We start from the raw sequence: 144,179 nt of genomic DNA on the forward strand, positions 1-144,179 counted from the left end.
ACATCAGGGTACAGACCTTAGATTGATGGAAATGTTATATATCATGATATTAGGAGAGTTACATGATTATACACATTTCAAAAAATTAATTATGTTATATAGTTAAATTTTTTAAACTAAAAACCTAATTAGGCACATTACAGACTTAATGTTGAACCACTACAATTTCAGAGACTCTGAAGGAGCTCTGCCAGTTGATAAACAAAGCAGCACATGTTGCAGCTAAGGAAAGAGCATAATTACATGCCACCGTGCCCAGCTAAATGTTTGGTTTTTGGAATTTGTAGTGAAAAGGGTAAAATGGGCAAGGAAAATTTATTTCAAACTTTAAATAAAACATTTGTTTTAGATTTTAAGAGAAATAATAATTGTATTTCTTCCCTGGTAATTAACAAAAAGAACTTATCATAAAATTTGGTCAAAATATTAATATATAATTAGCATATTTTAAACTATGTTCATGATTTTACTTTTCTTTCTATTCTGTCTTTTCTTTCGTTTTGGGTGTGGGGTTTGCTTTAAAGGATATACTGACCTCTAAAATTAGTTGGAAGCTTTTCTTATACCTCATGGTCTCTGGAACAATTTAGATTAGATTGAAAGGATCTGTTCCTTTCACTGTAAAACCACTTGTCCACTAACGTCATCCAAGTGCTTAGAATAGGACCAGGAGTAAATTTGTTAAATTATTGTATTCATCAGTCAAATTTAACTGAATGTGTTTTTCCTGATTTTGACGTCATTATTTTCAGATTTAAATCATTTTAATATTATTTTCATATTATTTATTTTTATGTTCTCTTTTTAAAATTCTTGAGCTCAATGCTTAATTTATTTTATCTCTTCTTTAGTAATGAAAATGTTTAAGACTAAATTTTCCTTTGAGTACATCTTCCACCATATTCCATAGTTTCTGAAAATGTGCTCAGCTCATTATAATTATTTTGTAAATATACATGCTTATGGTTTTGCTTTACTGTCTGGCACCTGAGTTCCTTCTCATGTTTTTCTGTTATTTTTGTTTAATTGCTGATGATGTAGTCTGTACCGTTTCTAATACGTCTAAAGTATACAGAGGCTTAATTGGTCTTTGCTGTTGTCTTGATTTAGATTGTAATATGCCTACTAAGGACTAATGTATTTTTCTGTCTGCTTGAACTTTCAGAGGAGAGTACATTTTTTCTACCCTTTTCTTCTTATATTTCTAGCATTTTTTTGGTTTATATATTTTGCTGGTTTTCTTTTACTTTGAACTTCATTTACTTTCTGACATTAAAGTTGTGGCAACTGTTTTGTTTTGTATTTTTTTTTTTTGCATTTTTCTCTCTATATTTCCCACTCTTTTATATTCAAGCATTTTAAATTACTATGTTGCAGGGTGTGTCTCTTTGTAAACATACAGTTTAACTTTACAACCCTATATAGTTGAATTTAATGTTATAACCCTGATTGTGAAGTTATTGCATTTATATATTGATATGACATATCACATTGTTTTCACTTCTGTCATCTTATTTGATTTAGTTTTTTAATGTTTCCTAGAAATTACCTGTTATCTTTCATGTGCTTTATGATCTCTCATGGTTTTACTTATGTTCCCTTCTGATAATCTGAACATTACAGAGTATATTTGTCTTATTAGCAGAATTTGCTTTACCTATTTATGTTAATCCTCAACCTATATTTCTTTATGTATCGACCTCAGAAACAAAGAAAAATGTACACTCTCATTAGAAATAATAAAGTAATTAATTACATATACCTTCCCCTGCCTTTCTTAACAACTTTTTTCATCTTTTTGTAAATAAATTATTATATCTGTTATATTAGATAGTGAATTTTTACAATTTATATCATAACTTCATATCCATAATTATAAAAATTACATTAACACATTTCTGTGTTTATAACTAGATTCAATGCTACCACTAGTACTTTGATACTGTTAAACTCAGATATTTGCAGTTTTATTTCTGTTTATTTTTAACTAGTATAGATTGTTCTACAAAGTGGACTTTATTTGGAGACTTATATATGCTCCACAGAGAAGTTTGTTAGGGACTTTTTCCCATTTAAATGATTTTGATGTTCATCTGATTTGTAGCATTTGTTTATCAGTGTATTAAAAACTATCAATTACCTATTGGCTGTATTTTCTTTCAAATATATTGTCAGTTGCTAGGTATACAGCAATGAACAAGAAACCCAAACTGCAACTCTGATAGAACTCTCTGCATTGCGAATGCAATAAACAAGTAAATAAATACATAACACAGAAATAAATATATACTATGCTATGTGGAGGATATGAATGCTACTTTTAGAAGTGGTTAGGACAGGCATCTGGGAACAAGCAATCTGAAATGACTAAGGAGAGTGACTAAGCAGAGGAAATAGCAATTGCAAAAGACTTTGAGCCTGGAAAAATTCTGGCTTTTACTAGGGAGGCCTGTATAAGCAGAGAAAATTAAGTGATGGCGAAGGTTGTATAAGAGATTGGAGATACAGCTTTGGGCCAGCTCATTTAAGGGAAGTAGTTTGAATTTTAATCTGAGTATAATATAAGCCAATGCAGTGTTCTGAAAAGTGGGGTTGAGTGATCCTTTTTAGCTTTTAAACAATTCCCTAGCTGTTGTCTTATAAATAGATTTTGGAGTCATTCAGTATTACAGAGATGCTTGAGGTCAGTTTGCTTAATATTTTTCTTTCTTTAAAAGTAAATGTCTTCCTTCTGGATTTACTCATAATCCAACAAATATTTATTGATTTATTTTCATATACTTAGTGAATGTACTTTCATGCATTTTTTCCAAAGTAGCTTATTTCTTTAAGCTTGAATTTAAATAACCAATAAAATATTTTCTGCTTGGTGAATTCCTCTGTTAACTATTGCCACAAAAGTGCCGTGTAAGAGTTCACCTAGAAACTCATTGATTTAAAGTGGTTATTGATTTGTGATCATGTGCTGGTAGGTTAATCAGGGGTCTGGTTGATAAAGGCTGGGCTTAGCTAGACAAGATTTCAAGCTTCAGTTTGGATCCACATCTGCCCCACATGTTTATTATGCTATCTGAACCATTGAATAAACTAGGTGTTAGATATAAATGAGAGGCATGGATTCTAGTGCACTGAAAATCTCATAGGGATGGAAGAAGCTTAAGAAAAGCAAAATGGAATATGGATGCCTCTTAAGGCTTGGACTTAGTGATTATACACTGCTGCCTTTTCCTCACACCTATTAATGGTTAAAACAAGTACACAGTTAGGCCCACCATCAGAAGGGAGGGAAGTAAGTTCCACTTCCGGTGGAAAAACTACAAAATTACATGAACAAAGACAGTGAACACAAGAAGAAATGGAGAATTGGGATCAATAATACTAATTGCCATCACCAAATTTCTTTAATTTTTGCCTGAAGTACAGGCAGATGTTTTATTAAAAGTTTGTATTTTCTTTTAATTAAAATTGTCTTCCATTATTAAATTTGAATATTTTTTGTTTTGTTTCCTTTGGTTTTCTTTTGGGGTAGATTAGAGGATCACTATTTGATAACATTTTTTTGTCTGTTCTCTTCAGTTATTGTGTTCTTTGTGTGAGCTTGCTGGCTTCCTTTGCTCTTTTCTTTCCCAGTATGGATGATTTCCTTCAACTTGTCCTCCACGCGAGGTATTTGACTTTCTACACTATTGATTCATGCTTTTCTGCTTCATTTCCACTTCATGACATCCAGTTGTGTTTTTCCTCCTTAATTTATTCCCTTAGTATGCCTTTCCCAATTTTCATCACACTATCTTCTGTCTTAGCTTTTTCTTTTATTTTATAGAGTTTGTTTGTTGTAACTTAGAGTATGGATGTTAATCTGTACTAATTTGTTTCTTCATTTATTTATTTTTTCATGACATCTATATTTTCTTTCTGTTTACTATATTTTATTTGCATGTGTCTCTTTCCTTTTTCCTTTTCCTTTTTTTTTTTTTTTTTGAATGAGGTTAATTCTACCAAAGCCAATTCTCATCAGAAATGTGTCTCTAATGCATAGTACTCTCACCAGCCCCCCTTCAGGTCTCTATAGATAGTCTCTTCCTAGTCCTACGTGAAATCAGAAACATATACTCATGTGTCCTAAAATTATATTTTTACTGAATTGCTCAATTGTGTATTCAGTTGCCCACTTACATGTTAAGTTTGTGGCCCAATTATCATTATGAATTTACCATAAAAATAGATTTTTTACATTATGCTTCAAACCTACTTCTCTTTCTAGCTGTCCAAATCATTAAATGATAGCCTTGTCAACTCAGCTGTCAAGCATCCTCTCTTAAGTGAGATTGGACACTAATGAATCTGGCAGGTATTGTTCTACGTGTTTAGCATGAGGCTGTGACCACTTCCTAGTACTTTAGCATAGATAAAGATTTTTTTAACCTTTTTTGGCAAATTATATTGTTTTCAAGGATGGAGTATTATAATTATGCTGCCTATTTTCCGGAAGTTGAAAAGGTTTTTAATAGCTATGAAGACAGCTGTCACTCAGAGTAATTCCTTTTGGAAAAAAAGAAATATTTTCTCAAAATAGAAACAATTAGTTGACGGGACTTTTTATAATTTTTTTTCAGAAATAATATAATTAACTTATTACCAGTTTACAGAAAATAAACTGCCTGTCAGAAACCTCGTGCCTGTAAAGGCTTCACACTGGCTTATCTTTGCTTCCTTCGGCAGTGCTACTATGAGGCCGTGAGCTTGTATTGGAAATGGCAAGGTCAAAATAGAATAGCAGATTTCTAATTATTTTTATAAGTTATTTGGATAATCAGAGAGTCTATGAAATGTTAAAAATCTATTTTGCATATGATGTCTAAATTAACACAAACTGGGGCTGAAAAAAAAAACAGAAATTTATGATTTCACAGCTCTAGAGGCCAGAAGTCTGAAATCAGTACCACTGAGTTATTAGCAAGGTGTCAGTGGAGTGTCCTCTGGAGGCTCAAGGGGAGAATCCACTCTTTAACTCTTCTAGCTTCTAGTGATTGCAGGTACTCCTGGTCTTGTGACCACATCACTCCACACTTCAAGGCCAGTATCTTGGAATCCTTTCCTACTCCATTTTCACATCACTACTCCTGTGTGGGTGAGTGTGTATTTGTGTGAAAATTCTCTCACTCCCTCTAATAAGGACACATGTAATCCTGTTTAGGGTCCGCCCTTATGATCCAGGATGATCTCCCAATATCCAGATCCTTAATTATAACTGCAAAAGCTTTTATACTTATATGGTAACATTTATACATTCCAGGGATTAGGATCTGATATTTTGGGGAGAGGGAAGCATTTATCAATTTACCACACTCTTGCTGCATCTCTTCTCTACTGTCAATTAAAATTATTCCTTCTTAAATTTATTCTCTCAGTGTCTTTGTTTTCTATCAAATGTTGGCATCTTTTACCTTGCTGTCCTTTGGCTTTCTAGTCATCGAAGGGAAAGAAACTGTAGAAGGCCATCTTAAATCTTTCCTTATAAGTACTCTTCTCACATGCAAACCACTCCAACCTTTTCAGGTTGTTATTTATGAACGTACTTTTTAACTTAACCTTAAAGAGTTTCAGTTAAAGTACCTTTTTTGATAAAAATGCAAGCACATCTCCTCCTGTATTTTATATGGAAATACTGCATGCTATATATAATTAATAATTTCCATACTTAGTCATGCCATCTTTTTAAACATTTCTATTCTTAAATATTTATTACTTTTATTATATTAATTTTCTGGGTAAATAATTTTGACTTTTCTCCATAAGACACTTTGTGTTTGTATATCTGGGAAGGGGTGTGTGTGTATGTGTGTGTGTGTGTGTGTGTGACTACTTTTAAGCTACTTTGCTGGGTTTATAAATAAAAGAAATGTAGCTTGCACCCAGTGAGAATTCAAAAATGAAGTGCTATACATTGTTTTCACAAAAGCATACACTTCTGACATGGACAGTTTTTTGCTGATGTTATTTTAGATGAGTAACCTGAAATTATTCAATATACAATATTCAAAAATTCTAACTTTTTAGTTTAAATATCAGCAAATTGCTTCAATGAATCTTTAAAGCAGACATGAAAGAACAATAATAACTTGCACGTAGAGAAACCTTGTACTTTCTGTGCTTTAAAAACCTGTAATAGTCATGGAATTCTAAGTATGTATCATCAAATTAATCACTAACGTTAAGACTGCAATGGAGAACTGCAGAGAGAGTTAATGTACTTGGTAGGGTTACATAATTCCTTCATATCAAGTCCAAAACTGTCTTCAGTTCTTAGGTCAGTGCATTTTTACCATCTTCACTTTTCCAATACAAATCTGTATTTTCTTTTCATCATTTATCACCAGCTTAGGCAATGAACTGAAGACAGAGTGAAGGCACTAAGCCTAACACTGCATCTGCACAGTGCTACCTATAAGCATCCTGGTAAAATAAACTTAATCTTTTTGGTTGTAATGACAACTGAATTTTATTTAAAATAATAAATTCCAAGGTATTAATTTTTGTGAAAAGCAGAAAGGGTTCTGCTGGCAGCCAGGACATAATATTTTCAACTACATATCAAAAATGCTTATAAAATACAAGTGCTTCAGCAAGACAGTTCTGTGAGCTGGACTGAACCGGGGGTACAAGCAAGGCCACTGCACAGTCTCACTGCCACCATAGATGACGGCTGTTCCTCCGTCAGTGACAGATCTAAGCTGTCCCCAATCTGCCCACATCGCAATTGTCAAAGCACTGGATCACAGAATTCTTCCCACTTCTTGACAGAATGCAACCAGGGAGTAGCCCTCACTGCCTGAACCTTCTGAAAACGTCCAACACAAGGGCGAATCCTGTTAGAAGCCACCAATTCTGTCCTATGTGATGCCCCACAATTGCTCTGAGGTCAACTCTTACTTGCTGTGGCAAGATCAATGTACTTTATCATTATTGACATTATTATTGCTTATCGATGTGTTTCTTCTGGTATTTCATCAGTGAGATTTTAAAATGATCTGTCAAAACGGAATAATTGTTTTCTTAAAATATTATTCATAATTCTATTTTTATTAGAGTTATCAACAGCAAAACTTTTCACATTGGTACTATTCATATATACTCTTTTTTGTTTTGTTTCTTTTTTTCTTTTTTTTTCTGAGATAGAATCTCACTCTGTCGCCCAGGCTGGAGTGCAGTGGCGCGATCTCGGTTCACTGCAAGCTCCGCCTCCCGGGTTCACATATATATTCTTATATGTCAGTCCTCTGGCATTTTCTTCTCTTCTGTCCATCCACTGGATACTATTACATTTCTACACCCCCTTTGAAGTTAGGCATGTCTCTATCATTTTTCATGGTGAATGAAATATGAGTGTCAATTCCGTCCAGAAATTTCAAAATTAATTTTACTTTGCCATCTTCTTTCTGCCCCGTATAGCTGATTGTGAACGCATATATTGAAATGGACCCTTTCTTATACCATAATCCTGATAAACTATGAGAACTAGTACTTTTCCCCTCCAGACTCACATTAGATATGTAGCATAAATAAAAAATAAGGTGTTAATGTGTTTAGCTGCTGAAAATTTTATTTGATTGATACCACAGCATTACCTAACTTGTCCTGACTGATATGAAACACAACCGATATTGTGAATGATTTTTGTTGCAATGTTACAACATAAAATTTCTAGACAATTCAGAATTTATAGTTGATAATGAGATTTCACTTTTATGTCAGTGACCTGTACCCCTATTTATTTTGAGACTTCTTCGAAAGGATTCAGGAACTCATATATTATTAACCGTATTTTTAAAATTTAAATGAGTGCATGGTAGCTCTATAAGTTTTTTGGGGACCTGAGAATTTGAAACAGACATACAATGCAGAAAAATCACATCTGGGTGAATAAAATATCCATCACCTCAAATGTTTATCATTTCTTTGTGTTAGAAACATTTCAATTATACTCTTTTAGTTATTTTAAAATGTGCAATAAATTATGGTTGACTGTATTCACCCCGTTGTGCTATCAAATACAATTTCTTATTTATTCTATCTGACTGTATTTTTATTCCCATTAGCTATTTACATTTCCTTTTCCTCAATACCCTTCCCAGCTGCTGGTAACCATCTTTCTTCTCTCTATATCCATGAGTTCAATTGTTTCAATTTTTAGCTCCCACAAATAAGTGAGAACAGGAGAATCTTGTCTTTCTGTGTTTGGCTTATTTCACTTTACATAATGTCCTTCAGTTCCATTCATGTTGTTGAAAATGAAAGTATCTCATTCGTTTTTATGGCTGAATAGCACCACATCGTGTATATGTAACACACTTTCTTTCCATTTGTCTGTTGATGATGGAGACATAGGTTGCTTCCAAACCTTGGCTATTGTGAATAGTGCTGCAATAGATACATGCATAGGGATGGAGATATCTCTTTGATATAATGATTTTCTTTCTTTCGAGTATATGCTGAGCACTGGAATGCTCCATAGTGCCTGTACTAATTTAGATTCTTACAACAGTCTGTGAGGGTTCCCGTTTCTCCACATCCTTGCCAGGATTTTTTATTGCCTGTCCCTTGGGTAAAAGCCATTTTAACTTGGGTGAGATGATTTGTCATTGTAGTTTTGATTTGCATTTCTCTGATAATCACTGATGTTGAGCACCTTTTCATATACCTGTTTCCCATTTGTATGTCTTCTCTTGAAAAATGTCTATTTAGATCTTTTGCCCATTTTTATTGAATTATTAGTTTTTTTTTTCCTATAGAGTTGTTTGAGCTCCTTATATATTCTGTTTTTAATCCCTTGTGAGATGAGTAGTTTGCAAATATTGTCTCCCCTTCTGTGGGTTGTCTTTCACTTTGTTGATTATTTCCTTTGCTCTGCAGAAGCCTTTTAACTTGATATGATCTGAACTTTTTTATTTTTTTGCTTCGGATGCCTGTGCTTGTCGGGTATTACTCAATAAATCTTAGCCCACTTCAATGTCTGGAAATTTTCCCCAGTGTTTTCTTTTAGTTGCTTCATTGTCTGAGTTCCTAGATGTAAGTTTTTAAACCATTTTGATTTAATTTTTGTATATTGCAAGAGATAGAGGTCTAATTTCATTCTTCTGCATATGGATATCAAGTTTTCCCAGAACCAATTATTGAGGAGATTGTCCGTTACCCAACGCATATTCTTGGCACCTCTGTTGACAATGAGTTCATAGTATATATATGAATTTACTGTGAGATCTCTATTGTGTTTCATTGCTCTATGTATCTATTTTTATGTTAGTATCATCCTATTTTTGTTACTATAGCTCTGTAACATAATTTACAACCAAGTAATGTGATCCTCAAATTTTTTATTTTTATTTTTTTTCCTCAGGATGGCCTTGGCTCTTCTAGGCCTTTTGTGGTTCCATATAAATTTTAAGATTTTTTTTTTTCTATTTCTATGAAGAATGTCATGGGTAGTTTGATAGGGATTGCATTAAACCTATAGTTTGATTTGAATAGTATGGACATTTTAACAACATTGATTCTTCCAGTTCATGAACTTGGAATACATTTCCATTTATTGGTATCCTCTTCAATTACTTTCATCAGTGTTTTATAGTTTTCATTGTAGAGATTTTTCATTTCTTTGGTTAAGTTTGTTCCCAGGTATTTTATATTGTTTGTAGCTATGGTAAATGAAATTCCTTTCTTGATTACTTCTTCAAATTTTTTCCTGTTGGCATACAGAAATGCTACTCATTTTTCTGTGTAGATTTTATATTTTACAGATTTACTTAATTTATTTATCATTTCTAATAGTTTCTGATGGAGTCTTTAGTTTTTTCCAAATATAAAATCATATCATCTGAAATCAAAGATAATTTGATTTCTTCCTTTCCAATTTGAATGTCATTTATTTCTTTCTCTAATCTGATTGCTCTAGTTAGGACTTTCAGTACTATATTGAATAATGGTGTGAAACTAGACATTCTTTCATGCTCCATATCTTAAAGGAAAGGCTTTCAGTTTTTTCCACATTCAGTATTTTACTAGCTGTGGATCTATCCTGCATGACTTTACTTGTGTTGAGATATATTCCTTCTTGTATTAGTGTGTTTTCACATTGCTATAGAGAACTCCCTGAGACTGGGTAATTTATAAAGAAAGGATTAGTTGACTCAAAGTTCTGCATGGCTGGGGAGGCCTCAGGAAAATTACAATCATGTTGGAAGCTGAAGGGGAAGCAAGAACCTTCTTCATATTACAGCAGGAGGGAAGGAGAGAGAGAGAGAGAGAGAGAAAGTGAGGAAGTGCCACAGTTTAAAACCATCAGTTTTCATGAGACCTCACTCAATGTCATGAGAACAGCATGGGGGAAACTGTCTCCATGATCCAATCACTCTGCACCAGGTCCCTCACTTATCCTGTGGGGATTACAATTCAAGATGAGATTTTGGTGGAAACATAGGGCTAAACTATTTCATTCTGCCTTGGTCCCTCCCAAATCTCACATCCTTTTCACATTTCAAAACCAATCATACCCTCCCAACAGCCCCCCAAAGTCTTAACTCATTCCCACATTGATTCAAAAGTCCAAGTCCAAGGTCTCATCTGAGACAAAGCAAGTCCCTTTTGCCTATGAGCCTGTAAAATAAACAAAAAGAGTTAGTTACTTCCAAGATGCAATGGGGATACAGGCATTGGTTAAATGTTTCCATTCCAAATGGAAGAAACTGACCAAAACAAAGGGCTACAGGCCCCATGCAAGTCCAAAACCCAGCAGGGAACTCATTAATTCTTAAAGCTCCAAAATGATCTCCTTTGACCCATGTCTCACATCCAGGGCATGCTGATGCAACGGGTGAGCTCCCAAGGCCTTGGGAAGCTCCACCTCTGTGACTCTGCAGGATACAGCTCCCATAGCCACTTTCCCAGGCTGGCTTTGAGTGGCTTTGACTTTTCCAAGTGCACAGTTTGAGCTGTTGGTGGATCTACCATTCTGGGGTCCGAAGGACAGTGGCCCCCTTCTCTAGCTCTAGGTAGTGCCCCAGTGAGGACTATGTGTGAGGGCTTCAACTCCACATTTCCCCTCAGCATTTCCCTAGTAGAGGTTATCCATGAGAGCTCTGCCCCTGTAGCAGACTTCTACCTGGACATCCAGGTGTTTCTATACACCCTCTGAAATCTAGATGGAGGCTTCCAAAGCTCAACTCTTGTCTTGTGTGTACCTGCAGGTCCAACACCACATGAAAGCTGCCATGGCATGAGGCTTGCACCCTCTGAAGCCATGGCCTGAGTTGCATGTTGGCCCCTTCATGGCTGAAGCTGGAGCGGCTGGAATGCAGGGCACCATGTCTTGAGGCTGCACAGAGCAGCGGGTCTGGCCCATAAACCCATTTTTTCCCTCCTAGGCTTCTGGGTCTGTCATGGGAGGGGTTACTGTGAAGATCTCTGAAATGCCCTGGAGACATTTTCCTCATTGTCTTGTGTATTAACATTCAGCTTCTCTTTACTTATGCACATTTCTGCAGCTGGCTTAAATTTCTCCCCAGAAAGTGAGTTCTTCTTAGAAATTTTTTCAAACTTCTAAACTCTGCTTCCTTTTTTTTTTTTTTTTTTTTGTGAAACTGAGTTTTGCTCTGTCAACCAGGCTGGAATGCACTGGTGCAATCTCAGCTCACTGCAACCTCCACCTCCCAGGTTCAAGGGATTCTTTTGCCTCAGCCTCCTGAGTAGCTGGGATTACAGGCTCCTGCTATCTCACCTGACTAATTTTTGTATTTTTAGTAGAGATGGGGTTTCACCATGTTGGCCAAGCTGGTCTTGAACTCCTTACCTCAGGTGATCTGCCCGCCTTGGCCTCCCAAAGTGCTGAGATTACAGGTGTGAGCCACCAGAGCTGGCCTACTCTGCTTCCCTTTTAAACATAAGTACCAATTTCATATCATCTCTTTGTGAGTAAATATGACTATAAAAGTCAGGTCACATCTTACATGCTTTGCTGCTTAGAAATTTCTTCTGCCAGATACCCTAAATCATTTCTCTTATGTTTAAAGTTGTCTCTGATGTTACCTCACATATCTCTAGGGCAGGAGCAAAATGCCACCAGTCTCTTTACTAAGTGCCACCAGTCTCTTCACTAAAGCATGGGAAGAGTCATTTTTAAAGTTATCTCACATATCTCTAGGGCAGGAGCAAAATGCCACCAGTCTCTTTACTAAAGCATGGGAAGAGTCATTTTTATTCCAGTTCCCAATAAGTTGCTCATCTTCATCTGATACCCCCTCAGCCTGGACTTCATTGTCCAAATTACTGCTGGCAATCTGGTCAAAACAATTCAACAAGTCTCCAGGAAGTTCCAAACTTTCCTTTATCTTTAGGTCTTCTTCTTAGCCTTCCATACTGTTCCAACCTCTGGCTGTTACCTAGTTCCAAAGTTGTTTCCATATTTTGAGGTACATTATAGCAATGCCCCAAACTCTTGGTACCAATTTTCTGAATTAGTCCATTTTCATACTGCTATAAAGAACTAACTGAGACTGGGTAATTTATAAAGAAAAGAGGTTTAATTGACTCACAGTTCTTCATGGATATGGAGGGCTCAGGAAACTTATAATCATGGTGGATGTCAAAGAGGAAGCAGGGACCTTCTTCACTATGCAGCAGGAGAGAGAGAGAGAGAGTGAGAGAGAGAGGAACTGCCATACTTTAAAACCATCAGCTTTCATGAAAACTCACTCACTGTTATGAGAATAGCATGGGGGAGTCACCCCCATGATCCAATCACCTCCCACCAGGTCCCTCCTTTGACATGTGGGGATTACAATTTGAGATGAGATTTGGGTTGGGACACAGAGCCAAACCATATAACTTCTATACCCAGTTTTTGGAGGGTTTTTATCATGAAGGAATGTTGAATTTTATCAAATACTTTTTCAGCATCAATTGAAAATGATCATATGGATTTTGTTCCTCATTCTGTTGATATATCACAATGATTGATTTGCACATGTTAAGCCATCCTTGCATCTCTGGGATAAATCCCTCATGGTCATAATGAATAATCTCTTTAATGTGTTGTTGAGTTTGGTTTTGCTAGTATTTTGTTGAGGTTTTTTGCAACAATGTTTATCAGGGATATTGGCCTATAGTTTTATTTTTTTTAATTGTCTGTCTAATTTTGGTATCAGAGTTATACTGGTCTCATAGAATGAGTTTGGAAATATTCTCTTCTTTTCTGTATTTTGGAGTAGATAGAGAAGGATTGGTATTAGTTCTTCATTACATGTTTGGTATAATTCAGCAGTGAAGCCATCAAGTCTCATGTTTTCTTTGCTGGAAGACTTTTTATTAAGGCTTCCATCTCATTACTTGTTATTGGTCTATTCAAGTTTTAGATTTCTTTATGATTCAATGTTGGTAGGTTGTAGGTATCTAGGGGTTTATCCACTTCTTTTAGGTTTTCTAATGTATTGGAATAAAGTTGTTCATAGTAGTCTGTAATGATTCTTTGAATCTTTGTGTTATCAGTTGTAATATCCTCTTTTTAATATGTGATTTTATTTATTTGGGTCTTCTCCCTTTTTTTCTTAGTCTGAATAAAGGTTTGATAATTTTGTTTATCTTTTAAAAAATTCAACTTTTCGTTTTGTTAATCATCTGTATTGTTTTTGTCATTTTAATTTTATTTATTTATGTTCTGATATTGATTTCTTTTTTCTACCAATTTTTGATTTGGTTTGCTCCTGATATTCTGTATCATAAAGATGCATCATTAAGTTGTTTATTTGAAGTTTTTCTACTTTTCTCAAACTCCTGATCTCAAGTGATTCACCCACTTCAGCCTCCCAAAGTGCTGGGATTTACAGGTGGAGCCATGGTGGCTGGCCAAAGTTTTTCTACTTTTCTGATGTAGGGGATTATTGCTATAAACTTTTCTCTTAGCACTGCTTTCACTGCAGCCCATACATTTTGATATGTTGTGCTTCCATTTTCATTTGCTTCAAGAAATTTTAAAATTTACTTCTTAATTTCTTCAGTGACCCATTGCTCATTCAGAAACATGTTTAATTTCTATGTGTTTGAATTGTTTCCGTAATTTCTTTTGTTACTGACTTCTAGTTTGATTCCACTGTGGTCAGAGAAGGTACTTGATATAATTTCAGGTTTTTTGGATTTCTTGTTTGTGTGGCCTAACATGGCCTATCTTTGAGAATGATCCATGTGCTAAGGAGAAGAATGTGTATTTTGCAGCAATTTGATAAAATGTTCTGTCAATATCTATTAGATCTATTTTGTCTATAGGCGCAAATTAAATCTGACATTTCTTTGTTATTTTCTGTATGGATGACCTGTCTAATGCTGAAAGTAGGGTACTGAAGTCTTCAGGTATTATAATATTGAGGTCTGTGTCTCTCTTTAATAGTATTTACTTTATATATCTGAGTGCTCCAGTATTGGGTGCATCTGTATTTATAATTGCTGTATCCTCCTGTTGAATAGACCCCTTTATCATCACATAATAACCTCCTTTGTCTCTTTTTATAGTATTTTAAAATCTTATTTGTCTGAGGTAAGTATAACTACTCTTGCTCTTTTTTGGTTTTATTTATTCATTTATTTCCTTTTTGAGACAGAGTCCCGCTCTGTCACCCAGGCCTGAGAGTAGCAGCACAATTTTGGCCCACTGCAGCCTCCACCTCTCAGGTTCAAGTGATTCTCCTGCCTCAGCCTGGTGAGTAGCTGGAATTAGAGGCACATGCCACCACACCCAGCTATTTCTTTATTTATTTACATTTTTAGTAGAGACAGAGTATTGTCATGTTGTCCAGGCTGGTCTCAAACTCCTGACCTCAGGTGATCTGTCTGCCTCGTCCTCCCAAAGTGCTAGGATCACAGGTGTAAGCCACCATGCCCAGCGTTTTGTTGGTTTCTATTTGCATGGAATATCTTTTCTTTATCTCTTTATTTTCAGCATATGTGTGTCTTTATAATGAAGTGTGCTTCTTGTAGGCAACAGATTGTTAGGTCTTTTGTTTGTTTTTACTCATTCAGCTACTCTGTCTTTTGAGTGAAGAGTTTAGTCCATTTACATTGAATGTTATTATTGATAAGTAATGACTTACTACCACCATTTTGTTATTTGTGTTCTAGTTGTTTTGTTGTATGTTGTTTCTTCCTTCCTTCCTGTCTTACATTTTGTGAAGATGATTTTCTCTGGTGGTATGTTTTAATTTCTTGCTTTTTATATTTTATGTATCTGTTGTAGGTTTTTTGATTTGAGGTTACCATGAGGCTGGCAAAATAGCATAACATTATTTTAAGCTAGTAACAGCTTAACCCTGACTGCAAAAACCAACAGACAAGCAAAGAGAAAATTAATAAAAACTCTACACTTTACCTGTATCCCCTTGCTTTTTTAACTTTATGTTGTTTCTGTTTATATCATATTGTATTGCCTGTAGCATGAAAAAATTGTTGTAGTTTTCATTCTTAATAGCTTTATCTTTCAGTTTTTCTACTCAAGATCTGAGTAGTTTACACACCACAATTACAGTGCTATAATATTCTGTGTTTGTCTGTATACTTACTGTTACTGGTGAGTTTTGTACCTTCAGCTGCTTCCTCATTGCTGATTAGCTTCCTTTTCTTTCAGATTGAAAACTGTCTTTAGCATTTCTTGTAGAGTCTGGCTGGTATTGATGAATCCTCTTAGCTTTTGTTGGCCTGGGAAAGGTGTTTATTCCTTCTTCGTGTCTGGTTTTTGGTGATGTTATGTTGTCCTTGATGGTGGTGATGCTTGTGGATGTTCATTGATGTCTGGGCATTGAAGAGTTAGGTATTTATTACAGTCTTCTCAGTTTGGGTTATTTTGTATCCGTCCTTCCTTCCAGTATTCAAATGGAGTTGAGTGTTATAATTTAAGTCTTTGGTCATGCAGCCATATCTGCATTAGGGGGTATCCCAAGCCATGTGATATTGTGACTCTTGCAGACTAGAAAAGGTACTGCCTTAGTTTCCTTGGGTAAGATCTGAAAGAATTATCTAGATTAACATGCAGAGAATTTTCTCTTCCCTTACTTTCTCCCAAACAGAGTTTCTCTCTCTTTGCTGTGCTGCCTGGAGCTGGGGAGGGGTGACATAAGTACCCCTGGAGCCACCACCACTGGGACTGTGTTGGGTCAGAACCAAATTTAGCACAGTACTGGCTTTGCAGCAACCACTGCCTGACTACCATCGATTTTCACTTGAGGCCCAAGGGCTCTTCACTTAGCAGCTGGCAAATCCAGCCAGGCTTTTGTCCTTCCCTTCAAGGTGGTGAGCTCCACTCAATCCCTGTGAAGGTCCAGAAATGCTGTTCAGGAGTCATTTTCTTGAATCAGGGAGCCCAGGAGCCTATCTGGTACTCTACCATACTGTGCCCAGGCTGCTACACAAGATGCAAGACCATATCCCCTTCACTCTTCCCTTTCCTTTCCTCAAGCAGAGGGAGTTTGTCCTTTTGGCCTCCACAGCTGAGAATGTGCTGGGTCACACCAGAAGCTAGCACATCACTGGTTCTCACTCAAGACCCATAACAAGTACTGCCTGGCTACTGCTGACATTTTTTCAAGGCTCAAGGGCTTTTTAGTTAGCAGATGATGAATCCTTACAGAGCAGGGTTTTTTCATTCAAGGCAGCAAGTTTCCTTATAGCTCAGGGTGTGTCTATAATGCCATCTGGGATCTAGGGCCTCAAATGGGGGCCTCAGGACTCTGTCTGATGCCCTAATCTAATACAGCTGAGCTGGTGTCCAAGTTGTAAGACAAAGTCCTCTTTATGCTCTCATCTCCTCTCCTCAAGCAGAAGGAAGTGGTCTCTCCCAGAGCTGCAAGTTGAGCTGCCTGGGGTTAGGGAAAAGGTGATGCAAGAATTCTCTTGGCTGCCCCAACTAGTGCCTCACTAGGTCACATCCACCCTAAGTCCACCAGATCCAAATATAGCATAGCACCAGGACTTTCCAAAAAATTGCAATCTTTGTTGCATTGACTGTCTTTCAGGTTTTTTAGGACTAAAGAGCACTTTAGCCCATGATGTTGGGGCTAGCCAGAGCTCATGATCTGACCACTGGGATGGGCAATTCCCCTCTGGCTAGGGCTAATCTAAATGCTTCCTCTATGAACACCAGCTGAATTCTGCCCTTTGTCGCTTTCCTTTGTTGCAAGCAACACTGAGTTCCAATGCAAAGCCCCACAATCACTATAGCATCCTTCCCCCAAGCACACAGATTCTGTCAGTGCCAACTGGCTACAGCCAGGGGATGGGGAAGCGGTGGTGTTGGCAATTCAAGACTGTCTTTCACACCCTCTTCTGTGTGTCTTTTCTTGATATGATGTTAAAAGCAGGTACTGTGGTCACTTGCCTGAATTTTGGTTTTTATGAGAGCTTTCTTTTGAATAGTTATTTAATTTTGTGTTCCTGTGTGTGGAGGTGGGGGCGATCACTCTCTTGCCACACTTCCTTTAACTGTTTTCAAATGTATTTTGTTCAAATACTTCTACAACTATTTCAGAGTCATATTTGCTAAGGATCTGTTGAATTTCAAAAAAAAAATTTTAGTTGTTAATTAGAAAAAAAAAAATAAGAAATAATGGGCTGAGTGCAGCAGCTCCTGCCTGTGATTCCAGCACTTTGGGAGGCTGAGGTAGGCAGATCACTTAAGGTCAGGAGTTCGAGACCAGCCTGGCCAACATGGTGAAACCCCGTCTCTACTAAAAATACAAAAATTAGCTGGACGTGGTAGCACATGCCTATAATCCTAGCTACTCAGGAGGATGAGGAGGGAGAATCACTTGAACCCGGGAGGCAGGGGTTTCAGTGAGCTGAGATCGCGCTACTGCACTCCAGCCTGGGTGGCTAAACAAGACTCTGTCTCAAAAAAAAGAAAAAAAAAAAAAAAGAAAAGAAAAAGAAAGAAAGAATATTGAATGTTTGTTTCATACTTCTATTTACTCCATATAATTATTTAGCTTGCATGACTATGTGTGTGTGTATTTATATTGTGTTCTGTGTATGTATAAATTATAGGCATTTATACCTGAATTTACAGAATATATATATATAAATAAAATATAATACTCAGTAGCACAGTAGGTTGGCTATAATAAATATTCTATTGTATATTTTAAAATAACTTAAAACGTGAAATTAGAATGCTCCTAACATAAATAAATGACAAATGCAGAATATACATTAGTAAAAATACAGAATACATTAGGAAAATTCAGTTGATGAAAATGCCTGCACTTGTATAGTTTACATTTCTAGTAAAGAAAGAAAAAAAGATATAAACAAATCAGTAAATATTTAGCAAAATCAAGCAAAGAAGAGGAAAATAGGGTACTGGAGGTACTGCAGTCTTAATTACTATCATCAGGAATGCAACAGCAAAAGGTGATGTTTGAGTAGATATCTGAAAGTGGTGACTGAGAAAACCATTGTAATAACTTACATTTTTATTCTGAGTGATATAAAACATTATCATAGGGTTTTAAAGGTTAGAAAGGTCATAATCTGATTATGTTCCATCAGTGTATTATTGGCTGTACCACATATAATATTTTTATTTTAAAATTTTAATTATTATGGGAATATAATAGTTCTATATATTTATGGGGTACATGTCATGTTTTGATGAAGGCATGGCCAGATCAGGGTTAATAATCAAATCAGGATAATTGGAGTATCTATCACCTCAAGGATTTGTCATTTATTTATGTTAGGAACATTCTAATTTCACTCTTTTAGTTATTTTAAAATATAAAATAGAATATTGTTGATTACAGCCAACATACTGTGCTACTGAGTATTATATCATATTCATTCTAACTGGATCTTTGTACCCCTTAACCGTCTTAACTTTATCCCCCACTACCTGCTACCCTTTAAAATTACTTGTTTTTATCTTTATCCATAGCCAAGATTTGTGAAAGGCTTGTTGGAGGCTTTAAGTACTTGAAAAATGTATCTTATTTTTAATTATCAATTATGCTTGGCTCACTAATCTCTGCTACTTTAATACAGTAAGTAATCAGAAAACATTGAATTGATCCACACCGTCTCCCTGTTTTTTTAAAAATTTCAGATCATAAAAATTTCAATTCTTACTTCTATTAAGCGTAGAGAAAACTGGTTCATTTGAATAAAACTTGTGGGTTTTTTGTTTTCTTTGCAAAATCGTAACTCAATGATATTAAACAAGACAAAGGTAAGGATATACACCACAAACCCCTGATGTATGTGTATGTTAGATTTTGGAGGGAAAAAATGATTAATCAATCTATCAGTTCATTAATCTATTGAGCAAGAATGCTGTAAGAAGTCATGGATAGGCCATTAATGTTTTAGATAGGGAAGCCTGGAAAGACCTTATTCAGAGAGTGACTTTTGAATAATCACCTGAGAGGAATGAGAGAACTGGCCATGAGGATATAAGTAAAAAGATAAATCCAACAGAGAAAATAACAACTGCCTCAAGAAAGAGTCTGTGGGCAGTGTTGAAGAAATCTTATTGAGGTGAATGAGTTAGAAGTGAAGAAGAAAGGGAAGTGAGAACCATATGTAGGAGGTATGATCATAATTAGAAAGTTAGGCCAGATGCAGTGGCTCAGGTCTGGAATCCCATCAATTTGGGAGGCCAAGATGGGTGGGTCGCTTGAGTTTAGGAGTTAGAGATCAGCCTGGGCAACATGGTAAAACCCCATATCTGCCAAAAACACAAAAAAATTAGCTGAGCATAGTGGTATGCCCCTGTGATCCCACTATGGGAGGGAGGCTGAGGTGGGAGGATCACTTGAGCCCAGGGGGCAGAGGTTGCAGTGAGCTGAGATCATGCCACTGCATTCCAGCTTGGGTGACAGAGCCATACCGTGTCTCAAAAAAAAAAAGGAAAAAAATAAAAAAGAAAACAAATTTAATACATTCAAGTTATCTAGGAATTTATAAGGTTTTGGCTTTTAATGCAAATGGAAACCCACTAGTGGTTTTAGGTAGAAGATTGGCATGGCCTGCCTTATGCCTGGACAGAATCACTGTGGCTGCTCTGTGAAGAATTGACAGAAGGGAATCAGAGCAAAGTCACAGAGTAGTTGGGAAGCCAAGGCAATAATCCAGGAGGAAGATAAAGATGTCTTGGCTATCATATCACAGTATCTAAGATTAAACAAATAAATGACTGGCTTTGACAACTCAATCATAAATAGGGCTTTGATTGATGTCATTTCAAAATTATTTTTTCCATTCTGAACAACAGTTGACAGACTGCTTGAAACCAAAGCCAATATTTCAGAAATTGCTGTTGATCTAAACGACAGATTTAACATGTAGATTTATTTTGTTTGACATACAACTGTTTTGTAGCAACATTTAAAAATTGGAATAATTCATATGAAATATGGTTTTCCAGCTTATCTTGAAATGTCAGACTCTCTGGAACTACTAGACTCAGCATAAACAACAGAAGTTGGTGAGTGTGTGCCTAATTTACACAAGGCCATGGACTTCCCAATTTTCCACAATCTCTACCAGACCTTATTGTAACTCTAATAACCAAGACTAAAAGTAAGTTGCATTTCATTATCATACTTGCCTGTTGTTTGTTTTTCTTATAATGCAGACATACTCCATTATACGTCTGTCTCAAAAATGACAAGATAAAAGAGATGCAGAGTTTAGCCTTCCTCCATTTTTTGTTTTCCCAGTCTGTGGGTTGTTTTAGTTTATTTTGTGCTGCTAAAACAGAGTATTGAGACTGGGTAATTTAAAATGAACAGAAATATATTAGATCATCATTCTAGAGGCTAAGAATTTCAATATTAAGATGCTGGCATCTGGTGAGAGCCTTCTTGTTGTATCAGCACATGGTGAAAGGTGAGAGGGAGAGAGGGAACCAACTCCTGAAAGTTCTTTTGTAAAGGCTTTAGACTACTCACGAGGGTAGGGCCTTCATGGCCTAATCACCTCTTAAACACCTCACTTCCAAGTACTGTTACATTGACAATTAAATTTGAACACGAATTTTAGAGGGGACGAACATTCAAACCATAGCATGTGTGGTAACTGGGCTTATGAGCTCTTACAGATAATTTACAAAATTTAATTTTCTTGTATGTGAAAATAATTGACCCATATTTAATTGAGTTATTTGATATTAGGAACCAAAAACAAAATAATTTCATTTCCAACAAAGGCCATCTTCTAACGTGTCCTTTAAATTCTGAAACTGCTAATGAGGAAAATTATTATGGGTATGGATGCCTTTTCACTTTTTTAGGACTTTTATATTCCATAGCTCTGCCTTCAGTCAAAACGTCATTTGTATCCCTACTCTTAATTTAATCATTGAGCCTCTTTCTTAAATTCAAATTTTCCTTTCTCACTTAGAAGCAGGAAGGTCTACAAAGATCAGTATAATTCTCAAACAATATATGGTTTTGATTTTTTATTACAACTAACACAACTATAATTCTTATGACTGAAATAATCTATGGAGAATAAATACATGCATCTATACTTATTTTTACTTAATAAGTTTCCTATTCTATTGATGAATTAAAAATAAAATGTGAAGAGCTACTAGTGTTTTCACTAATAGTGTATATTTCTTCATATTAGTTTTTAATTCATGAGGAAGAACAGGCCATAATGGTTATTGCTTACTTAGAAGGCAGATAAATGGCATTCAGGTAATTGAAGCATGGGAGAGAAGTGTCATTAAATGCAATAAAGCAAAGTTATTGCAAATAAGATCCCTAGCCCTCAGATGAGGTAGGAATGGGTTCAAATCGCAGAAATGGCCCTGAATATATGTATGTTTTAGAACAAAGGATTTGCACTCTGTGCCCAAATTCCACTTTTTTCTTTTTTTTTTTTTGTAATTATACTTTAAGTTTTAGGGTACATGTGCACAACGTGCAGGTTTGTTACATATGTATACATGTGCCATGTTGGTGTGCTGCACCCATTAACTCGTCATTTAACATTAGGTATATCTCCTATCTCATAATGCTATCCCTCCCCACTCCCCTCACCCCACAACAGGCCCCAGTGTGTGATGTTCCTCTTCCTGTGTCCATGTGTTCTCATTGTTCAATTCCCACCTATGAGGGAGAATATGCAGTGTTTGGTTTTTTTGTCCTTTTGATAGTTTGCTGAGAATGATGGCTTCCATCTTCATCCATGTCCCTACAAAGGACACGAACTCATCATTTTTTATGGCTGCATAGTATTCCATGAGGTATAGGTGCCACATTTTCTTAATCCAGTCTGTCATTGTTAGATATTTGGGTTGGTTCCAAGTCTTTGCTATTGTGAATAGTGCCACAATAAACATACATGTGCATGTGTCTTTATAGCAGCATGATTTATAATCCATTGGGGATATACCCAGTAATGGGATGGCTGGGTCAAATGGTACTTCTAGTTCTAGATCCCTGAGGAATTGCCACATTGACTTCCACAATGGTTGAACTAGTTTGCAGTCCCACCAACAGTGTAAAAGTGTTCCTATTTCTCCATATCCTCTCCAGCACCTGTTGTTTCCTGACTTTTTAATGATCACCATCCTAACTGGTATAAGATGGTATCTCATTGTGGTTTTGATTTGCATTTCTCTGATGGCCAGTGATGATGAGCATTTTTTCATGTGTCTGTTGGCTGCATAAATGTCTTCTTTTAAGAAATGTCTGTTCATATCCTTTGCCCACTCATTGATGGGGTTGTTTGTTTCTTTCTTGTAAATTTGTTTGAGTTCATTATAGATTCTGGATATTAGTCCTTTGTCAGATGAGTAGATTGCAAAAATTTTCTCCCATTCTGTGGGTTGCCTGTTCACTCTGATGGTAGTTTCTTTTGCTGTGCAGAAGCTCTTTAGTTTAATTAGATCCCATTTGTCAGTTTTGGCTTTTGTTGCCGTTGCTTTTGGTGTTTTAGACATGAAGTCCTTGCCCATGCCTATATCCTGAATGGTAATGCCTAGGTTTTCTTCTAGAGTTTTTATGGTTTTAGGTCTAATGTTTAAGTCTTTAATCCATATGGAATTAATTTTTGTATAAGGTGTAAGGAAGGGATCCAGTTTCAGCTTTCTACATATGGCTAGCCAATTTTCCCAGCACAATTTATTAAATAGGGAATCGTTTCCCCATTTCTTGTTTTTCTCAGGTTTGTCAAAGACCAGATAGTTGTACATGTGTGGTATTATTTCTGAGGGCTCTGTTCTGTTCCATTGGTCTATATCTCTGTTTTGGTACTAGTACCATGGAGAATGGAACCAAGTTGGAAAACACTCTGCAGGATATTATCCAGGAGAACTTCCCCAATCTAGCAAGGCAGGCAAACATTCACATTCAGGAAATACAGAGAACGCCACAAAGATACTCCTCAAGAACAGCAACTCCAAGATATATAATTTTCAGATTCACCAAAGTTGAAATGAAGGAAAAAATGTTAAGGGCAGCCAGAGAGAAAAGTTGGGTTACCCACAAAGGGAAACCCATTAGACTAACAGCGGATCTTTTGGCAGAAACTCTAAAAGCCAGAAGAGAGTGGGGGCCAATATTCAACATTCTTAAAGAAAATAATTTTCAACCCAGAATTTCATATCCAGCCAAACTAAGCTTCATAAGTGATGGAGAAATAAAATACTTTACAGAAAAGCAAATGCTAAGAGATTTTGTCACCACCAGGCCTGCACTAAAAGAGCTCCTGAAGGAAGCACTAAGCATGGAAAGGAACAACCAGTACCAGCCACTGCAAAAGCATGCCAAATTGTAAAGACCATCGAGGCTAGGAAGAAACTGCATCAACTAAAGAGCAAAATAACCAGCTAACATCATAATGACAGGATCAAATTCACACATAACAATATTAACCTTAAATGTAAATGGGCTAAATACTCCAACTAAAAGACACAGACCGGCAAATTGGATAAAGAGTCAAGACCCATCAGTGTGCTGTATTCAGGAAACCCATCTCACATGCAGAGACACACATAGGTTCAAAATAAAGGGATGGAGGAAGATCTACCAAGCAAATGGAAAACAAAAAAAGGCAGGGGTTGCAATCCTAGTCTCTGATAAAACAGACTTTAACCCAACAAAGATCAAAAGAGACAAAGAAGGCCATTACATAATGGTAAAGGGATCAATTCAACAAGAAGAGCTAACTATCCTAAATAGATATGCACCCAATACAGGAGCACCCAGATTCATAAAGCAAGGCCTTAGAGATCTACAAAGAGACTTAGACTCCCACACAATAATAATGGGAGACTTTAACACCCCACTGTCAACATTAGACAGATCAACGAGACAGAAAGGATAACAAGGATACCCAGGAATTGAACTCAGCTCTGCACCAAGTGGACCTAATAGACATCTACAGAACTCTCCACTCCAAACCAACAGAATATACATTCTTTTCAGCACCACACCACACCTATTCCAAAATTGATCACATAGTTGGAAGTAAAGCACGCCTCTGCAAATGTAAAAGAACAGAAATTATAACAAACTGTCTCTCAGACCACAGTGCAATCAAACTAGAACTCAGGATTAAGAAACTCAGTCAAAACCGCTCAACTGTATGGAAACTGAACAACCTGCTCCTGAATGACTACTGGGTAAATAACAAAATGATGGCAGAAATAAAGATGTTCTTAGAAACCAGCGAGAAAAAAGATCCAAATTCCACTTTTTAAATGAAAATAATAATAGTACCTATCTCAAAATCTTGAGAGTTAAATAAATTATCTAATTAACATTTCATTGTGTTCTTGCATTAATATCTTATTTCATACAGCAAGAATAAGCAGAAAGAACACATAGCAGAGATAGATTCTCTTAAAATTTTATGTAATAAATAAATAGCTATTATTTAATAAGTGTGTACTGTGTATCACAGTATATCCTGTTTTCACCTGTGCTAACATTTAGTTCTCAAAAGACTGCAAACAGGTATTGATAACTTTCCTATTTTCCATATTATGAAAATGAAACAGTTAAATTTAGAATACTACCCCTCTGCACATATAAAATATGTTACATACTCAAACTTTGGTGTTCTTGCTTGTAACCATCTTACTATGATGCTTCCTATCAGAGAGCTCTCCTATCTAATATACAGTGTATTAAAAAGTGATTAAAGAATTAAAAGATGACCTGAAAATATGGACAAAAAAGAATACTTTATCAGAAAAAAAATCCCTAATATTTTTAAAGGAGCAAAAAATAATTTATTGAAATAAAAGGATTGCCAGCACAATTAATCCTTGTTCTTACAACAAAGTTCTTTTTTTTGGATGGGGATGGGTGTCAATAAGATTTTCTTAAAATTTATTGGGAATTTTTTTCCAATATGACATTTAATAATGAGGCTGGTATTCTGATGAAACTGAAACTAAGATTTTTCTTGTCTTCTATAAACCGCTTAGAGTTTTTTGAGGTTTTACTATTATATTAGGTTGTACAAATAATGAGATTTTGCAAATATAAATTTTCCCAATATAAGCCCTTTAGAGGTTAGCATGTTTTCTAGATTTTTTTCATTGTGAATTGTGCTATAATAATTTATGATGTCCTAAGGATTCCCTTAAGGTATGGTAAATGAAATATCCATTCCAATTCTAAGATCCTGAAATAAATATGGGCAATACAGGGCCGGGCTATAGCTACTGAATGGACTTCAAGTCTGTCTAGACAGAAAAATCTCTAGTTAAGATTGAGCATAGTAAGACCTTGAGAGTAATGAATTTTAGACTTTAATTTTTTAGGACTTTTAATTAAAAAGTACAAGAGTTAAATTTCAGACTAATTAATTTTGTCATTAACCTAAGAATTTTTAATTTTTTGGAACTTTAAACTTTAAAATCTTAGATTTTAACTCTCCACCAACATCACAGTAGAAAAAACAAAAAGCTTATTTTGGATGTAGGAGCAATAAGCAATAAGATTTTGGAGGGAGGAGCCAAGATGGCTGAATAGGAAGAGCTCTGGTCTACAGCTCCCAGAGCGAGCGACGCAGAAGACGGGTGATTTCTGCATTTCCATCTGAGGTACTGTGTTCATCTCACTAGGGAGTGCCAGACAGTGGGTGCAGGTCAGTGGGTGAGTGCACCGTGCGCCAGCCGAAGCAGGGGCGAGGCATTGCCTCACTCGGGAAGCGCAAGGGGTCAGGGAGTTCCCTTTCCAGGGGTGACGGACTGCACCTGGAAAATCGGGCCACTCCCACCCGAATACTGTGCTTTTCTGATGGGCTTAGGAAACGGTGCTCCAGGGGAGTATAGCCCGCACCTGGCTCAGAGGGTCCTACGCCCACGGAGTCTCGCTGATTGCTAGCACAGCAGTCTGAGATCAAACAGCAAGTCAGCAGCGAGGCTGGGGGAGGGGCGCCCGCCAATGCCCAGGCTTGCTTAGGTAAACAAAGCAGCCTGGAAGCTTGAACTGGGTGGAGCCCACCACAGCTCAAGGAGGCCTGCCTGCCTCTGTAGGCTCCACCTCTGGGGGCAGAGCACAGGCAAACAAAAAGACAGCAGTAACCTCTGCAGACTTAAATGTCCCTGTCTGACAGCTTTGAGGAGAGCAGTGGTTCTCCCAGCATGCAGCTGGAGATCTGAGAACGGGCAGACTGCCTCCTCAAGTGGGTCCCTGACCCCTGACCCCCGAGCAGCCTAACTGGGAGGCACCCCCCAGCAGGGGCAGACTGACACCTCACACGGCCAGCCAGGTACTCCAACAGACCTGCAGCTGAGGGTCCTGTCTGTTAGAAGGAAAACTAACAGAAAGGACATCCACACCAAAAACCCATTTGTACATCACCATCATCAAAGACCAAAAGTAGATAAAACCACAAAGATGGGGAAAAAAAAGAGCAGAAAAACTGGAAACTCTAAAAAGCAGAGTACCTCTCCTCCTCCAAAAGAACGCAGTTCCTCACCAGCAACGGAACAAAGCTGGACGGAGAATGACTTTGATGAGCTGAGAGAAGAAGGCTTCAGACGATCAAATTACTCTGAGCTACGGGAGGATATTCAATCCAAAGGCAAAGAAGTTGAAAACTTTGAAAAAAATTTAGAAGAATGTATAACTAGAATAACCAATACAGAGAAGTGCTTAAAGGAGCTGATGGAGCTGAAAACCAAGGCTCGAGAACTACGTGAAGAATGCAGAAGCCTCAGGAGCCAATGCAATCAAATGGAAGAAAAGGTATCAGCCCTGGAAGATGAAATGAATGAAATGAAGCGAGAAGGGAAGTTTAGAGAAAAAAGAATAAAAAGAAACGAGCAAAGCCTCCAAGAAATGTGGGACTATGTGAAAAGACCAAATCTACGTCTGATTGGTGTACCTGAAGGTGACGGGGAGAATGGAACCAAGTTGGAAAACACTCTGCACGATATTATCCAGGAGAACTTCCCCAATCTAGCAAGGCAGGCCAACATTCACATTCAGGAAATACAGAGAACGCCACAAAGATACTCCTCGAGAAGAGCAACTCCAAGACACATAATTGTCCAATTCACCAAACTTGAAATGAAGGAAAAAATGTTAAGGGCAGCCAGAGAGAACGGTCGGGTTACCATCAAAGGGAGGCCCATCAGACTAACAGCGGATCTCTCAGCAGAAACCCTACAAGCCAGAAGAGAGTGGGGGCCAATATTCAACATTCTTAAAGAAAAGAATTTTCAACCCAGAATTTCATATCCAGCCAAACTAAGCTTCATAAGTGAAGGAGAAATAAAATACTTTACAGACAAGCAAATGCTGAGAGATTTTGTCACCACCAGGCCTGCCCTAAAAGAGCTCCTGAAGAAAGCGCTAAACATGGAAAGGCACAACCGGTACCAGCCACTGCAAAATCATACCGAAATGTAAAGACCATCGAGACTAGGAAGAGACTGCATCAACTAATGAGCAAAATAACCAGCTAACATCATAATGACAGGATCAGATTCACACATAACAATATTAACTTTAAATGTAAATGAACTAAATGCTCCAATTAAAAGACACAGACTGGCAAATTGGATAAAGATTCAAGACCCATCAGTGTGCTGTATTCAGGAAACCCATCTCACATGCAGAGACACACATAGGCTCAAAATAAAAGGATGGAGGAAGATCTACCAAGCAAATGGAAAACAAAAAAAGGCAGGGGTTGCAATCCTAGTCTCTGATAAAACAGACTTTAAACCAGCAAAGATCAAAAGAGACAAAGAAGGCCATTACATAATGGTAAAGGGATCAATTCGACAAGAAGAGCTAACTATCCTAAATATATATGCACCCAATACAGGAGCACCCAGATTCATAAAGCAAGTCCTGAGTGACCTACAAAGAGACTTAGACTCCCACACATTAATAATGGGAGACTTTAACACCCCACTGTCAACATTAGACAGATCAACGAGACAGAAAGTCAACAAGGATACCCAGGAATTGAACTCAGCTCTGCACCAAGCGGACCTAATAGACATCTACAGAACTCTCCACCCCAAATCAACAGAATATACATTTTTTTCAGCACCACATCACACCTATTCCAAAATTGACCATATACTTGGAAGTAAAGCTCTCCTCAATAAATGTAAAAGAACAGAAATTATAACAAACTATCTCTCAGATCACAGTGCAATCAAGCTAGAACTTAGGATTAAGAATCTCACTCAAAACCGCTCAACTATGTGGAAACTGAACAACCTGCTCCTGAATGACTACTGGGTACATAATGAAATGAAGGCAGCAATAAAGATGTTCTTTGAAACCAACGAGAACCAAGACACAACATACCAGAACCTCTGGGATGCATTCAAAGCAGTGTGTAGAGGGAAATTTATAGCACTAAATGCCCACAAGAGAAAGCAGGAAAGATCCAAAATTGACACCCTAACATCACAATTAAAAGAACTAGAAAAGCAAGAGCAAACACATTCAAAAGCTAGCAGAAGGCAAGAAATAACTAAAATCAGAGCAGAACTGAAGGAAACAGAGACATAAAAAACCCTTCAAAAAATAAATGAATCCAGGAGCTGGTTTTTTGAAAGGATCAACAAAATTGATAGACCGCTAGCAAGATTAATAAAGAAAAAAAGAGAGAAGAATCAAATAGATGCAATATAAAATGATAAAGGGGATATCACCACTAATCCCACAGAAATACCAACTACCATCAGAGAATATTACAAACACCTCTACACAAATAAACTAGAAAATCTAGAAGAAATGGATAAATTCCTCAACACATACACTCTCCCAAGACTAAACCAGGAAGAAGTTGAATCTCTGAATAGACCAATAACAGGATCTGAAATTGTGGCAATAATCAATAGCTTACCAACCAAAAAGAGTCCAGGACCAGATGGGTTCACAGCCGAATTCTACCAGAGGTACAAGGAGGAGCTGGTACCATTCCTTCTGAAACTATTCCAATCAATAGAAAAAGAGGGAATCCTCCCTAACTCATTTTATGAGGGCAGCATCATCCGGATACCAAAGCCTGGCAAAGACACAACAAAAAAAAAGAGAATTTTAGACCAATATCCTTGATGAACATTGATGCAAAAATCCTCAATAAAATACTGGCAAACAGAATCCAGTAGCACATCAAAAAGCTTATCCACCATGATCAAGTGGGCTTCATCCCTGGGATGCAAGGCTGGTTCAATATATTCAAATCAATAAATGTAATCCAGCATATAAACAGAACCAAAGACAAAAACCACATGATTATCTCAATAGATGCAGAAAAGGCCTTTGACAAAATTCAACAACCCTTCATGCTAAAAACTCTCAATAAATTAGGTATTGATGGGACGTATCTCAAAATAATAAGAGCTATCTATGACAAACCCACAGCCAATATCATACTGAATGGGCAAAAACTGGAAGCATTCCCTTTGAAAACTGGCACAAGACAGGGATGCCCTCTCTCACCACTCCTATTCAACATAGTGTTGGAAGTTCTGGCCAGGGCAATTAGGCAGGAGAAGGAAATAAAGGGTATTCAATTAGGAAAAGAGGAAGTCAAATTGTCCCTGTTTGCAGATGACATAATAGTATATCTAGAAAACCCCATCATCTCAGCCCAAAATCTCCTTAAGCTGATAAGCAACTTCAGCAAAGTCTCAGGGTACAAAATCAATGTACAAAAATCACAAGCATTCTTATACATCAATAACAGACAGAGAGCCAAATCATGAGTGAACTCCCATTCACAATTGCTTCAAAGAGAATAAAATACCTAGGAATCCCACTTACAAGGGATGTGAAGGACCTCTTCAAGGAGAACTACAAACCACTGCTCAAGGAAATAAAAGAGGATACAAAGAAATGGAAGAACATTCCATGCTCATGGGTAGGAAGAATCAATATCATGAAAATGGCCATACTGCCCAAGGTAATTTACAGATTCAATGCCATCCCCATCAAGTTACCAATGACTTTCTTCACAGAATTGGAAAAAACTACTTTAAAGTTCATATGGAACCAAAAAAGAGCCCGCATCGCCAAGTCAATCCTAAGCCAAAAGAACAAAGCTGGAGGCATCACACTACCTGACTTCAAACTATACTACAAGGCTACAGTAACCAAAACAGCATGGTACTGGTACCAAAACAGAGATATAGATCAATGGAACAGAACAGAGCCCTCAGAAATAATGCCACATATCTATAACTATCTGATCTTTGACAAACCTGACAAAAACAAGAAATGGGGAAAGGATTCCCTATTTAATAAATGGTGCTGGGAAAACTGGCTAGCCATATGTAGAAAGCTGAAACTGGATCCCTTCCTTACACCTTATACAAAAATCAATTCAAGATGGATTAAAGACTTAAATGTTAGACCTAAAACCATAAAAACCCTAGAAGAAAACCTAGGCATTACCATTCAGGACATAGGCATGGGCAAGGACTTCATGTCTAAAACACCAAAAGCAATGGCAACAAAAGCCAAAATTGACAAATGGGATCTAATTAAACTCAAGAGCTTCTGCACAGCAAAGGAAACTACCATCAGAGTGAACAGGCAACCTACAAAATGGGAGAAAATTTTCGGAACCTACTCATCTGACAAAGGGCTAATATCCAGAATCTACAATGAACTCCAACAAATTTACAAGAAAAAAACAAACAACCCCATCAAAAAGTGGGCGAAGGACATGAACAGACACTTCTCAAAAGAAGACATTTATGCAGCCAAAAAACACATGAAAAAATGCTCACCATCACTGGCCATCAGAGAAATGCAAATCAAAACCACAATGAGATACCATCTCACACCAGTTAGAATGGCAATCATTAAAAAGTCAGGAAACAACAGGTGCTGGAGAGGATGTGGAGAACTGGGAACACTTTTACACTGTTGGTGGGACTGTAAAGTAGTTCAACCCTTGTGGAAGTCAGTGTGGCAATTCCTCAGGGATCTAGAACTAGAAATTCCATTTGACCCAGCCATCCCATTACTGGGTATATACCCAAAAGACTATAAATCTTGCTGCTATAAAGACACATGCACACGTATGTTTATTGCAGCATTATTCACAATAGCAAAGACTTGGAAACAACCCAAATGTCCAACAATGATAGACTGGATTAAGAAAATGTGGCACCTATACACCATGGAATACTATGCAGCCATAAAAAAGAATGAGTTCATGTCCTTTGTAGGGACATGGATGAAATTGGAAATCATCATTCTCAGTAAACTATCGCAAGAACAAAAAACCAAACACCGCATATTCTCACTCATAGGTGGAAATTGAACAATGAGAACACATGGACCCAGGAAGGGGAACATCACACTTTGGGGACTGTTGTGGGGTGGGGGGAGGGGGGAGGGATAGCATTGGGAGATATACCTAATGCTAGATGACGAGTTGGTGGGTGCAGCGCACCAGCATGGCACATGTATACATATGTAACTTACCTGCACGTTGCGCACATGTACCATAGAGCCTAAAGTATAATAATAATAATAATAAAGGAAAAAAAAAGATTTTGATATGGAATTATTAGAATATCTTAATGCTATCATTTAATTCTATTGCAAAACTCCTGAGAAACTCAATGTGGCTAGACATTATTTTTAATGGAAACCAGAATAGACTACAGTATGATTGATTTACCACATTTACTGTTGCTAAACCTAGTGACTTAAGAGTTAAAAGTCATGTTGACTGTCAGAAAGAAATATATATTCTTCAATCGTGACAGTTTATTCCATTTGAATAAACATCCAGTATTGTAAAACTTTTTTGGATTCTTTCTATTAGTAGTCTTTTGACTAAATACTTCTCTTTTTGCTTTTTACTAATAGATTTTGCCAGAGCAAAATTGGTTTATATATGGATATTTGGGCTTCAGTGTTTTAATTTCTTGTCTCACAAATACTATAAGGACATAATAAAAAGCCCTTCTTAGCTAAGTAAGACAACATGCAAAACACAATTCAAAGGATGTACTCATAATGTCTTGTTAAATTACTCATATAAATCCTGAATTTTATGGATTGGAATAAAATGAAGGTGATTTGAGAAATGTAGTACCCTTTCCTGTAAATTTGGTAACACTATGGTAAACAAATCCCAATTGGGACCAGGAATGATTACTTTCCTACCTTTTCAGGACAGAGTCAGCTGCCCCATGATGGAGACTCCCTCTTACTGTGTTATACTTCTGTCCTTCCTGAGAGAATTACGTTTTAAAAAAGGTAAAACTAAAAAAAAATTCAAAAAGTTTTCTTGCTGTAGAAATAATTAATGATGTGTTATTGTATGTGTCCTTTTATTCTCCCAATCAGCTCTGTTTGTGTAGTATTACTCAGGGAGTTCATAATATGGTTCACTTGATGCCAAAAAAGGGGAAGTGGTTTTTTTTTTCTTTTTCTTTCTTTTTTTAAATTATACTTTAAGTTCTGGGGTACATGTGCAGAACATGCAGTTTTGTTACATAGGTATACATGTGCCATGGTGGTTTGCTGCACTCATCAACCCTTCACCTACATTAGGTATTTCTCCTAATACTACACCTCCCCTAGTCCCCCAACTCCCCAAGAGTCCCGGTGTGTGATGTTCCCCTCCCTGTGTCCATGTGTTCTCATTGTTCAACTCCCACTCATGAGTGAGAACATGTGGTGTTTGGTTTTCTGTTCTTGTGTTATTTTGCTAGGGATGATGGTTTCCAGTTTCATCCATGTACCTGCAAAAGACATGATCTGATCCTTTTTTATGGCTGCATAGTATTCCATGGTGTATATGTGCCACGTTTTCATTATCCAGTCTATCATCGATGGGCATTTGGGTTGGTTCCAAGTCTTTGCTATTGTGAATAGTGCCACAATAAACATATGTGTGCATGTGTCTTTATAGTGGAGTGATTTATAACCTTTAGGTATATACCCAGTAATGGGATTGCTGGGTATAATGGTATTTCTAGTTCTGGATCCTTGAGGAATCATCACACTGTCTTCCACAATGGTTGAATTAATTTACACTCCCACCAACAGTGTATAAGCATTTCTATTTCTCCACATCCTCTCCAGCATTTGTTGTTTCCTGATTTTTAATGATTGCCATTCTAACTGGTGTGAGATGGTATCTCATTGTGGTTTTGATTTGCATTTCTCTAATGACCAGTGATGATGAGATTTTTTTCATATGTCTGCTGGCTGCATAAATGTCTTCTTTTGAGAAGTGTCTGTTCATATCCTTCACACACTTTTTGATGGGGTTGTTTGTTTTTTTCCTGTAAATTTCTTTACGTTCTCTGAAGATTCTGGATATTAGCTCTTTGTCACATGAATAGATTGCAAAAATTTTCTCCCATTCTGTAGGTTGCCTGTTCATTCTGATAATAGTTTATTTTGCTCTACAGAAACTCTTTAGTTTAATTAGATCCTATTTTTCAATGTTGGCTTTTGTTGCCATTGCTTTCAGTGTTTTAGACATAAAGTCTTTCCCCATGTCTATATCCTGAAAGGTTTTGCCTAGGTTTTCTTCTAGGGTTTTTATGATTGGGTCTTATGTTTAAGTCTTTAATCCATCTTGAGTTAATTTTTGTATAAGGTATAAGGAAGCGATCCAGTTTCAGTTTTCTGCATATGGCTAGTCAGTTGTCCCAGCACAATTTATTAAATAGGGAATCTTTTCTCCATTGCTTGTTTGTGTCAGGTTTGTCCAAGGTCAGAAGATTGTAGATGTGTGGTATTATTTATGAGGCCTTTGTTATGTTCCATTGGCCTATATATCTGTTTTGGTACCAGTACCATGCTGTTTTGGTTACTGTAGCCTTGTAATATAGTTTGAAGTCAGGTAGTGTGATGCCTCCAGCTTTGTTCTTTTTGCTTAAGTTTGTCTTGGGTATGTGGGCTCTTTTTTGGTGCCACATGAAGTTTAAAGTAGTTTTTTCCAATTCTGTGAAGAAAGTCAATAGTAGCTGGATGAGGATAGCATCGTGTCTATAAATTATCTGGGGCACTATGGCCATTTTTACAATATTGATTCTTCCTATACATGAGCATGGAATGTTTTTCCATTTGTTTGTGTCCTGTCTTATTTCCTTGAGAAGTGGTTTGTAGTTCCCCTTGAAGATGTCCTTCACATCCTTTGTAAGTTGTATCCCTAGGTATTTTATTCTCTTTGTAGCAATTATGAATGGGAGTTCACTCATGATTTGGTTCTCTGTTTGTCTGTTATTGGTGTATAGGAATGCTTGTGTTTTTGCACATGATTTTGTATCCTGAGACTTTGCTGAAGTTGCTTATCAGCTTAAGGAGATTTTGGGCCAAGAGGATGGGGTTTTCTAAATATACAATCAAGTCATCTGCAAACATGGGTAATTTGACTTCTTCTCTTCCTATTTGAATACTCTTTATTTCTTTCTCTTGCCTGACTGCCCTGGGCAGGAATTCCAATATATGTTGAAAAGGAGTGGTGAGAGAGGGCATCCTTGCCTTGCAAGAGTTTTCAAAGGGAATGCTTCCAGTTTTTGCCCATTCAGTATGATATTGGCTGTAAGTTTGTCATAAATAGCTCTTATTATTTTGAGATCTGTTCCATCAATACCTAGCTTATTGGAAGTTTTTAGCATGAAGCAGGTGTTGAATTTTGTCGAAGGCCTTTTCTGCATCCATTGAAATAATCATGTGTTTTTTGTTATTGGCTCTCTTTATGTGGTGCGTTATGTTTATTGATTTGTGTATGTTGAACCAGCCTTGCATCACAGGTATGAAGCTGAATTGATCATGGTGGATAAGCTTTTTGATGTGCTGCTGGAGTTCGATTTGCCAGTATTTTGTTGAAGATGTTTGAATTGATGTTCATCAGAGGTATTGGCCTGAAATTTTCTTTTTTTTTTTGTTGTTGTGTCTCTGCCAGATTTTGGTATCAGGATGATGCTGGCCTCATAAAATGAGTTAGGGAGGACTCCCTCTTTTCCTATTGTTTGGAATAGTTTCAGAAGAAATGGTACTAGCTCCTCTTTGTATCTCTCTGGTAGAATTCAGCTGTGAATCCACCTGGTCCTGGACTTTTTTTGGTTGGTAGGCTATTAATTACTGCCTCAATTTCAGAACTTGTTATCGTTCTATTCAAGGAATGGACTTCTTCCTGATTTGGACACATACACCCTTGGGAGGGTGTATGTGTACAGGAATTTGTCCATTTCTTCTAGATTTTCTAGTTTATTTGCAAAGAAGTGTTTATAGTATTCTCTGATGGTAGTTTGTATTTCTGTGGGATTAATGGTGAAATCTCCTATATCATTTTTATTGCATATATTTTATTCTTCTTTCTTTTCTTAGTTATTAGTCTGGCTAGTGGTCTATCTATTTTGTTGATCTTTTCAAAAAATTAGCTTCTGGATTCATTGATTTTTTGAAGTGTTTTTCGTCTCTCTACATCCATCAGTTCTGTTCTGATCTTAGTTATTTCTTGTCTTCTGTTAGCTGTTGAATTTGTTTGCTGTTGCTCCTCTAGTTCTTTTAATTTTGATGTTAGGGTGTTAATTTTAGATCTTTCATGCTTTCTCTTGTGGGTATTTAGTGCTATAAATTTCCCTCTACACACTGCTTTAAATGTGTCGCAGAGATTCTGGTACATTGTGTCTTCATTCTCATTGGTTTCAAAGAACATCTTTTTTTCTGCCTTCATTTCGTTATTTACCCAGTAGTCATTCAGGAGCAGGTTGTTCAGTTTCCATGTAGTTGTGCAGTTTTGAGTGAATTTTTTAGTCCTGAGTTCTGGAAAGATGGCTGAATAAGAACAGCTTGGGTCTGCAGCTCCCAGCTAGATCAACACAGAAGGTGGGTGTTTTCTGCATTTCCAACTGTAGTGCCCAATTCATCTCATCGGGATTGGTTTAATAGTGGGTTCAACCCATGGAGGGCCAGCTGAAGCAGGGTGGGTTATTGCCTCAGCCAGGAAGCACAAGAGGTCAGAGAATTTTCTCCCCTATCCAAGGGAAGCTGTGAGGAACTGAGCCTGAGGAACCCTGTGCTCTGGCTCAGATACTGTGCTTTTCCCATGGTCTTTGCAACCTGCAGACCAGGAGATCCCCTTCGGTGCATACCCCACCAGGGCCATAGGTTTCAAGCACAAAACTGGGTGGCCATTTGGGCAGACACTGAACTAGCTGCAGGAGCTTTTTTTTTTTTTTTTTTGTTACCAGAGTAACACCTGGAATGCCAGTGAGACAGAACCGTTCACTACCCTGGAAAGGGGTACTGAAGCCAGGAGCCAAGTTGTCTGGCTCAGTGGGTCCCACTCCCAGGGAGTCAAGCAAACTAAGATCCACTGGCTTGAAATTCTAGCTGCCAGCACAACAGCAGTCTGACATCAACCTGGGATGCTCCAGCTTTGTGGGGGAAGGGGTATCCGCCATTGCTGAGGCTTGAGTGGGCGTTTTTTTTTTTTTGTATGAATTTTTTTTTATTTATTTAATTTTTTTATTTATTATTATTATACTTTAGGTTTTAGGGTACATGTGCGCAATGTGCAGGTTAGTTACATATGTATACATGTGCCATGCTGGTGCGCTGCACCCACTAACTCGTTATCTAGCATTAGGTATATCTCCCAATGCTATCCCTCCCCCCTCCCCCCACCCCACAACAGTCCCCAGAGTGTGATGTTCCCCTTCCTGTGTCCATGTGTTCTCATTGTTCAATTCCCACCTATGAGTGAGAATATGCGGTGTTTGGTTTTTTGTTCTTGGGATAGTTTACTGAGAATGATGATTTCCAATTTCATCCATGTCCCTACAAAGGACATGAACTCATTCTTTTTTATGACTGCATAGCATTCCATGGTATACATGTGCCACATTTTCTTAATCCAGTCTATCATTGTTGGACATTTGGGTTGTTTCCAAGTCTTTGCTATTGTGAATAATGCCTCAATAAACATACGTGTGCATGTGTCTTTATAGCAGCATGATTTATAGTCCTTTGGGTATATACCCAGTAATGGGATGGCTGGGTGAAATGGTATTTCTAGTTCTAGATCCCTGAGGAATCACCACACTGACTTCCACAATGGTTGAACTAGTTTACAGTCCCACCAACAGTGTAAAAGTGTTCCTATTTCTCTACATTCTCTCCAGCACCTGTTGTTTCCTGAGTTTTTAATGATTGCCATTCTAACTGGTGTGAGATGGTATCTCAAGGCTACAGTAACCAAAACAGCATGGTACTGGTACCAAAACAGAGATATAGATCAATGGAACAGAACAGAGCCCTCAGAAATAATGCCACATATCTATAACTATCTGATCTTTGACAAACCTGACAAAAACAAGCAATGGGGAAAGGATTCCCTATTTAATAAATGGTGCTGGGAAAACTGGCTAGCCATATGTAGAAAGCTGAAACTGGATCCCTTCCTTATACCTTATACAAAAATCAATTCAAGATGGATTAAAGACTTAAATGTTAGACCTAAAAACCATAAAAATCCTAGAAGAAAACCTAGGCATTACCATTCAGGACATAGGCATGGGCAAGGACTTCATGTCTAAAACACCAAAAGCAATGGCAACAAAAGCCAAAATTAACAAATGGGATCTAATTAAACTAAAGAGCTTCTGCACAGCAAAAGAAACTACCATCAGAGTGAACAGGCAACCTACAAAATGGGAGAAAATTTTCGCAACTTACTCATCTGACAAAGGGCTAATATCCAGAATCTATAATGAACTCAAACAAATTTACAAGAAAAAAACAAACAACCCCATCAAAAAGTGGGTGAAGGACATGAACAGACACTTCTCAAAAGAAGACATTTATGCAGCCAAAAAACACATGAAAAAATGCTCATCATTACTGGCCATCAGAGAAATGCAAATCAAAACCACAATGAGTGGGTGGTTTTACCCTCACAGCATAAACAAAGCCGCTGGGAATTTCAAACTGGGTGGAGCCCACTGCAGCTCAGCAAGGCTGCTATGGCCAGACTGCCAGATTTCTCCTCTCTGTGCAGGACATCTCTGAAAAAAAGGCAGCAGCCCCAGTCAGGGACTTATGGATGAAACACTCATCTCCCTGGGTTAGAGCACCTTGGGGAAGGGGCAGCTGTGGATGTAGCTTCAGCAGACTTAAACGTCCCTGACTGACAGTTCTGAAGAGAGCAGCAGACCTCCCAGCACAGAGTTTGAGCTCTGCTAAGGGTTGACTGCCTCCTCAAGTGGGTCCCTGAGCCCCATGTATCCTGACTGGGAGACACCTCCCAGTAGGGGCTGACAGACACCTTGTACAGGAGAGCTCTGGTTGGCATCTGCCAGGTGCTCCTCTGGAATGAAACTTCCAGAGGAAAGAACAGGCAGCAATCTTTGTTGTTTTGCACCCTTCGCTGGTGATACCCAAGCAAACAGGGTCTGGGGTGGACCTCCAGCAAACTCCAACAGACCTGCAGAAGAAGGGCCTGACTGTTAGAAGGAAAACTAACAAACAGAAAGGAATAGCATGTCCACTCAAAGATCCCTTCTGAAGGTCACCAACATCAAAGACTGAAGCAGATAAATCCACAAAGATGAGAAGAAACCAGCATAAATAGGCTGAAAATTCCAAAAACCAGAATGCCTCTTCTCCTTCAAAGGATCACAACTCCTCGCCAGCAAGGGAACAAAGTTGGACGGAGAATGAGTTTGACGAATTGACAGAAGTAGGCTTCAGAAGGTGGGTAATAACAAACTCTTCCGAGCTAAAGGGGCATGTTCAAACCCAATACAAGGAAGCGAAGAACCTTGAAAAAAGATTAGAAGAATTGCTAACTAGAATAACCAGCTTAGAGAAGGCTATAAATGACCTGATGAAGCTGAAAAATACACATGAGAACTTCGTGAAGCACACACAAGTATCAACAGCCAAATCAATGAAGCAGAATAAAGGATATCAGAGATTGAAAATCAACTTAATGAAATGAAGCAAGAAGACAAGATTACAGAAAAAAGAATAAAAAGAAATGAACAAAGCCTCCAAGAAATATGGGACTATGTGAAAAGACCAAATCTACATTTGATTGGTGTACCTGAAAGTGGTGGGAAAAATGGGACCAAGTTGGAAAACACTCCTCAGGCTATTATCCAGGAAAATTTGCCCAACCTAGCAAGGCAGGCCAACATTCAAATTCAGGAAATACAGGGAACACCACAAAGATACTCCTCGAGAGGAGTAACCCCAAGAAACGTAATCATCAGATTCAAGGTTGAAATGAAGGAAAAAATGTTAAGAGCAGCCAGAGAGAAAGGTCAGATTACCCATGAAGGAAAGCCCATCAGACTTACAGCAGATCTCTCAATGGAAACCCTACAAGCCAGAAGAGAGTGGGGGCCAATATTCAACATTCTTAAAGAAAAGAATTTTCAGCCCAGAATTTCATATCCAGCCAAACTAAGTTTCATAGTTGAAGGAGAAATACAGTCCTTTATAGGCAAGCAAATGCTGAGAGATTTTGTCACCACCAGGCCTGCCTTACAAGAGCTCCTGAAGGAAGCACTAAACAACATGGAAAGGAACAACTAGTACCAGCCACTGCAAAAGCATGCCAAATTGTAAAGACCATTGATGCTGTGAAGAAACAGAATCAGCTAACAATCAAAATAACCAGCTAGCATAATAATGACAGGATCAAATTCACACATAACAACATTAACCTTAAATGTAAATGGGCTAAATACTCCAACTAAAAGACACAGACCGGCAAATTGGATAGAGTCAAGACCCATCAATGTGCTGTGTTCAGGAGACCCATCTCACATGCAAACATACACATAGGCTCAAAATAAAGGGATGAAAGAAGATTTACCAAGCAAATTGAAAGAAAAAACAGGAGTTGCAATCATAATCTCTGATAAAACAGACTTTAAACCAACAAAGATCAAAAGAGACAAAAAAGGGCATTACATAATGGTAAAGGGATCAATGCAACAAGAAGAGCTAACTATCCTAAATATATATGCACCCAACACAGGAGCACCCAGATTCATAAAGCAAGTTCTTGGAGACCTACAAAGAGACTTAGACACCCACACAATAATAGTGGGAGATTTTAACTCCCCACTGTCAATATTAGACAGATCAACTAGACAGAAAATTAACAAGGATATCCAGGACTTGAACTCAGCTCTGGACCAAGTAGACCTAATAGACATCTACTGAAATCTCCACCTCAAATCAACAGAATATACATTCTTCTCAGCACCTCATCACACTTATTCTAAAATTGATCACATAATTGGAAATAAAACACTCCTCAGCAAATGCAAACGAATGGAAATCATAACAGTCTCTCAGACCACAGTGCAATCAAATTAAAGGGGAAGTTTTTAAAGCCCATATACTATACATTTTTTTGGACTGGAAATTCTACTTCGAGACTGTGTTTTCTCCTTTAAAAAGTTTAAACCTGAGTTTCTCCAAACTACATTTTATATGAGGAGCAATCCATCTATTTAGACAATATTTATACTAATTATCCCATAACAATATCTCAGAAACAGGAGAAAAATGGTTATAATATTTGTGTGGCTCATATATACTAGTAAAGATCTCTGCAAGCCTAAAATAGTGGTGGACAAAGTCTTAGACTTTCAATATGGACCTCAGGGTACCTTTCCACCTGGCCAACACACATATTCAACACACATATTTCACCACGCGGCTAATGTTTTATTGGTGATATCTAGCCATTTCCAAACACAGTAGAACATATGATGTTAGGAAGCAATCGACTATTTAGTTCATAATATTAGCAGGATATTTTATTCAATTCATTACAATTCCTTACAATGACATGCATGCATCATCTATTTCTTTTTATTTTGCATGCATGCATACACATACATGAAAAACTGAGATGACAAAATCAAACCACAAAATTATAATTTGTAGACAAAAATAAACTTAGATACTGTAGAAGAAAGTGTCCAATATGTATACCTTGAAGAATTGAGTACTGTGGAAAGTAGGAAAGTTTATTAATGCTAAAAACAGTAAATTGACAATAGCAGTATCTTGTAATATGAGGGATAAAATTTTATGTTCCTTATAGAAATATTTTATGTTCAACATAAATTGACTCTTCAAAAGTTACTCTTCAAGGAATAGTGCAAAATGTGTGATATAAAATTCAATTTTCTGAGGTTATCTTTACTAAAAATCATTAAAATATTTTCAGGAAAAATAAGGTTACTTTTAGGAAATGACAAGATAATTCAAGAGAAAAAGAGCTATGAATTACATCAACACAAAACCTTAGATAAGAATCCTTATTGTTTATTGTTACCTGGGATGTTGGTATTGCTTCTCAGCAGGCTTTTGCAGGTGTGGGTACCATCTTTGTTACTCTTAATTATTGGGGAATGCTACTGGCCCACATTGCTTAAGAGATTGGGTTCCTAATCACCTTCAGGGCACAGAACCATCTTGCTGAATATCTCCTTTGGGAAAAAAAAGTCTTCTAGATTTTATTTTCGATGTGTTAGTCTTTAATTTTGGGTCCAATTCCAGATTCTTATAGAACTCACCATGATATTTTATTTTCTAATTTTATCCTGTGCTAATGAGCTCCATGAACTTTTTCAAAAAAACTCAAGTATGAGTAATTCATTTAGGATAAGTTTTAATGATACTCAAGCTTAGGATGACAATATACAATTATATGACCCACTACTCAGTTTTACTTACAGTTAATCATCTTTTAAGTATAATTAATTTTGCATCTACAGTATAGTATAGCTTTATTGGCATTGGGTTATTTCTAGAACTCTTCATACTCTATCAATAAACAAAATAATTTGGGGGAATGACTTACATGTGTTTCTTGATCATAAGGCATTTGCATTATATTTGAGAACATTTTGTAAAAACTTGCTCTTGAAATATTACATAAAACAGAGAAGGATCTAGTTACATTAGGGGGAGTGGTGGTGGGTGTATTAGTCCATTCTCACACTGTTATGAAGAATTAACCGAGACTAGGTAATTTATAAAGAAAAGAGGTTTAATTGACTCAAAATTCCGCATGTCCAGGGAGGTCCCAGGAAACTTACAATCATGGTGAAAGGCACCTCTTCACAGGGCAGCGTGAGAGAGAATGAGAGACCAGCAAAGGAGAAGAACTCACTCACTATCAGGAGAATAGTATGGAAGTAACCGTAACTGCTTCCATGATTGAATTACCTCCCACTGGGTCCCTCCCATGACATGTGGGGATTGTGGGAACTACAATTCAAGATAGATTTGGGTGGGGACACAGCCAAACCATATCAGTGGAGTAACTTAAAAAAAGTCTACTTAGAAACAAAACCCTCAAAAAGTTTCATTTGCCAAATCCATTTAAGGATTCAAATATATCCCTCTAATACTGCTTACCCCATGGGCACGTATACGTGCTTGAAAAAGTTTGTTACTCTGTGCTAATAAGGTAGACTTTGAATGTGAACCTCACATCTATGTAAGTTATGAAGGTGTCTCCACAGCAAGAATTTTTCTATGCTTGCATCTTGTTAATTTAATTAGGAAACCAGGTTGAGAACCTCTAGCTTATCATAGCTTTCAGTAAATAACTAACATTGTATGTGTTGATACCACATAGCATTACCTTACTGTCAATCTTCCTATATTTTACTCTTCTTTTGAGGAACAATTTCATATATATTCATATCATAGCATTTTACTTAACCTAACTGGATGTTTTCTTTTCTAAATCAATCAATTTCTATATATTTAGAAAGGTGGCTTATTTCTATTGCATATCCATATGAAAACACTTGCATTCTGCAAAACTGTCTATACAGTATTGCAGCTAGTCTGTGAATGTCAATATTAAAAAGCCTATGTCAATTTCCTTATTCCTAATATTTAATCAAATAACTGCAGTTTACTATCAAATAAATTTTAGCTGGGCATAAATTTATTATTGAGTTAGAGTTTCTATCTTATATATTTCTGTATATAGAAAATATTAAATAAAAATTCTGAGATAAAATCATCAATTTGATTGAACACTACTCTTAAAAGTGTAGTAGTACAGTTATTTTGGAATGAAATCAGTAAAAATCTATAAATATTGGACAAATTATGTCATACTTATTTTTAAAACATATCTGAACTCACAAGACTTAAAGAAGTTAAGCAAATACAAAAGGGAAGTTAAAGCAGAGTGGTTAAAACTGAAGCCATAACTTTTCTTATTTCTTAACAACAATCCCAGGAACATAAAAGTGTAGAGATGAATGACTCCACAGATAATAGAATTCTGGTACATGGACCCGTGGAAAAGACATCCCTCAACATACCTTGTTGTTATCTGACTCACTATCTGTCTATTTAATTCCACTCTTCGTGATTTTAACATCACTTTTAAAATGTTCTATTTGGAATTTTAAAAAATGATATGCATGATAGCATCAATCCAAATATTTTATTAACTATATTACATTTTCTTCTTATTAAAGGTAACAGATAAGTTTTGTTGTAGCAATATTCATATTCCTCATACCATACTCCTTATAATTCATGTAGGTTAAGTACCAATAAATGTGAGTTTACAATAAAACAGAGTAATGAATGCAATAAGAAGACTACTTACTATGATTTAGCAAAAGCAATACATAATAAGTGTATATCTCATGTACTAAAACTTAGAAATATTAAATATAAATTATAAAGTAACTATGTACAAAGTATTGAAAAGAGAGCATACAAAATTTTGTAAATGAACAAAAAAAGACAAAAATTCAATATATTACCATAACTTTAGATTTAGAAATAAATTATTTACAACCTCTAGTAATTAAATTAAAATTAAAGTTAAAAAACAAATCTTGGAGGATAGTTTAAAAAGCAGATTAGAAAGAAGTGGAGACAATGAACTGACCTGAAATTATGATGTAGCCTAAAGAAAGAGAAAAATTTTTAACTGAGGTAAGAGGCAGATTCAGTAAATAAGAAGCTATACCACATATGTAATCTGAGTTCCTGAAAAAAGTAAAATGATGGTGAGGGAACATTGAGAAATATGGTGAAAATTTTCCAATATTGATAAAAGACATATATCCTCTATTCCTTGAAGAAGTGTATATTCTAAGCAAGATTAAGAAATTCATTTCTATGGTGTACCAAAGACAAAGATAAGGTCTAAAAACAGCCAAATAGACAAGACAGATCACTTCCAAAGAAATAAATATTAGACTGACAGCACTTTTCTTAATAGCAGAAAAGATGCAACAATAACATCCAAAGTGCTAAGAAATAATATTTGTCAATATAAAAAATTACATACCTAGAAAAATTATCAGTGTTCAAGGGAAGCCAAACACATCTTCAGATTAACTAAACCGTATGACCACAGTGTACCTTCTCTAAAAAATCTTCTTAACAAATGTGTTCCCACAAGAAGATTCAATTTCAAAATCTTCAATATTACTATTGTACCATGCTCTTCTCCTACATAACAAATAACAAAATGAACATTGAATCTACAGAATACACATTATGTTCTGTTTACACAACCTTTAGAGTCTGAGCTATTATTATGGAGGCATTGTTTTTTCCACTTTCAATACTTTGCTGGACATTGGGTTTTGTAATTTCCTTGAGTACCAGTGATAGTTTAGAAACAGTGTTAGAGCAACAGGTAACTGTTGAGAGGCAAGAAAATTTCTGTTAGTTTAAAGTAATGGTCCTGTCTCCCCATCCATATTTCCAATCATAATTGTTTGCTTAAAAAACTATTAATTTAGTATTTTCTTTCTTACCTGGGCTGTGTCTATCCTCATGGTTATTCAGCATAGAATATGCTAGCAGCACCTAAAGCCACAAAATAACATATTAATTCTACTGATTAAGTTCTACAATAAAGGTATAAAATGGAATAAAAGATAAAATATGATGACTTTAATTAATGTATGACATTTCAAATGGGTTTTACTCTGTGGGACTCCACTTTACAATGGGCTTTCCTTTCCCTGCCCAAACTCCAGAGGTAAGGATACTATCCAGTAGCCTAGAAGTCTCATAAAATCACATGTGCCCAGCATCGTACTTTTCCAGTGTTTAAGGAAAACTAAAGAATCGTCATTTTTAAATGAAATATTCTAATATTTCAATGTTGACAAGTTATTTCAAAGTGCTATACATGCTAAAGGTTAAACAACCTGCATGACCAAAAAACAAACAAAAGTATACATTCAAGCTATATTTCACAGACCTTCTCTTTATTGTGTTTGCTACAAGCCTTTTCTGTAAATCTTTACATGCAAACCCCGACATTTGGTGAGTTGACTCAAATTGAAGCTATTTTACCACCTCAGATGACTGAACTGACGTTCGTAGTAAAAAGCATATATTCCAGTGAAGTGTGAGTTTCATAAAAGCAGTACAGTTTCCATCTTGTTCATCACTCCACAGTATGCCCAGTTACTACAAAATTACCTAACACAGTAAGTACTGAATATTTGTGAAAACATATCTATCTATCTATCTATCTATCTATCTGTCTATCTATCTATCTATCTATCCATCATCTATCATCTATCTGTCTATAAATGTTGGAATGAAGTAGACCAAATTATATTTAAAAGCCCTTTTGCCCAGATTATAGTTTCCATCCTTCAGTCACACTAATAGGAAATTTTCCACACAGCCTCTGAGACATATACTCAGTCTAAATACATTGAATGTTGCCGGAGTGTTCTTGGTAAGTATCATGTTTCTGTGTAGTCACTTTAGGAAGCTATTCAAGCAACTGTTTCTGAGATCAGGGGATAGAGCTATCTCCTCCTTATCCATCTCCACCAAGAATAGAACTAGCAAAAGTTTTATAAAACAAAATTTTTTTTTTTGCTATAAAAATTGTAGAGCTTGTATTTTTGAGGCAAGGCTGAAAAAAATAATTATTTCCTGAATTTCCATGGTATAATATTAATTCAATATCAGCTAATTTTTTTCTGAATTACATCGTATTTACATGATTATATAATTTTGCAATTTATAACAGCTTTTTATGATCTGAAATCCGCTTAACTCTAAAACTTCATTTTTACTATAAATATGTTTTCTCTTTTTTTTTTTTTTTTTTTTTTTTTAGTTTTGGTTCTCTGTTTTTGCTAGACAGATTGCCTAAACTGCTCTTCAATTTCCCCTTTTACCTGTTTCATAAATCTTTCAATAACACTACAGGACTGTAAGAGTCCTGTATACTTAGTAATATGTTTACCTGCTGAAATTGCCCATTAGCCATTTTACTTCTCGAGGGCTATGGCCATGTCTTGTCCTGTGTTGCATTTATAGCTTTTACCCAACTGACTGGCCCATTATTGATATTCAATAAATATTTGATGAATGAATGAATGAATAACTTTCTCTGGACTCCTTACGATAGTGGCTTATGTTACCATGGTTGTGAAATTTTAGTGCTTAGCACCAATATATGTACTTTACTTCTTTTTTATCCAGTATTATTGTCATTAGTACTTTATTAACTAGAATTTTCGCATTTATTTAGAATAATAATAATGTGAATACATTAAGGCTATTTGACTCTATCTATTAAATTCCATTCAGCATGATTTTAACATCACTTTTAATGCTCTATTTGAAATTTTAAAAAATGATATACACGATAGCATTAATCCAATTTTTTATTAACAATAATATTACATTTCCCTGTCATTAAAGATAACGGATAATGTATTACTCTTGTTGTAGTAGTATTAATATTCTAGCTAGATGAGTCTATTTAAATCTAGCATGAAACTGGCACTCTGGCTGATTAATATCCACTGATCATTTCTGATGCTGACAATATATTTTAACACATTATATAATTTTTTCAAAATCTTTTTCTTTGGATATATTTATTAAATAAGAGTAACATTTGAAGAATCAGTAACTAATAATCATCCCTATCCTATAATTTTCCTTAGGAGTATATCATGCACATAATAGAGCCGTAGCATTTTCTGTGAGATATTTGATACTGTGGAGCCCTAAGCATGCATTTTAACAGTGCGAGCAAATGTTTCCCTTTTGGAAGAGGGGATGTTCTAGTCATATAATGTGCAATAAGGCATTGTACTTCTAATCTTTGAGGTTTGTGGCTAACGAGGAGACAAAAACAAGTAAAATAACTGGCAGCAATTTGCTCAATGTTAGATGCAATAAAGAAGTAATCTGAACCCTGAGCATTGGCTAGCATAGGAACAACTCCGACATGAGGACTTTCTGAGTTACAAACCAGTCAGCCTTGGCCACTGAATAAATAAGCAATCAGACTCCAGCAGATGGAAATAGCTGTTGATTGGTGCTTTGCTTTTTCATTTCTCTTAGAAGCAGTTGGTTCCTCTTGGTGAACTGTGAGCTGAAAGTAATCCGCAAAGTAAAATAATATACAAGCTCGAGTCCTGCAGGCATAGTACTGCCATTATGAAAAACGGTGAAGGATGGGAAGCACAGTCCTGCTTTAAAACGCAAGGATGTAATTATGATTGATGTTTTACCTTCTTTGTGTCCATGGCACAACACAACAGACAAAAGATGAAGTTTTAGTGCTTTCAAGCTCTCATGGACCAGATAATCTTTTTGGAGATGATCAGGGAAATGTTACAGCTCCAGATAATAGTAACGTATCATTTTCCCATTTATACCAGTTTTCATTTGACATTACAGTTTATGGAGTTTTTAAAAATCCAGGAAATTATGACTTCTAAAAGGGGATACGACTATTTTAATTGACTTTTGTTCAAAAATTTTCATGTCTGTAAAATTTCTTCTTTTCTTTCTCTTGTTATCATCATCTTCTTTTCTGCCTCTCATGGTAACTACTTACAATTTCTGGATTGTTTATTTTGTGTTTATTAACTCATCCTATTTAATTTTATAATCAGTTACATTGTTCATAACATGAATTTTTCTACTTAGCAGCTGTGCAAAGGCCAGAAGGTGGTGTGGAACCACGTATTTTAGTTTTGACTGTTGCATTTATCAATGAGGTACTTGGATGGTGAAACTGAGCAAAGTTTTTATTTTCTTGTAAAGTGTTTGGTGAGGAGACCTTAATCCTAAACCTTTTTTCAGTTCCCTTTTTATTTTTGCTTTAAAGTAATGCTGAAATGAGGGCCAAGTAGTATAACTTTTACAATATTGATTTACTTCAGAATAACCAAAGCCAGTATCGAAGGCTGTGCAGTCAGCTGTTAGCTGGAGGTTCTCCAAAGAAGAAAATAAACAGAATAGAGCTTGTAAAAACCACAAGAGACCCTTCCAATGTGCTTCAAGACTGCTTTACAACAAGTTCAATGAAGAGAACAGCATAGTATTTTATGATTAAATGGTGGAAATACAAGATAGGAACTATAATAATTTGTTGAACTTTGGATGAATTAATATGAATAGTTATTCTTAACCTAAAGAGGAATATTTACAACCATTTATTAAATATTCAACTTTATAAACAAAAACTTAGTTGTTCACATTAACTGATTTATTTAAAGAAAAATCTATTGCATGCTATCAGGTCGCTCATTAATTTGCCAAAGTCTTAGAAAATAAGACCAATAATACTATATAATGGCCATAAAGAGAACTCTCTCTCTCTCATCTTTTTTAACACACTTGTGATTGTATAAATAGTATTTCCCATTGTGGAACTTAAGTTATATGTGATTTATTTGGATCAATGCTATGTCAGCTATATTGACAGTGTTATACCACTTGATTAGGGGATTAAAAATTTAATCCTTGTGAATGAGATTATGATGTAAGTTTTCTTTAATATCCCATTTAATTGTTTTCTGTTTCTTCTATTTATATAGTAGTTTTTGTCTATCAATTTTTTTAACATTAGTAGGAACACAAAATCCACATTGATTCCACTTGTGTTGTGCTGAAAAATCTGCATTCCTCTTTTCTTAGTTACTCATTATCTAATAGTTAAGAAGTCAAAACGAGCCTAAATTCAGGTCAATATGTTTGACATGCATATGGAAAAATAGAAGTTTCATGTTTTGCTTTACTAGACTCTGCTTTGAGTCATGACAATGACTATTGTGGGATTTGAAGTATCACTCTTTGTGGAGTCTCTTATCTCTTATCTTATTTCATAACTACAGGCTCAGTTTCAAAAACATCATTGCAACTTTAGTTTAAATCAAAGAGATATGACCTTGTATTGTGCCTTTACTTTCATGTATAAATGTTGTCAAAGTAATAATGCATATGACGATCCTGTATGAAGGAGAATCAACATACTGCTAATCATTTTCTAAATTGTGAAATGAGAATATGTGTGCATGGGTCCATAACTTTTATCATATAGTATTTATTATAACATAGTATATGATTTTAGACAGCTTGATAAAAATGACAATTTTGGAAATTAAAATTTTTGATTACTTACCTAAAGGTAACTACTACAGTCATGTGTCACATAATGACAAGGATACATTCTGAGAAATATTTCATTGGGCTATTTTGTTACTGTATGAACATCTTAGGGTATACTTCTACAAAGCCAGATGGTATAGCCACACACCTGGGCTATACGGTATTTTTTTTTTTTTTTAATTATACTTTATGTTCTGGGATACATGTGCAGAACGTGCAGGTTTGTTACATAGGTATATACACATGCTGTGGTTGTTTGCTGCACCCATCAACTCATCATCTACATTAATTATTTCTCCCTCCCCTAGCTCCCCAACCCTCTGACAGGCCCTGGTGTGTGATGTTCCCTGCCCTGTGTCCATGTATTCTCATTGCTCAACTCCCACTTATGAGTGAGAACATGTGGTGGTTGGTTTTATGTTCCTGTGTCAGCTTGCTGAGAATGATGGTTTCCAACTTCATCCGTGTCCCTACAAAGGACATGAACTCATCCTTTTGTAAGGCTGCATAGTATTCCAAGGTGTATATGGCTACAAATATATGATATGTTTTTCTGGGCTACAAACCTCTACAACATGTTTCTGTACTGAATACAATAGGCAGTTGTAACAAAAAGATAAATATTTGTGTACTTAAAGATTTCTAAGCATAAGAAAGGTACAGTAAAAACATGGCATTATAATCTTATGAGACCACTGTCATATAAGCAGTCCATCACTGACCGAAATGTTGTTATGTGGTATATGAGTATATTTACCTTTTGTATTAGTTTGCTGGGGTTGCCACAACAAAGTTCTAAAGAATGGGCAGCTTAAACAAAAGGAATGTATTGTCTCACATTTCAGGAAGCTTTAAAGTCCAAGAGCAAGATATGAGCAGTGTTGGTTCCTTCTGAGGGATATGAGAAAGAATCTGTTCCATGCCTCTCTCCCGGCTTCTGATGATTTCTTACCCATCTTTGGTGTTTCTGGGTTTTTGCTCCATCACATTAATCTCACCTTCATCTTCACGTGGCATTCTTTCAATGTATCTGCCTCTAAATTTCTCCTGTAAATAAGAATGCTGTCACATTGCATTAAAGACCCTTTCTTTCTCAAGTGGATTTTAGGGGAACACAATTCAACACATAACAGCATCTCATTACATATCCTTTGTGTTTTCTGTGCTGGCATAGGAATAATAATTACCATAATTTACTAAGCTCAGAATCTTTGACTATCCAAACCAACACAATAATTTATTTTCTTTTATTTTATACAGCCCTAATGGAAATATATCAAATAGATCATCTAATATCACCATTATTTTCTAAGTAAAAAAACTTAGGCACAGAGAAAATGATTTTATCAATGCCACATAGCCAAACACAAATCCAGGCTATCTGAACCTTGGATATTTGTAGAGGATCTGTGTTGCACATTCTATTTCATAACCTGATTCCTAACTATTTCTCTTGTGTTTTCAGGTCATTTGTGATGTAAATATTCTGGAATTAGTATATTATGGACAACTGAAATGAGTTCAGATTTTTTTTAAAAATCTCTTTATCCAAAGCTATCTAACAAAGCCACCAGATAATTGATGCCTTTTATCCATGATCTGTATTTATAAGTTTGAATTTTCAGATACTGCATGCACAACTTACTAGTTGTGTTAGTTTGGGGAAGAAAATAAACCCTCAAGTAATAATGATATAATTGCTCTGCTGTGATATAAAATATCAAATAAATGTTTACATTTCTATGTTAAAATATTATTAATAAATATTCTATCAAACTTACTACCTTGTCAGTACTATTAATATACTTAGGAATACTGGATGAAATTTCAAAGGATGAGAATTGTTTAAATAATAAATATGATATAACAAATATTATAATAGAAATTATTAACTGATTTATCCTTTAGAACAAAATTTCAGACTGGTGTACAAAAGTAATGATAAGGGGACTAATTTGCAAGCTATTGCAGTAATCTTAATGAAAGATTATGTTGGCTTGGATTAGTTTTACAAGAAATAAGAATAATTAAATGTGGTCAAATTAGGGATACAGCTTGGAAGCAGAGCCTATAGGATTCACTGGAAGGTTAGATGTTGATTGCGAAAATAATAGAAAATAAAGGTAATTTCTAATAATTTGTTTAAAAATAAAGTTTATTGTGTGTGTTTAGGTATACATGTTTCTGGATGAACATAGATAGTAAACAAAGTTACTATACTGAAGCAAATGAACATATGCAGCATGTCACACCCATATTTATTTTTTCATGGCAAGAGCCACTAAAATCTACTCAGCATGAATACCAAATATGGTATAATTTTATTACCTGTAGTCCTCACGTTATACATTAGATTTTTTCATTTTTTCATCCTACATATCTGCTACTTTGTATCATCTGACCTACATTCCTCCATTTTATCTCTCCCACCCTTCATCCCGGGTAACCACTGTTTTGTTTCCTATCTCTAAATATTTGACTTTCTTTAATATTTTATATATAAGTAGAGTCAAAAGATAACAAATGTTGGTGAGCATGTGGAGAAAGAGGAAGTCTGCTGTTGGCAGGCATGTAGATTGGTATGGCCACTATGGAAAGCAGTATAGAGGTTTCTAGGAATTAAAAATAGGACTGCCATATGACTCAAAAATCCCTCTTCTAGGCATATAATAAAAATGAATAAATAAAAGAAAAAGAACAACCTGATAAAGATATCTGTACTCCCATGATTATTGCAGCATTATTCACAATAGCCAAGATATGAAAACAACCTAAGTGTGCATCAACAGACAAGAGGATAAACTGTGGCACACATATACAGTGGAATAACATTCAGCCCTAAAAATAGATTTCTAAGAGTTTGCCCTGAGGAACAGGGTAAACTGAAGTGTTACTCAATTACCCAGGTATAAATGAGAACATAACTAAAATCTCTAATAGAGGAAATAGAGATACATTAAAAGTTTGCTGTAGAATTGCTCGAAATTGGTGACAGAAGGGTGCATTATCTAGAAGAGGGAGGAAAGTGATTTATAATTGGTGTCCTTAGTTGATGAAGGTCCCAGTAATTAAGATACTTCAAGAAACAAAACAAGAATATTTGCAGAGAATTCTGACACTCAACTCAGTTTTAGGCTTGCTGAGCTTGAAATGCTTATGGGACAACCATTTGGATATTTCCAATATCAATTAAAAAAAATGGCATTCCCCCAGAGTAAAGTTCTGAGCAAGAAATAAAGATTTTGAAGACATACTTACATTAATTACCTGAGGTTCTGAAATACAATATGTGAACTTTCTGGGCTTTATTGGAAACATTTTACAAAGTCTGTACCACTTATGAAAAAAGTAAATAAAATTATACCAGAATATCAGTGATATTCCAAGTCTCTCCTTACATTATGTATTTGTTTTACCTGTAATTTAGCTTTATTTATACCTTCTATGCTTCAAAATAATGAATTCCATTAATATGCATTTAGATTTTAAACCCTGACTTCAAATACTATTCTCCTGTGGCAAATAAACTGATTAAAATTAAGACCCAGAAAATCCCTTTATTAATCTGTTGTTTAGATGCATACCTTCAATTTTTTTGTATTATATAACATTGCTTCCAGGCTGAAATCTGCAAACAACTACAGCACCATAACTGAACTTTGGCCAAAACACAGGAATTTATTTTAATGATCCCTGTATTTTCAAATTCTTCACTTGAAGTATAGGGCACTCTCTAGAGAGCAGAATCAATAAACCTTGAAGAATGCATATGGAACATTATTTAAACTAGGAGCCGAAGGAAAGCTAGCAGATGCTATTGAGCACTGAGGGTGAACTGCAGAAATCTGCCAGGGACAATAGGCACATAAATGAAACATGTATCCACAGGATGGTAACTGTGGTATAATGAGAGGAGTGAGAGGAAAAAAAAACAGGGAAGCCATTTACCTGACAGAACAGTAAGGGCCCTGTGTCTGTGCGTGTTCACAAAACCCACATTTTCATTCACTCATTTAACAAAATGACTGAGCTTCCCAGTGCTGTACTTAGTTCTAGGAGTACAGAGTTGAATAAGATTATGGAATGAATACTGATCATATCATTTATGTGTTCATAATGACACTCAGTGGTGTTATAGAAAGCCATAGAAAGAACATTTGATGTAAATCAATGGGTTAGGGAAGGCATCTGTCAGGAGTTTAGCCCTTTAAGGATATATTGCAGTTACCCAGAAAATGAAAAAGAAAACTTTCAAAGCAGAGAGAAAAGCATGTGCAAGGGCATGAAGGCAGGAATCAAAAAGTATTCTTCACAAGAACAGAAAACCAAACACCACATGTTCTCACTCATAAGTGGGAGTTGAACAATGAGAACACATGGACACAGGGAGGGGAACATCACACACCGGGGCCTGTCACGGGGTGGGCGGCTGGGGGAAGAATAGCATTAAGAGAAATACCTAATGTAGATGACAGGTTGATGAGTGCAGCAAGCCACCATGTCACAGGTAGGCCTTTGTGACAAACCTGCACATTCTGCACATGTATCCCAAAACTTACAGTATAATAAAAAAAATTTTAAAAGAATAAAACAGTATTCTTGGGATCTGGCTTCTGCAGTGTCTCTACAACACAGGTAAGAGGAGAGTGGCAGGAAGAGATGACGCTGGGGAAGTTTCAAAAATAGGCTGAGATTGTGAATGATTTTGTGTGATACACCAAGGAGCTTGCATCTTAATATGAAGGTGATGAAGAAGCATTGAATTATTCTGAGCAGCAGGATGAAATAAAGTAATAAGCCTTCTGTCATCAGGGTGGAGGATGCCATGGAGTGAGTGAAAATCCATATTAGACTTTAAAAAGACACTAGTATTTAAGAAACAGAGGGAAAAGAGAAAGTGTAGGGAGAATTTGCAAATAAGAAACTAATTATTAAGCATTAACATCCATGAATATTTTTGAAATTCATTCACAGGTGCTCTATATTATAATTTTTCTAAGAACACTACACGAAAATTATCTATAAAAGTAAACAGAATAAAAGAATAACTAAGTATAAAAATTAGGCACAAATCTCTGGTTCTTTTTTCCAATGCACAGCTATAGCAAGGATATGAAATAAAATTTTAACTTTACAGAAAAGTAAAATATCAAAACTACTCCTCTGTTAATTGCTTGAAGGAGAATGACAGACTATAAATATGTTCTAATAACAAAACTGATACAGACGTTGCAAAACCTAACTTTACACATCAAGACAACCGAAAATTTTCAAATCACATGATAGTTTGCTTTTACTTCTCAGGAAATTTTTAAGAGATGTGGCATGTTTACTAGCTTTTAAATATTGTGTGATAATTGTGACTATTACAAAGTAGTTAATAGGAACAATATAAAGCCAGAGATATGTTTTTCTTTTTAATGTCCAGTAGTATAATAATCATGATTACTTAGATTAAAATGAAATATTTTATTTTCATCTATCCAATATTTATGTAATAATCTTTTTTTTTTTTTTTTTTTTTAGATCGAGTTTCACTCTTGTTTCCCAGGCCGGAGTGCAGTGGTGCAATCTTGGCTGACTGCAACCTCCGCCTCCCAGGTTCAAGTGATTCTCCTGCCTCAGCCTCCAGAGTAGCTGGGACTACAGGTGCGCACCACCACGCCTGGCTAATGTTGGCATTTTTAGTAGAGACAGGGTTTCACCATGTTGACCAAGATGTTCTCCATCTCCTGACCTTGGGATCCGCCCATCTCGGCCTCCCAAAGTGCTGGGATTAGAGGCGTGAGCCACTGTGCCCAGCCATAAATACTTTTAAGAGTTTCAGTAATGTGAGTTACTGAGCTAAAAGTCAGAGACAGGAAGAAAAATAATCCAAAGAACAAAATAATTAAGGAGCCGCTATATTAATCTGTTTGCACACTGCTGATAAAGACATACACGAGACTGGGGAATTTACAAAGGAAAATGATTTAATGGAGAACTCAGACTTCTACGTGGCTGGGGAAGCCTCACAGTCAAGGCAGAAGGTGAGGAGGAGCAAGTCACACCTTACCTGGATGGCAGCAGGAAAAGAGAAAGAGTTTGTGCAGGGGAACTCCTCTTTTAAAAACCATCAGCTCTCATGAGACTTATTCTCTATCATGAGAACAGCACTGAAAGACCTGCCCCCATGATTGAATTACCTCCCACCAGGTGTCTCCCACAATAGGTGGGAATTCAAGAAGAGAGCTGGGTGAGGACACAGCCAAACCATATCAGCCACCACACAAACATGAACTTATGTTAAAATGTAGTTAATGTCATTATATAACACAAATACATACAAAGACACAGAGTAATGAAACCTTGGTTAATCAGGTAGATAGGGTAGTAGTCAGCAAATGCTTTCTGGCTAAGATTGGTGTTGCTATACTGAACCAAAATAAGAACATGAATTAAGTGGGTAAAAACGATGTGAAGAAAATGTTTCACTGTATATTTACTCAAATTTATGATATCCAAAGTTGGAAAATATTAACTTTTTAAAAACAGCGATTAATATATGTGTTTTGCTTTCATTACTCTAAGGGCAGTGTGAAGGATAGATTTTAAGGTGACAAAGATAAAGTCAAAAAAGCTAATCAAGTCCTGTAGGATTTCAGACTAGAGAGAATAATAAACTTTACTTCAAATAGCAAAGTTGAGGTACAAATTCCAGGAATAAGAAAACAAGTAAAATCTGAAAAATGTGAAAGTGGTTCAAAGTAGCAATGGTGGAAAGCAGTTATATGAATTTGAAAGATAGGGTTAAAGGAGTAAAGGAATTAAAGAACTAGAAACAAAGGGATAGACACATAGATGACAATTATGAACATGTCTATGCCAATATATTTGAAGAAACATGGTGAAGTGGACACATTCTTCGGAAAATAGTAAAATAAAAATAATGCAATAAATCTTAATAATCACATAGCTATTTTAGAATTTCAATTCCTAATTTTATTTTTTTCCACAAATAAACCTGCAGGTATAAATGGTTTCACTTCTGAATTATAACAAATACTTAAGTTATAAGTTTTGCTGATCTTATAAATATCTCCTATGGAATAAAAAAGGAGGAACGGTCCTCGATCCGTGTAATGAGTCTCAAATAACCTTGACACCAAAACCTGATAAGGAAATTATGAGAACAGAAATTTATACACTAATATCACTCATAAATATGAATGTAAATTTTCTAAGTAACATATTGGTGATTCAAATTATGGATCATGAATCCATAAAAGATTCATCACTTTTATCGATAATAAAAATAGTAAACACAATCATTATTTATTTAAAATATTAATAAACTTAGCTTGATAAAATTGATAGTTGCTTATTAATGTAGATAATTGAGAGTAAAATGCAATTTACTCAATTGTAAAAGGTATTTTAACTCAGATAAGCTATAAATGTTTTATGTTTAGCATATATAAAGTGCTTTTTAAAAGCAATAAAATATTAACAACCTAATTGTTTTAAGGCTGAGAGATACAGTCACTTCACAGGTGAATATTTTTATTTTTAAATAGCCTGTAAGTATGAAAACATGTTTAACTCTAATGTGATCAAGAATTATCTTTGATCTTATTTACATCGACTGAATTATTTACAAATTGCAAATTAAACCAACTAAGATAGAATGGCCAATATTTAAAAAAAGAAAATAAAATCTAACAAAGTTATGACAAACATTTGAAGCATTAAAAATTTCCATATACTATATGAACAATATAAATTGTTAAAACTCCTTTTGAATATTATTCAGCATTATTCACTAATGTTAAACATGCAAATACTCCATCAATAAGCAAGTCCACTTCTAGGTGTGTAACCAACTGATACCCATGTCCACATTATCCAAGATTCTTATAGTGAAATATTAATGGGAACATTACAATAGGCCAAAAGTTGAAAACAATCTGAATACCCACCAAGACTAGATTAGATTGCTGTAAATAAACACAATGGAATAGTATGCAACAATAAAAACAAACAAATTATGAGTGAGAACAGTATATATATCTTTGCTAAACATGAGAAGCCATACAGAAATTTAATATTTGCTAGTTAATTATATTTGTATAAGCTCCAAAACACAGATCAAATTAAGCTACGGTATTTAGTGTGCATATTATGGTGTGCAAGGAAGTTATTCCCATAACATTTAGGATAACGTTTATCTCCAGAGAAGAGATGAAAGGTTGTAGAATTTAGAATGAAGTGTCATTGAGGAAGCTAACAATATTCCCTTTGTCTGGAGTCTGGTTATATGAATTCAGTTTTGATAAATCATCAAGCTGTAACTTTTTGTTTGGTGTATTTTCTCTGCACTATATTTCATGATGAAAAATATGAAAGGCTATTCTTGACAGATAAACACATTTTTGCTAGCTTAGTCCTATCTTTTTCAAATAGCCTAATCCTTTTCCACATGACACTGTGTTTAGTTCTGTAGAACTCAGCTATTGTGCAAGAATTTTAGAGTCAGTTATGAGGAAGAGATAACAATTGGTAGGTAAGTGGAATTCAAAATATTTAGTAGGTAAAAATTTTAGCAAGACATCTAAAAATTTACCTAGGATATTTTGGGAGATTAAGAGAGATACCGTACTGGAGATACTTCTATTTTCATTTATGAATGGTTGAATGGCAGAACAAAAATAATTCAATTTGAAATATTACTGTCTATCTAGGGAGGTCTTTTAGGGGTATAGGAAGATTTTATGTACTAAACTCTCCTTATAGTAATCAAGTTTATAAATTCTTAAGAAAAATACATAGCGGCTTGGATTGCTGGCAAGATGGTCAACTAGGAAAAGCTCTGGTCTGCAGCTTCCAGCGAGATTGACACAGAAGGTGGGTGATTTCTGCATTTCCAACTGGGGAACCTGGTTCATCTCAGTGGGACTGGTTGGAGAGTGGGTGCAGTGCATGGAGGGCAAGCAGAGGCAGGTGGGGCATCACCTCACCTGGGAAGCACAAGGGGTCAGGGAATTCTCTCATCTACCACAGGGAAGCTGTGAGGGACTGTGCCTGAGGAACGGTGCACTCCTGCCCAGATACTGTGCTTTTCCTATGGTCTTCATAACCCACAGACCAGGAGATTCCCTCCAGTGCGTATGCCACCAGGGCCCTGGGTTTCAAGCACAAAACTAGGCAGCCATTTGGGCAGACACTGAGCTAACTATAGGAGTTTTTTTTTTCCATACCCCAGTGAAGACTGGAATGGCACTGACACAGAACAGTGCACTCCCCTGGAAAGGGGGCTGAAGCCAGGGAGCCAAGCGGTCTGGCTTGGTGGGTCCCACACCCACAGAGCCCAGCAAGCTAAGATCCACTGGCTTGAAATTCTCGCTGCCAGCACAGTAGTCTGAAGTCAAACTGGGATGCTTGAACTTCATTGAGGGAGTGGTGCCCGCCATTGCTGAGGCTTGAATAGGCGATTTTACCCTCACAGTGTAAACAAAGCTGCCTGGAAGTTCGAACTGGTCAGAGTCCACCGCAGATCAGCAAGGCTGCTGTGGCCAGACTGCCTTTCTAGATTCCTCCTCTCTGGACAGGCTATCTCTGAAGAAAAGGAAGCAGCCCAGTCAGGGATTTATAGATAAAACTCCCATCTTCCTGGGACAGAGCACCTGGGGGAAGGGGAAGCTGTGGGTGCACCTTCAGTAGACTTAAATGCCCCTGCCTGACGGCTCTGAAGACAGCAGCAGATCTCCCAGCACAGCGTTTGAGCTCTGGTAAAGAACAGAGTTGCCTCCTCAAGTGGGTCCCAGAGCCCCATGTATCCTGACTGGGAGACACCTCCCAGTAGGGGCCAAAAGACCTCCTACAGGAGAGCACTGGCTGGCATCTGGTGGATCCCCCTCTGGGACTAAGCTTCCAGCGGAAAAAGCAGGCAGGAATCTTTGCTGTTCTGCAGCCTCCACTGGTGATACCCAGGCAAACAGGGTCTGGAGTGGATCTCCAGCAAACTCCAGCAGACTTGCAGCAAAACAGCCTGATTGTTAGAAGGAAAACTAACAAACAGAAAGGAACAGCACATCCACTCAGAGACCCCCTCTGAAGGCCACCAACATCAAAAGTAAGGGTAGGTACATCCACAAAGATGGGGATAAATCAGCACAAAAAGGCTGAAAATTCCAAAAACCAGAATGCCTCCTTTCCTCCAAAGGATCACAACTCCTTGCCAGTGAGGGAACAAAACTGGATGGAGAATGAGTCTGATGAATTGACAGAAGTAGGCTACAGAAGGTGGGTAATAACAAACTCCTCTAACTAAAGGAGCATGTTCTAACCCAATGCAAGGAAGCTAAGGACTTTGATACAAGTTTACAGGAACTGCTAACTGGAATAACCAGTTTAGAGAAAAACATAAATGAAATGATGGAGTTGAAAAACACAGCACGAGAATTTCCTGAAGCACGCACAAGTATCAGTGGCTGAATCGGTCAAGCAGAATAAAGGATATCAGAGATTGAAGATCAACTTAATGAAATAAAGCAAGAAGACAAGAATGGAGAAAAAAGAATGAAAAAGAATGAACCAAGCCTCCAAGAAATGTGGGGCTATGTGAAAAGACCAAGCCTACATTTCATTTGTGTACCTGAAAGTGATGGGGAGAATGGGACCAAGTTGGAAAACACTCTTCAGGATATTACCCAGGAGAACTTCTCCAACCTAGCAGGACAGGCCAACATTCAAATTCAGGAAATACAAAGAACACCACAAAGATACTCCTTGAGAAGAGCAACCCCAAGACATAAAATTGTTAAGATTCACCAAGGTTGATATGAAGGGATATATGTTAAGGGTAGCCAGAGAGAAAGGTCAGGTAATCCATAAAGGGGAGCCCATAAGACTAACAGTGGATCACGCTGCAGAAACCTTACATGCAAGAAGAGAGTGGGGGCCAATATTCAACCTTCTTAAAGAAAAGAATATTCAACTCAGAGTTTCATATCCAGAAAAACTAAGCTTTATAAGTGAAGGAGAAATGAATTCCTTTACACACAAGCAAATGCTGAAAGATTTTGTCAACACCACCAGGCCTGCCTTACAAGAGCTCCTGAAGGAAGCACTAAACATGGAAAGAAACAATCAGTACCAGCCACTGCAAAAACATGCCAAATGATAAAGACAATCAACACTATGAAGAAACTGCATCAATTAATCAGCAAAATAACCAGCTAGCTTCATAATGACAGGATCAAATTGACACATAACTGTATTAACCTTAAATGGAAACAGGCTAAATGCCCCAGTTAAAATACACAGACTGGGAAATTGAATAAAGAGTCAAAACCCATCAGTATGCTGTGTTCAGGAGACCCATCTCATGGGCAAAGGACACACATAGGCTCAAAATAAAGGGACAGAGGAATATTTACCAAGCAAATGGAAAGCAAAAAAAAAAAAAAAAGAAAGAAAAAGCAGGGTTGCAATCATAGTCTCTGATAAAACAGACTTTAAGCCATCAAAGATGAAAAGAGACAAGGACGGGCATTACATAATGGTATAGGGATCAATGCAATAAGAAGAGCTCACTATTCTAAATATATATGTACCCAATACAGGAGTACCCAGACTCATAAAGCAAGTTCTTGGAGACCTACAAAGACACTTAGACTCCCACACAATAATAGTGGAAGACTTTAACACCCCACCGTCAATATTAGACAGATCAATGAGACAGAAAATTAACAAGGATATTCAGGACCTGAACTCAGCTCTGGACCAACTGGACATAATAGACATCTACAGAACTCTCCACCCCAAAGAAACAGGATATACATTCTTCTCAGCAACACTTCACACTTATTCTAAAATTGACCACCTAATTGGAAGTAAAGCACTCCACAACAAATGCAAATGAACAGAAATCATAACCAACAGTCTTTCAGTCCACAGTGCAAACAAATTAGAACTCAGGATTAAGAAACTCACTCAAAACTGCACAACTACATGGAAACTATACAACCTGCTCCTGAATGACTACTGGGTAAATAACAAAATGAAGGCAGAAATAAAGACATTCTTTGAAACCAATGAGAACAAAGGCACAAGTTACCAGAATATCTGGGACATATTTAAAACAGCTTTTAGAGGGAAATTTAAGCAATAAATGCCCACAAGAGAAACCAGGAAAGATCTAAAATCAACACTCTACCATCAAAATTAAAATAACTAGAGAAGCAAGAGTGAACAATTTCAAAACCTAGCAGAAGACAAGAAATAATTAAGGTAACAGCAGAACTGAAGAAGATAGAGATAGGAAAAACCCATCAAAAAAACAATGAATCCAGGAGCTGATTTATGAAAAGATCAACAAAATAGATAGACCACTAGCCAGGCTAATAAAGAAGAAAAGAAAGAAGAATAGAATATATACAATAAAAAATGATAAAGGAGATATCACTACTGATCCCACAGACATACAAACTACTATCAGAGACTACTATAAACACCTCTATGCAACTAAACTAGAAAATCTAGACAAAATGGATAAATTTCTGGACACATACACCCTCCCAAGTCTAAACCAGGAAGAAGTCAAATCTCTGAATAGAACAATAGCTAGTTTTGAAATTGAGGCTGTAATTAATAGCCTACCAAACAAAATGTCTAGGACTAGACTGATTCACAGCTGAATTCTACCAGAGGTACAAAGAGGAGCTAGTACCATTCTTTCTGAAACCATTCCAAACAATAGAAAAAGACGGGATCCTCCCTAACTCATTTTATAAGGCCAGTATCATCCTGATATCAAAACCTGGCAGAGACACTACAACAACAGCAACAAATTTCAGTCCAATATCCCTGATGAACATCGATGTGAAAATCCTCAACAAAATATGGCAAACCGAATCCAGCATCACATCAAAAAGTTTATCCACAATGATCAAGTTGGCTTCACACCTGGGATGCAAGCCTGGTTCAACATACCCAAATCAACAAAAGTAATCCATCACATAAACAGAACGAATGACAAAAACCACATGATTATCTCAATAGATGCAGAAAAGTCCTTTGACAAAATTTATCAGCCCTTCATGCTAAAAACTCTCAATAAACTATGTATCTATGGAATGTATCTAAAAATAATAACAGCTATTTATGACAAACCCACAGCCAATATCATGCCGAATGGGCAAAAGCTGGAAGCATTCACTTTGAAAACCGGCACAAGACAAGGATGCCCTCTCTCATCATTCCTATTCAACATGGTATTGGAAGTTCTGGCCAGGGCAGCCAGGCAAGAGAAAGAAAAAAGGGGTATTTAAATAGGAAAAAAGGAAGTAAAATTGCTTCTGCTTGCAGATGACATGATTGTATATTTAGAAAACTACACCTTCTCAGCCCAAAATCTCTTTAAGCAGATAAGCAACTTCTGCAAAGTCTCAGGATACAAAACCAATGTGCAAAAATCACAAGCATTCCTATACACCATTAACAGACAAACAGAGAGCCAAATCATGAGTGAACTCCCATTTACAATTGCTACAAGGAGAATAAAATACCTAGGAATAAAACTTACAAAGGATGTGAAGGACCTCTTCAAGGAGAACTGCAAACCACTGCTCAAGGGAATAAGACAGGAAACAAACAAATGGAAAAACATTCCATGTTCATGGATATGAAGAATCAATATCGTGATAATGGCCGTACTGCCCAAAGTAATTTATAGATTCAATGCTATCCACATCAAGCTACCATTGATTTTCTTCACAGAATTAGAAAAAACTACTTTAAACTTTATATGGAAACAAAAAAGAGCCCACATAGCCTACACAGTCTGGGCAAGAAGAGCAAAGCTGGAGGTATCACGCTACCTGACTTCAAACTATACTACAAGGCTACCGCAACAAAAACAGCCTGGTACTGGTACAAAAACAGAGATATAGACCAATGCAACAGAACAGAGCCCTCAGAAATAATGCCACACATCTATACCTATCTGATCTTTGACAAATCTGACAAAAACAAGTAATGGGGAAAGGATTCCCTATTTTATAAATGATGTTGGGAACACTGACTAGCCTTATGCAGAAAACTGAAACTGGACGCCTTCCTGACACCTTATACAAAAATTAACTCAAGATGGATTAAGGACTTCAACATAAGACCTAAAACCATAAAAATCCTAAAAGCAACCTAGGCAATACCATTCAGCACATAGGCATGGGCAAAGACTTCATGACTAAAACACCAAAAGCAATGGCAACAAAAGCCAAAATTGGCAAATATTATCTAATTAAACTAAAGAGCTTCTGCACAACAAAAGAAACTATCATCAGAGTGAACAGGCAACCTACAGAACAGGAGAAAATTTTTTCTATCTATCCACCTGACAAAGGGCTAATATCCAGAATCTACAAAGAACTTAAATTTACAAGGAAAAAACAAACAACCCCATCAAAAAGTGGGCAAAGGATATGAACAGACACTTCTCAAAAGAAGACATTTATGTAGCCAACAAACATATGAAAAAATGCTCATCATCACTGGTCATTAGAGAAATGCTAATCAAAACCACAATGAGATACCATCTCACGCCAGTTAGAATGGCAATCATTAAAAAGTAAGGAAACAACAAATACTGGAGAATATGTGGAGAAATAGGAATGCTTTTACACTGTTGGTGAGAATGTAAATTGGTTCATCCATTGTGGAAGACGCGATGTGGAGATTCCTCAAGGATCTAGAACCAGAAATACCATTTCACTCAGCAATCCCATTACTGGGTATATACCCAAAGGTTATAAATCATTCTACGATAAAGACACATGCACACGTATTGTTGCACTGTTCACAATAGCAAAGACTTGGAACCAACCCAAATGCCCATCAATGATAAACTGGATAAAAAAAAATGTGGCACATATCCGGGATAGAGTACTATGCAGCCATAATAAAGGATGAGTTCATGTCCTTTGCAGGGACATGGATGAAGCTGGAAACCATCATTCTTAGCAAACTATCACAGGAACAGAAAGCCAAACATGGATGTTCTCACTCATAAGTGGGAGCTGAATAATGATTGAGAACACATGGACATAGGGAGGGGAACATCACACACTGGGGCTGTTGGGGGTTGGGGGCCAGGGGAGGGATATCATTAGGAGAAATAACTAATGTTGGTGATGGGGTGATGGGTGCAACAAACCACCGTGGCACGTGAACACCTATGTAACAAAACTGCACGTTCTGCATATGTACCCCAGAACTTAAAGTATAATTAAAAAAGAAAAAAAAAGAAAGAAAAATACATAGCACCTTGATCAAATTCCTATGTTAAACAAAATTAAGAGAAGAATAGACATGATAGATAATAGAGCTAGATTATCAAATAATCTTTTCTGTCTAGAAAATACATGAACTGAAATATCACTCTACTCCATAAATATGTACTTATGTTATCTAAAAATAAAATTTAATAATAAACTTTAATGTTAATAATAACTCTAAAAACCTATTTTACTGACTTATTTTATGACTACCACCAAACTCCAATACCCAAATAATACAAATGTCCCAAATCTTTATACTAAATATGTTATTTAAATACAAAATTGTAGAAATAATACCTTAAGGATATTGTTTACATTATATAAGTTAAAAGATTTTTACTGCCAACAAAATTAATGTGAATTTAGGCTACATAAAACAAGTGTCTAAAGCAAGTTGAATGGAAGTTGAAGTCTTGAGTCTAAGGGTGACACTTTAGAAATACTACGATATCTCAGATGAAAGTCAGCAGCATGGTGAAGTATTTAGTCATCATGACTAACAAAGTACTGTGCAGAGAATTGAAAATTAATAGCATACAGGAAACAAGTGTAAAATGATCTGTTATCTTAAAATATTCAAGTTTTTATACGTTAAACTAAACTTAACTTGTATGAATTGTAATATTATGTGTTTAGGCAGATTAACTGCAATTGTAAATATCCACTGAATTTCTAATGTTTAAATCATAGTACAAATTGTCGTATGATCTTAATACTGAAAGTAAAAATAAAAATACCCAGCCTAATGTGGGCTTTGCCAACTTCAATGGGTGGCTTTCAAGACTGCCTTTAAATTTACATTCATCCAGCCAATTGAGAGGGGGAAACATTTAGGAGCACAGGTGGGTAGGGTTGAAACAGATGTCAGTCTTTCCTGTTTACATTCTCCTCTTCAGCAATTAGTCACAGGGCTGTCCCCCACTGCCAGAGGCTGGTGACTATATCTAGATGAATGCCTGGGAAGTAGCAGATAACTCTGATTTGGGTTAAAACTATTGTACAAAGATTATTTTGATTGAGAGAAAGAAAATGTGAATTTTCACCTGATGAATTTATGTATATGAAAGTTTATTTCCAAGGCTCTGACTTTAAAACAGCAAGCCCTTATAAATGTTTTGTCCATAGTTACTCATCTACCCTTCCCCCAGACACCCTGCCTGGGTCACCATACCTCTCCAATTTAGAGTGTCTTTCTTAAAATGTAGGCCTCATGTTTAAAACTCCTCAGTTTAAAACTTCAGTAGATATCCACTGTCATTTAAATACAAAATCTTTAATATTTCCTAAAAGTCTGGCATGCTGAAATTCTTTTAGGTCTCTGTATTGTCTCCCAGTTCCACCTTTTAGTTGGAATCTCCTCTCATCCATATGGGATTTTCATTCAGCACTCAAATTACATAAACTTCAGAGTCATAGTCTGGAATACTTACCTTCTCTTTCTTGACCTACTTAACTCCTTATCCTTATGTCTGGGTTTTACAACTCTTCCTATTGCGTGCTTTTCCAACCATTCTATCATCTCAACTTAATTTCGATTGCCTTGATATGGGTTGACGTAAATCCTTGTTCTTCATTTAAAGCATATTATGTATTTTGAATTATTTAAATAGTTGATTATTAATATTTCAAATCACTGTCATCGCCAATAAAAGCTTGAAGTGCTATTTACCGATCCGTAGTGTGCAGTGGATTAAGGACTTCAACGTAAGACCCAAAACCATAAAAATCCTAAAAGCAACCTAGGCAATACCATTCAGCACATAGGCATGGGCAAAGACTTCATGAATAAAACACCAAAAGCAATGGCGACAAAAGCCAAAATTGACAAATATTATCTAATTAAACTAAAGAGCTTCTGCACAACAAAAGAAACTATCATCAGAGTGAACAGGCAACTGACTGATATGTGTGTTACTGATTGATATGTGTGTCTCTCTGTGTTCTTATTACATGAATAGTTCTTTAAAATGCTTGAGAATGAGTAAAGCTACCAAATTAAAAATTATCTTAAGAACATTTTGGAAAATCTGCAAAGGCAGTAACAAATCTTCAGGAATAAAACCATAATACCACACATCTAACCTCCCATTGACATAGTTCCATCTTGTGTAACACACTGAAGAATAGAAAGAACAAAGGCATAATTTGGCTTAGAAATCATAGATTGTAAGACAATATTCATTACTTGAATCTATTAGTTTCTATCTTCACATGAAAGTGTAATAAAGAGCCATCATATTTCATTCACCCAATTGTTTTCTTATTTAATAATATTTATTATTTGTAATGTTTTATTGTATAAATTTACAATGTAAAACATGAGTTCATATATATATGTATATACGTAGTGAAATGATTAATACAGGTAACAAATTGCACATAGCCATCATTTTACAAAGTTACTTTTTTTGTGGTAAGATCATCTAAAATCTACTCTCAGAAAATTTCCAGTATATTGTGCAATATTTAATTCATAGTATTCTGTATGCTCCCTCACTTTTCCTAGCTCACACCATTAACAAATCAGCAGTTTGTGATAAGGACCAATTAATTATTAAAATTAAAGAACAAAGAGAAGAAAAGTGAATGAAGTTCCCAGTATTCTGATTGAAATACATGATCCCTCTCAAAATTAATAGTTTTATATACACATAACATTTGTATAAAAAGTAGTACTTTGGCTGGGCATGATGGCTCACACCTGTAATCCCAGCACATTGGGAGTCTGAGGTGGGCAGATCACCCGAGGTCAGGAGTTTGAGACCAGCCTGGCCAACATGGCAAAACCCCATCTCTACTAAAAATACAAAAAAAAAAAAAAAAAACCCGGGCATGGTGGCGTGCACCTGTAGTTCCAGCTGCTCGGTAGGCTGAGGCACAAGAATCGATTGAACTCAGATGGCAGAGGTTGCAATGAGCCAAGATCACACCACTGCACTCCAGCCTGGACAACAGATCCGGGCTGTCTCAATAATAAAAAAAAAAAAAAAAAAAAATTAGTGCCTTAATCCATTTTTTAAAAATGTTGCATTTTAGAATGTATTAGTTACAAAGTATATATAACAGTCCTATAACTTGTATACAATGTAACAAAAGTCACTAAGACTTTTTTTTTTAATTGTTGGTAAAAACTTCTTATGGGCTATTACAAGTGGTTTCAATTTATTCCTGGGTGTTTTCAGAAAAAGAATTCTAAATTTCTAATTTATGATAAAATATAGTAAATAAATAATTTGTCTTGAAAATATGAATTATCATTTTTAGAGATATGAGATGAAATAACATATATTTTTAAATCATAAACATGTTTTTTGGTTTTTATTTTTGTTTTTTTTAACAGTCTTGCTCTGTCGCCCAGGCTGCAGTGCAGTGGTGTGATCTCGGCTCACTTCAGCCTCCACCTCCCAGATTCAAGCAATTCTCCTGCCTCGGCCTCCTGAGTATCTGGGATTACAGGTGCCCACCACCATGCCCAGCTAATTTTTCTATTTTTAGTAGAGATGGGTTTTCACCATGTTGGCCAGGCTGGTCTCAAACTCCTGACCTCAGGTGATCTGCCTGCCTCGGCCTCCCTAAGTGCTGGGATTACAGGTGTGAGTCCTCATACCTGGCCAACATATGGGTTTTAACTCCAACTTAATGACTTCATATTCATGAGAATTTGAACATGTAACTTGAATTTTATTTTTCACTACTGGAAAATAGTGCCATTGGTAGTTACTTTATTATTTAATTATAAGTAAATGACAAAATGTAAAAGAACCTGGAATAACAGGTTTTTCTTAGATGTTAAAATTATTCTTCTCTCAATTATTTTCTCTTCTAATTGATTATCTACATTATTTCAAACAAATTTGTAGTCATCTCCAATATATCTGTCTCTATCTCCCTTTCCACCTTTTCTGTTTCCCACTCCTCAGTAATGACGAAAGCATGCCAATTTATTCTCCAAATATCTAAATTCTTTCTTTACTTCCTTCTTTCTGTCACAGTAACTTTGAAAGTTATTTTATTAATAATGGGGGATAAAATATAGCATCAGATTGAAGAGATATTGATAATATGAAAGCCTAAGATTTAATAATTAAATGTGATTTCAGTAATGTAAAATTTTTTAATGGATTGGGTAGAGGAAGTGGTGACGTATTTAGAATCAAATCTGTGCTATGCAGAATATTTAATAAATACAATTGTGGATACAGTTCATTTGATACACATATTTGATAATCAAGACAGGATGTTCAGGTATGTGGTAGGATATACAGATTTATAGTTTAAAAATGATATCTAAAATGCATGTAAACTGTGTGCAACAAATAGTGTATGAAAAAGTAAAGTCAAAAATAAAATTATATGGAATATCAGTTTTTTATAATCAGTTGCTGGAATAATTATCAACAATAGAGATTAAAAATAAACTTTTTTTACCCTTTCTACAATTTATTAAGTTAGCTTGTCATGGTTGCACACTTACTGGTGGAAGACATGAGACTTCTGGCCCAGAGAGAAAGGACTTTATTACTCAAAGCACAGAAGGTAGCATAAGCCTTATATTCTCATCAGTTTTCCTTGCCCCTGAGTCCCATGAGGATGATATGGAAGCCATACCCAGATGTATGCCACAAAATTTCCATGCATGGGTGAAAAGACAAAAAAAATTGCAGTAGATTTATATAAAGGGAAACTTAGTAACAAAAGTCACTTGTTTTAGATACATGCAAAAACATGAATTAATCTTAAAAACATTGTCTAAGTGAAAGAAGTCAGACATAAAATATCTTATAATGTATGATTCCATTAATGTGACATGCTACAAGGCAAAACTAGTGAGGGAAAACAGATTAGTGATTTTGAGGTACTGTGGTTGGAGATGGCACATTGATTGCAAAGTGTCAGGAGTGTTGGGGGTGATTAAAGTATTCCATATCATAAATAGGATGGCACTTATATGAAGGTTTTTCTTTGCCAGAGTTCAAACATAGTATTTTTATAATTTGTAGATTTTGTTGTATGTATATGTTTTCAGTTGAATTTTGCTTTCCAAAAAGAGACGTTAGAAACTCTAACCTCTGGTACCTGTGAATGTGACATTATTTGGAAATAATATATTTGCAGATATGATCAAGCTAAGATGAGGTTATACTAGATTAAGGTGACCAATGACTGGTGTCCTTATAAGAAGGCTATGTGAAGACACATGGTACAGACATGCCCAGGGAGAATGTCATGTTATAAGAGAGAGAAAACTTGGAATGATGTCACTGCCAGCCAAGGAGTGCCAAAGATTGCTCAGAAACACCAGGAGCTAGGAAAGAAATATGAACAAATTTGTTGTCAAAACCTCCAGAAAGAACCAAACTTGCTGACATCTTGATTTCAAATTTCCAGCCTCCAGAAATGTGAAAGAATAAATTTCTCTTGTTAAGCCATGCAGTTTGTGTTAATCTTCTATGGCAGTTTTGTATTATGTCTCAGTAAAGCTGATTTTTGGCAAATACCATCAGAGCATATTGTGAACACTATATGTAAACAGCATAGTAAAGTGCTTTGCTACTATAATTAATAAAAAATAGCTTATATAATTGATAATTATTAGCTTAGAGAAAACAAAAATTAAGTGGCATATAACCAACTAACTTCAACTATTTTAAAGTTGTGTACAAAATAAACTGATTTTTAAAATTAAATCCAAATTCATGTATTAGTTAGCATAATGTAACAAGTAGGCCCTAAATGTGTCACACAATAGAAAACTTCTTTCTCTCTTCATAATACTAGATAGGTAAAAAAAAAAAAAAATTGTCAGTGATTCTGCCTGATATGGTCTCTGCCATAGTCAACAGTTTGCTACATTTCCTGTGGAGAAGCAGGGAGGATAGTTTTATGAGCCAAGACTGGAAGAGGTGCCAATCACTCTCACAGGTATTTCATCGGCTAGAACCCAGTCACATGGCTCTGCTTAACAGCCAAGAAACCTGGTAAGAATATTTAGCTGTGTGCAAGCTCTTGGCATAATAGTGCTTCAATTTGAGATGATGAAAACTAGAATATCTTTAGCTAGGGAATCTCTGTATAAGTTCATTACCACACCACCACTTGAGAAACAGCAATAGTAGTAGTATTATAATTGGCCTTCACATAGCACCTTATTCCCCTACCCCAACCCAATATACACTTCTTAACATGTAAGCCTCATCATGTCACCCCTTGATATAACACTCTTCAATAGATATCCAGTGTTGATTTAAGTGAAAATCTTATAAATCCTATAGGATTTTCCTAGATCCAAATAGACCCTAGGATTTCTTGCATGACTTGAGCTCTTCTCATATTGCCTAAGCCATTTCATCTCAGTCCTTCATTTGTATTCTTTTCTCAAGCCATTTTGGGCTTCCTACAATATCTATAACCCATCATGTTTTTCTTCCTTCAGTAGTAAAATCCATCTTGCTTTCTCTCACCTTGACTGTTCATGTGTCTGAAAGTTTTGGCTTTCTTCTCTTTATATAGTTAACCCTTTCTATCATTCAGGTCTAATTTTAAATAATATTACCTTAAGGAGCCTTTTTTTTTTTTTTCCCATCGAAAGGCTAAGTTAGTTTTCCTGGATTTAGGCTTATACAAAATCCTGTATGTACACCTTTAAAGCATAAACAAACATAATTATTTAAATAATTATTGTAATATTTTTGTATATCTATGTTACCCAGTATGAGTTTTAAGAGCAGTGACTGTGGAAATTTTGTTCACCACTTTCTGTTACAGAAAACATCACATGGTAGGTTGTTTAAAAGTTTCACCGAAGGAATGATTTACTCTCTGACGAAGAGTATCTAATTATATTTTTTCTATATTAGATATCTACCTGGCTTAAGAGATACATAAAAAGGCAACCAAACAATTTTATTACTTTTGAAAAATATTGGAACCCATGAGATAGCATACTATTGGTAATAATAGCACAGAACAATACACACCTAATGCTTGCCTTCCCTTTTAATCAACTGTGTAATAAGTGGCAAAATGAAAATTGAAGGAGATTATTATTTGTCATAAAAGTAAGAGATTTTTAAAATGCTACTGATACTTTAAATCTCCTAATTTACATAATTTTTGCAGTAAAGAACAGACATATTTTCAAGATACACAGCTGATTTCAAATTTAAAAACACTAAAAACATCTCTACCTGTGCCTACTGCAAAGCAATAGCACTTGGTTAGGATTGATGTATAAAAATAAAATGAAGCAAAAAGTGACATTTTGAATGCTCTAAATTACAAAATTAAGTTCATTTAAAATGACTAATCTTTAAATGTGCATGCATAAAATTTAAAGTTTAATATTTATATATTGTTCTGTAGAATTTTTTATTTGGAAATCATAAGGAAATTTGTCCAGAATTTACATGAATATGTAAATATGCTCATGACTGATATAAAAAATACAATGTATCATGGAAAACTTTGCTAGAATTTTAAGCGGGTTCACTATATGTTTTTTGCATACTTAAAATTAATTTAAAAAATGAATATTTTGTTTTAAGCATCTTAATTTTTACATTTACAGATATGAGAAAAAATAACATTGAGTTTTTTATTAGAATAATCTTGCTTGAATTCCAAATTCATTACTTGGTTGTGATGTTACTTAAGGAAGTAGCTTGATAGCTCAAAGACATAGTTTTGTTTACAATAAAATAGGGACACTGATAGCTAAGTTAAAAGATAGTAAGGTGAAATAAATAAGAAAATATTTGCAACAAAACTTGGAGTACTGTATAGTGTAGGCAGTATAGATAGATTCATTCTCTTTTCTCTTGATGTCTCTTCTAATGTGTATATCTGTATCTTATCAAATAAAGTTTAACTCATTCTCAATATTTTTTCTCTTTTTTATTAGCTTCCATTATTCAAATATCACTGGAAGTATTCATTTACCTCCAAAAATTTTCTTTATTCTTTTCTTAGTTCCCTCACACTATTTTATGTCATGGAAGCATATTAATTTATCTCACAGTTTCTTTTAATTGTACTTTTTCTTCTATACTTTTTCTGGCATATAATTCTGCAAATTAAATTCTAGCTTATGAACAATTTCAGTAGTTGTGAGGAAAAAAGAGGAAATTACAGTAACAAACGTTTCTGAAGAACAAGCTCTAAGATATGGGGAGTAGTTAAATGTAAGTATCTGTGATGGTTAATACTGAGTGTCAACTTATTGGATTGAAGGATACAAATTATTGATCCTGGGTATGTCTGTGAGGGTGTTGCCAAAGGAGATTAACATTTGAGTCAGGGGCATGGGAAAAGCAGACCCACCCTTAATCTGGGTGGGCACAATCTAATCAGCTGCCAGTGCAGCTAGAATATAAACAGGCAGAAAAATGTGAAAAGTGAGACTGGCCTAGCCTCCCAGCCTACATCTGTCTTCCATGCTGGATGCTTCCTGCCTTTGAACATTAGACTCCAAGTTCTTGTTTTGGAACTCAGTTTGCAGATGGCCTATTGCTCACCTTGCTCCTCAGTTTGCAGATGGCCTATTGTGGGACCTAGTGATTCTGTGAATTAATACTTAATAAACATATATATATATATATTCCATTCATATATATATTCCATATATATTCCATTCATATATATATTCCATATATATATTTCATTAGATCTGTCCCTCTATTGAACCCTGACTAATACCAATTTTGGTACCAGGAGTGGTTCTAGAGGAACAGAATATTAAAGATGGAGTTCCTTCATTGGTTTAGGGGTTTCTGGAGTTGGCAGCTTAACATAATTAGACCCATAAATGCTAAGGACTCTTTTTTTTTTTTTTTGAGGTGGAGTCTTTCTCTTTTTGCCCAGGCTGGAGTGCAGTGACAGGATCTCAGCTCACTGCAACCTCTGCCTCCCTGGTTCAAGCTTCTCCTGCCTCAGCCTCCTGAGTAGCTGGGATTATAGGCACCCACCAACATGCCTGGCTAATTTTTGTGCTTTTAGTAGAGATGGGGTTTCACCATGTTGGCCAGGCTGTTCTCGAACTCCTGACCTCGCCTGCCTTGGCCTCCCAAAGTGCTGGGATTACAGGCATGAGCTACTGCGCCCGGCCATGACTCTACTTCTAATAGTATAGAGAACGCTGATAATCCTTGATGTGAATGGTTTAGAGAGTTATGCAAAATAAATGCATTTAACACTCCTGATTCATCGCTTGTGAAAGGCAAGGAGTTTAGTGATTCTATACATAATACCTTTGACCATATTTGGAGAACCAAGGAACATAATAAAGCTGCTTGGTTGCTCTTAAGTTCAGTGGACAAAGTGATTAAAGAAAGTGATGAACTCAGGGATTCTATCTCCTAGCTTCAGAAGCAATACTGAGCCTCAAATTTGCTAAGATTGCCCTGAATGAGAGTCTTATCCCCTATAGAGAAAGAGCTGAAATTGTGGAAAAACAGATACAAGTTCTTATCATGAGAATGGTTGACCTGCAACAAAAGGTGCATGCACAGCCTCACCAGGTGTCTACTGTTAGAGTGAAGGCAATGATTGGAAGAGAATGGGACCCTGAAACTTGGAATGGGGACATGTGGGAGGGCACTGATGAAGCTGGGGACACTGAGTTTGTAAACTCTGATGAACTTTTTTGGCTGAAGAAAAAGCTTCCCTATCCCCAGTAGTGGCAACATCCCCTCTCCAACCCATGCTACCATGCTTTTTACCTTTGACCCATGCTTTCACCCCAAGCTTTTCACCTTTGATTGAGGAGATAAACCCTGTGCTGCCTGAGCCAAAAGTGATGGCCTCACCTGAGGCAGTTTCCAGGCAAGATAATATTAATTCTCCTCAGGAGCCCCCCACAAAGCACTCATTTGCTTCTAGACCTATAACTAGCCTAAACTCCCTGCAGGCCTCTAGGGGTGAGGTTGAGAATGTGACCCATGAGGAGGTGTGTTACACTAAAAAGTAACTGCTTGAGTTTCTAATTTATATAAACAGAAATCTGGAGAACAGTCATGGGAATGGATATTAAGGGTGTTGGATAATGGTGGAAGGAACATAGAGTTGGATCAGGCTGAATTTATTGATTTGGACCTACTAAGCAGGGACTCTGCATTTAATGTTGCAGCTCTAGTAGTTTAAAAAACAAAAGGTTCTAATAGTTTATTTGCTTGGTTAGATGAGATATGGATTAAAAGATTTCTCACTGTGAGTGAGCTGGTAATGCCTGATATCCCTTGGTTTAATATAGAGGAAGAGATCCAAAGGCTTAAGGAGACTGGGATGGTGGAGTGGATTAATCACTTTAGACCTGCTCATCCCAGTTGGGAGGGTCCAGAGGATATACCCTTGACTAGTGCCTTGTGAAATAGATTTGTGCAAAGGGCAGTAACTACGCCCTGTGATTGCTCTTCTCTATATGTCAGCTGTAACAGTAGGAATCGCAGTTACTCAACTACAAAATTTAAATACAATGGGAATAATTGAATCCCAAGGTGGCAGGGGCCAAGTGACAGCACTCAACCATCAAAAGGAAGGTGTGCTTAGCTACCATAATGGACAACAGAGGCAAAGCAGCAATCAGAATAGTCTGACTCGTGTAGAGCTCTGGCATTGGCTAGTTAATCACAGTGTTCATAGAAGTGAAATTGATAGGAAGCCTACTGCATTTCTACTTAATTTATACAACCAGAAATCTTCTAGGTCCAATGGACAAAAGACTAATTTGAATTTTAAAAAACAGAATCATGGCCCTTCAGTCAATTTCCAGACTTGAGCCAGTTTACAGAACCAGAACCTCTTGAAAGAAGGGAAGGCCAGGTCCCTTGAGGAAGGACCTCACTATATTACTGACAATTTATGAAGTGAATCTTTCTCCCATCCTTCCCCAAGGAGACCTCCAGCCCTTTACCAGGGTAACTGTGCATTGGGGAAAGGAAAATAATCTGACATTTTGGTGACTACTGGACACTGGCTTTGAGCTGAGATTGATTTCAGAGAACCCAAAATGTCATTGTGGTCCTCCAGTTAAAGTAGGGACTTATGGAGGTGAGATAATTAATAGAGTTTTAGCTCAGGTCTGACTTACAGTAGCTCCAGTGGGTTCCTGGACTCATCCTGTGGTCATTTCCCCAGTGCCAGAATGCATAATTGGCATAGACATACTTAGCATCTGGCAGAACCCACACATTGGCTTCCTGACTGGTAGGGTAAAGGCTATTATGGTGAGAAAGGCCAAATAGAAGTCATTAGAGCTACCTTTTCCTAGAAAAATAGTAAATCAAAACCGATATTGCATCCCTGAAGGGATTGTGGAGATTCGTGCCACCATCAAGGCCTTGAAAGATGCACGGGTGGTGGTTCCCACCACATGCCCGTTCAACTCTCCAATTTGGCCAGTGCAGAAGACAGACGGATCTTGGAAAATGATAGCAGATTATCATAAGCTTAACCAAGTGGTGACTCCAATTTCAGCTGCTATACCAGATATGGTTTAATTGCTTGAGCAAATTAACACATCTCTTGGTACCTGGTATGCAGCCATTGACTTGTCAAATGCCTTTTTCTCTATTGCTTTCCATAAGGCCCACCAGAAGCAATTTGCCTTCAGCTGGCAAGGCCAGCAAAATACTTCTACTGTTCTACCTTAGGAGTATATCATCTCTCCAGCTTTGTGTCATAATCTTATTTGGAGAGACCTTGATTGCTTTTCATTTCTGCAAGATATCACACTGGTTCATCATATTGATGACATTATGTTGATTAGATCCAGTGAGCAAGAAGTAGCAAACACACTGGACTTACGGGGGACCCATTTGCCTGCCAGAGGATAAGAAATAAATATGACTAAAATTCAGGGACCTTTTACCTCAGTAAAACTTCTAGGGGTCCAGTGGTGTGGGGCCTGTCGAGATATTCCTTCTAAGGTGAAGGGTAAGTTGCTGCATTTGGCTCCTCATACAACCAAGAAAGAGGCACAATGCCTAGTGGGTCTATTTGGATTTTGGAGGCAATACATTCTTCATTTGGGTGTGGTACTCTTGCCTATTTATCGAGTGACCCTAAAAGCTGCCGGTTTTGAGTGGGGTCCAGAACAGGAAAAGGCCCTGCAACAGTTCTGTGCTGTTGTGCAAGCAGCTCTGCCATTTTGGCCACATGGCCCAGCAGATCCAATGGTGCTTGAAGTGTCAGTGGCAGATAAGGATGCTGTTTGGAGCCTTTGGCAGGCCCCGTATAGGTAAATCACAGTGGAGGCCTCTAGGATTTTGGAGAAAGGCCCTACCATCTTCTGCAGATAACTATTCTCCTTTTGAGAGACAGCTCTTGGCCTGCTAGTGGGTTTTGGTGGAAACTGATCATTTGACTATGGGTCATCAAGTCACCATGTGACCGGAACTGCCTGTCATGAACTAAGTGCTTTCTCACCCATCTAGCCATAAAGTGGGTCATGCACAGCAGCATTCCATCATCAAATGGTAGTGGTATATACATGACCAGGCTCAAGCAGGTCCTGAAGGCACAGTAAGTTACATGAGGAAGTGGCTCAAATGTCCACGGTCTCCACTCCTGCCACTCTGCCTTCTTTCCCCCAGCCTGCCCCGTTGGCCTCATGGGGAGTTCCCTTTGATCAGTTGACAGAGGAAGAAAACACTAGGGCCTGATTCACAGATGGCTCTGCACGGTATGCATGCACCACCTGCAAGTGGACAGCTGCAGCACCACAGCCCCTTTCTAGGACATCCCCGAAGGACAGCGGTGAAGGGAAATCTTCCCACTGGACAGAACCTCAAGCAATGCAATTGGTTGTGCACTTTGCATAGAAGGAGAAATGGCCAGATATGCAATACACACCTTTTCACTTAATTGCTGAATCCAAAGAAAAAACTTAGGCCAATTCCCCTCGTGGCACAAACACTGATAAAATAAAACAAATTAGCCACTCAGGGTTGTTGCATAAGATTAGGGTTAGGCTAACCAGAGGGAAATTCAGTCTTATAAATACCAATTTAAAATCAATTCAAACCTTGATGAAATATGAGTAATTACTTCTTTAATTAGCGATATATGAAAGAGTTAGTACTGAATGCTATAAAAATATTAAAAATTGAATTTTCAAATGTCTAAAATACCTTTTAAAATGAAATATTCAAATAAGGAAATAAATAGGGAGCCAAATTAAAAAAATCAGAACTATCAGACACTGACTGATGTTTACCTAGATATTTGCAACTAACAAACCAATGTCTAGGGGAGGAAGTCATTTTATTTTTCATTTATAGAAAAGATGCCAGAATTAGTGATTAGATAAGAAATCTCAACAGAGAAATTTAAATATCTTTAAAAATCAAATGAATGTTTTAGAACTGAAAATACAATATCTGGGGAAAAACATCGGCTGGCTCAACAGGAAAACGGGCAGTATGGAAGGAAGAATCAATGCACTTGAAGCTTGGCCAATAAAAATTATTCCACTGAAAAAAATATGCTAATGGAAAAAGATGCAAAAAATAGGACAGATTTTCAATGACCTATGGGAAAATATTAAATTGTCAATATATGTGTTATTCAGAATCCCAGGACATAAAGATGGTAATTTGGCAGACATAAAATATTACAAAATATAAATTATTAAATCTTAAAAGCGCCTGTTGCAACAAGCATGATTAATTGTTTCAAAATCCACAAGTGGAACATTAAACAATCCTAAGGAAAAGATAATAGAATGTCTTTATAAGGCTACAATAAAAACACTATCGCTCAATAATTTTTTTATCAATGGAAATACACACACTTTAGAAATCAAGGCAAGATAAAGTTATCATAACAAATAAAAAAAACTCAGAAAAGTTGAGCCAGCAGAAAGCAGTCATATAAATGCTATTTTAAAAGAAAGAGATAAATAACTTTGTAACAAAGTTCTAAAGCTAATTTATTGAAAAAATTATAAAATTTTAATAAATATTGCTAAAAGACTAGATATCTTTAAGAAAAAAACCCCCTCAATTTCTACCACATACCATATACAAAATGTAAATATTAATAGCTAGCTCATACATCTAAAGATAAAAGTGTTTTAGCTGAAACATTAACCATTTGGCAGTGACTCACTCCTGTAATCCCAGCACTTTGGGAGGCCGAGGCGGGTGGATTGCCTGAGCTCAGGAGTTTGGGACCAGCCTGAGCAATACGGTGAAACCCTGTCTCCACTAAAATACAAAAAAACAATTACCTGGGCGTGGCGGCGTGTGCCTGTAGTTCCAGCTACTCGGAAGGCTGAGGCAGGAGAATTGCTTGAACCTGGGAGGCAGAGGTTGCAGTGAGCCGAAATCGCACCACCGCACTCCTCCTGTCCTCCTGCCCGGGTGACAGAGCAAGACTCCGTCTCCAAAAAAAGAAAAAAGAAAAAGAATAAAAAAGAATGTGGATTATTTTTATTTTATTTTTATAGGTAGGTAAGTAAGGTTTTTTCAGATAGATAATGTGCTACCATTTATTTAAAATGATAAACTCTGCTTCATCAATATTGAAAATGTCCTCACTGAACTGCCTTAGTAAAAATGAATAATAAAAAAGCAAGCCACTACAGGCAGAAAATATTTGTAATGAATGTATTTGACCAAAGATTTATATCGAACATATATAAAGGTTTTCTATATCTCTAGAATGAAGATACAAGCAACTTAACTTGCTATGTTAAAAACCATATTGAAATATGATGGCTTAATTCGATGATTTTATTACTTCTCAAAACTGTGTGTGGACTTCATTTGGGAAGTTCTCTTGGCAGTGTGAAAGCAATAGGGGCTGCAGTCGCCATGGAAATTAGTTGGTCTAGAATGCCCAAAATAGCTCACACTAAAGTCTGATCCTTAGTTCTCCGCCAGCTGGTTTTTCTCCCCAGGTGGCATCTGGTCCTCCTGGCCTCTTTTTTCCACCAGGATGATTGGCTTTTGTATATGGCAGTTTGGCATGCTAGAGCACCATAGCAGAAGATTTCAATCCTTGTTAACGTTTAGACCGGCAACTGGTACATTACTTCTACCACATTCAATTGGTTAAAATGAGTCACTGTGCCATATGGGATTTTATGTGCGTGAAGCCTACCCAAAACATAAATACTGGGAAAGGTATTTCACTGGGAACAATTTTTGGAGACTAGATGCTACACAATCCAATTAATAAATACATGGGTAAACAGTTGAGCAGGCTGTTTACAAAAGAATGCATAAGCATGGCCAATACGTGTCTCAAATGTTGCTCAATATCATTAGTTGGAAACTAACACCACCATAAGCTACCATTCACACACACTTACATGGCTTAAATAATACCCATTATTGGTAAGGATGTAGAGAAACTGGAACATTCATGTGTAGCTGGTAGGAATTGAAAAAGGGAAAAACATTTTGAAAAACAATTTGCAGTTTTTTATAATAACAATCTACATACACTTACTTCATGACACAGCAATTCATGCCAAGTTACTTACCCATGACAAGTGAACACATTTCTTAACGAAAAGACATGTAGAAAACATGTCTATAACACTTTTATTTCTAATGGCAAAAATGTGCAACAATCTAAGTTTCTATCAAGACATGAATGGATAAACAAACTGTGATGTACTCAAAACAAAGAAAACTACTCAGCAATAGAAAAGGAAAAACTACACATATATAAATATTTAACTGTAATATATAACTGTATTATAAAATTAGAATACCCATTATTAGCTTTGTACTGCATTATCCTAGGGAGGTCTTCTTATTTACTTCATGCGTATTTATTCCATTGGGTGAATTTATCTGCATTGAACAATACTGTCATAAATGTATCTGTCTCAGACTTCAGTTTGCTCCAAATCTAGAGGTACTTAAATATTTTATATGACTTTGATAAGAAAAGCTTTAAATACTTTCATAAAAAATACTTAGTAAGGTTTAATTAAATAAGGAAACTAACCATTTGCTAGGGCTGTCTTTCCAGATCCCCTCATAATACAAACATTTTATAACTTTACATTTATTACCTTCTCTCTCACACATCTCAGGTGCCGTACCTTACCAGAAAGAATGCAACCCCAAAGGCTCATTAGACCTTGACTAATTTTATTTTTCCCAAAGTTACTTTAAAAAGAAACCTTAGTTCTATTTAGCCTCTACTCTGCTTCCATTTCCTCTATTCAACAATTATTGGAAAAGACAGAAAAAAAATAACAACAAAATAACATCCCTTTTATTGGGAGTATATAATCTAGTGATGCCTGGCTATTGTAGAAGTCTTGAGGGAAAAAAAATTTTGGCATCACTAGAAACAAAATTAGATGATAGATTAACTTGTAAAATAGAAATATCTGGCCGTAAATAAATAACAGTGTAAATAAAGTGACAGAAATACTTACTGGAACCTAGAATGCTGTCTGAAGGTTGTACAGGTGACCTGGGGAGAAGTTTGACAAGTATGAGAAGACTATAGAGAGAGTGAGCAGCCTAAAATTGAAACTCGGAGAGAGGTTACTAATGAGGAGATTCAGGATGAAATACTACACAAATAAATTTTTTTCTAGGTCTTCCTTCCCTAGAGTAACATGATGAGAAACTGACCATTATTATGTCTCTCTTTCTCTCTGTTTGTCTCTGCCTCTGTCTTTGTCTCTCCCTGTCTCTCTCTCTCTCTCTCTCACACACACACACACACACACTTGTATGGCTGTGGAGTTAGAAGAGTTGTAGACAGAGTTGAAACAAAACGGTAACTCATTTTGATATTTTGTTCTTGGTGGTTAAACAAGGAACATGTAGCCTAAAACTGCTCTGGAGTAAAACACAGGTGTGTCACACAGGAAGATGAAGCAAGATTGTGAGTACTATTGATGTCTCAGTAAACATGGCAAAGTACTTGAACAAGTCCTGTAGGCTTCAATTCTCATTCTATCTTCATACACAAAGCTAGAAAAGTAATCGATTAGCCCCAGAAAAAGGCAGATTTTCCATTGCACTCTGGCTTCACCAAAACAAAGAAAGTTCAGCTTAAAACCTTCTCTTTTCATTGCTTCAGTTTTGCATCTGAAAAATCTGTAAAAATGAAATGGTGACTTACTTCTGAAAGGATATGAGTCATTATCACAAATTCCTACACCTCACCTAAGACTGCAAAGTTATCTTCCAATTTAGGAAATCCACACACGCTATGTTTCATTGGAGATATTTGACTTGGGGATATCTAACATGACTACTGAGATTTTCAATTTCTATGACCAGCAAGGCCAGCCTCATGCATTTTCCTTAAAAATGAAAATTGTGTTTTCTCTACTATTTAAACTACATTTTCCTCTTCCTTGTTGACTTCTCTGATGAGATGAATTCTATGCTTCGATGTGCAGAGGCAAGGAGTCTGAAAGAGTAGGGATAACATATATATTGCTTAGCAAAAGTAACATATTCCTGAAAGAAAGAGCTCAGGGTCTTGGGACTGAGTTCCCAAGTTCCTTGAAGCATAAATAATGATATGAACAGCACACTTATGGCTGAGGTGCTCATTTACAAAAACGAAGAAATGGGTCAGCTCTTGGCAACCAGAACTTCCAAACTTCTGAACCAAGTAAACAAGAAGTTTATATGCATTTGTAGCAACAATAAAAACAAATAGAAAAAGATAGACTAATCGGAGGAAAATTATTTCTGAAGTCAGAACACCATACTGTGCTAAATTATCTTTCTGGTTGATGTGTAATGAATTTTAATTCAATAGTTCTAGTATACACTTATATATGAAATTTTCAGCAAATGTATTTTACTTTTTAACACTGTGGATAAAGCTGTTGTAGCAGAAAATTGCAAATGACTCAGAAATGGAAAAGAACAGATGAGAAATTCTAAAGAAACTGACAAAAATAGGGTGGAAGGATTTGGGTAGGGTGGCATCAAAATAACTTTTGCAGAGAGAAACATTAAATTTGTGGCATGTGCATCATTCATGATGGTTATGTCTGAAAATATTTCACTCTAAATCTTTGGCTTTTTTCTGTTTACCACGCTGCTGCTATGCATATCATTTTCTCTAGTTTAAGTGAAACATCTGAAGAAGTGAGACTTCCTCCCAAGATTTTTATTTGCATTCTTCGTAAAGTGCCCACTCTACAACAAGAGTCTGTCTCATAGCTTTTGCTGGCACCTCTATAACATTTGTTATGAGCCTTCCTCTCCGTTTCATCATATACATGCTACTAAATGCTTTATAATTACAGCTGAACAATGACAGATAATTAAGGAAGAGCAAGGTAAATCCTCTTTCCCTTCCTACCAAACATTTAAGTTTCATACAGTTGTTTATTCCACCATTTCTTTACAAGCTGCATGTTACATGTTTGTGTTGAATGCGGGTAGACATATGTATGTGTGCACATCTCTGTGTGTGTTCTATCATTATATCTATATGATACTAAACTCACAATCAGATTTAGAGAATATTTGCCAAGTAAGTTTGCTATATAACACCTAAAGACCAAATTTTTATATATTGTCAAAGTGATGTCAATCAGTCAAATCATTTTTTTTAATTCTCTTTGACTAATTGGCCTATTGGGACAGTAAAAATTATTTAAAAAGCTCCGCTCTTTTGTCGCGAAGAAGTGATTAATTGCAATTTTTTTTTCCCTTAAAACAGGGTTGGCTTCCTATGTCTGGAATTGCACTTCACAAAGACCCACATTGAATTTCCCTTGGTCTATTAATTTTAGAAACCAAGGATTTAAAATGGTCAGGAACACTGATTTCTTCATGGTTTAACTGGTGACATGTGCATGGAGCCTTGCTCAAGCTGATACTTTCATCTTTAGCCACATTTTTGTACACAAAAGAGCCCAATGAAAATGAAGTCTGTAGCTTGCTTACAAATAATATTGTTATGTGGCCGCAGCTTCAAATAATCTCCTAAATACCAGCTATATATCAGCAATCAAAACATGGTGGGTACCAAATCAAATTTGTATTCTCTTGAACATGCAAAAACTCTTCATCACTGAAGAGTTTGCCAATGCTGAGAATTCGGATTCAAACATGACATTCAAAACCAACAAAAGAATTCTCCATCAAAAAAGAAATCCATGATTTCCATTTAAAATAGAAGATTGAGAATAAGATAAAGAGGAAAATGTACAATGATATGAAGAAAAATATATAAATGGAGAGAAGAGAATGGAAAAAGAATAATGCAATGTTAGAAAGCTTTTCAATTGAGATATAATATATTAAATGTCTTTTATGTGATCAACATTTAGAAACCACAATCTCTATGGAAATAATAAATATATCATAAATTAAGGCAAGTTTAATAAAATTTTTAAAAAATGATTAAAAATTACTTGAATATCAGTTACAAGTCAGTAAACTAATGGCCTATTTGTGTGGCAAAAAAAAAGTGCCATGGAACTTTTGGGAAAGAGGAAATCAGTGAGGCTGGTATGGCAGGAGAGAGCTTATGGCAAATGTTGAAATGAGGATGAATGATTCTTGTACAACAGGTGCAATTTGACCAGGTCAAGGGGAAATGCTACACACTCCTAAATGAGGGAAAACTGGCACAGTAGGGAGCATGTGCATTCATTTCCTGTGACTGCTGCAAGAAATTATCGCAAACCTAGTGGCTCAAAACAATTTAATTTTATTCTCTCATAGTTCTTGCCGCTGGAAGTCTAAAATAATTATCACTGGGCCCCAAAGTGTCATCAGGGCTGCACTTCTTCTGGATGGTCTTGGGAACAGTCTGTTTCTTGCACAACTAGCTTCCAATGGTACAGACATTCCTTGTCTTGTGGTTGAACTACTCTAATCCCTGCCTCCACTGTTTCGTAGACTTCTCTCTTCCATTTGCTTTAATCTCTCTGTGCCTTCTCTCAGAGGGACACTTGCAATTGCACTGAGGGCCCCACCCAGATAATTCCAAGATAATTTCTCCATTTCAAAACACTTTAATTGTATCTGCAAAGATCTTCTTTTTCCATATGAGGTAAAATTTACAAGTTCCAGGGATTATAAAACAAATCCCCAGGATTTGGGAGTCATTATTCAGTTTACTACTGTAAAGAGATAGCAAAGAGGCTGAGCTAAATGAGCAACCAAAGGAGGTTTATGAAGAAAACAGAAACAAAAAGTTGGACAAGAACCTAGGATTATTAAATAAATGACCTTGAAATCCAGAGTAATTTGTACCTTTTGATAACATAATAATCTCTCAATCTATGTTGCACTGAAGATTCCTTTTACTGTAACACATAGTTCCACAAGTTTCTTTTAGATATCAGTAATTTACTAATTTTTGAGTGCTTTAGTATAAAATACTTTGTATATTAATATTCTTTACAAAGCAAATAATCTTATGATGGTAATAATCTCTTATAAAACTTCACATTAAACTGAAATGGCTAATGTATTCAAAAATCTATATAAAATTTCCAAATATGTGCCAATAATTTGCTCAACATGCTTTATTTTAAATATGTCATTACTTCTAGCTTATCATGTCTCCAATGCTGCTCAAAAAAATTAAAGACTCAAAAACGGTGATTTACTATCTGCTCTCATTGTTAATTACATAAGGAATTGTAATAAAGAGAAGTACATGTTTCAGACTGATCATAAGTATTTAAAAAAAATAAATGCTTTGACCCTTTTTTTTTTTTAAGTCTAATCAAGTGCAATAGTGAGAAGAGGGAAAATAATAGAACAAGGAATTTGGTCTGTAACTGACTGTGAACAATCAATTGATATAAATCCCAACCTTTGGCCCAGCCAACTTTGATCCTTTAAATTGAAAATTACACTAAAGATGAATTTGAGTAAAGGAAGATATTCATTTTTCATTCTGTAACATAGTATCACTCCAGTATAACCATTTATTTCCTCCTGAATTATCAAAGAAAAGACTTAAGAAGTATTCGTTCTGTTGCCTATTCATTTTATCAGTGGCGAAATTCCAAAGAAGGTTGATACTTCCTGCTGACTCTACAAGTGATATGGGAATTGTACTGCTGATTTCCCCATTAAACTCTACGCTTCATTTATGATGCTGTCTCTCTAAACAATGCATGTGTTTAGATATAGTTAGATTCACATAAAATTATGGCGAACTTAATGAAATATCTCAAAATTAATAGAATTATGCCAACAGTTTACCTGCTCTTTGTACTAAATAATTCATGAGAGGCTTTAGTTAATAATCATTAAAAATTATCAATATTTATTACACTGATCTATAAGGAGATTTATTTTAAGAATTTTATTTCTTTGTTAACACATATTTATATTACTTTTTATTTTGTTTTCATGTATGTTTCTACATTGGTGATCAAAAGTAAAAAGATATTATTTGCTATAACACATTTTAGGCAATAAACGTTTCTCAAATCATCAAATTTTTGATGCTATAGGAAAAATTACTGCACCAATGTTGAGAAATCAGAAAATATAGCTCAAATTATTTTAACAGAAAAATATTCTAGTTAACATTATATTAATTCTAAGTTCAAAAATTTTCTCCATTAACAATAGCAACATATAGTTATCAGAAAAAACTTCACAGTAACGGCAAGCAAATAAAAAAATCAATAAAAATCCTCCTTGTGATTATTTTGCTCTATTCAAAAAATGATGGGTTAAGATTATTTTCAGTAATTTGAAAAATCCAGGTGTTCAGCATCATATTTTATTATGTTTGATTACAGTATTTAGCTGTTTGTCACAAAAAGAAAAGCTATCAACTGCATAACCCAGGTTGAAGGACACTTTCCAGGAAAATAGTTGGGAGTAGGAGCACAAAAATTAGCAGGTTGCTAGACTGAAAAAAAAGCTTTCAAGTTAAAATACCATTTGAATTCCAGCTAAAATGCATTTACGTTTTATGCTTTTAAGCAAGTTACCCTCTAAGAGCTCAGGATTTTAATATAAAATATAGAGGTAATATGTTTAATTATTGTTCTGAACATTGAATGTGATCTATTTAATAAAAATAGCTAATAATAATCTAATACTTATGAGTGACTCACACTATATAAAACACTGTTTATCACATGTTCACTTGTTTAATCCCCACAATGACTTAGTAAGTAAAATACTAATATAAATATTATTTTACAGAGGAGTCAAGTGAGGCAAGAATTGAGTAACTTACCCAGTATTACACGGTTGTTAGATGGAAGAGCTAAGATTAATGTTTAAGCAATCTGTCTCCAGATCCCTTGCTGTTAATCAACACAAAAATCTATCTCCCTAGAAAGTATCTGATATGGTGCTTGGAATATAGTACATGCTTAATAAATGACAGTTATTCTTTAAAACTATTGGCTGTCACATCAAGTGTGTATTTGCTCTTAGACATTAGTAAACCTTATTAAGCTTCAGTTTCTTTGTTAATGTAATTAAAAGAATGAATCATATTATTTCCTTATAAATCACAAATTCTATGATGATGCCAGTATATTATGCTTATTTAATTATGGGCTAAGAAATAATTTTAATCTTTTTTCAGAAACTTACCCTATGACAATTATCACTATCTTGTGTCAGAATATGTAATATATAAACATTTTTATGGTTGCGAATCATGAGTGAGACTCAAGTTAACTACGCTAGGGTTATTATACAAAATAGCTTATATATGCCTAGGGCACATTTTTAGCACTAGAATTTGTCTCCTCCTGAGTAGCCCATATTTATTTAGATAATTAATTCAGGCAAAAGATTTCAGATGATGGCATATTCATATATAAATAACTTGACCCTTATTTATTTTGTCTCTAAAAGAGTGCACCTTGATACATAAGACTAATAATTTCATCTGCTTGAGTATTTCTCCAAAATTTAGTCAAAACACTTTGGTATGACATTTTTGAACCAAAGTCTTCTTAATACAAATGTAATTAAATTTAACAAATGTTTATTAAAATATGTCAGGTACTACAGAAACTGTATAGAAAAAATATAAGACCAAAACCCATTATTCAGTCTCTGGATTCTTATGGATACAAACACATATGCACCTATATAGAAAACAGATTAAACTAAAATAACTGTGTATGTATGTGTGTGTGTGTGTGTTAGTGCATATGCATTTGGAAATGTTGGTTATAAAAAGAAAGAAAACCAGAGATTATAAATTGGTGCCAAGTCAAATAAGTGGTGACGGAATTGAGATGGATGTAGCACATTACATAGACTTTTTTCACTGACTGAAACCCCAGGGGAGTAGAATCATGCCCAGTAAACTGGAATAATAGCATTACTTTTGGAAAGTTTTAAAACATTTTTAAATGATTATTTTCTAAAGTTCTTTCAACCCTGTTAAAATGTAGGACCATGCTTAAAAGATTAAACGGGGAGAAAATAAAACAGCGACAAAGAACTCTTCTTCAATCAAAGACTTCTGATTAAACTTTTAAAAAATAGTTTTGGGTCAAACCAAAGTCAAGTATCTGACACAACTCCAAGATCTAAATACAGATCAGTGAGGTAAAACATGTGACTGGCTGGGATCCATTTGTGTGCAGAGTTTTGACTGTATAGACTAAGATGTTCATGCATTCATCTAAATTTTTTAAGTAAAAAATGTTAAACTTTAGAAAACTGACAAGGCTGTTTCCCTTGGAAAGGTGATCTTACCACACTATGGAAGGCAGTAAAGTTTTCTTAACCTGCATTTTGAAGTTACGATAGTGTTTTAAGTTTCCTGTGCTTAAAGTCTTCTTGTCTATGATAGTCATTTTTATTGAAAATATAAATGCATTTATTAGAAACTCTACTGGGTATAATTATGAAGATATAGATAGGCTGTTACAACCAAGCCCCAGTGTAAAGGTTGCTTAAATAAAATGCAAGTTTGTCTCTCTAGTTTAGGGGTATGAGAGTAATCCATCTAAGAATAATGGGCCAGCATCATGTTGTCATAGACACAGACCTTTGTATTTTGTTTCTCTGCCATTTCTATGGCCTTTCTATAGCGTAGTCCTCATTCATGTGATCCAAGATCATTCACTGCCATACATGCACTCATAAACAAGATGGAGGACAAAGGCAAAGGATGGTGAGGCTACTCTTTTCCAAATAAAACTCGAAATTTCTACTCATCAATACCTGTCACATTCCGTTGCTCATCACTTTATGTGGCTACACTTTATTGGCTAAAGAATGTAGACTTCATGTTCTTGTTCCAGGTAGTGGTGTAGGAGTTGGGCGCCCCTCCTTTTGAGAGAGCAGACAGGGAATGTTTGTCCTGATAACCATGGGTCTCCTTCAGGGAATCACATGTCCCATAATACCTGGAAATGTTCAGCCATCAGACCACAAACAGCTTGAGACTAGCCTAAACATCTGGCTTGCTGCTGGTGGCCAGAAGCTGGAGGGATACCTGCTGCGTTAGGGGTGAGAGAGCTGGGCAGGTCCCACTGCCATCTTCTTGGTTAAAAACCCCAGGCCTCCCCTTTAAGTGGGCTATATGGTACAGGAAAGATGCCTCCACCCTTTCCTGGAGGTTCGCCCCAGCAGCTTAAGAGCTGCTCTTAGACCCTAGCCAAGGTCAGTGCTTGGGCACCCACCTCAGAGAGGCTGGTCATGGATTTGCCCAATCCAGCTTTACCCAGCTCTGCCCCCTCCACCAGCTGTGGTGGCAGAGCCCAGGACAGGGACGACTGAGAGTCCCATGGCCCACCTGTTGCCCAGGACATTCAAGCACTTCCCCTGCATAATAAAGGCTAAATAAAAATTCCACTGCCACCACCACAGCAACATCTCACCAGCAAGTGCCACCCACTGGGTGGGAGATAAACCTGCATGGCCCATCACAACTTCCACTAACACCATTGTACTATGCTTGGTCGGCTCTTGTCCATAATCACCACCTGTAAGGTGAACTACACAACCAAATATAATTCCTGCTGACAGAAGTGCACAGCCCAGGGTGTAAGATAAATCTCCAAGACCTCAGCCTCTTTCTCTGTGGAGGAGACGGTGACTCTGCTAGCAAGCACAGCATACTTCTACTACAACTTACAAACAACCAGCATTTGAAAAAAAAAAAAAACCCCACTACACTAAGGCTATCTATAACCAAGGAACATATATAGAGACTTGGCTCCCCAAAAGCACAAAGACACAAAGCTAAAGGACCACACCCAACATACGCATGTCACACTCTCAAGAGAGAAAAAATTCTCACACAAACAAAAGGAAATTCAAAAATCTTGAATCAATGTGATATTACAACTGATACTACAGAAATAAGAAAGACCATCACAGACTACTATGAGTATCTCTATGCACACAAACTAAAAACCTAGCATCGATAAATAAATTCCTGGAAATGTACAATCTCTCAAAATTGAACCAAGAAGAAATAGAAACCCTGAACAGATCAGTAATGTGTAATAAAATTGAAGCAGTGATTAGAAAGTCTCCTGACAAGGCAGAGGTTGCAGTGAACCAAGATTGTGCCACTGCACTCCAGCCTGGGTGACCGAGGAAGACTCCATCTCAAAAAAAAAAAAAAAAAAAAAAAAAAGTCTCCCGACAAAGAAAAATCCAAGACCAGATAGATTCACAACTGAATTTGTCAGATGTACAGTAAAAAAAAGTGGTACCAATCTTACTAAAATTATTCTAAAATATTGAGGTAGAGAGGTTTCTCCCTAACTCATTTTATGAAACCAGTATCACCCTGATAGCCAAATTAGGCAAAGACACAGCAAAAAAAGAAAACTACAAGTCAATATCCCTGATGAACATAGATGCGATAATATTAAACAAAATACCAACAAACTGCATCAAACAGCACATTAAAAAGATAATATATCAAGTCAAGTGGGTTCCATTTCAGGAATGAAAGGATGGCTCCACGTACCCAAATCAACAAACTTGATGCACCACATGAGTAGAAATGGAAACAAAAATCGTACGATCATGTCAATAGATGCAGAAAAAACATTTGATAAAATCCAACAACCTTCAAAGCATTCCTCCTAAGACATGGAACAAGACAATGATGTCCATTTTCATAATGCCTATTCGGCATAGTGCTGGATATCATAGAGCAATCAAACAAAAGAAAGAAATAAAAGGCATCGAAATTAGAAAAGAATAAGTCAAATTATCTCTGTTTTCTGACAATAAGATTCTATACCTAGAAAACTCAAAAGATTCTCCCAAAAGACCACTAGACTTGATAAATGACTTCAGTAAAGTTTCAGGATACAAACCCAATATGCAAAAATCAGTAGCATTTCTATATACCAATAATGTTCAAACTTAGAACCAAATCAATAAATCAATCTCAGTTATAATAGCCACAAAGATAAAATACCTAGGAATATATATAACCAAGGAGCTGACAGATCTCTACAAGGTGAACTACAAAATACTGTTGAAAGAAATCACAGATTACACAAATGGAATAACTTCCCATGCTCATAAATTGGAAGAATCAATATCATTAAAATGACAACACCGCCCAAAGCAATCTACAGATTCAATGCAATTCATATCAAACAACCAATGTCATTTTTCACAGAATTAGAAAAAAAAATCCAAAAATGTATATGGTACCAAAGACAGCCCCAAAGCCAAAGTAATCCCAAGCAAAAAGAACAAAGTTGATCATCACATTATCTGACCTCATATTATACTACATAGCTATATTAACTAAAACAGTATGATCCTGGCACAAAAATAGACACATAGGTAAATGGAACAAAATACAGATCCCAGAAATAAAGCTACATATTGAACAACCAACTGATCTTTGACAACCTTGAGAAAAATATACAATGGGGAAAAGACACCTTATTCAATAAATGATGCAGGATTAATTGGATAGTCATATGCAGAATATTGAAACTGGTCACCTCTCTATTACAATATACAAAAATTAACTCAGGATGCAATAAAGACTTAAATGTAAGACCTCAATCTATAGAAATCCTAGAAGAAAATCTAGAAAAAATTCTTTTGGACATTGACCTAGGAAAAAAAGAACGTGTGACTGACACCTCAAAACAAATGCAACAAAAACAAAAGTAGAAAAATGAAAGTTAAATTAAACACTTCTGCACAACAGAAGAAATAATTGAGTAAACACACAACAACAGAATTGGAGGAAATATTTGAATAATATGCATCTGGCAAGGGATTAATATCCAGAATCTATGGGAAACTCAAATCAATGAGGAAAAAAACAAATAACTCCACTGAAAAGTGGACAAAGGATATGAACAGGCATTTTTCAAAAGAATACATACAAGTGGGCCAACAAACATATGAAATTACAATCAACATCACTAATAATCAGAGAAATGCAAGTTAAAGCCACAGTGAGATACAATGTCACACCAGTCAGAATGACTATTATTAGAAAATCAAAACACACACACACACACACACACACAACAGATGTTAGTGAGGGCATGGGAAACAGATAACACTTCTACACTGTTGGTAGAAATGTAAATTAGTACAACCCCTATGGAAAACAGTATGGACATTTCTCAAAGAACTAAACTAGTACTAACATTTGACCCAGCAATCCTACCACTGGTTATCTACCCAAAGGGAAAGATTTGCTATATTCAAAAAATACCTGGACTTGTATGTTTATTGCAACACTATTTGCAATAGCAATGTTGTGGAACTAACCTAAGTGTCTGTCATTGGATGATTGGATAAAGATAATTTGGTATATATACATCATGGAACACTACCTAGAAAAAAAAATAGTGTCTTGTAGCAGCATGGATGGAGCTGGATGCCATTTCCTAAATAAAATAACTCAGAAAAATATAATCAAATTCCACAGCTTCTCACTTATAACTGGGAGCTAAACAATGGGCATACATAGACATACGAAGAGAAATAAGAGACACTGATGACTCCAAAGGAGGGGAAGGTAGGAGTGGGTTGAAAGTTGAAACATTACCTATCCAGCACAATTATCACTATTTAGATGATAGGCACACTAGAATCCCAAACCTGATCATTATGCAATATATCCATGTATGAAACCTACACATGTGCCCCCTGAATCTATTAAAACTAAAAAGCTGTAAGTGACAAAAATTAGCTGTTTTTAATAAACTCAGGGAATTAAAGGGAAGTGTAATAAATGTGATGGTCAAGGGCTTTTGACATCCTTGCACTGTGGATTTTCCCAGGGTCTCGCATAACCAAGACCCAAACGGGTAGGTATGTTCTCACCTGAGAAATGATTTGCTATGTGACTGTGCAAATACTGAGTTCATGAAGATATGATTAATGTTTCTCAGGTAATTCAATTTAAGATCTTAAACTAAAAACCCAATTCTGAAAATTAAAATAGAAATAAAGTATACAACAACAACAAAAATGCATGAGGATGAGCATGCCTGGTTGGTTGTTCATATTTTGTGGTATATGGCAAAATCCTACATAAAGTTAAATTGTGGTGTTGCTTCTTATAACAGAAGCCAGAGTAATCTTTTAAAAATGTTTTCCCTCTATCACTTTGCTTAACATCCTCCAGGAGATTTCCCCATTCTTCAGTAAGAGCCAGTGCCTTCCCATTCATTGGCCACCAAGCACTGCATGATCTTGTTCTCCGACTTCATCTCTCCTCCTCACTTTACTATAGCTAGCCACTTCCTCTTTCTGCTATTTCTGGAATTCTGCCTCAGAGTTTTTGAAATTGTTGCTTCTGCCTGAAATATTCTTCTTCCAAATATCTTAGGACTTGCTCTCTTACTTCACTATGTCTCCGTTAAAAACATCACCAAGTCAGAGGAACATTCCCTAACTAGTCTATTTGAAATAATACATTATTGTCACTCTTTTTCCACTTAGACAGTTCTTTTTTTGTTTGTTTCTGATCACTCATTCATTTAATTCATTCTTTTGTTCTCCATAGTCTTTTGTTAGGCTGGCTGTAATTCCCATGAAAGCAGAGGCTTTCTTCTTTTTTAAATTTATTTTTCTTTGATACATTGTAATTGTACACATGTATAAGGTATATTTGATGTTTTGATACATACATATGTTGTGTAATGATCAAATCAGTGTATTTAGCTCAAGCATCACCTCATGCATTGATCATTTCTTTGTGGTAAAGATGTTAAACAGCCTATTTTCTAGCTGTTTTGTAATATACAATATCTAGCTGTTAACCACTCACCCTACTGTGCAATAGAACATAATAACTTATATTTTCTCTCTAATTGTAATTTTGTATCTATTGACCAAATTCTCTCTATTGTCCCCTCCCCATACTCTCCTCAATCTCTGGTTAACAGAGAGCAGGGACTTCCCATGTTCATGTTCACTGCTGAATATCCAAGGTTTAGGAGAGGACCTAATGGTTTATAGTCTCTCAATGAATATCTGTTGAATAAAAGGGTAAAATAATGTGACAGGTGCAATTTTTGATGGAAGAGAGCAGGCAGTTGTTGGACAAAACCACCCTTGATATTGAAGCCAACTAGTGGACTTGATGGATTTGTTAGATAAATCTGTAACTTTTCTCAGTCAACTAAAATTTTCATTTTTAGCTTGGCTCTGTATTATCCCATAGAAGGCTTCACCTATTATTGTCTTACCCAGCCAAACAGCAACATGTCATCTATATGTACTTTTTTCAAATATGATTTGAACCTTAACTAAATATTTTCATGTTACACTGATAAAACTGAGAGCTTTGTATCTGAGACCGGTATCCTGATAGAAAAATAGGTCCAAGTAATTGTCAGAATCATAAACAGTTAAGGAAATGCTGTAATAAATGGAGTCCCAAATAAGTGGCTAGAAGCACAACCACATGCAAAGACTTATCCTGTAACAATGTTCCATTGGTTAACAAACAGACCCATTTTCCCGCCTCTTCACATTCTAGTCCATCCTCATTAATTTTGATCACTTATATATAACCTTAAAGCATGAGCTACAAGACAATTCTTCAGAGCTTTATAACTTTTTGACAATGCTGTATCTTCACTAACAGCAAAGGAAAATAGAGCTGTTTTTGTAGAAATGGAATTCATAGGAATATCAGTTGCAGTTTCCCTAGGGACACACTAGCAGAAAATTGCAAGATATCATTTCAGTAATGGATAAAAGTAATTCCAAGAAGTTTGGAGAAGCCAGATTACCTCCTGATTCATTTATCAAAGTGCCTGCAGCTCCCATTTGAAGTCAGGTGAAACAACAATAAATATTTGCAAAGTAAATTAATCTGTACCCAGATATTTTAATAAATAAAAGGTCAAAAGAACACAGTAGAGTGCATTTAGCTCTTGCCAAATTCAGTAAGTGAAATTTGACTGCAATGGTGGAAAAAAATAGCATAAAGAAAATAAAAATGCAAGGAGCTTTTGAATAGAAGCTTTTTGTATTCACTTCATATGGATTCTCTGAATATAATTTTAATCATAAAAATGACCACATAATGTAAAATTGCTTCAGGTAATTAGTAACCAAAACATATACCTAAAGTTTCCATTTTGATTAGTAGTGGAAATAATAAAAAGAGATTTTAAAATGCTCAGAACTAGAGTAGTTGAGTGTTTATTTTGCTAAATTGGAATGGTAAGGTAGAGAAATTTTTAGTTGGAAAAGGAATTCTTCTAGAAACAACCTAAGATAATTTCTTGTTTCTGTGTGTCATCTGCCCCTGAGTTGAATAGGATCAAAACACATTTCCTAAAAGTTCACTGAAACGTCTGACAAAAATATTTATTTTGAAGCACTGCGTGCATGTTTTTGGTTTATTTTCATTAAAAATCCAAAGAGTGTCCATAATATAAATTAGAGGTTGGCACCATTCCCCTTAACAAAAACTGAAAAAAATCCCAATGGAATATGCTCAACCTGAGATATTTCCTTTGTTGCAGAATATATTTTGCGCATATTTTGTAAGTTAAAAAACCCATGAAACAAAAATCTAGAACCTAATAAATGGCTAAAACCAATACAGCTTCAGGGAGTATCTGTTATCCAAATTTGTACCAGACATCCTCATTCACGCTATGCAGGAATCTCAAGCCAAGCACATGTTCAGCTGAATTTGGCTCCTGTTGTATTCTTTATTTTATTTTTTTACGTAATTGACTTATATCAATCAATGTTAACTAAAAGCATAAAGGAACTCTCAATTCCTCTCTTTCTTTTACACATGACTGAAACATTCACACACTTCTGTTTATATTTCTTAAGCTTTCTCCCCATCCCCTTTTAAAATCTATATCTAATACCATTGCACAAATGTTAAGTTCTCATCCTTCTCATTTAGACTATTATAGAAGCGCCTTAAATATTACTCTCCCTAGTGTGCTACACACAAAACAATTGTCTTTCCTCAGGTCAATGTATTAAAAACAAAATCCTCCACTGTCAGAACTTGAAATCTTTCCATGGTTTTCTATTACAGAGTTGAAGTTTTCTAGGGCAACATTTACCTCATTCTGTTGATGGCAGCAACCGGCCATCCGGAGCGGCCGCTACCAACATGCCAGCTGTAGAGGGGAGGTGCAGGCCGTGACTGCAGGAGGGGCTGCAGGAGGAGGGCTGCAGGAGCGGCAGTGGTAATGGTAGGACCCCTGTGTCCTGCAACCTGGAGGCAGCCTACTGTGCTGCCCTCACCCTCTCACAGTCAAGCGGGACCCACTCCCAGGCCCAGAGCCTCCGCTGCTCAGGACCCGTGCCCTGCGGCCACTGCTGGAAGGGTGTGGAGAATAGGAGGACAATCACCAGAGCCTGCACTGAGGGCTGCCGCGATGGGACCAGGCTGAGTCGCTCCCTGGCGGGGAAGCAGAGCATTCAGGAAGAGAGGGGAAGGCAGAGAGAAGCCTCAGGTGGAGCTGAGCCTGGGGTGGTGCGGTGCTTCACGGAGCTGGTGGGACACAGGGACAAGCATGAGCCCCGCCCCTTTCAAGTTGGCAGGGAGGGAGCTCTCAGGCGCAACTGCAACCACCCAAGCCAGGGTGAGACCGGTGCACCCCTGTGCTCTTGGGAGCCAGGAGCAAGCAGGAGCCCAGCCCTCCCAGGCACCCCTGCAGCCACCCTGCCACAGCTGTGGATCCAAGCATCTCTGCACTCTCAGGGGCCCAGGAAGGCCCCTGCCCCTGCAGGCCTGGAAGTGCCTGCCCTGCTGCCCAGCTTCTCCCCAGTGTTGATGCCCGCTCTGATCTGGTAGCAAGCTTGAGGCCAAACCCAAGCACTGTTGCAACCCAGCCCGGTGTGTGCACATTCAAAGCAGCCCTGACATGCCAGCACCCTGCCGCCTCGGCCCCCTCTAGACTTTGGGCACTGACAAGCATGGGAGAGAGGCTGAGGTTGGGGAGGGACTGAGGGCAAGCTGGCATTGGCCTGCAGGCACCCCTCAGCACAAGCAACCTGGATACCATAAACAGCAGTGGGAGGCAGACAAGCTTCTGGGTGGAAAGGGTGGGTCCTTGGTGAAGCCCCACCTTTAAGCTGGGGAGGGCCTGAAGCCAGGGCTGCCTTTTCTAGGGGGCAGACTGGAGTGAGAACCTGTGGTCCTTTTTCATGGGCCCACCCATGGCCACTCATGGACTAATCAGCAGGCACTTCCTACCCTCTGAGGCCCATAAAATCCCCCAGACTCAGCCAGACTGAGAGAGGGTGGTGGTTGGGGTGGTGAGGGGGCGGTTGGTGGACAGAGAGAAGATAAAGAGAGGAATGGGAGACAACATGAAGACAATGGGACTACCAGCTACAGAGACGAACTACCCTCTCTGCTGAGAGCTGGACACTCATCCGGGCACCCTGGCTACAGAGAGGAGCTGCCCACTGTGGGTCTCCTCTGAGCTGTTCTATTGCTCAGTATAGCTCCTCTTCATCTGGCTTATCCTCTACTTGTCTGCTTGCCTCATTCTTCCTGGTCACAGGACAAGAACTCAGGGCCTGCTGAATGGTGAGGCTGAAAGACTTGTAGCACAAACAGGCCTGAAACATGCACCTTGCTCACCATGTTGCAGGCAAAGTGGAGAGAAGAGCTGCAGCCCTTCAGGGATCCCAGATCTGGGAGCTCCCTGAGCCAGGGGTGTGACTCCCTTTTAGAAGCCCTGCAGTTCTTGCCATCACCAAACTTCCAGGTGCCACCACATTCACTGGTGCCAGCTGAGGAAGCTGCTTATGATGTGTCTGGTCCAGCTGTAGCCTTGTAGAGAGCTGGCACCCATGCCAGCACCTGGAGCTGGCACCCATGCCAGCACCTGGAGCTGCCCACCCACGGCAGCAGCAGGCATGTCTGACTGTGTGCAGTGGCTGGACCCCATGCTCCTCACACACCCCATGCTGCTCCATGCCTGACTTGCCTTTGGAGGTGTGGGATCCAGGCTTGTAGGGTGAGCCAGGCCGAGTAGGCAGATTGAGCCCAATGGGCCCAATCAAAAGTCAAGCAAAGGTGCCACCAGCAACAGAAGTTTCTGGCCAGAAAAGCAACACCCCAAGGGTCCTGTAACACTATGACTTCAGCCTTTACTACCTACCTTTAGCCCCGTTACCCATTCCACATCTTCCATGTACATTCACTGAATTTCTGTGGCTCTATAAACATAACATGTTGTTTTTCCTCCTGGACTTCACTCAAATGTTTTAGCGTGTGCTATGAATTTACTGCATATCAGGTCTTAAATAATAATAACCAAATTTTGTAGTTCTTACTCTATACCTAACCCTGTTCTAAGCAACATGCATGTGTAAATGCTTTAAATCTAACAGCAGGCCTTGAAAGATGTACCATTATCCCCATTTTACACATAAGGGGACTGAGGCGTGTATTTTCTAATTAGCTTAAACAAACCCTGCTAGTGAACTGGGAACTGTAACACAAACCCAGGCAGTCTGGCTGGAGATTTCAGGCTGTTAAACATTTTTAATTGCTTAGTTTTACTCATTACTCTAAAACTAAACTTAGAATCCTCGTCTTCCAGAATATCTTTCATTATCTGCAAGATAAAGTTAGGTGCATGTTCTCTCTATTATAGTCTTCACATATTGAATTTGATTTTCACTAAAATCAAGCTGTTAGACTTATAGGTTGTATTGGAGATGACATCAAGTCTGTTTTATCCATATAACACAACTATCTACAAGGTTCCAAGTATATAAAATAATTGACAAACATTTGTTAAACAGAAAATCCTTATTGTTTATATAAAACATATTTGTATAAAAATTTTTAAATACTATATGTTACTCGTTAGAGTTTCTTGCTTAGTAGTTTTATTTCCTTGAGCCAAATTTCTCCTGTGTAAAAAATGAGGATAAAATAAGACCCACCTCACAATACTGTGTTGAGAAACAATAGGTAATAAAAGTGTTTATCACAAGAGAAGCATTAAACTAACAGATTGGCTGTGCTTAGCTTACCCTTATTCTCAGCAATTTTTAGTCCTGGATATCTATTGTAAGATTAAAGCTTTTAACTATAAAAATGTTCCAATATTGATTTCAGTGTACTCAGTGTATTTTTTTGTACATTTAATTTTTCTTTTCTTTTTCATTTTGAAAAATGCAACTTAATAAAACAATATTTTAATCAGAAATACTGGTAACTTATACTTGTCATATTTACGTGATCCCAGGGAAAAAAAACAATATTTTGTTTTTTCCAGTCAGGGTTGATATCCCAAAATCCCTAGTAAAAAAAAAAAGTGCAAAGAATACCCTGAAAATGAGTACATATCAAAAAAGAAACGGCATTACTTTGAAGGTGGAAATAACTGATACTTTCCTTTTATAGGTCAGTTTCAAGTCTACTCCACTCTTACTGGCAGCTACTCAAAAAATTTCTCATTTAAATATTTCAGTCCTTCTTGTGTATCTCAAAGAAACATTTGCTGGAAATGTTTGTTAAAAAACTACTTGTATTTAACACATGTAAATAATCTAATCTTTACAAACACATATATTCATGTGCACACATACACCACACACACACACAACTATAAGAGTAGTTATAACTCTAAAATGTAGAGATGACTTGAACCAGAATTCCTGGACTGAGACTTGCTTTTGACTTTCCCCATTTCCAGCTCTAATATGTCAGCTTTGGAGGAGGGGTCTTATCATTTGCCTAGTGCCTGTCAGCAGGTTCTGGGCGGAAAGATTCAATCCAGACACTATCCTTTGTATTGAAAGCAATTTCCTAATAAATGTTGCAGGTAGCTGAGTCTTGCTACTTTCCAAAATCTCCAACTCTACATCCTTTTCTGTTTTCTTAGATTGGAAAGCCCATTATTACTAAGGCCATCGCAGTGGGATGTGCATTTTGCTTGTCTGGTTTCCCAGGTGAAAAAAATTGCTCCCTGCTGTCCCAGTGTTTGTCCTGTTCTCCTTTATTCCTTTGACTTAAGATTTTTCTGGACCTCTGCTAAGCAGATCTTGAAACTCTGATTATGACATTATATTAAATCATGGTGTAGTCTTTTCTGTCTCTCTTTCTCTCCCTCTCTCTCTGTTTCTGCCTCTTTGTCTCTGTCTCTCACTCTCTTTATGTACTTGCATACATACACACAATGACAGTGTAATATAACAAACATTTAATTTTCATTTTAAACCCTGGTATTTTCAAAATAAGAAGGACTCACAGAATCACATGGAGTTATGTTTGGCTTTATTTATTTTTTAACAGCAAATATGATTTATCTGGACGTTTACTTATTTATTCAAAGTTTGTATCTCTTAGATCATGTGGCTGCTGACAAAACTTCTGATGTAACAATCATTTTGCATTTTATGTTCTATCATTTAAATATTTCTAGGAAAAAGTTGATTATTCACTCAAAAGTTAACTCTCTTACGTGATCAAACTATTGCTACTATTACATTGCTGTTATACAACAGCTATAGCTATTGTTATTATGCATAGAAGCAATGTGACTTCTGCTGATCAGTTCTATTCATGTGACATAATTTATTATGGATTTATATGTTTGTGTATATGTGTACATTCTTATTTTTCGAACAGTTAATAATTGCTGTTTTAGCACTACACCAGACAGTGTAGGAAATAGACACACACACACTTGCACATCAAATATTTCCTCATACTATCATGATGTGGAAGAAAGCAAGATCAAAAAGCACTGCAAATAGCAGAACATAAGATTGTTTAAGTAAAATGAGCATGTTAAAAAATATATCAAACCACACAATGCATCTTTTACTCATTAAATATAGTATATATAACAAGGAAAGAGTTCAAAAATGAGTTCAGATAGACGTGGATGAGTGGATTTTAGATAGACATGGATGAGTGGATTTTTACCAGCCATAGGCAAATCACTAGGAAAAACACAACACTGGATAAAATTGATATTAACTTGTCAACATTCTTGTTAAATAATCAAATTTTGTTAGACGTTAGCTATTCATTATTAAAATCCCTGTATCATTGTCATCTTTCTTATGAGCAGAAACATTTCTAGCTGTCCTACTGTTTAACTGGATGAAGAAAAAGGTCAAAAACAAAATGAGCATTGCTTCATAAAAGAGGTTCTTCTCAGATAATTTTTTGGGTAAACGCTTATCAAGTTGCCTTAAAGAAAACACACAAGTAGAAATAAGAAGCTAGCCATTATGCATACTAGATGAAAGATCACTACAAATAACTTATTCTGGGTTAATTTATGTGATTTGTGAACCTCCTTTTCTCTTCTCACATAATCCAATTATGCTATTTATCCAATCTAAAAAGACATATATACACAGCACAATTATTCTGCCACCTGCAAGGCAATGTTTTATAGACAGTAATTTTATTTTCTTCAGGTACCGTTAGTACAAGAGGACAGTTTTGTAATGTTCTTTTGTATCTCTTTCTTTCTCTGTTCATAGCATTTTTCCAAATTTTACATTAAAAGATAAACAATATTATAAATTTACGTATTTATATACTCATCTGTTCACATTGGCTAGAGTATTCTTCCTTTTTGGACTGCTTAACAAAGTCAGTTGATTGTTTATAGTTTATCAAATAGACATATATTCAGGTGAAAAATGCTATAAAAATTATGGCAATTAAACAGCATTCATTGAACTACAGAACCACTTTCTGATGAACTAGAATTCTTGTTGCTTACTGAGTATGCAATAGAAAGGAAATTATTGGATGAAGATTAAAATTGTTAGCATCTGTGTTAGATAATGCACTTTGGTTAGCAGTGGTAAAAGCTATTTGGGAAATCTTTGAAATCAGGAATGTTGAATAGCAAGAGCCTCAACTTTGTAAATAATCAACTCAACAGCTATTTTATTGATCACTAGAGGAAACATGAAAGAGAATGTAAATATATTAATTTAAAAATCTCACAGTTATTAAAAAATATATAAACTCCAAAAGTCTGACACTAGCTTTAAGCCACAAACTGAATATTCATTTACAGATGAGAGGACATGTATTATATAACTAAACTATTCTAAAATTCAAACATTTGTGATTATCTTCAAGGCATTACTAAAATTTCTCTCAATATTATTATATAATGATGCTTATTGCTAAATTTTAAGCTAAAAATTATATAAGAATTTGATTCAAGTGTATGTTTGCATAATTACCTACATGTTTATATCCACTCTTAATTTAGGAACAATTAAAATAAGAAGTTCATTGGAATGAAATTTGAGTATCAAGAATATTATACCAATTAAAATTTATATATGCATAACTTTATCTAAAATACAATTTGGAAGACGGAGGCATATTACTGAAGCTTGATGTGTGCATGTAATTGTCATTATATGATGCTAATGCCTAGATTTTTAGCCATGACTGAAATGTGAAACATCCATACAATAAATACCCAGTTGGTCCTCTACACATAATTATAATTGACCACTAAGCTGGTTTTTAATCAAAAAGTTGGTTTAATTTATTATATCTTGGGGCACTTATTTGACAGGGTGTAGATTAGTTTGTAGCTCTTCAAGATATTTCTGACGCAGGCACAATACTAACTTGATTATCAATTAAATAATTTCTTATGCCCCAGGAGAATAGATATCCAAGGCATAAACAACAATATTTTAATACTGGATTTTGGGAGTTTTATTTATTTGTAGTTTACTTATTTGTTTGTTGGTTTATTTTACATTGAGATGGAGATGGAATCTTAAAAAACTGAATTCCGGTAAAAGAAAATTGTTGGATTATTAAAGCTGAATGTTGAATGGATGATCTGAAATAAAATTTACAAAAATACAGTCATTATATTAAAATAATTCAAGATGCATTGTTGTTTTGACGGTAATGATAGGAACAAAAGTTACCAGCAGCTGATGATTTTCCAATGCCTTCAAGGAAAGAAAAGGGCAATTTTTGCATTTTTATGAACTTACATCACAAATTCCACAATAAATTTCAAAAGCAGACTGGACATGGTGGCTCATGCCTATGATTCTAGCACTTTGGGAGGCCGAGGTGGGCGGATCATGAGGTCAGGAGATTGAGACCATTCTAGCCAACATGGCGAAACCGTATCTCTACTAAAAATACAAAAAAATCAGCTGGGCGTGGCAGTGCACGCCTGCAGTCCCAGCTACTCCGGAGGCTGAAGCGGGAAAGTCACTTGAACTTCGGAGGCGGAGGTTGCAGTCAGCGGAGATCGCACCGCTGCACTCCGGCCTGGCTAGAGAGTGGGACTCCATCTTAAAAATAAATGAATAAATAATAAAAAATTTCAAATGCAAGGCAGATAAAGTACGTGAATCAGCTTTATGGAAAAACATTTAAAGTTTGTAACATTTATTTATAAGAGGCTTTTTGCTTGTTTTGTTTTGCTTTGCTTTGCTTTGTTTTCAGTGCTGAAGCATTTGAGCCAGCATATTGTTGCTGAGGTTCATCTTCCATTTTCTTAAGAAGAAAATGTTTACATTAACTTAAAAAGAAGACATTAAAATTGCAAGAAAAAAACGGAAAATATGATACGCTTGATGAAGTTGGTTGCTATTATATGTTCCTGTTGTGATTTTGAATGTGATTTTAATTTTTCTGAAGGACAAAATTCTATATCATAGCCTACATTAAAAGGATATATATGCTTAGCTTAAAGCTCTATAAAATACACATTAAATATTTTTAAAAGTGTATTACAAGGATTAAATATAATTTTTTCTGATTCTTTAAGTAGAGCTGCATGCACGGCCTCAAACAGTGACCATGATGTGCATGGCTATGTATATTTAAACTTAAAAAATTCCATTAAAATTCACTTCCTCAGTCATACAAACCACATTTCAAGTGCTACATTGCCACCTGTCGCTGGTGGCTACCCTATTAGACCAGGGATATAGAAAATTTTCATTTGAACAGATCTAGAGAGTAACTTGTAAACACAATGCACTTAATTAAAAATTACATTCTGTAAGAATCTCACATTTCTTATTTTTAAGTATTTCTTTTCTTCCCCTACCACCCATGTTACTTGAATAGGTACACAATCAAGTAATACACATAACTTTTCTTTCTTTAATACTGTGAAATCCTTGAGTATGTTCCCTGATTTAACCCTCCTCACACATTGTTGGCACTGAGAGTTTTGCTTCCACCAAATCTCATTAAAATTACGGTAAAAAGATTTTTTTTCAAAAATAAAAGGAATTTAGACCCACTGAAACTTGAAAGAAAATTCAGAGAGGTTGGATTGAAGGAGGAGCTTTACATTATTGAAGAGTCAATATATTGAAGTGCCAATGAATTAAAAAAAGAGACTTTAATTTACCCACTTAAAAATTTATCACTAAGAGGCCGGGCACGGTGGCTCACGCCTGTAATCCCAGCACTCTGGGAGGCCGAGGTGGGCGGATCACAAGGTCAGGAGATCGAGACCATCCTGGCTAACACGATGAAACCCCATTTCTACTAAAAATACAAAAAATTAGCCAGGCGTGGTGGTGGGCACCTGTAGTCCCAGCTACTAGGGAGGCTGAGGCAGGAGAATGGCGTGAACCCGGGAGGTGGAGTTTGCAGTGAGTCGAGATCGTACCACTGCTCTCCAGCCTGGGTGACAGAATGAGACTCTGTCTCAAAAAAAAAAAAAAAAAAAAAAAAATCATCACTAAGATTTATGTCCTTAAAATTTTTCCTGATAATATGACAGTAATTGTATCAGAGCTGTGATGTCCAGATGATATACATTTCTTGCTTTTATCTCACAATAAAAATCTTTAAAAATTAGATGTGCCATATTTCATTCAGAATATATTTTATAGGTAAAAATAAATATTTTTATAAAAACATAGTCATCTGCTGCATAATGACAGTTCAGTCAATGATGGACTGCATACACAAAAGTTATATACAGTATTTTTACCATATATTTTCTATATTTAGATACACAAACACCATTGTGTTATAATTGCCTACAGTATTTAGAACAGTAACATTCTGTACAGGTTTGTAGTCCAGGAGCAATAGGCTATACTACCTAGGTTTATGTAAGTATACTCTACGATGTTCCCACGAGGGTGAAATCACCTAGCAAAGCATTTCTCAGAATGTAACCCTGCAGTTAAGCAATGCATGGCTATAATTGTATCTGGTAGAACAATGGCCCCCAATTATGTCAGCCCTCAAACCCCTGGAACCAGTGACTATGTAACTTTATATATCAAAAAGGGCTTTGCAGATATGATGAAGGGTACAGCCATTGATAGGTAAGATCCTTCTAGATCAATCTTTAATACAGCTGAATAGGCAATATTAATTTTACAATTTAATGCATAGTTCTGAAAAGGCAGCCTAAGGAGGTTCACTATGATATGGTACACTATGAAAAAATAGTAGTTTTGAGAGTGCCTATACTTTGGTAGTTTCTAAATTTCATGAAACATTGAATAGAATCAATGTAGAAGCAATGAATTAATATGGGTTTTGATAAATGATTTCTTGAACTAGGGAACACTGATTGAAGGCAAAAATATAATAGCTAAGAAAATATTTAGGCTGAAGCTTTTAGACATAAAAAATTACAATTAAGAATGTTTTTTATTTAGCAGACTTTGATCTGAGCTTACAAGGTATATCATATCAGTACCTGTATTAGTCCATTTTTGCACTGCTGTGAAGAATTACCCAAGACTAGGTAATTTATAAACAAAAGAAGTTTAATTGACTCACAGTTCCACATGGCTAGAGAGGCCTCAAGAAACTGACAATTATGGTGAAAGGCAAAGGGGAAGCAAGACAATCTTACATAGCAGCAGGAGAGAGAGAGAGAAAAGGGGAAACTGCTATACACTTTTAAACCATCAGATCTTTTGAGAACTCACTCACTATGAAGAGAACAGCATGAGGGAAACCACCCCCATGATCCAATAACCTCCCACTCGTTCCCTCCCTCAACATACAAGATGAGATTTGGGTAGGGACACAGAGCCAAACCATATTAGTACCAGTATCAGTATTTACTGAGTATTTTCTGAGTAAATACTCAGTATTTACTGAGAAGAATCTATCAAAATAATCATTTATTCAAGTATATAAGCCATAAAATGCAACCCATAAATATTACAGATAACTAAATAGTAAGATATTGATAATGTGAAATAAAGTGGTTAGATAAATACTATCAACAAATAAATATAAATGACTTAGAAATTAATTAAATCGAAAGAAATTTTGAATATACCCAGAAATACCTAAAATTAGGTAAAGAAAAGAGGTTTAACTGACTCAGTTTAGCATGGCTAGAGAGGCCTCAGGAAACTTGTAGTCATGGTGGAAGGCACCTCTTCACAGGGCGGCAGGAGAGACAATGAGTGCAAGCAGGGGAAATGCCAGACGTTTATAAAACCATCAGATCTTGTGACACTTACTCATTATCAGGAGAGCAGCATGGGGGCAATCGACCCCATGATCTAATTACCTCTACCTGGTCCCACCCTTGACGTATAGGGATTGTTACAATTCAAGGTGAGATTTGTGTGGGGACACAAGGCAAAACATATCAAACATGAAGATGTTTTATTGCTTTAATGTACATAGTAACGTAGTATTTTTATTATATAGGAAATAATTTATTTTGAAAATAAATTTATAGAGAATAAAATAAAATGTATTAAATCAGATTTCACAATTATTAAATTGCAATAATTTTAGCATTATTTTCACTTTTGAATAGTTCTCAGATTGGACTGCACATTTTTTAGCTGTTCTATCTCTAATCCATGGAGCTCACCCAGTATGCCACAGAATACTGCTGGAAAGGTCTGTTTTAGACACACTCAGATAGTTGGGAAATGCTCTGAAGACAGCTTTTTGTGTGTAAGATCATTTTGCCTAAGTATATCAAGGAGTGAATGGCTAACTTACACCTTAGAATAGTTCTTTGAAATAACATATTTCAGCTAAAGTTAGCTGATATTAAATAGCTGGAGATTCAAGGCAGTTGTTGACACGCATAATGTCACTATTTGACAAAAGACCTACAATACACAGATGGCAATAGTCTTTGAAGTATCTGGAGTTGTGGTTGAGACAAATGGTGTAGAAAGAGCCCTGAATTCTGCCTGAAACTTCTGCTATAAGTTTAACTTTTAATTTACCCGTTTAAAAATTATCACTAACTTTCATTGCCTTAAAATTGATTACTTTTGATCTGCTTCAGATACTACTGTCTCACACTAGACTGAGTTTTGAATAAAAATTAAATTTACAAATTGCTTATAAAGTATGATTTATATTCTTTTCATAATTGGAGGCTAGGCTTCTCCACTGAATAAGGTGGGTAGCAAGAATCCTGAACACAGAATCAGGACTTTCCTAAGGGAAGTAGTTCTGAATCTGCTCAAGATAGCATCGCAGACCATGAAGGGAATGACTTAACCAGGAAAATGTTGCCATTACATGTACATATACATTTCCAAATTTCCTGAGTGTCCGATTGAGTATAATTTTTTAGCTCTTTCTGTGATGCAACTATGTAATTGGGTGTAAAGGGATTTCAATTAGTGTAGATTAGGGAACTGGTAGAAGTTACTGAAGACCTCTGGGGAGAAGAAGGAGAAGAAACAATTCCTATCAAATTAGGTATTAGACATGGTCTAAGACAGAATGCACTCATCATGAATTCTATTTCCGCCATGGTACTTTCCTTCTACATTGAAAAGTCACCTTACTACTGATTTCTCAGGCACCGTTACTCTGGCACTTTTCCAAAAGCAGATATGTCTTCTGGGTTCAGAATTTCTACTTCTTATCACAAAGGAAAACTTGCTTTTCGGGGGCCCTATTTTCTTCAGGCCATCTCCTGATTGCTAAGTTCGTGGTCCATTAATTTGATAAATGAAGACGTCACAATGCTCACTCAAATTCATTCACACTTTTGGGCATCTAAACTAAGTTTATAACAAATCTTATGGGGATTATAAAGAGGAGGTGTGAATCTAATTTTCCAGTGGCTAAACTAACTAGATTGGTAGCCATTTTTTTCTTCTCTCTCACATTAGATAAAGAAAGAACCTGGAGGGAATGGCGCTCATTATTTTTTTTAAGAGTTAAAATGTCCCGCTGTTTCTTCTTTTAGAGTTAATATAAATAGAGCACTGTAATGTGGTAGTTTATGGCTCAGCCTTAGGAGTAAGATAAGACTAGGACCTTGCTCATAAGTATTCTTTTTTTAAAGGAGCTGTTGCTAGACTGTATGTTCATAATTTAATGCTCATCTTTTTTTACTATTAATGATCATGCACAGGCAAAGCTTTGCAGTTACGGAAAATTGATAGTTTAAAAATTTGTGTTTTATTTAGAGTGAAAATGTCCATTTATGAAATTAAGTATTGATTGTATATGTGTGAGTGTCTAAATATAAACATGTGAAACTATTCTTATGCCTAGATTTCTAGTACGGAATAATTCATAAACGTGTCATATGTCTATAAAATTTCAGTGCATCATCTCTTACTAATAGTCACAAATGTGCCTAATGAAGGAAGATTTAATTAAAGTAAATGATTAGCTTTGCTACTGTAAATGTGATCACGAGCTATGAATTAACTGATTAATTCATATTGCTTAACTTAGTCATTACCTAAAAGTCTTTATACATATGTGTACAGCCTTTTGAAAGAGATCTTTTTTTTTGTTATATTACTCAGAATAAGCCATCACAGTTTTCTAGAACTGTTACTTCAGACTTTTTTATGTGAAGATTTATCATTGCCATGATCAATTTATATGAAGACAAATAAATGCCTAAAGTAGAACTTTGCTGTAAGGCAGTAAGTTGTAAGCATACTTTCCTCTTTCTTTACATTATCAATTTTGAAAACCAAAGAGTAGTGGTAAAAACATTTAGCCCTGTATCAAAAATCATAATTAGATGGCTAGTATGAAAAAACTAATGAGAATTGATATTTTGAACTAACATTTTTATTATCTCATTCATTGATATTCATTTATTAAACTTTAAGGTTCATGGGTACACGTGCAGGTTTGTTTTAGAAGTAAGTTGCATATCATGGGAGTTTGGTATACAAATTATTTCATCATCCAGGTAACAAGCGTAGTACCCAATACATATTTTTTGATCCTCACCCTCCTCACACACTGCACTCTGAAGCAAGCCTGAGTGTCTATGTGTACTGATATGGTTTGGCTCTGTGTCCCCACCCAAATCTCACCTCGAATTGTAATCCCTATAATCCCTATACGTCAAGGGAGAGACGAGGTGGAGGCAATTGATTCATGGGGGTGGTTTCCCCCATGCTGTTCTTGTGATAGTGAGTGAATTATCACAAGATCTGTTGGTTTTATGTACTCAATGTTCAGTTCCCATTTATTAATAAAAATATGTGGAATTTGGTTTTCTGTTCCTTAGTTCACCTAGCATAGTGGCCTTTGGCTCCATCCACGTTTCTGTAAAGGGTAGGATCTGATTCATTTTTATGACTGTGTAGGATTCCACAGTGTATGTGTCACTTTGTAAAAAAATCCAGTCTACCATTGATGAGCATATAGGTCAATTCCATGTATTTGCTATTGTGAATAGTGTTGCGATGAACATACAGGTGTGTGTGTCTTTATGACAGAACAATTTATTTTCCTTTGGGTACACACCTAATAATAGAATTGCTGGGTTGAATGGTAGCTCTGTTTTAAATTATTTGAGAAATCACCAAACTGCTTTCCACAATGGCAGAACTAATTTTGATACGCTTTTTAATATCTTAAGTACCTGGGCAATTTTGTATTAAAAGAAAGAAGAAAATAATTCAAAGCAGCTGACGAAACTGACAAGAAATAAACTTAAGATTTTTGTCATTAGAAGTGACTGATAATTTACTCAAATTGTTATATTATTAAATGTAGTCTGGATAATTTACTACTTTAGAAAGATTGCCATTGTTAATCAACAGGTTAAGTGTCTTGATTTAAAACCTAAAAAAAAAAAAAATTTGCTTTTGTATTTGTTTGATGTAGCAACCCTTGTCATTCTTGAATTCCCAAAGTTGCAGATCATTTAAGTATCTCTAATAAGTACACTTATATCTTCTCCAAAAAGGAACAATATATTCTTCCTGAAATATATCACTGGGGTGCATCTTTGGAAAATTAATCTCGGAAAAGGTAAATTTTTCTGTATTATTAGACTAGGCTGATTAGTACCCATTTTCTTTATAATTTGTTCATTTCCAAATTATGACTCCTACTTCACTGGAGAGGGGAACTGGGGATTATTCAGTGAGTTTCCATGATGTCAAATAAGGAACTGCTTTTAACAAATATATTATGCCTTCAGTTCTCAGATCTGCTTCTCACCAGTGTTTAAATTTTATAAATATCTTTAGTTTTTAAATCATTGCAAAATATACTCCAGAGATATAGGAAAGCACTACCAATGGAAGGCCATCACCACCAACTATTCTACTGCATTTAGTGTTACTGTTCTACTGTACCTCTAGTGCTTTTCTAAATAATGTCACGGTGATTATGAAAATGAGATTGGCCTTTATATGGGATATCTGAATGATCCACCAGCCCAAGACACATTTGGTTTTGAAGTGTGGGATAAAAATTTTAACAGATAAAGAATAATTTTTTGGGAAAAAATAATTTGTATTATTTTAATTTTAGGTTTATTTTCTCATATTATTGAGACCATAATGGATTATTAAGAATGTTTTAGTTAGATGATTAAGTTATCTAGTGAGAAAGACAAGATTTTAAAATTATTCAACTTAATGTTATTGCTTCCATAAAAGCTAATCTCCATAAAAGTTAACCTTTGGGAAAAGAAAAATAAATACGATTACACTTTTAGGATAGTAGAAACACATTGCAACTATGGGTGAGAAGAAAATAAAAGATTGTCTATCTCTGGTTGAGTGACAAAATTAATGCTATTCTTAGACCTACTGCAAATGTCTGGGCAAAATCATTGAGAAATGCTCAGCTTCAAAACCCAGTAACACAGTGCCTACCTAAGAGGCTTGACCTGAACAACAGAGAGCTTCTTTTTAACCTCTGAAACAGGCTAAAAGTGTCAACTAAAAGCACAGCAATCAACTGTTGTAAGAAGGGCTTCAACAAAGCCTCTGGATCCCTGGGGATGTGGTGCTGTGTCATTAGTGGTACTGGGATATGCAACTACTTTGATGTGCTGGTACCGTGAAGACCCTGAAGGAAAGGGCACTTCCTTACCTCTGGCATTGAGGAGGAGAGTTACTGCTTCAGTGTGCAGGTGGCCTAGTGTTCCCAGGAGGGGCAGGGCACCATATCTGCTCTGGGACTGGGAGTTTGAATGCTCCAGTTTCACAGAGGCCTGAATTTCCTGTAGTATTGGGTGTCTTTGCTGTAGTAACAGAATTTGACTTCTCTGGTGTTTATTATAGAAGCCCTGAGACCCTAAAGGGAAGAGTGCTGACTCAGCTGTAGTGCTGAGGGTGTGACTGTTCTGGTAGTTTGCCATGTCTCTTCAGCTGAACCTTAAGGAGAAGGTGCATGGGCAAACGGGATGGGAGGATCAAGTGGCTCAGTGATAGCTTGGCCCTAGTGTGTAGGGCATAGCTGCAGATCTGCTCAGAAATAGTATGCTACTGGGTGCAGTGGAAGCTGAGCCTCAGGGATGGAAGGATGCAATGGTTACTTATCCGTGGGGAAGGACACATTCTAGCAGTAGCTCAAATTCCAAGATGGTACAGAGCAATAGCAGCATGAGCCACACTGGGGCATGGGGTACAGCATTGGCTCCTTCTCTGGAAGTGAACTACAGAAAGCTCCCTAAGCTGGGTTCAGTGCCTGTGTAAACACCAGGAGTCTTCAGTAGAGAAGATTTCAGGATTCTCTAGTGGTGATTTGGGCTATTGAGGTCGTTTCATTTAAATTTTTCCTTCACGGAGAGGTCTCTCTGGTTCTGATCTAATCCTAACTGGAGAGATGAGGTGGTGGAGGTAAGGTGTATTCTTTCTTTCTCTATGTGGTCATCCTGGGTTTCTGTGCTTTATAGAATTTCTGCTGCTTCTTTGTTGTTCTTCAGTACCCTTCTTATGTTATTTTGGTTGAAAAGCAGTTATTTTCTCATTGTTTTGTATTTTGTTTTGTGGGGGGCAGTGGTGGATAGAGCTACAGTAGCTTCTAGTTAGTAATCCTGTGATGTCACTCAGAAAGATATTCTTAAAAGAATTTTAAAAAAAGCAAGTAACAATAGGGAAAAATATTTGAAATTATAAATCGAATAAAAGACTTGTTTTTAAATTACAAAACGAATACTAAAAAATAAATAATAAAAAACAAATAACCTAATAAAAATTGGCAAAAACATCTGAGACACTTCACAAAAGAAGGTTTATTCATGGTTATTAAACAAAATAAAAATTTGCTGAACATCATTAGCCAACAGAAAACTGCACATTTATATGATTAGTTATCACTACATACTTACTAAAGTGACTAAGATGAAAAATAAAATAAAATGTTAAAAGTACTAAGTCAGGGTTGGGTGCAGTGGCACACAACTGTAATCCCAGCACTTCGGGAGGCTGAGGTGGACGCATCACTTGAGGTCAGGAGTTCGAGGTGTGCCTGGCCAACATGGTGAAACTATGTCTTTAATTAAAAAAAAAAAAAAAATTAGCCAGGCATGGTGGTAGGCACCTGTAATCTCAGCTACTTGGGAGGCTGAGGCAGGAGAATCACTTGAACCCGGGAGTCGGAGGCTGCAGTGAGCAGAGATTGCCCCACTGCGCTCCAGCCTGGGTGACAGAGCCAGACTGCACAGCAAAAAAAAAAAAAAAACAAAAAAACAAAAAACAAAAAACGAAATCCTTTCAAGAAGGCATAGCAACTAAAACTAATAGATTGCTGGTGGAAACGCAAAACATACAAGCACTTTGGTAAACAGTTTGTGTCTTATAAAGTTAAACATATTATATGACCCAGCAATCTAATTCCTTGATATTTACCCAACTGAAATGAAAATCTATGGTTTCTAAATGGAAATAAAAATCTGTGATCTCATAAAAACATGTAAGTGATTATTTAAAGCAGCTTGATTTATAATTGCCTATATCTGGAAATAACCCAAATGTCCTTCAACTGGGATATGTGAAAACACAATATAGTAAATCTATGCAACAGAATTTTACACAAGAATGAAAAAGGAATAAACTACTGATATACCTGGCAGCCCACATGCCTCTAAAATGCCTTATACAAAGTTTAAAATGCACATTCAAAGGCTATAGACTGTGATTTCATTGCTATTACATTCATGGGAAAACAAAATTATTGAGACACAAAACAGCTCAGTGATTCCTGGGGGCCTGGAGTAAAGAGACAGTTGATTACACAAAGGTAATCAAGAAGACCGTAACATTCTCCCCAGCCTGACTAAATTTTAGATAGGTTTCTTCCTGACTATAGACCTCTTTTTTCTTAGAGCATTTACTTTTAAAACTTGCTGTTGTAAATTCTTTCTCTGTCCTTTTGAGATGTAAATCCTCTCCTAGCAGCCTGTTGCCATTTTTACAACCTAGAATATCTTTCTCAAGGACCTGGGAGCTATTTCTTTAAAATGTAATCAGCAAGAAAGATAGAGCTCCAATCTTCCAGTCCCTGTGGGAGGGCAGGAGCCTAACTTTCATGAGTACCAATTAGCAAACACAGATGGCCCAATCACATTGATCAACCTCATTGACCAACTTTCCCCCTAATGTCCTTCAGTACTTTTCCACTAGCTCACTCCAGCTTTTATACACTTTTCTGCTTTTTGTTTCAGTGAAATTGTGTTCAATCTTTCCTTCCTATGCAGTAGTCTTTACCTCTATTGCAACAATCTTGAATAAAGTCTCCTTTCACTATGTACAGTGAAAATTTTCTTTAATAAAGGAAAGAATAAATATTTGAGGTGATAAAACTAGACTTTATCTTGATTATGGTGACAACTTGATGACTGTATACGTTTGTGCAAATTTGCATAACTGTGCACTGCAAAAGGTGAAACTTTCTGTATGAAACTTGTACCTTAATTTTAAAATGTGGGGTAGAAAAAATATTTAGTGCAATGTACTGTTGTACAATATTTATCTGAATCAAAAGGCATAATTTCTATGTACATTTTGCATTGGCAAGTCATGATTGTAAGTTAATAAACATGAAAACAACAGAGAAAGAAGAGAACAGGGGGCCGGGTGCGGTGGCTCAGGCCTGTAATCCCAGCACTTTGAAAGGCCGAGGCGCGAGGATCACCAGAGGTCAGGAGTTCTTGACCAGCCTGGCCAACGTGGTGAAACCCCATGTCTGCTAAAAATACAAAATTAGCTGGGTGTGGTGGTGGGCGCCTGTTATCCCAGCTACTCGAGAGGCTGAGGCAGGAGAATCACTTGAACCCGGGAGGCGGAAGTTGCAGTGAGCAGAGATCGCACCATTGCATTCCAACCTGGGCAATAAGAATGAAACTCCATCTCAAAAAAAAAAAAAGAAAAATACAATATACAATGTGACTGAACTGGATCTGAGGGTAAAAAGAAAATCCCATAAAACAAAAGTAATTGCTAGAGATGGCATACTCCTGAAAGCAGAGAAAGAACACATTTAAATTTGTAATATTCCTCAAATTCATTTTCACTCAAATATAGTGTTTTCTCTGTATTGTAAAAGACAAAGGATCCCTAACATTTACTAGAAGACAGGAAAAACCTGAGATCTTACCTATGTAACTGACAGCATATTTTCTTGACCTACCCTTTGATCAGGGAAGAAAGAGAAGAGACTAGTGTCTTTCTTCCTCTATATATTTTACCATTTTAAAAAAAAGAGAAATTTATTACATAAAAGCTATTGTAATTAGCATGAAAAAGTGGGAGAGGACAAACAGGTTAAATAAATACAGTTCCTACAAAGACTGGGGCAATTTCCTTTTGTGCTTTCTATAATGCGTACGGATGCAAACAGAGGCAAACCTTAAATGAGAACAGAAGTTTCTATGTATATGTATGTTGGTCAACTGTTTCAAATTAAATACAATTTATCTATGTCCTGTAATGTTATTAAAGAGACAAAGCAACAAGCTTCACTAAGGATGCCCAGTGGCAGAAAAATGATTAAACTTTGATAACTACTGTTACATAAAACAGACATGCTTTATTTTTTATTCTACTTTAACAACCACTTTATTCACATTTCGTGTTTCTAAAAGATAATGCATCTCATAGATATGTGTACATTTAATGTATAATAGTTCTTCTTAATCTGTAGTTTTGCTTTCTGCAGGTTTAGGTACCCAACGTCAACTAAGGATCAAAAATATTAAATGAAAAAATTCATAAATTAATAAATTCATAAGTTTTAACTTGCATGTCATGTGGTGAAATTTGTACTATGCCCAGGATGCGAATCATTCCTTTGTCCAGCATATCCTTGGTGTATATATTACCCATTCATTACTGTATACTAAAAGAAAAATAATGTATGTAGGATTTGGTACTTTCCTGGGTTTCAGGCATCCACTAGGGGCCTTGAAACATATCCTTTCTATATAAGAGGGAAATACCCTATTAGTGTTCTATTGTGTGTAATTAACTGATGTTGAATATTATATTTGATTAAGTCTTATAATTGAGAAAAGATAGTATTTGCACCAAGTCCTTTGTTAAAATCTGGCTCTCAGTGATAAATGGAAATTTTTTATCTCTGTCTTTGTTATGCTTAAAGTCTTATGGAGGAATATATATAATATACCAGATGAAACAATAATATGTTAAATGTAGTTATATTGAGCGTCATTCATCAAAGATTTATTGGTGAAACATGCCAATGTATTCTATGTCTCTGGGACAAAATGATGAAAGACAGACTGTGTCCTGTCTCTATTGGACTTACATTGCACGAGAAAAAAAAATATAAAAATGAAGTTTAAATAATTATAGTAAATCAAGGTAATAATAAGGGTATTAATAAATATTATGAAGAACATCAAATAGAATGTGGAGGTTAAAAGTAATTAAGGGAATTAGAACTTTGAAAGGAAAATTTAGACAGTGTTCTGTAAAGGCCTCTATAGCACGGTAAATTTTGATTGAAAATAATTTAACATTAAGAAACTAGTCACAGAAATGTGTAGATCTGAGAATGACAAACTATAACCTGTGGGCCAAATCCAACCTGCCACCTGTTTTGTAAACACAGTTTTATTGAAACGCAGCTTTGCCTATTTATGTACATTGACTATTGCTACTTTAATGCTAAAACTGAAGAGTTGAATAATTGTGAGAGAGTTCGTATGGCTTGCAAACTGAAGAATGTTTACTATCTGCCCTTTATGAAAAAATGTTTGCTGATTTCTGGTCTAGAGCAGAGCTGTTCAATTAAACTGTCTATGATAGAAATGTTTTTCACATTATTCTGTTGGATGTTAGTTGTTAGTTATTAGCCACAAGTGGCAATTGGGCATTTACAACAAGGGCAATGTGACTAAGTATTTGAGATTTTATATCTATGTATTTATTTTTTTAATAGGCTTCAGTTTTTAGAGCTGTTTTAGGTTCACAGCAAAACTGAGCAGAAGGTACAGAGATAGCCCATGCCTCCCACAGATGCATAGCCTTCCTGATTATTCACATCTCCCACAGAGAGATACATTTGTTATAGCTGATGAACCTACATACATCATAGTCACTCACACGTCATTATTACCCAAAGTCCATAGTTTACTCTTGGTGCTGTACACTCATTGGATTTAGACAAGTGTATTGTAACATGTATTCACCATTGCAGTACCACACAGAGTGGTTTCACTGCTCTAAAAATCTTCTGTGCTCCACCTATTTATCCCTCCCTGTCTCTGACCTCAGACCACTCCTGATTGCTTTACAGTCTCCACAGTCTTATATTTTCTAAGATGTCATATAGTTGGAATCACCAGTTAGTACTATACATTTAAGTTTCCTCCTCACATTATTTATTAATTTATTTTTTGAGATGGAGTCTCACTCTGTTGCCCAGGCTGGAGTGCAGTGGCACGATCTTGGCTCACTGAAACCTCCACCTCCCGGTTTCAAGTGATACTCCTGCCTCAGCCTCCCGAGTAGCTGGGACTACAGGCACCCGCCACCATGCTAGGCTAATTTTTTTGTATTTTTAGTAGAGACGGGGTTTCACTGTGTTAGCCAGGATGGCCTCAATCTCCTGACCTCGTGATCTGCCCGCTCCGGCCTTCTGGGATTACAGGCGTGAGGCACGGCACCCAGTCTCCTCACATTTTTATGGCTTGACGCTCATTTCTTTTAAGTGCTTAATAATAGTCCATTGTCTAGATATGCCATAGTTTACTTATTCAACTACTGAAGGACATGCTGTTTTCTTCCAAGGCTAGCAGTTGTGAAGAATACTGCTACAAATATCCATGTACAGGTTTTTGTGTGAATATGAGATCTCAGCTCCTTTGGGTAAATCCCAAGGATTATGATTGCTGGTCTTGTAAGAATAGTTTTACTTTTGTAAGAAACCACCAATCTGTATTCCAAAGTGGCTATACTGTTTCATACTCCCATAAACAATGAGTAGCAGCTCCTGCTGCTCTACATACTCATCAGCATTCGGTGTTGTCTATGTTCTAGATTTTGCCTATTCTAATACGTGTGTAGTGATACCTTAATGCTGTTTTAATTTGCATTTCCCTAACAACATATGATGTGGAACATCTTTTCAATGCTTGTTTGCCAACTGTTTATCTTTCCTGGTGAGACAGACATCTCATCATGTCCTAAGGTCTCTGGCACATTTTTTTAAAATAAGACTGTTTATTATTAATGAGTTTTGAAAGAGTTCTTTGTATATGTTAGCTAACAGTCCTTTATAAGATCTACCGTTTGCAAATATTCTCTCCCAACTGTCCACTTGCTGTCTTGACAGTGTCTTTTGGAAAGCAAAAATTAATTTTAATGAGGTTCAGTTTATCATTTTTTTCTTTCATGGACCATGTCTTTCCTGTTGTATCTAAAATGTCATCACTAAATCAAAGGTTATCTTGATTTTCTCCTATGTTATATTCTGGAAATTTTATAGTTTTGTATTTACATTTAGATCTACCGTTCGTTTTGAGTTAGTTTTTGTGAAGGGTGAAAGGTCTGTGTCTATATATATATATATTTATGTGTGTGTGTGTATATACATATATATATCTTGCAATGTGAATACCTAATTATTTAATTTTAATGAATTTAATTTCAAAGTTGAATAGTGGCTTAGTGGCTACCTCATTGCATATAAAAGGACTAGATCAAGAACATTTTGGCACAGAGAAGAGCAGCACATATTGATTGGGAAGGGCCTATCATATTACTAGAATAGAAAGAATATCTGAGAGGCTGGCATGAAGGAAGCATGGGCAAAGTGGTAGATAAATGAGGTGTGAAAGGCAGGGACAGAGTATAAATTATACAATTTTGGAGACAATATAAGCCATTTAGAGTTTATTGTACATATGATGTATAGTCTCTGTAAACTTTTAGAAGTGGTGGGAAATAATCTTAATTTTTAAAACATCACTAGTGTTCTTGATATTATAAAGGAAACTTAAAGTTTGCTCTAAAATATGAAATATGAGACTTAATGTCTCCCTGTATTCATAGTTTTGTTTGTTTGTTTGTTTGTTTGTTTGAGATGGAATTTTGCTCTTGTTGCCCAGGCTGGAGTGCAATGGCACAATCTCGGCTCATCGCAATGGCACAATCTCAGCTCATTGCAACCTCCGCCTCCCAGGTTCAAGCAATTCTCCTGCCTTGGCCTCCCAAGCAGCTGAGATTACAGGCATGCACCACCACGCCCAGCTGATTTTGTATTTTTAATAGAGACAGGGTTTCTTCTTGTTGGTCAGGCTAGTCTCAAACTCCCGATCTCAGGTGATCTGCCCGCCTCGGCCTCCCAAAGTGCTGGAATTACAGGCATGAGCCACCACACCTGGACTCTCATAGTTTTATTAAACTAAAAATTTTCTGAATTGAAAATTGAGAGGTGAGTAAGAAGCAAGGAAAAAAATGTGGACATGAATTGTTTCAGAAAAAGTAAGCACTATGTGCCTTGTGTATCTATAAGGTGGGGAGAAGTATGGTGCATTCCAAAACCTGTAAAAGGATCAGTGGCCAAAACAGAAAAAAAAAGACTGAGAGTAACTAGGGAAATGTAAGAGAGACAGAGCATGAATAACCTTGATCATCATATTACCAAAACAGGATTTATTTCAAGAGCAATGAAAAATCATTTTTTGTCTTTTACTTTCTTTAGTATATCTGAACATTGGCACAAATATACTACCATTTAAAAAATCTAAATCATCACTTTTTCATACGGTACTCACTAACTACCTGTGTCTCGTGAGCACTTAAAAGATGGCTATACTGATTTGAGATTGGCTATAAGTATAAAATACACAATCAACTTCAAAAATTTAGTGCAATCAAGAGAATGTATGATATTTCATTAGTAAGTTTCATTCTGATCACATGTTGAAGTGATAATATTTCAGATAGATTAAATATGATATATAATTAACTTTTGTTTTTAATTTTTAAACGTTGCCACAAGAAAATTTAAAATTACATATATGGCTTATATTTGAGGTATGCATTTTATTTCTATGGGACAGTGCAGATCTAAATTGATTTTAACCATTCCTTATAGTGGTAGCAATAGAGTTGAGCAATTAAAAGACTTGCAAATTTGGCACGCGCCTGTTTGAAAAGGGCATACATATTATAATACTTCAGACTCTTTTTTTTTTGTTTGTTTTTTTGAGACAGAGTCTCGCTCTGTCACCCAGGCTGGAGTTCAGTGGCACGATCTCAGCTCACTGCAACCTCTGTCTTCCGGATTCAAGCGATTCTCCTGCCTCAGCCTCCTGAGTACCTGGGATTACAAGCGTGCACCACCACACCTGGCTAATTTTTGTATTTTTAGTAGAGACAAGGTTTCACTATGTTGGCCAGGCTGGTCTCCAACTCCTGACCTCAGGCGTTCTGCCCATCTCGGCCTCCCAAAGTGCTGGGATTATAGGCGTGAGCCACCGCACCAGGCCTACTTCAGATTCTTAATAGTGTGTCAGGAACATTTCTTCTGCCATTCTATAAGGCTAGGAAGTAGTTGCTATTTTCAGACGGGGTTTGGCTTAGCTAAAGCATTGGCAAGAATCAGTTGCTCAATGGGAAATAATAGTTAAAATGTAATTCAGTATATTTAACTCTAGGGGAAGTAGCTTTTAAAATATTAGTTTTCTTTGTATTAATAAATGACTCTGTGTGTGTGTGTGTGCACATGTGTGAGCGTGCTTCAGTACTCTGTTTTCCAAAATTATCTGTTCATTGGAGGTAGTTTTATCTTAATCTGGCTGACACGTACCCCCCTTTACAGCTATTAGAGTTGTGACTAGGTCATTTATTCCAAAGATTATCTCTATCTCTGTCTCTGTCTCTACCTCTATCTGTCTATGTCTCTATCTATCTATTTATCTATCTATCTATCTACCTATCTATATCATCTATCTAATCTATCCATGCTATTTCTGCAGATAGGATAGTGTGATTTCACAGCCTGATTGTCTCTCTGCTCTTTTGCCATCTTAAGAAACGGTTAGGTACTAAAGACTCCTCCAAAACTCCTAGAACTGATAGAAGAATTCAGCAAAATTTCCAGATAGAAAATTAATCTACACAAATCAGTAGCTCTCCTATACACCGTCAGCAACCAAGTTGGCAATCAAACCAAGAATGCAACCCCTTTTACAATTGCTGCAAAAAAATACTTAGGGATCTACCTTACCAAGGACCTCTACAAGAAAAACTACAAAATGCTGCTGAAAGAAATCATAGACAATACAAACAAATGAAAACATATCCCATACTCATGGATAGGTAGAATCAACATTGTGAAAATGACTGTACTGCCAAAAACAATCTACAAATTCAATGCAATTCCCATCAAAATACCACCATCATTCTTCACAGAACTAGAAAAAAAAACAATCCTAACATTTATATGGAACCAAAAAAGAGCCCACATAGCCAAAACAAGACTAAGCAAAAATAAAAAGTCTGGAGAATCCCATTACCTGATTTCAAACTATACTACAGACCCAAATAGTTTTATTACCTTTTTTTTTTTCAAAGGCTGTCTTTATGGGTTCAGAGAGGGGAAATTGCTAATTCTCCATTTTATGAGCATTTTCTACCTTTATTTCTCCATCAAGAATGGAGTGGAAGTGGTTTGGTTCTTTTTTCCTGGATACCATCGCATGTTTGAGGTTTTGGAGTCTAGCAAGTCTGCTGGTTCGGCCGTCACTACTTTTTAATTTCCTATTCTTTTCTGTCCATAAAAAGGTTTTTTTAAAAAAATGAATAGTACTAATATATTTGATATGCTTGATACCCATCATCAAATTCTTAGCAACTTCCTTTCTTTTATACATAACATAAAATTGTACAAAGCAACATTGCCATTCCTCTTTTAAACAACTTTAAGTACCAGGAATTTTCAGACTCTCCAATGAGATAAGATGTATTTACCTGGAAAAGTGTTCTATGTTTCAACTATAGATTTTCTGACAATTTTCTCCTCACTAATTTTTAGTAAATGCCAAACCTATTGGGAACTTTCCAGAGGGGAATCCAATATTAGAAATAACGAGAAACAATGCAATTCTAATAAACACTGTTCATTTAAAAGACTACTAGTTATTTTTGTTGTTCACACTCTTGTTCTTTCTGTACTCCTGAAAAATTTCCAGACAGAAATATTAAGGTATCTCTAATGCTTTTTATTTTCTTCTTTATTCTTCCTATGTTAAATAGACTGTATTGTATTCTTAATATAGATATTAAATATTTTTGTATTGATTAGAACTTATACCTTTTGACAATAACTAGCAATGACAAATGTAATATTATGGTAAATTATAGATCAATTGAATTGGAACAAAGACAAAATACCTTTAACATCTATATTAGAATTTCCTCTTTAATCCAAGACTGACTCCCCACTGCCTATGAAGTAAATTCAGAATTTGAAACATATCTATGTTGTCTAGAGGATCAAAGAACAGAAGAAATATTTGTGCTAAGCCTTGAAATTTAGGTAAAGTTTTGTCAGAAAGAAAGCAAAGATGAAGAGAATTCCAAATAAAGTTGTCAGATAACACACAGGGCCCTCAGTTAAATTTGAATTTCTTTTAAAAAGGAATTAGGAATTCAGTATAATTCTGTCTCATGAAATACTTGAGACATAATTATACTAAAAATATAGTGGCTTTTTTGTCAACATGGGAACCCTAAAACTAGAGGAAGTTTACAAATAAATTTATGAAAGTGTATCCTATAGATTACCTTCTAATTAGCTAGAGTAACTAAAGGAATGATAATCCGTATCCCAACAATTAGAATTGTGCACTAAAGCATTAGTGTTTTTTAAAAAACAAAATAAAGTAAAACAAAACTAGATATAGAAACATAAATAAGTATATCAATTAGGTAGAACAATCCACAAAAGAAAGAGGGAAGAGACAGAAACAGATTCTTTATAGTTCCCATCCTTCCACCCGGTTCTATAAGCACAGTGATGACATTCTTTGTTCAACAGATGTATCCAGGGACAGTTGTGTATTTTTTTCTTTCTTTTTTTTTTAAATTGTCATAAAATATACATAGCATAAACTTTACCATTTTAACTATTTTATGTACCAATTCATTGGCATTAATTATATGCACATTCTTGTGTAACTATCACCACCATGCATCTGCAGAATGTTTTCCTCCTCTAAAACTGAAAATCTGTGTCCATTAAACAAGACCTGTCTTATCCTCCTGAGCCCCAGTCCCTGGAAACTGCCAGTCTACTTTTTGTCTCTATGATTTGACTAGCCTGGGTACTTCAGATAGGTGAAATCATACAATATTTGTTCTTGCATGTACTCCTTATTTCAGTTAGCATAATGTTTTCAATATTAATCCATGTTGTAGCATGTATCAGAATTTCATTCCCTTTTAAGTCTAAATCATACTCTATTGTGTGTATATATCACATTTGATTTATTCATTCATCCTTGTGTAGATGTTTAGGTTGTTTCTACCCTTTGGCAATTGTGAATGATGCTGCCATCACTCCAGCTGCAGCAGGGAGGCCTGTGTGGGACTGCAGTCTCCGTGGAGCCAGTGGGAACCCCTTTTGAACCTATCCTTTCCTGAGTACTCTCTTTTGTCTTAGAGTATCATATAAAATTTTATTGTATACTCAAATTATCCTTTTAGTATACTTTATAATTTCTATTTTAAGCTTTCCCTGTTTAACCTACCATGTGAATTATGTCTTCTGATTGGACCAAAAAATAATGCCACAATTGTAATTCCCAGCTGTATAGGAACATGTTTTAGGAGTCATGCCTAGTGACCCAGTACATGGTCCCTCAGTATAACAAGTTTGTTGATACATGTACCACCCAAAATATTACCATATTATATACCTACAACCTGTATTTTAATTTTATGTGCAATTATTTCTGTTACATTTGAAAATGCTGCCTTATGGCTCACAATTCAAGGATATGGTATCAAAGGTTAAGAGATAAAACTCCATAATAATGAAACCATTTCATAACAATCCATGCTTTTCCATGTCTCTTTGATACCAATTCAGAAAATGTGGATAAACTTCTTACTCCTAAGCATCCAACTTGCCAGTGCATGCTAAGCTATATGCAATTACTTCAGTATTACTACAAACCAATGAATGAGGAAGTGAGGTTCATATATTTTTATTCTCCATATATTATGCTAAGTAGTAAAAAGTGCAGGAAAAGGTATTTTGGAATTCAGAAAGGCAGTCTTCCCTAAAGGTAACTGGCTCTTTCACTTAAAAGAACAATATTTTAATAGTGAAGTGTAACAGCAGAGAATTCACTGAGTGTTTCCTTCGGGGGATGTTTTCAATTTAATTAGAGTGTATAGGATTGTAGACTGGGAGACAGGAGACTTAGTCCATCACCTGTTCTCAATGGTGATAGGGATTTGCTCTGTCATTCACATATACTTTTGAACTTTTTGAGGTATAATTTGAGATAATGAACATTACTGGTTTAGGATATTCATGGGCTAGTTCCCTTAAGTTTCTAAAATATAAGGAAATTGTATCAATTTGACAGAATAGTTTGCATCCATCCTACCCAAGATGTAGCTATAAATCACGGTGGTGTGGAGCATGCTTTTGTCACCAGGTTGGAAGCTGCCTTCAATTCTCATTCTACTACATACAAACTCTCTTTGACATCAATGGCAGATATCTTAAACTATTTGAATATACAGTTTGAGCCATTAGGGTTATAAAAATGAAATGAGATGAAATATTTTGTAAACTCCTAATACCATGTCAATGATGCTATTACCAGAGTCACATAAGAACTCCATGTATATAGTAGACATTTAACTCTGATATTCTTAAAATTATAAGAGAAATCCACAGGAAAGAAACCAAAGAAAAGTGACTTTTTAAAAATCTGGAGAAACTCAAAATACCATAAGCTACTGACTGAAAGCTCAGCAACCCAGTTTTAGAATAACACATAAACAGGAAGGGGCTTTTCTAGGATACAACAGGAATACAGTAGGGAATATTTGGTGGCTCTAAAAAGTATTAAAATGAATCAGTTGAAACTCTCTTTTTCCAGAAAGCACTGAAGTGAGGACAAAATACTGGGAATAAAGTTCAAATCCAGCAGCAGAGGAACAATAGGGACAAAGGAAAAGAGGGGTTAGATAAAGTCGGGGAGGGGAAGAGGCTCCCATTTTTAACCATTAGAAAAGGCAACAGTAAAAACGGGACCTCTGGATGATGAAAGTAAGAAGACTATTTTGGGCTACCACTGCTTCTTAGTATTAAAAAATATATAGAGAGAATATATAGAACTCAAGCATATGTGAGGAAAGTACACTGTCAAATAAAAATATCCAAATATTTGGTAGTAGAGGGGATTTATTTAATATACTTTATTATATTCACACAATCGAGTACTATGCAAATGGATATATGTACTCATACATATGTATACATAGTTACTTATAGAATGAAAAAGAACAATGGAACAATAAACCATAACACTGAGGGGGAAATATTTCTATATAAAGGAAAAGAATAATAAGGGGAGGGACAGGCATAGAAACTAAACTTTTCTCAATATATACTTATTGTTTTGACTTTGGAATAGTGGACATATTTGACATTAAAATGGTTAACTTCTACAATAAAAAGTAAACTAAGACAAATCAACTTTATTCTATTTTATTTTACTTATTGTGGTAAGAATACAACATGAGATTTGCCCAGTAACAAATTTTTAAGTGTACCTCACGTTATTGTTGACAGTAGGCATAATATTGTACAGCAGATCTCTAGAGTGTATTCATTATTCATCTTGCTTGGCAGACTTTACACTTGTTGGTACCCCACAGAGAAAAACTCTTCCAAGTTACTTTGAAACACAGTAGTCTAACTGCATATCTTGATGTGAAATGAATTAAGAACAAAAAGAATTTCCAAGCAATTTTAAAAAATTCATACAATTAGAGATACTTCTATAATTTTAGTTCTCAGCCAGTATATGTGCAGTTTTGGAAAAATAAAATGAGTCATTATGGTAGTATTATTGAGAGCTAGGATTTTTATTGAAGGGAAAAGAAAACAATATTTATAAGTTTTCTTATAAATATTTATAATATATTTATATATTATATATTTATAATATAAGTTTTCTTATAAATATTTATCAATATTTATAAGTCCGTGAGACTAGGTAAAAGCCTGATAGTCCTAGATTTGCACTGAAATTACAAGAATCTACTTATCTAGTATGTTGTCATTAAATTATGTCACATACATGTGATTGTGTGTGAGTGTATTTTTGTGCACACCCGTGTGTGTGTGCGTGTGTGTATTGACCAAGACAGCCTTAATGTTTTCCTTAGCTTGACTGAACTTAGCTAGGTTTCTTCCTGACTAGAGACTCATCCCTTTGCTTAGAATATTTACTTTAGAAAACTTTCAGTTGTAAATTCTCTCTCTGTACCTTTAAGATGTAAATCTCCCAGCCTTTTGCAAGTTTTATAACCTAGGAATCTTCCTCAAAGACCTGGTAGCCATCCATTTGAAATGTAACCATCAAGAGAGAGTGCACCCCTATCTCCCAGTGTCTGTAGGAGCATGGGCATAACTTTGATAAGTACTAATCTGAATTTGCTAAAAATTCAGATTTCCTAATGACATTGACCAACTTTGCCTTTAATGTCCTCTGGTACTTTTCCACTAGCTCACCTCAGCACTTAAAAACTCTTGCTCTTTGTTTAGGAGAGTTGTATTCAATCTCTTTCCCTGCTGGAGAGCCCCTGATAGTCTTGGTCGACCCAGTTTTTTTTCCCACTTTTCTTCTTGCCTGTAGCTCTTAGAATAAATGTAGAATGTGCTTGGAATGCAATATTCTGAGATAGGGAGGAACTGCCTGAAACAGTCTGGACTATGTTCCTGTCCCTTCTAAGGAGTGTAGAATCTTGAGTTAGAGGGGAACTGCCCAGAACAGCCTGAGCTTCCTTCCTCTCTCTCCTGGAAGCAGTGGGCTCTTCAAAATTTGCTCAGTGATTCTTGTTGCCCCCAAGGTATAAAACCTGGCATAGGTTGCCTTTTGGGATCCCATCTGCCTCAGACAGCTTTCTTGAGCCTTAAGGGACTAGCTCACAATAGATCCTTCGTTTTTGTTTTTGTTTTTGTTTTTTCCCTTGCTGCTTATATGTGAGTAATAAATCTGCTTCATATAACATGTTGCATGTGAATGTGTTTGATTTTACCAAATTCAGGCAATTGGTAAAATTGCAGTTCAGGATGCAGTGAGTACAAGTGTGGAAGTGAGAGTACTTTCATTCCTAGTGGTTGGCATAGTGATGATTTCTGCTATCCTCCATGTGGTGGGAGTCTTCCTCTGGTGTTGGTTATTAGTGAACCGGCTTCATACTTCCCTATTTCAGTAGTCTTGAATATAGCCTCATTTTTTGTTTAACTTGTGCATTTTTTTTCTTAACAAAACACACATACACATTTCATTTCAAACATTTTTTATTTTCAATCTCTTAAGTCCTATAAAAAATGCCTAGTCTGGTGGCATTGAGTAATATGTATATTGTAGTCTCTGAAGACCATATTCATTTAAAAAGCATAAAACAGCAAATAAAACAAAAACAGAGACCCTTGGGGAAATGGTAGATATCAAAGCACGTGACAAAAAGAAAGAAAGTTATTAAAGACCCTAAGATCATATTGAAATGGTTTAGGAGCTAGGTTGATGGGGTCCCACTAGCCAATGATAAAATAATTTAAGTATGTAGGATAATTATTTAAAACACAGCAAATAGATTTAATTCAAAAATCCCTAATATACTAAAAATCAAAAACAAACATAAAAACAGACAAAAACCTGCACTAGTCACATTTGGTGAATACTAGGAAAACACACATTGTTTTTAAGACTGGCCAACAGTAAGAAAGTATCAGGATTTCTTTATCATTCACAAAACATACCTCAGATTACTTAACCTGTTGATTAAGGGAAGTTTCTTAGTCTGTTTTGTGCTCTTATAACAGAATACCTGACATTGGGTTATTTACAGAGAAATGAAATTTATTTCCTCACAGCTCTGCAGGCTGGGAAGGCCATGATCAAGGAGCTAGTATTTGTGCAGGGCCTTCTTGGTGTGTCATCACATGGTGTAAAGAAGAAGCGCAAAGAGAGGATGAGAGAGAGAGAAAAGGGGACCAAACTCATTCTTTTATAAGAACCCCCTCCCAAGATAAGAAACGCACTCGCATGATAAGAGCAGTAATCCATTCATGAATCTAGAGCTCTCATGGCCCAATTTGCACTTGGACTCACCTTCCAACACTGTAACATTGGGGGTTCGGGGACACATTCAACTTATAGCAGTGTCTACTTAGAGATATATTCAAGCTTATAAATGGGAAAGAAATGGAATGAATAGAATAGTATCTTGCAATCTCTAGTAAATTAATAGATCTAGGTGGTGAATATCAATGACTTCAAAAATCACAGAAACGGACAGTCTTATGTGACACTTGATGAAAGTACCCAACACAGCTTATGAAGCATTTTTGCCAAAACTCTTGAGCCTAAACTTGATAGAGTTTCTAGATTTGACCTTTAGCTTATGAGAAATATAGGGAATATAAACATACATTTAATGGCAATATGAGATTCCTGTCTACAAAGTCCCAATTATGAAAAATAATCTACATAAATATATGACAATCTTTCATAAAATAAATTGAAAGAGACAACACAGTATTGGAAGGCAGGCCTATATAATGAAAGTCCTAAGAGAGCTCTTAATCAATTGATATATAAAGATATTATATGAATCTTGATATGAGATTGTAAAAAAATTATGAGACAATTAGAAAATATTAACTATTAATTCCATAGAAAAGTAGGGTTAAATAATGGTGGTTTTTAAAGCCTTTATTTTGTATGTTATATATTGAAATTCTCATAAATGATATGATATGTGTCTGGCATTTGCTTAAAAAAAAAACCAGGAGTGAAGGGAAATTCATAGGGTTATACTTAAAGCAAAACTAGTCATAGTTAAAAAAAAAAATTGAAGCTGTGTAATGAGTGCATTTTTATATACTTCTCTTCACTTTTATGTACATTTTAAATTTTTGAAATAAAAATTTAAACATGTATACAACAAAGTTGACTCCAGAACGGCCAAGTGAGGGTCTTGGTAATGACTTTCCACAAAAAACAATACAGGCAAAACAGCTAAAATCAACCATTTCAGAAGTCTAGAAGTTAACTAGATACCCAGATTGAACTGAAACATTCCTATCCAAGATACACTGTCAAATCTCAATGAGATAGCAGGGTCTGTGGCATTTCTACTTGTGGCTCTTCCCAATACCTTCTGTTTACAGCTCTTTATCACAGTAGCCGTGAAAATCAGCAGTCCTGTGGCCAAATGACAGGATTAATCTCTTTTGGAGTTCCATTAAAAGCTCCATCCCCAGAGCACAGTAAATATTTTGTCCAATTAGCAACAACCTGGAAAATCTCTGTTCCCAAGGTGTTGTGGCTATTTGATTTGACTTAGCGATCACCTCTGTGAAAAAGGCTCTATTTCTAAGGCATTGCCAAAAGCAATAGCAAACTGCTGACAAGATCACAGCATCCACAGTAACTAGAATCCACATGAGGAAATAAAGGGCAGAGCACTAGTAAGGGAAATTTTGTGGTTAAATATAACAGATAGTATAAACATATTTCTTGTTTGTAAATCTGTTCTTTTATCTGCTTTAAAATATAACTTCATACAGCTATATTTATGAAAATATGTTGATGGGCCTAAAAATATATAAAGATGTAATTTGTATAACAATAATAGCACAAAAAAGAGGAGAGGAAACAAAAATATATTAAAGTTTCTGTATTTTTTTTTTTTTGGTCTTAGAACAACAGAAATTTATTGTCCCACTGTTTTAGAGGCTAGAAGTTCAAAATTAAGGCATCAGCAAAATCATACTCCCTTTGAAACCAATACGGGAAAATCTTTATTTGCCTCTTCTAGCTTCTGGTATGTGCCTTAGCATTTCTTGGTTTATAGATACAACACTCCAATCTGTACCTTTATCAAATGGCCATCTTCTTGCATTTCTTTGTCTCAGTATCTCCTCTTCTTCTCTTTTTATTTTATTTTTTATTTTTTTCTTCTTCTCTTTTTATAAGGCTACCAGTCAAATTGAATTAAGTGTTCAACCTACTCAACGTGACTTCATCTCACTACATATACAATGGTTCTATTTCCTAACAAAGTAACATTCATAGGTATTGGAAGTTAGCATTTCATATCTTTTTAAAAACTGTGTTTAAGAACATGTAACATGAGATGTACCCTTTTAACCAATTTTTAAGTACTCAGTACAGTAATGTTACCTTTAAGCACAATATTGTACAGCAGATCTCTAGACCTTTTTCATCTTGCTTAACTGAAAAATTGTATACCCATTGAAAAGCAATTCTCCATTTATCCCTGCCCTTAGTTCCTGGTAACCACCTTTCGACTTTATGCTTCTGTAAATTTGACTAGCTTAGATTCCTCATATAAGTGTAATCATACACTAGTTGTCCTTGTGTGACTGGCTTATTTCACTTAGTGTAATATCCTCCAGGTTTATCCACATTATTACATATAATAATATTTGCTTCCTTTTAAAAGATTAATAATACCCATTTTTATGTATATATCACTTTGTATCCACTTTTTCATTGGTGGACAGTTAGGTTGTTTCCACGTGTTGGCTATTGTGAACAATGCTGCAATGGATATGGGAGTATAAATATCTCTTTGAGATACTGAATTTAATACTTTTGAATAAATATCCAGAAATGAATCATATGGTAGTTGTATTTTTAATTTTTAGGGGAACCGCCATACTGTTTTCCATAGCAACTACACCATTTTACATTCTTACCAACAGTTTAAAAGGATCTCAAATCCTCCACAACCTCACCAGCACTTGTTATTCTTTGTTTTCTGGATAATGACCATCATAATAGGTTTGAAGTGCGATCTCATTGCAGTCTTTGTTTGAATTTTCCTGATGATTAGTCACGATGAACACCTTTTCGTGTATCTGTTGCCCATTTGTGTCTCTTTGAAGAAACACCATCTACACCCTCTGCCCATTGCTTAGGTTATTGATTTTTTGTTTTTTGCTTATGTGTGTGTTTGTGTGTGTGTGTGTGTCTGCGTGTGTGTGTTTCTACTGAGTTGTAAGAGATTCTTACATTTTTTAGACATTAACCTCTTACCAGATATATGGCTTGTAAATGATTTCTCCCATTTCATAGATTGCCTTCCACTTTGTTCATTGTTTCCTTTCTGGGTAGAAGCTGTTTAGTTTGATGAAGTCCCACTTGTCTAATTTTGCATTTGTTGCCTATGATTTTGTTGTCAAGAAATGACTTTCCAGACTAATGTCAGAAAGCTTTTTCTCAGTTTTCTTCCAGGAGTTTTACAATTTCATGTCTTAATTTTTAAATATTTAATCCATTTTGAGTAAATTTTTGTGCATGGCATATAAAAGGCTCTAATTTTATTCCTTTGCATGTAGATATCCAAGTTTCCCAGCACTTTTTGTTGAGGAAATTATGATTTCCCCATTTTGTATTCTTGGCATCTTTGCAGATCAGTTGGCCAAAAATGAATGGATTTATTTCAGGGTTCTCTATTCTATTTCAATGGCCTATATGACTGTTTTTATTCCAGTACCATGCTGTTTTAATTACTGTAGCTTTGTCATATATTTTGAAATCAGGACATGTCATGCCTCCAGCTATTGTCTTTCTCAAGATTGTTTAGGCTTTTCACAATATTTTTGACTCTACATACATTTTAGGTTTGTTTTCTCTATTTCTATTACTGGAATTTTGATAGAGATTGCATTGAATCTGCAGTTTGCTTTGAATAGCATAGGCATTTTTAGTAACAGTAAGTATTCCACAGGATGAACATAGGATGTCTTTCCATTTATTTTTGCCTTAATTTCTCTTTTTTTAAGCTTAATTACTTTGACTACCTTCTCCCTATTTCCTCTTTCCCCAATGTCTTCTTTAATTTTTTTCACCAGTGCTTTTCACTATGCAAGTATTTATTCTTTTCGATGCTATTGTAAATGAGATTGATTTCTTAATTTTGTTTTCAGATAATTTATTGTCAGTGTAACAACTGATTTATTGTTAAACAGCTGATTTATTGCTACATTTATTGTTAGTTACATTAACAATAAATTATCTGAAAAAAATGTGATTTTTGGATGTTGATTTTGTATTCTGCAACTTTAGTGAACTTGTTTGTTAACTCTAATTGTTTGATTTTCTTTGAGTCTTTAGTGTTTTCTACCTAAAAGTTCATGTCATCTGTGAAGAGATAATATTTCTTCTTCCTTTCTGATTTGGATGCCTTTTATATTTTATTTTTGGATAGCATTCTAGTACTTTGTTCAATAGATGTACCTAGAGTAGACAAACATATCCTGTTCCTGATCTTAGAGAAAATGTTTTCAGTTTTTCCCCTTTGGGTGTTAGCTGTGGCTTTCAATATATTGCCTTTTATGTTGAGGTGATATCCTTCTATGCCTAGTTTTTTGAGAATTTTTATCAGAAAAAAATATTGAATTTTTGTCAAATGCTTTGTTGGTATCTATTAAGATGGTTATATGATTTTATCCTTTAGTCTGTTAATGTGATGTATCACATTCATTGATTTTTATATGCAGAGACATCATTGAATTCCAGGGGTAAATATCACTTCGTCAGCGTGTATAATGCTTTTAATGATGTACTGAATTCAGTTTGTTAGTATTTTAGGATTTATGTTTCTACACTTATAGGAAATACTTTCCTGTTGTTTGTTTTAGTGTCTTTGACCTTGATTTCAGGGTAATGCTGGCCTCATACAATGAGTTGGGAAGTGTTCCCTTTTCTTCAGATTTCTGAAAGATTTTGAGAAAATTGATGTTAATTCTCCTTTAAATGTTTGCAACAATTCACCAGTGCCATTTGGTCCTGGGTTTTTCTTTGTTGTGAAGTTTTTGATGACTTACTCAATATCCTTACTAGTTATAGGTCTATTCAGATATTCTATTTCTTCAGTTTGGGTATTGTATGTTTCTAGAACTTTATCCATTCCTTCTAGACTATCCATTTTTGTGATATAATTGTTCATAAAATATTTTATGATCCTTTTTATTTATGTGACATCAGAAGTAATGTCTTCTGTCTCATTTATAATTTTATGTATTTGATTTTTCCCTTTTCCTTAGTCTAACAAAGGGTTTGTTAATTTCGTTGATCTTTCCAGAAAAACTAATTCAGGTTCAATTACATTTTCTAATATTTATATTCTCTCTTACATTTATTTCTGTGTTAATCTTAGTTATTTTCTTTCTTCCACAAACTTGTGTTCAGTTTATCTTTTTCTAATTTCTTCAGGCCTAACGGTAGACCATTTATTTCAGACCTTTATTCTTTTTGAATGTAGATGTTTATCATTATGAACTTCCTTCTTAGTACTGCTTTTACTGCATTTCATACATTTTGATATGTTGTTTCCTAATTTTCATTTGTTTCAACATATTTTCTAATTTTCGTTTTGATTTTTTATTTGGCCTATTGATTATTCAAGAGAGTGTTTAATTTTTACATATTTGAAGATTTTTATTTTTTTTCTGCTATTGGTTTCTAGTTTTATTATATGATTGTAAGATTCTTAAATTTGTTAAGACTTTTTTTGTGTGTTCTAACATGTGATTTATACCAGAGACTATTCTCTGTTTGCTTCAGAAGAATTTGTATTCTGCTGTTGCTGTTTAGATATTCTGTCTATGTCTGTTAGGACTGCTTTATCTATAATGTTTTTCAAGTCCTCTGTTATTAATTTTCTCCCTGGGTGTTCTATCTATTCTTGAAACTTGATGTTGAAATCTCCTAGTATTATTGTATTTCTATCAATTTTTCACTTCAGTACTATCAATGTTTACTTTATATATATATAGGTGGTTGGATGTTGGGTGCATATATATTTATGTTTGTCATATTTTCCTGCTGAATTGAAGCTTTAATATTTATATAATACACTTCCTTATTTTGTGAAAATTTCTCACTTAAAGTCTTTTTTTTCTGATATACATGTAGCCATCCTTGTTTTGTTTTTGTTATCAGTTAAATGGGATATTTTCTTCATCACTTCAGCTTAATTATGAGTTCTTAAATCTAAAGTGAGTTTTTTGTAGACAGCATTTAGGCCTTTTTTTTCTTATTTTTATTTTATTTTATTTTTTAATTAATTGAGCTACTCTGTGTCTTCGGATTGGGGAACTTAGTTTATTTCAATTTAAAGTAATTATTGATAGGTTTAGACTTGCTGGTGTCATTTTCTGCCTTTTTTGTAGGTCTTTTTTTCCTTTGTTCCTCTTTTGCTGCTTCTTTTAATCTTTTTTGTAGTGCCATACTGATTCATTTCTCTCTTTCTCTGTGTGTGTGTGTCCTTTATAGGTATTTTCTTTATGGTTATCATGAGTTTTCACAAAATATCTTACAGTTATAACACTCTACTTTAAGCTGATAACAAATTAAATTTGATCACATACAAAAAGTCTAATGTTTTACATATCTCCCCACTCTTTAGGTTATTCATATTACATTTTATATTTTTTAAAATTATTCATGTATTTTACAGTTTCAGTTATTTTATACTTTTGTGTTTTAACTTCTACACTAGAATTAAAGGTCATTTATGCACTATGTTTACAGTATTACAGTATTCTGCATTTGTCAATATGTTTACCTTAACCAATGTGTTTTGTTTTTCTATGTATTTGTGTTCCTTTTTAGCATTTCAACTTGAAGATTTTCTTTTCACATATTTGTCCAAGGCATGTCTAGTGGTGATTAACTCCCTTAGGATGTTTGCCTGAAAAAGTCTTTATTAATCTTTCATTTTTAAAGGACAGTTTTACCACTCGTAGTATTCATGGTTGGTGGTAATTTTTCTGTCAGTAGTCTGAATATATCATCTGACTCCCTTCTATCCTGCAAGGTTTCTTCTGAGAAATCTGCTAATAGTCTTATAGAATTTCTGTTGTATGTGACAAGTCACTTCTCTGTCACTAGTGTCAAAATTTCTTGTCTTGATGTTAGAAAATTTGACAATATTGAATAGGAGTGCTGAGAGAGGGCATCCCTGTCTTGTGCCAGTTTAAAAAGGGAATGCTTCCAGTTTTTGCCCATTCAGTATGATATTGGCTGTGGGTTTGTCATAGATAGCTCTTATTATTTTGAGATAAGTCCCATCAATACCTAATTTAGCATGAAGCATTGTTGAATTTTGTCAAAGGCCTTTTCCGCATCTATTGAGATAATCATGTGGTTTTTGTCTTTGGTTCTGTTTATATGCTGGATTACATTTATTGATTTGTGAATATTGAACCAGCCTTGCATCCCAGGGATGAAGCCCACTTGATCATGGTGGATAAGCTTTTTGATGTGCTGCTGGATTCGGTTTGCCAGTATTTTATTGAGGATTTTTGCATCAATGTTCATCAAGGATATTGGTCTAAAATTCTTTTTCAGTTGTGTCTCTGCCCGGCTTTGGTATCAGGATGATGCTGGCCTCATAAAGTGAGTTAGGGAGGATTTCCTCTTTTTCTGTTGATTGGAATAGTTTCAGAAGGAATGGTACCAGTTCCTCCTTGTACCTCTGGTAGAATTCGGCTGTGAATCCATCTGGTCCTGGACTCTTTTTGGTTGGTAAGCTATTGATTATTGCCACAATTTCCGCTCCTGTTATTGGTCTATTCAGAGATTCAACTTCTTCCTGGTTTAGTCTTGGGAGAGTGTATGTGTCGAGGAGTTTATCCATTTCTTCTAGATTTTCTAGTTTATTTGCATAGAGGTGTTTGCAGTATTCTCTGATGGTAGTTTGTATTTCTGTGGGATCTATGGTGATATCTTCTTTATCATTTTTTATTGCATCTATTTGATTCTTCTCTCTTGTTTTCTTTATTAGTCTTGCCAGTGGTCTATCAATTTTGTTGATCCTTTCAAAAAACCAGCTCCCGGATTCATTAATTTTTTGAAGGTTTTTTGTGTCTCTATTTCCTTCAGTTCTGCTCTGATTTTAGTTATTTCTTGCTTTCTGCTAGCTTTTGAATGTGTTTGCTCTTGCTTTTCTAGTTCTTTTAATTGTGATGTTAGGGTGTCAATTTTGGATCTTTCCTGCTTTCTCTCGTGGGCATTTAGTGCTATAAATTTCCCTCACACACTGCTTTGAATGCATCACAGGGATTCTGGTACGTTGTGTCTTTGTTCTCGTTGGTTTCAAAGAACATCTTTATTTCTGCCTTCATTTCGTTATGTACCCAGTAGTCATTCAGGAGCAGGTTGTTCAGTTTCCATGTAGTTGAGCGGTTTTGAGTGAGTTTCTTAATCCTGAGTTCTGGTTTGATTGCACTGTGGTCTGAGAGATAGTTTGTTATAATTTCTGTTCTTTTACATTTGCTGAGGAGAGCTTTACTTCCAAGTATGTGGTCAATTTTGGACTAGGTGTGGTGTGGTGCTGAAAAAAATGTATATTCTTTTGATTTGGGGTGGAGAGTTCTGTGGATGTCTATTAGGTCCGCTTGGTGCAGAGGTGAGTTCAATTCCTGGGTATCCTTGTTAACTTTCTGTCTCATTGATCTGTCTAATGTTGACAGTGGGGTGTTAAAGTCTCCCATTATTATTGTGTGGGAGTCTAAGTCTCTTTGTAGGTCACTCAGGACTTGCTTTATGAATCTGGGTGCTCCTGTATTGGGTGCATATATATTTAGTATAGTTAGCTCTTCTTGTTGAATTGATCCCTTTACCATTATGTAATGGCCTTCTTTGTCTCTTTTGATCTTTGTTGGTTTAAAGTCTGTTTTATCAGAGACTAGGATTGCAACCCCTACCTTTTTTTGTTTTCCATTTGCTTGGTAGATCTTCCTCTGTCCTTTTATTTTGAGCCTATGTGTGTCTCTGCACATGAGATGGGTTTCCCGAATACAGCACACTGATGGGTCTTGACTCTTTATCCAATTTACCAGTCTTTTTCTTTTAATTGGAGCATTTAGTCCATTTACATTTAAAGTTAATATTGTTATGTGTGAATTTGATCCTGTCATTATGATGTTAGATGGTTATTTTCCTTGTTAGTTGATGCAGTTTCTTCCTAGTCTGGATGGTCTTTACATTTTGGCATGATTTTGCAGTGGCTGGTACAGGTTGTGCCTTTCCATGTTTTTAGTTCACAATAGCAAAGACTTGGAACCAACCCAAATGTCCAAAAATGATAGACTGGATTAAGAAAATGTGGCATATATACACCATGGAATACTATGCAGCCATAAAAAATGATGAGTTCATGTCCGTTGTAGGGACATGGATGAAATTGGAAATCATCATTCTCAGTAAACTATTGCAAGGACAAAAAACCAAACACCGCATGTTCTCACTCATAGATAGGAATTGAACAATGAGAACACATGGACACAGGAAGGGGAACATCACACTCTGGGGACTGTTGTTGGATGGGGGGAGGGGGAGGGATAGCATTAGGAGATATACCTAATGCTAAAAGGCGAGTTAATGGGTGCAGCACACCAGCATGGCGCATGTATACATATGTAACTAACCTGCACATTGTGAACATGTACCCTAAAACTTAAAGTATAATAATAATAAAAAAAGAAAAAAAAAGAAAATTTGACAATAATGTGTCTTGGTATGAATTTCTTTATGTTTATTTTAATTTCAGTCCATTCGATTTCCTACATCTGGATGTTCTTTTTCTTTCCCAGACATGAGAACTTTTTAGCGATTACTTCTTTCTATAAATTTTCTTGGTCCTTTCTCTTTATCTTCTCCTTATGGACTGTATACAAAAAGAATGCTTTCATAATATGTATATTGGTCCACTTGATGGTATCATAAAAGTCCCTTAAGTTCACACTTTCATTGTGTTTTTTTTTGTTTAAATTTTTGTTTCATGACTGCATAATTGCAAATTACCTGTCTTGAGGTTTGTGTATTCTTTCTTCTGCTTGTGCAAATCCACTGTCAAACTCACCTGGTAAATTTTTCAATTATTTATTTAATTCTTCAGCTCCAAGATTTATGGTTGCTTGTTTTTCATATTTTAAATATCTTTTTTGAAGTTCTCACTTTGTACATACATTATTTTTCTGAGCTCATTGAGCATATTTATGACGCCATATCAGCTCAGAAAGAGATTGTGGGGGCCTACCAAAACTTCTGTATGTATCATTTTTAGAATTGTGTGTGTTAATTCCAAGTGAGAGGAATTTAATTGTTTCTTTTTCAGGTCTTGATCTCTCTGGCGTCTGCTAGTATGGATCGACTGGTAGAGCAGCATGCCATGAGATATTTTTTGGTTCTCAGTAGCTCCCAGACGTCTTGAGTATGCCAGGTCCTGTCAGTGCTCTGACAAGTAGAGACAGAAGCCAGTCTCTTGTGGAGCACGCCACACAGTTAGAATGGTAGATGGGCAGTCCAAGTCTTTTTCTTCCTAGGGATAGGTCGATACCTGGGTAATTATGTACACTTTCTGTGTGCTGAGGTGTGAGAGAGTGCCTATGGCAACTGCAGGCATGGGAGATCAAACTGCCGTCTTATTCTCAATGACTCACAACCTGGAGCCTTTTGCTGTCAGTGTTCAGAGTCAGATAAAACAGAAAGTAGTTTATTGATATCCTCCAGAGAAATCAGAATGATAAATGTATAGTCGATGATAAATGTAGAGTCCTGACCTTCTCTTATCTATTCTTGGAAAACCCAGGAGCTGGGTGTCTTCTCTCAATTATGAGGTATGTGAGCAAGGGGAAAAATATGGCAAGAGGATGACTCAAATATTCCATCTGACTTAAATGCAGCTTATCCATGGTGCAGTTTTCAAGCTTACCCATCATACAGGAACCTCTTAAATTGTTTCTGGATTTTTCACATAAAATTCAGCATCTGTGTATTGATGTGGAATCTGTGTGTCTATAGTGGGAAGGATGGTCCAGAGTTTTATATTCTGCCGTCCTGCTGACATCACTCCTCTGTACATTATTGAAATTAGGTTAGTATTAGAAAGTAATAGATTTATTTGAGTTTAAATTTGAATTGTAATCTGCAAGGTAACCACTAATAAAATAACCCTGAAAATATATAATAGCAAAAAATAAATTAAAAGAATATTAATTTTATATATATTATATATATTTATATATTTTATATATATTATTTATATATGGTATATAAATATATATATAATATATATCATTTATATATTGTATACAAATGATATATATTATATATAAATTATATATATTTATATATAAAATATATAATATACAAATTATATATATTATATTTAATTATATATTTTTTATGTATAATTATGTATAAGTTTATTTATATATAAATTATATATTATATATAAATTATATAATTTATATATAAATTACATATATAATATATATAAATTATATATATTTTATATTCATAAATTATATATATTTATTTTATATATATAAATTATATATATTTTTTATATTTATAAATTATATATATATTATATATATAAATTATATATATTATATTTATAAATTATATATATTTTTAATTTATAAATTTGCAGTATTTATAATAAATACTACAAAATATTTACTTAAGGCAAAGTCATTAAGTGAAGAATACAAGGACAAAAATGATATAAGACATAATGATAACAACACGGCAAGGCCTACCATATTGGTAATTATATAAAATATAAATATGTTAAAAGTTTTAATAAAATAGTAGTGATTATAAGATCACTCTAGCATAGTGAGGATAAAAAACATGGTTCACATATATGTTGTGTATGACAAAAACACTTTCTATTCAAAGATAGAATATAAAATAATGAAAAAGATATACAATATGTGTTAGTTTCCTTTTCCTGCTGTAAAAAAAAAAAACTGCCAACAACTTGGTGGCTAAAAACAACCAAATGGAAGCCAGAAGTGTAAAAATCACTATTATTGGTTAAAATCAAGGTGTCTGCAGGGCTGCACTTACTGCAGAGACTCTAAATGTAAATATGTTCAAGTTTCTGGTAACTACTGGTATTCCTTGACTTATGGCTACGTCACTGCAGTCATCAAGATAAACCTTCAAAAGACTTTCTGCTTCATCTTAACATTGCCTTCTCTTCTGTTTGTGTGAGAAATTTCCCTCTGCCTTTTTAAAATGGGGATGCTTATGAAAGTGTTTACAGCTTGTCCAGATAATCTGTGATAAACTCTCCCTCCCAAGTTTCTTAATCACATCTGCAAATAGTTTTTTTTTTTTTTCTTTTCTTATAAGGTAACATTTACAAGTTCCAGGGATTTGGACAGATATCTTGTACCAGGGCATTATTTCACCTCCCATACCATGCAAGCAATAACCAAGAAATAATTTGAGTGACTTTGATAATATAAGATGAAATAGAATTATTATACAAATCATTTACAGGCCAGGCGCGGTGGCTTACGCCTGTAATCCCAGCACTTTGGGAGGCCGAGATGGGCGGATCACGAGGTCAGGAGATCAAGACCATCCTGGCTAACACGGTGAAACCCCGTCTCTACTAAAAATACAAAAAATTGGCCGGGTGTGGTGGCAGGCACCTGTAGTCCCAGCTACTCGGGAGGCTGAGGCAGGAGAATGGCATGAACCTAGGAGGTGGAGCTTGCAGTGAGCCGAGATCACGCCGCTACACTCCAGCCTGGGCGACAGAGCGAAACTCCGTCTCAAACAAACAAACAAACCAACAAACAAAAAAATCATTTACAGAAAATAGTTTATTGAGGCAGAGAAGGTAATTTTATACTGATAAAATATTCAATATGTAAGGAAGAGATAACTACTATATAATATATTTAACATATAAGCACATAAGAGAGCCCCCAAATACATGAAGCAAAAAGTTCAAAATTTATGTGAGAAATAGACAGTTTAATAGTATTTAGAGATACAATATTCCATTTTCAAAACTGATAGAATATTTAAGATCAATATGAAAATAAAAGGATATAACTATAAGCCAGCTATATATATTAAGTTCCCTGCTAGCCTGAAGAAATAATATACAAGCAAGTCAATTACATACTCCCAGGGACTCAGGAGTCACCCATTTCTCATGCTATTATAAAGCGTGCCTTCCACAGCTACCACCTAAGTAGCTATATTATTTTCTATTTTAGTGAAATACACTGGCTTACAATGCCAAATAGTTTATTCAACTGCTATAAACACATCAACCTAACATCTTGGATCTAATTACAATCTGCAATGTAAGAAATTATTTTCTAATTTTGATTTTTCTTTTATTTTAGTAACTGATAATTTCCTATTTTTCATAAACGTAATTTGAGTAAATAATAATCATAGTATTAAACATTTATATACTTTATTGTGTGCCAAGTTCATCACACATAGAGTGGATTATAGATGCTCAAAAGCTGTATATTTGTTGAAATAAATGCTGTATACTTAAAAAAGAACAATGTTACACAATAAATGAAGTCATCTGCAACATATAATTAATTTATACTTATTACCTGTATTTTCTCTGGATTGATAAATATCTTTCTAACCATTTAATATATTTTTCTTGGTTATGTCACTATATTAGGTACTCCACCCAAATGTTGAATATTTTTCAAATCCTACCCACATTATTGACCTCAGCAACTATTATTTAAGCACCATGTAACATTAGTACTGTGTGTTATGCAGACACTACCAGAGTTTGAAGAGTACATATGCCATTTCTTGGCTGTGTGAATTTAAGCAACTTAACTTTATTTTAATATAGTATTGTTGTGTTTAAGAAAGGCAAATGATAGCCTACCTCATTAATTTGTATGAACACAAAATGAGTTAATATATGGAAAACACTTGATAATGTTACTTGTTAAATAAGAATTACCTATTATTACATCCGCTTATAGTTAGATTTTTGGTTCCCATTTGGTACTCTCTGTTCCTCTCAGTCTACCTAGCAAATAACTCAGTACATTATTTATTACAGATGCCTCCATAGCATGGTACTAATCCCTAAATGCCCTTTACCTTCTCTCCCTTTATCTTTCATCAAGTATATATTAAACAAGTACGACAGTAATAATATCAAATAATTACCTGACATGCTTTGATTTTTCTGTTCTCTAACTCTCCTCCTAGGTTTTTCTGTATCTAATTATCTCTGAAAGCCTTTGAATTCACATGTTCTGTAACTAAAATTTTTGAAGAACTAAAAATTATACTAAAGCAATCTGTCTTTGGACACATTGGACTTCATTTTAGGGAGACTACATTGGAGAGCCTCTACATTATACTTCAAAGCTTGTAACTATTTTTGGCTAACTTACTAGCTATGTAACATATTTCTAGAATAAATAATGCTACTTTAAAACTTACATTTTCCATATATTTTATGCACATTTGTTGTATTCATTAGTTTAAATTGTTACTGAGACTTTATCATTTCTTTTATTTTCTAAAGGATGATAATATTTGAACAAGTGTGACTTTGAGCCTGTCAAAATGGAACTCACTAATTAGAGGGGAGGATTTGCATTCAATAGTAATTATACATATTTCATATTGAGTTTACACTATGGATTAGATTGTTAATTCAGACATACAGAATTCAGAGCTCTCAAGTGGTGTCAAAATTTATTAATAATTTCAAGGGTATAGGAAATTAGGTGAAACAGACAATACAAGGAGAGGTCTCAACACTAATGGTGGCTCTGCATGTTTCTCTTTGCTGCTTCATACATGAATTTTTGCCCCAGATTAAAAGAGATCTCTAAGTATATATGTTATTGCCCTAGATATTAGGGAGCATTTATCTTGTAAAATCTGTCTGTTTATAGCCCAACTTACATAACATTTTCCAAAACCATGTCCATACATCCTTAGAGTCTGGGTTTATTTTCTATAAGCAACTTTTAACAAGGTTACCTTGTTAAGAATATTCAAGTGATAAGTAACCTCTTTCTAGCAATAGTCTATTTAGTCACAAGTCAATTTACTGTACTGACAAGGAGATTAAACCAGCTGATTCTTTCTTCTTGCCAGGGGCACCCCTCTGATGCAGGGAGTGAATGGATCAGGCTGTCTGTTTTAACTCTGTTTTCCCCTTTTATATTTCCAAATGATATGAGAAAAAAGGAATGTATCAAAATATTTCACAAGACTACTTATCTGGGAAAGAGAGCATGGGTATAGGTGCTACAGTAGTTTTGCTCTAAAAACATGTCCATACATTCTTGTTAAACCATGTTGCACATAATTTAGTCATTTTTCAATGTGTCCTTTGTCTCTCTTGACTCAGTCTATGACCATGTAGAAAATAGTATATCATTTTGATCAAATGTATTCTACGTAGTATTTGCTGAGAAGAAAACTTAACAAAGGAATAAATACTCAAAAATTTTGCTGACCTGAAGTATTGGTAAATTAAGCATCAAGAGCAAAATACTTTATATGCTTTTACATTTTTGCTGTGTATTGTTTTATTGCTGCATATTTTATTGTAATGGCACTCATTTCTGAGAGCACACTTACTTTTATGACTTCCATGTGATTGGAATACATTAAATAGGTTAAACTTGGTTTATCATTTGAAATAGATGTGTGTGTATTCTAAATGTCACTTTACTAGCAGTCTATATTTTATATAATTCATAAGAATGGATCCCTGAAGACAAATCTCATGAACTTTCATTTGCACAAATCTTTCTCAGCTGAAAGTATAATAAGACATCATGTCTCTAC

This window comes from Pongo abelii, chromosome 3 (genome assembly GCF_028885655.2).
Source record: "Pongo abelii isolate AG06213 chromosome 3, NHGRI_mPonAbe1-v2.0_pri, whole genome shotgun sequence".
Taxonomy (NCBI): Eukaryota; Metazoa; Chordata; class Mammalia; order Primates; family Hominidae; genus Pongo; species Pongo abelii.